Source organism: Nerophis lumbriciformis, linkage group LG30, assembly GCF_033978685.3.
Source record: "Nerophis lumbriciformis linkage group LG30, RoL_Nlum_v2.1, whole genome shotgun sequence".
In the NCBI taxonomy this organism is placed as follows: Eukaryota; Metazoa; Chordata; class Actinopteri; order Syngnathiformes; family Syngnathidae; genus Nerophis; species Nerophis lumbriciformis.
The window spans coordinates 32,661,887-32,806,065 of NC_084577.2; the positions used below are offsets into that span (position 1 = coordinate 32,661,887).

At 41.0% G+C, this 144,179-nt stretch overlaps 7 protein-coding genes across 11 annotated transcripts in view; 4 read left to right on the forward strand and 3 right to left on the reverse strand.

The window, feature by feature from the left end:
- Window positions 1-759: 759 nt before the first annotated feature.
- LOC133579877 (uncharacterized) lies at window positions 760-17,270 on the reverse strand. Of its 2 annotated transcripts, none has more exons than XM_061934132.2 (7): window positions 17,128-17,255; window positions 14,671-14,848; window positions 14,492-14,611; window positions 14,359-14,415; window positions 5,112-5,336; window positions 1,128-1,247; window positions 760-1,044 (listed from the first exon to the last, which is right to left on the reverse strand). In XM_061934132.2, exons 2-7 carry the CDS (start codon window positions 14,845-14,847, stop codon window positions 988-990), a joined length of 756 nt encoding a protein of 251 aa, XP_061790116.2. In that variant the 5' UTR covers window position 14,848; window positions 17,128-17,255; the 3' UTR covers window positions 760-987. The 2 variants fall into 2 exon arrangements, with proteins under 2 accessions (XP_061790116.2, XP_061790117.2); XM_061934133.2 differs by having other exon boundaries at window positions 761-1,044; window positions 14,671-14,852; window positions 17,128-17,270.
- Window positions 17,271-19,191: 1,921 nt separating this feature from the next.
- LOC133579881 (uncharacterized) lies at window positions 19,192-29,647 on the reverse strand. The gene is made up of 6 exons (XM_072911966.1): window positions 29,417-29,647; window positions 29,229-29,348; window positions 29,080-29,136; window positions 24,287-24,499; window positions 22,565-22,687; window positions 19,192-19,520 (listed from the first exon to the last, which is right to left on the reverse strand). Exons 1-6 carry the CDS (start codon window positions 29,591-29,593, stop codon window positions 19,452-19,454), a joined length of 759 nt encoding a protein of 252 aa, XP_072768067.1. The 5' UTR covers window positions 29,594-29,647; the 3' UTR covers window positions 19,192-19,451.
- Window positions 29,648-34,580: 4,933 nt separating this feature from the next.
- On the forward strand, window positions 34,581-36,876 carry lamtor2 (late endosomal/lysosomal adaptor, MAPK and MTOR activator 2). The gene is made up of 4 exons (XM_061934143.2): window positions 34,581-34,789; window positions 36,377-36,539; window positions 36,593-36,682; window positions 36,752-36,876. Exons 1-4 carry the CDS (start codon window positions 34,722-34,724, stop codon window positions 36,806-36,808), a joined length of 378 nt encoding a protein of 125 aa, XP_061790127.1. The 5' UTR covers window positions 34,581-34,721; the 3' UTR covers window positions 36,809-36,876.
- A 1,644-nt stretch (window positions 36,877-38,520) lies between these two features.
- On the forward strand, window positions 38,521-60,176 carry rab25b (RAB25, member RAS oncogene family b). The gene is made up of 5 exons (XM_061934134.2): window positions 38,521-40,132; window positions 51,760-51,955; window positions 52,125-52,318; window positions 57,392-57,472; window positions 59,717-60,176. Exons 1-5 carry the CDS (start codon window positions 40,096-40,098, stop codon window positions 59,833-59,835), a joined length of 627 nt encoding a protein of 208 aa, XP_061790118.1. The 5' UTR covers window positions 38,521-40,095; the 3' UTR covers window positions 59,836-60,176.
- Window positions 60,177-64,565: 4,389 nt separating this feature from the next.
- rab11al (RAB11a, member RAS oncogene family, like) lies at window positions 64,566-86,587 on the forward strand. 2 transcript variants are annotated; one of them, XM_061934135.1, is made up of 5 exons: window positions 64,566-64,849; window positions 78,388-78,583; window positions 78,658-78,851; window positions 79,114-79,194; window positions 85,916-86,587. In XM_061934135.1, exons 1-5 carry the CDS (start codon window positions 64,810-64,812, stop codon window positions 86,053-86,055), a joined length of 651 nt encoding a protein of 216 aa, XP_061790119.1. In that variant the 5' UTR covers window positions 64,566-64,809; the 3' UTR covers window positions 86,056-86,587. The 2 variants fall into 2 exon arrangements, with proteins under 2 accessions (XP_061790119.1, XP_061790120.1); XM_061934136.1 differs by lacking the exon at window positions 64,566-64,849 and adding an exon at window positions 64,885-65,024.
- A 14,835-nt stretch (window positions 86,588-101,422) lies between these two features.
- mex3a (mex-3 RNA binding family member A) lies at window positions 101,423-115,735 on the reverse strand. The gene is made up of 2 exons (XM_061934140.2): window positions 115,243-115,735; window positions 101,423-103,001 (listed from the first exon to the last, which is right to left on the reverse strand). Exons 1-2 carry the CDS (start codon window positions 115,670-115,672, stop codon window positions 101,914-101,916), a joined length of 1,518 nt encoding a protein of 505 aa, XP_061790124.1. The 5' UTR covers window positions 115,673-115,735; the 3' UTR covers window positions 101,423-101,913.
- An 8,522-nt stretch (window positions 115,736-124,257) lies between these two features.
- The window catches only part of LOC133579887 (prelamin-A/C-like), a 45,410-nt gene continuing 25,488 nt past the window's right edge, over window positions 124,258-144,179 (forward strand). The window contains exons 1-2 of one of the 3 annotated variants that reach the window (XM_061934147.1): window positions 124,258-124,476; window positions 135,992-136,357. In XM_061934147.1, the coding sequence (XP_061790131.1) occupies window positions 136,023-136,357 (335 nt within the window). In that variant the 5' untranslated portion in view covers window positions 124,258-124,476; window positions 135,992-136,022. Of the gene's footprint in view, window positions 124,477-130,211; window positions 130,331-132,846; window positions 133,064-135,991; window positions 136,358-144,179 lie in introns of those variants that run through there. The other 2 variants (XM_061934148.1, XM_061934146.2) reach the window with 2 other exon arrangements.

Genomic DNA, 144,179 nt, shown 5'->3' on the forward strand with positions numbered 1-144,179 from the left:
GTTGCTAGAAGTTGATGAAGGACTACAAGGAAGAAGTTGCTAGAAGTTGATGAAGGAGCACAAGGAAGAAGTTGCTAGAAGTTGATGAAGGAGCACAAGGAAGAAGTTGCTAGAAGTTGATGAAGGACTACAAGGAAGAAGTTGCTAGAAGTTGATGAAGGAGCACAAGGAAGAAGTTGCTAGAAGTTGATGAAGGACTACAAGGAAGAAGTTGCTAGAAGTTGATGAAGGAGCACAAGGAAGAAGTTGCTAGAAGTTGATGAAGGACTACAAGGAAGAAGTTGCTAGAAGTTGATGAAGGAGCACAAGGAAGAAGTTGCTAGAAGTTGATGAAGGAGCACAAGGAAGAAGTTGCTAGAAGTTGATGAAGGAGCACAAGGAAGAAGTTGCTAGAAGTTGATGAAGGAGCACAAGGAAGAAGTTGCTAGAAGTTGATGAAGGACTACAAGGAAGAAGTTGCTAGAAGTTGATGAAGGACTACAAGGAAGAAGTTGCTAGAAGTTGATGAAGGAGCACAAGGAAGAAGTTGCTAGAAGTTGATGAAGGAGCACAAGGAAGAAGTTGCTAGAAGTTGATGAAGGACTACAAGGAAGAAGTTGCTAGAAGTTGATGAAGGACTACAAGGAAGAAGTTGCTAGACGTTGATGAAGGACTACAAGGAAGAAGTTGCTAGAAGTTGATGAAGGACTACAAGGAAGAAGTTGCTAGAAGTTGATGAAGGACTACAAGGAAGAAGTTGCTAGAAGTTGATGAAGGACTACAAGGAAGAAGTTGCTAGAAGTTGATGAAGGACTACAAGGAAGAAGTTGCTAGAAGTTGATGAAGGACTACAAGGAAGAAGTTGCTAGAAGTTGATGAAGGACTACAAGGAAGAAGTTGCTAGAAGTTGATGAAGGACTACAAGGAAGCAGTTGCTAGAAGTTGATGAAGGAGCACAAGGAAGAAGTTGCTAGAAGTTGATGAAGGAGCACAGGGAAGAAGATGTCCTCAGGCACAAAGATGGTCTTCCTCCAGAAGTGGGCTGTACTTCTCAGGATCCTGGCTCTGAGACAAAAGAAGGGCCATCAGGACATTTGAGTGACAGTTCACCGGCTAGCTCACTGGCTAGCTCACTGGCTAGCTCTTACTTTCGTGGGCTGGTTGTTGCGCCTCAGAGCCTTGATGGACAACACGCAGGAGCTTATGGTCAGGCAGAGCTCCAGGACAGCCAGCACTATCAGGACCCCGTTGATGCCTCTCACCAGCATCTGATCAACGCCACATCATAGAAGTCAATAATAATAATAATAATAATAATGCATTGTTAATCATGATAAGCATTGTTAATCATGACAATCGTTGTTAATCATGACAATCATTGTTAATCATGACAATTATTGTTATTCATGATAATCATTGTTAATCATAATTAGCATTGTTAATCATAATAAGCATTGTTAATCATGATAAGCATTGTTAATCATGACAATCATAAGCATTACTAATCATGACAATCATTGTTAATCATGATAATCATAAGCATTGTTGATCATGATAATCATTGTTAATCATGACAATCATTGTTACTCATGATAATCATTGTTAATCATGATAATCATAAGCATTGCTAATCATGACAATCATTGTTAATCATGATAAGCATTGTTAATCATGACTGTCATTGTTAATCATGATAATCATAAGCAATGTTAATCATGATAATCATGACAATCATTGTTAATCATGATAATCATTGTTAGTCATGATAATCATTGTTAATCATGACAATCATTGTTAATCATGATAATCATTGTTACTCATGACAATCATTGTTACTCATGACAATCATTGTTAATCATGACAATCACTGTTAATCATGATAATCATTGTTAATCATGACAATCGTTAATCATGATAATCGTTGTTACTCATGATAATCATTGTTAATCATGACAATTGTTATTCATGATAATCATTGTTAATCATAATTAGCATTGTTAATCATAATAAGCATTGTTAATCATGACAATCACTGTTAATCATGATAATCATAAGCATTGCTAATCACGACAATCATTGTTAATCATGATAATCATTGTTAGTCATGACAATCATTGTTAATCATGACAATCATAAGCATTGTTAATCATGATAATCATGACAATCATTGTTAATCATGATAATCATTGTTAGTCATGATAATCATTGTTAGTCATGATAATCATTGCTAATCATGAAAATTATAAGCATTGTTAATCATGATAATCATGACAATCATTGTTAGTCATGATAATCATTGTTAATCATGATAATCATTGTTAATCAGGAAAATCATAAGCATTGTTAATCATGATAATCATGACAATCATTGTTAATCATGACAATCATTGTTAATCATGATAATCCTTGTTAATCATGACAATCATTGTTAATCATGACAATCATTGTTAATCATGACAATCATTGTTAATCATGACAATCACTGTTAATCATGATAATCATTGTTAATCATGACAATCATTGATGGAGTTTTCTTGGCTGACAGAAAGTGAATAGTTTTCATTAAACAAAGACTGTGTTATTGTTTGAGCTATGGCGCCATCTCTTGGAGCAGTTCACTCAGTGCAGGTGCTGCAGTGTCCTTCCATTTAGTCTTTTCAATCATCCATAGTGTTTCTACTGGAACAGATTCTTCACTCATCACTCCGAGCAACATTCACAACTTTTACTAAAACAATTCTTACTTACTGAAGCGTCACACGTGTGAAGGAGTCTATATTTCTACATGCTATCGTAATGTAATCAAGTTAGCATTAGCTACTATGCTAACATGTTAACGAGTGTCTGTCAGTACTGTGGCATTATTTTTGTACTGTTTCACTTTCGCTAATTCCTCAGTGAATTCACCAAGACGTCAGCGTGGAGTTATTGTATATAGTATTGTATATAGTCATGTATATAGTATTGTATATAGTAATGTATATAGTAATGTATATAGTAATGTATATAGTATTGTATATAGTAATGTATATAGTAATGTATATAGTATTGTACATAGAGCTAGCTTGTGCAGCTAGCAGGTCCATGACCATGACTTCTGTTTTGTCTGAGCAGCCGTTTTACTGCCGTGTTACAGACATACACTGTTTGGAAGCAATTTAAGTAACAACATAAATCGACATTTACAGAATATTTCTGTGTAAATAACTCATTTTACAACATAGATAATATATGGAAACTTTTTTTTTCTTGGGAAAATATAGCGGGTGCAGCTAATTAGGTGAATGTGGTCATCAGTCCAGGGTGACAGCTAGTAGCTAACTAGGTCAGGGGTCGGCAACCTTTACCACTCAAAGAGCCATTTTGACCAGTTTCACAAATGAAAGAAAACAATGGGAGCCACAAAACTCTTTTGAAATTTAAAATGAAATAACAGCAGAACAAATACCCAGAATCCCATGCAGCCCTAACTCTTCCGGGCTACATTATATACCCCCGCTACCACCAAACCCCGCCCACCTCAATCGACGCACGGGGGGGGGGGGGGGTTTGGTGGTAGCGGGGGTGTATAACGTAGCCCGGAAGAGTTAGGGCTGCATGGGATTCTGGGTATTTGTTCTGTTGTGTTTATGTTGTGTTACGGTGCGTATGTTCTCCCAAAATGTGTTTGTCATTCTTGTTTGGTGTGGGTTCACAGTGTGGCGCATATTAGTAAGAGTGTTAAAGTTGTTTTATACGGCCGTCATCAGTCCAGGGTGACAGCTAGTAACTAACTAGGTGAATGTGGTCATCAGTCCAGGGTGACAGCTAGTAACTAACTAGGTGAATGTGGTCATCAGTCCAGGGTGACAGCTAGTAACTAACTAGGTGAATGTGGTCATCAGTCCAGGGTGACAGCTAGTAACTAACTAGGTGAATGTGGTCATCAGTCCAGGGTGACAGCTAGTAACTAACTAGGTGAACTGTACTACACACCAGCATAAAACTAAAGTAGGGCCCTCAGCAGCATTTTATTTGGGCCCCCCCCCATTAAAAAAAATGTTGCCAGTTTGTGAAAAATGTTTTCAGTCAAAGTTGAATTGATTTGAGGAATATTTTGTACTAAAACAAACTGATGGAAAATACATTGTTTAATAATAATTGTTAAAAATATTGAATTTTTTATTGTTGTAGTGATAAAAAATAGTTACACATTTTAGATAATAAAGTATACAAATGTACGATTTACTGAAAATGTTAAATGCATTTTTTTAAATAATGTTATTAATATGTAGGTGGATTTTATAGTTACATATTTTAGATAATATTTACTGAAAATGTCTTGTAAATGAAATGTGTTTTTCAAAAAATAATATTTAGGTGAGTTTTCAAAAATGATTGAATTTGTTATTATTGTGCTGATTAAAAAAATGATTATAGAGCTTACTGAAAATAGCTTGCAAAATAAATTGTTTTTAATTAATATTATTCTCATTTAGGTTGGTTTTACAAAAAGTCTTTCATTCATTATTGTTGTGGTGATAAAAATGATCAAATATTTGAAATAGTATTGTGAGTGTGAATGTTGTCTGTCTATCTGTGTTGGCCCTGCGATGAGCTGGCGACTTGTCCAGGGTGTACCCCGCCTTCCGCCCGATTGTAGCTGAGATAGGCTCCAGCGCCCCCCCAAAGGGAATAAGCGGTAGAAAATGGATGGATGGGATGGACTATTAAATTGAACTTTGCAAAAACCTTAACTGCAAAGTTCCGAGCAGGAATCGGACCCCAAAATGTTCCGTTATTGTCATCAGTGACAGAGCAGGAAGGGGCTAGGAATATTTGTCATGTCATTCATGAATTGACATTTTAAAAGCACAAAACGGGGCCCCCGCGGATGGCAAGGCCCGAGTGACCCGTGAATGAGCCCAGAATTCCTCTCTTAAGGACGTTTTATATCTTTTTTTGTTTTTACCAAAAGTCTTTTCCTTTCCTTTGTTTTGGTACATCGAGGGGAACTAAATTCTATACGTTCTAAATGTTAACTTGGACCTAGAACACTTTTGACTGTGGAACAGATGAATGAAGATAACATGTCCATGTTTTGCAAGGAAACACTTTGGAAGAGATGTGATGTAGACATAATAAACACTTACCAAAAACAAATCTTTGCCCTCCAAGCATCGCTCCTTCATGCGCTCCTCACTGGAGCTCATGGTGGGCTTGGGCGTGGGGTTGGGTCTTCTCCTCCAGTAGTAATCATCTCGGTCAGGGTTACACAAGAACCACAAGTTGATGTGTGTCAAGTTGAGGGTGTAGAGTACGATGGCGGTGATGGCAAAGGCCACGCCCACCATGTTCAGTATCACATTGACAGTCACCTGCCAATCAAATGACAAATGATTATTATCAAGAACAACACGCTTTTAAAAAGGCGCGGTCATTACTTAGGGATGTATAAAGTTAGGATGTCCCTCATAATGTGTACAAAATAATAAATGACACAATATGTTACTGCAAGACGACTAATTAGGAGTCTTTGTTTGTTTACTTACCGTATTTTCCGCACTATAAGGCGCACCTAAAAACCACAAATTTTCTCAAAAGCTGACAGTGCGCCTTATAACCCGATGCGCTTTATATATGGATAAATATTATATTATTCATTTTCATAAAGTTTCGGTCTCGCAACTTCGGTAAACAGCCGCCATCTTTTTTCCCGGTAGAACAGGAAGCGCTTCTTCTTCTACGCAAGCAACTGCCAAGGCAAGCACCCGCCCCCATAGAACAGGAAGCGCTTCTTCTTCTACTGTAAGCAACCACCCGCCCGCGTAGAAGAAGAAAAAGCGCGCGGATATTACCGTACGGTACGTTTCATTTCCTTTGTGTGTTTACATCTGTAAAGACCACAAAATGGCTCCTACTAAGCGACAGGGATCCGGTTCATGAAAAGACGCAATCTCTCCATCCGCACACGGATTACTATTTCACAGCAACTGATATTCCTGTGAACCGCACTGTGGATACAACGGGAGCACGTACGGTGAATATTCGCACCACAGGGAATGAGAAGTCATCCTTCACTGTGGTTCTAGCTTGCCATGCTAATGGCCAGAAACTTCCACCCATGGTGATATTCAAAAGGAAGACCTTGCCAAAAGAGACCTTTCCAGCCGGCGTCATCATAAAAGCTAACTCGAAGGGATGGATGAAGAAAAGATGAGCGAGTGGTTAAGGTAAGTTTAAGTTTACGCGAAGAGGCCGGGTGGCTTTTTTCACGCAGCTCTGTCCATGTTGATATACGATTCCATGCGCGCCCACATCACGCTGGTTTTAATATATTATTAAAGTTTGACTGACCTATTTGACTGTTTTTTTGACATTCCTTTAGCGCAGTTAGATGCGGCTTACAACACGGGGCGGCTTATAGGTGGACAAAGTTTTGAAATATGCCGTTCATTGAAGGCGCGGCTTATAACCCAGGGTGGCTTATGGTGCGGAAAATACAGTACTACTAAAAGACAAGTTGTCTATTTTATTTAAGGACTAAATGACAATAATAAACATATGTTTCATCTACACTAACATTTTTTTGTTCAAATAAAGACAATAATGACATTTTTTGGGGTCCCCTTTATTTAGAAAAGTCTCGAAATACATTTAGGTTCCGGCACCAAAATATTGGTATGGGGACAACAGCAGTGTGTAGTGTGTGTTCTACAAAGATTGGTATGGGGACAACAGCAGTGTGTGGTGTGTGTTCTACAAAGATTGGTATGGGGACAACAGCAGTTTGTAGTGTGTGTTCTACAAAGATTGGTATGGGGACAACAGCAGTGTGTAGTGTGTGTTCTACAAAGATTGGTATGGGGACAAGAGCAGTGTGTGGTGTGTTCTACAAAGATTGGTATGGGGACAACAGCAGTGTGTAGTGTGTGTTTTACAAAGATTGGTATGGGGACAAGAGTAGTGTGTAGTGTGTGTTTTACAAAGATTGGTATGGGGACAAGAGCAGTGTGTGGTGTGTGTTCTACAAAGATTGGTATGGGGACAAGAGCAGTGTGTAGTGTGTGTTCTACAAAGATTGGTATGGGGACAGCAGCAGTGTGTGGTGTGTGTTCTACAAAGATTGGTATGGGGACAAGAGCAGTGTGTAGTGTGTGTTCTACAAAGATTGGTATGGGGACAAGAGAAGTGTGTGGTGTGTGTTTTACAAAGATTGGTATGGGGACAAGAGCAGTGTGTGGTGTGTGTTCTACAAAAATTGGTATGGGGACAAGAGCAGTGTGTGGTGTGTGTTCTACAAAAACTGGTATGGGGACAAGAGCAGTGTGTGGTGTGTGTTCTACAAAGATTGGTATGGGGACAAGAGCAGTGTGTGGTATGTGTTTTACAAAAATTGGTATGGGGACAAGAGCAGTGTGTGGTGTGTGGTCTACAAAGATTGGTATGGGGACAAGAGCAGTGTGTGGTGTGTTTTCTACAAAGATTGGTATGGGGACAAGAGCAGTGTGTAGTGTGTTTTCTACAAAGATTGGTATGTGGACAAGAGTAGTGTGTGGTGTGTGTGTTCTACAAAGATTGGTATGGGGACAAGAGCAGTGTGTGGTGTGTGTTCTACAAAGATTGGTATGGGGACAGCAGCAGTGTGTGGTGTGTGTTCTACAAAGATTGGTATGGGGACAAGAGCAGTGTGTAGTGTGTGTTCTACAAAGATTGGTATGGGGACAAGAGTAGTGTGTGGTGTGTGTTCTACAAAGATTGGTATGGGGACAAGAGTAGTGTGTGGTGTGTGTTCTACAAAGATTGGTATGGGGACAAGAGTAGTGTGTGGTGTGTGTTCTACAAAGATTGGTATGGGACAACAGCAGTGTGTGGTGTGTGTGTTCTACAAAGATTGGTATGGGGACAAGAGCAGTGTGTGGTGTGTGTTCTACAAAGATTGGTATGGGGACAAGAGCAGTGTGTAGTGTGTTTTCTACAAGGATTGGTATGGGGACAACAGCAGTGTGTGTTCTACAAAGATTGGTATGGGGACAAGAGAAGTGTGTGGTGTGTGTTTTACAAAGATTGGTATGGGGACAAGAGTAGTGTGTGGTGTGTGTTCTACAAAGATTGGTATGGGGACAAGAGCAGTGTGTGGTGTGTGTTCTACAAAGATTGGTATGGGGACAAGAGCAGTGTGTGGTGTGTGTTCTACAAAAATTGGTATGGGGACAAGAGAAGTGTGTGGTGTGTGTTTTACAAAGATTGGTATGGGGACAAGAGCAGTGTGTGGTGTGTGTTCTACAAAGATTGGTATGGGGACAAGAGCAGTGTGTGGTGTGTGTTTTACAAAGATTGGTATGGGGACAAGAGTAGTGTGTGGTGTGTGTTCTACAAATGCAAAGACTCAGTGATCAAGTGTTCAAATACGTGATAGATCAAGTTGAGCTAGCATAGTTAGCATACATCGATCTATTGCTTTTAGCATCTTCAATGGTCAAAATGTATTAAATTGCTACTACAGTAAATTCCGGACTGTACGCTGCTAATTTTTTCCCTACACTTTGAACCATGCGGCTTATGAAATGTGACAGCTAATTTATGGATTTTTAATCAATTATTTGCCATAATGTTTTGTGTTGACAATGTTTAATTAAACCCAAGCAGAGGACTGAAAAGGTGTGTTATTGTTTGTGCTATAGTGTCATCTTTTAGAGGAGTTCTCTCACTGCAGATTCAACGAGTTGAAAATGTACTTCCTGTTTTTCCTTAAACCGGGAGTAAAACCGCCCAAAGGATTTATCATTCATCTTTCCAAGCAAGGTTTGTAAGTTTTACAATATAACTAAAACAATTCTTACTTACTAAACTGTCCCATGTGTGATGTCTGTAGGAGAGTTTTCATGCATATTTCTACATGCTATCATAATGTAATGAAGCGTCATTAGCATTAGCTAATATGCTAACACACCTACGAGTGTCTGTGTTGGTATTATTAACTTACAATGGCATTCTTTTTGTATTGTTTCACTTTCACAAATTCCTCAGTAAATTCACCAAGACGTCACCGTGGAGTTATTGAGTCTGTTTAGCTGATTGGAGAGCGAGCTTGCACAGCTAGTGGGTCCATGACCACGACTTCTGTTTTGTTTGAGCAGCCGTTTTACTGCCGTGTTACAGACACTGTTTGGAAACAATGAAGGTATGTAAATAAACATCTACAGAATGTTTGTGTGTAAATAAGTCATTCCACAACATATATATCTGCCACTTATAGGCCAGTGCAGCTAATTATGGAAACATCTTCTTTTCTAGCACTACTGAGAAAAATACTTTGGATCTGTCACCATCCCCTCAGACTGCAGCTGTCCTATCTACGTCTGAGAGCATAAAATGATGTCTTCTACGACTCTGAACAGTCCAGTTGCGATGCTTTCAATGCCTTGAGAAGAGAATGAGGTGATGAGTGAAGATAGTCACAGGTAGGACTTTTTGGAAGGGTTTACTACCAAAAAGCAAGGTCTGACTGCATTATCAGTGATGGCTGCATACAGCAGACGATGTTCACTGCATAAAGAATATCAAAATGTCTCACGGGAATACAATCTTTAGCCGTGTAAACACAGCTGTGGAAAGATCGGCTTGGCTTGGATTACCAATCAGTTCAAAAAAGGTAAATATTTGATGGCATTATCGAGATGGGGACAAGTCCAGGAGGAGTAGTGGCTTTTGGCATGTTTAGAAAAGAAGATGTATTCATGAAATACACATATTACTATCATTTGCTAACACAAAAGCTACAACGTAGAAGCTTAGCATTCATCGACCTACATTGGATTGCATAAAGCATCAAAATGTATTAGATTGCTATTACAGTCAATTCCGCTAAATTTGTCTACACTTTGAACCCTGCGGCTTATGGAACGGTGCAGCTAATTTATGGATATTTGCCATAATGTTTTGTGTTCACAATGTTTAATTAAACCCAAGCAGAGGACTGAAACGGCGTGTTATTGTTTGTGCTATAGCACAAATGCATCTTACAATTGATTTTAAAACCTTGCTGTTTGTTTTTAAAGCTTTACATGGACTGGCACCTCAGTATATCTCAGACCTCATCCAAATGTACAATCCTGCGCGCGCTCCGAGGTCCGAGAGCCAGCTCCAGCTCGTGGTGCCCAAGACCAGACTTAAAACCAGGGGAGACAGGGCCTTCTCTGGAACACTCTGCCCCTCCATGTTCAAACTGCTCCCACAGTGGACTGTTTTAAGTCTCGTCTTAAGACCCACTTTTATTCTTTGGCTTTTAACACTACGTGACTTGTGTGCTCCTCTGTGTTTTTAAAATGTTGATTTCTATTTACTGTTTTAATTGGTTTTACCCTTTAAAATTGTTTTTAATCATATTTATTTTATATTGTTTTTTATATGTATTTATTTTATTCAGTCATTGGTGGAGCTAAGGATAATATTTGAATATTGTTTTCAATATTGTTGTGCAGCACTTTGGAAACATTTTGTTGTTTAAATGTGCTATATAAATAAAGTGCATTGGATTGGATAGTGCCATCTTTTAGAGGAGTTCGCTTGCTGCAGATTCTACGAGTTGAAAATGTACCTCCTGTTTTTCCTTAAACCGGAAGTAAAACAGTCCATAGTTTTTCTTATCATTCATCTTTCCAAGCAAGGTTTGTAAGTTTTACAATATAACTAAAGCAATTCTTACTTACTAAACTGTCCCATGTGTGATGTCTGTAGGAGTGTTTTCATGCATATTTCTACATGCTATCATAATGTAATGAAGCTAGCGTCATTAGCGTTAGCTAGTGATGGGTCCGGCAACACCGGTGCATCGGCGCATGCGTCGAGCTCATAGAGCGAAACCCTGTGTCGGTGCGCGTACCGCTTTTAGAAAGTCACGTGACCGATCATGAGCTGTTTTGGTCACGTGACCGATACGCCAACTGTGTCGCCTCCTCTGTGCCCTGTGAGCGGCTCTTTTCTACAGCCGGAGAAATAATAACTAAGAAGAGAAATCGTCTAAAATGTAATACGTCGGAATTTTTTTTTTTTTTTTGATAAAAATGTGTAAAAAAATAAAATAAAAACAATTCCCAGTCCACAATCATCCACAACACGTTCTCTTAGATGTCCATGTTATGATACATGTTCACATTATTTATTGACTGTATCTAAAAAAGATAAAAAATATATTTTTATTTAAATGAAGATATGAAATAATCCTAAATGAAATACAATGACTCGGTTTATATTATTGTATATACTAGGGCAGGAGTCACCAACGCGGTGCCCGCGGTCACCAGGTAGCCCGTAAGGACCAGATCAGTCGCCCGCTGGCCTGTTCTAAAAATAGCTCAAAGAGCAGCACTTACCAGTGAGCTGCCTCTATTTTTTAAATGTAATTTATTTACTAGCAAGCTGGTCTCGCTTTGCTCCACATTTTTAATTCTAAAAGAGACAAAACTCAAATAGAATTTGAAAATCCACGAAAATATTTTAAAGACTTGGTCTTCACTTGGAATAAGCGGTAGAAAATGGATGGATGGATGGGTCTTCACTTGTTTAAATAAATTCATTTATTTTTTACTTTGCTTCTTATTACTTTTAGAAATACAATTTTAGAGAAAAAATACAACCTTAAAAATGATTTTAGGATTTTTAAACAAATATACCTTTTTACCTTTTAAATTTCTTCCTCTTCTTTCCTGACAATTTAAATCAATGTTCAAGTAAGTAAAAGTTTTGTTTTTTTTATTGTAAAGAATAATAAATATTTTAGCTTCTGGTTTTTCGACGAAGAATATTTGTGAAATATTTCTTCAAACTTACTATGATTAAAATTCAAAAAAATTATTCTGGCAAATCTAGAAAATCTGTAGAATCAAATTTAAATCTTATTACAAAGTATTTTGAATTTCTTTTAAAAATTTTGTTCTGGAAAATCTAGAAGAAATACTGATTTGTCTTTGTTAGAAATATAGCTTGGTCCAATTTGTTAAATATTCTAACAAAGTGCAGATTGGACTTTAACCAATTTAAAACATGTCATCAAAATTCTAAAATGTATCTTAATCAGGAAAAATGACTAATGATGTTCCATAAATTCTTTTTTTAATTTTTTCAAAAAGATTCAAATTAGCTAGTTTTTCTCTTCTTTTTGTCAGTTGAATTTTGAATTTTAAAGAGTCGAAATTGAAGATAAACTATGTTTCAAAATTTTATTTGATTTTTTTTGGTGTGTTTTCTCCTCTTTTAAACCGTTCAATTAAGTGTTTTTTTCATCATTTATTCTCTACAAAAAACCTTCCGTAAAAGGAAAAAAAAAGTACGACGGAATGACAGACAGAAATACCCATTTTTTTATATATATAAATGTATTTATTTAGCTATTCTTGTTTAAATCACACTTACGTGTAACTTACAAATGACAATATATTTATTTATTTAAGTGTGTATCAAACTGGTAGCCCTTGGCATTAATCAGTACCCAAGAAGTAGTTTTTGGTTTCAAAAAGGTTGGTGACCCCTGTACTAGGGCATCAAATCAGTGTCAGTTGAGTCGGTCCATAGGTTGCCTGTAGGGATTTTTAATGTCCAGCAGATGTCAGTATTTAGTGACACAGTATCGACACAGTATCAATACAGTTTTGCAATGTGTCGAAACGCTTCATGACGCCTCATCGACCCACCACTAGCGTTAGCTAATATGCTAACACATCTACCAGTGTCTGGGTTAGTATTATTAACTTACAATGGCATTCTTTTTGTATTGTTTCACTTTCACAAATTCCTCAGTAAATTCACCAAGACGTCACAGTGGAGTTATTGAGTCTGATTGGAGAGCCAGCTTGAGCAGCTAGTGGCTCCATAACTTCTGTTTTGTTTCATCAGTCGTTTTACTGCCGTGTTAGAGACACCGTTTGGAAAAAAATAAGGTGTAAATTAAAGCTGCAAGCAGCGTTGGTCGGGCCCGCATATTTGGCAGGTGCTAGTACTAAGTGTCCCTATACTTTTGTCAAGTTTTAGTCCCAAGTGTCCCAATACTTTTGTCAAGTTTTAGTCCCAAGTGTCCCAATACTTTTGTCCAGTGTAAGTGTCCCAATACTTTTGTCCAGTGGTAGTCCCAAGTGTCCCAATACTTTTGTCTACTTTAAGTCCGAATTGTCCCAATACTTTTGTGTAGTGTACCTACCTTGTCTGCATTGTGTGGGCACGCTGGTGCTTCCTGCTTTTAAGCAGCCATCTTGAGAAAACAGCAGCGCAGCAGCATCAGCATCAGCGCAGCGGTTCTTTGAAGGCTCATAAAATCAAAACCGGAGCAGTTAGAAAAATTATTTCAATAATTTTTATTTGGAAGGGTTCAATCTCTCTCCTGTGTTAGTTTGAAGCTGAAACGACAAACGCGCTCAGAGGAGATAATGTTTGAAGAGAAGTGACCGGTTTATTAAAAAAAATTGTTTTGAAGGGGAAATTGCAAACTTCCTGTTGATCTTTGCTGAGGGTTGTCAATCTATGAAATGTAGGTCTAAGTAAGACCTACATAGAGGTTTTTGTTTCATGTCTCTCCGACCTTCCCAGTGGGAGTTACAGGCAGTTTTGTCATTGGTTTCTTCCGAGGAGCAGTTTTTTCTGCGTTTTATTAAAAAATTGCGGTAGAGCACAATTTTGAGATTTGGGGTTCGGTTTTTTCATTAGATCGCAATTTTAGCTAGTCCTGATGTGTGTGTTCAGTTTGGTGAGTTTTGAAGCATGTTAAGGGGGTCAAATTACAGCTCAAAGAGACAAAAGTGACTGTTTTTAGTACTTTTTTGTCTTGAAGGGGGAATTGCCAACTTCCTGTTGATTTTTGCCCGAGGATATACAATTATGAGAACTAGGTCTAAGTCAGACCTACATAGAGGTTTTTGTTTCATGTCTCTCCGACCTTCCTAGTGGGAGTTACAGGCAGTCTAGTTTTTTTTTTCCTAGGGGGCGCTAGAGCGCAATTTTGAGTTTTGAGGTTTGGTTTTTTGATAAAAAGTTTTGCCGTATATTACTGATGTGTGTGTAAAATTTGGTGAGTTTTGAAGTATGTTAAGGGGGTCAAATTACAGCGCAAAGTTGCGGAAGAATAATAATAATAATAATAATAAAACCTTAGAAATTCAATAGGTCCTTATGTCCCATTGCATAAGGACTCCCTTTGGGAGTCCTTATACAATGGGCCATGCGGGCCCTAATAAACATTTACAAAATGTTTTGTGTAAGTAACTCATTCAACAATGTTAATAACTGCGACTTGTGGATATGGAAAAATATGTTTTTCTTCTAAAATGGAGTGGGTGTAACTTATAGTCTGGAAAATGCAGTAATAAGGACTTTCTGATTGTGGTATTACAAAGTGAGGAGGCCACTCACCAGACATGGACTCGGGTACTTCTCGGACAAAATGCAGACGATGCCAAATAATATGAACTAGAAGAGAAGAAGATGATTTGAAGACTTCATAGGTCAATCATGTTGCAGCTGTAATTCAAAACAAGGGGCTTACCAATCCTCCCAGCCACTCAGGGAATGCAGTGTCATCCATCCGCCACCAGGAGGCAGGTCCTGTGCACAGGAGGATGGTGCCCAGGCCGATGTTGAGCAAGCCCAGCATTATATGAAGCGCCTAGGCAGAGGACACTTGGATTGGCATCACGCTCACATTGTTGACCATTGAAGTCTCACCCCGAGTGCAGACTGGGACGTCCCCATGGCCGCCCTGAGGTTCTGGGACACTGAGCAGCAGAAGGGGCTGTAGCACAGCCCGCACAGGATCTGGCACAGTGGAGGCAAACGACTCTTGGAGTCGGAGGTCAGCGTCATGACGGTGACCCCATCACTTCGCGTCACGGTCAAAGACATCCTGCCTGGGAAAGCAAAACATTGACTCCTGCATCAAAGTGCTTCATATGGATATTATTACAATACTTAGCAAGCCGTTGTTGATCCAGAAGTAAGTTGTCATTATAAGTCCATTTTTTTAACTGGATTTGAGCTATATGACTGGGACTGATGTTTTCTTAATGGTCGTCGCTTGGATCCCTTCCGAGGGGCAGTAGATATCAGTATCAGACTGATATTAGCGTTATGATGAGAATGATATTTGTCAGTTCTCCTCTATGTTTATTGTCACTAAGATCTAGTTTCTTGGAGTGTTGTTCGTATTGTTACATTCCTGTACTACTTATAAACTTGAAATGCATCATTGGAGACAAACAGGCCTTGGGGGGGGGGGGGGGGGGGGGGGAAATGATTTGAACGACAGCCAATAGTAGTTTTTGTTGAGTTATTTTGCACAACGACTACTGTATGGTTTGCCAACAATCGTATGTAATAACAGGGAATCATTTCATTAGGTTGATATTGTTCAATTGTCTTACATTGTTGTAATATATGGTTTATAGAAAAATATTGTTTGTTTTCCTTAAACCCCAACATTTTATTCAGATTATAATGGCCAGTAAATTGAAGGAAAATGACAAAATGTAGTTATTTTGCACTAATAACAAAAGAGAATAAGGAAATCCAGTTATTATTTTGTATGATGTTGCATATATTCCTAAATCATTGAAGAATACATTTGTTGGTACAAATGTTTCGGATAAAATATATTTATTTTTAATTCTAACTAGGATGAACAAATTAAAAAGCAAAATCATATAGTATATTTAGCTATATTGCAATGTACGTAAAAAAGAGAAAAAGGGAATAATTTTGGATGCTGTTTTTATATACATATATATATACACACACATGTATACATATATATATATATTTTTTCCTTACATATACTGTGTATATATATATATATATATATATATATATATATATATACACACACACACACACACACTATATATAATTGTAATTTTAATCTAATATTTTAAAACTGTATTTTGCTATGTATTTTAGTACTTGGTTATTTAACTTTTAAGTGCAATTATTTTATTTGAGCAGTGTTTTATTTTCCTATATTTCAAACACAGTGGTACTGTTCAAACTATGTGTAATGTTACAGAGGCTAAAGATAATAAAGACTGTGAAGAGTGCATATATACATATTTCAGAGTTATTTCTTTTTATTCATAGTTATATTTGAAACAGCTAGTGTTTTTCCATTTGTACTCTTTATATTTTTTTCATCTTATGTCTGCAAGTACACTGTGTGTGTTACCTTGAAGCTTATATCTTATCTACAGGAGAACAATAAGACCGTGTTCCTACCCTGACAGGTGGGGGCTTTCTTTTTGTGTAAGGAGTGGCCTATTTAGTTAGATCAACTCGGGCAGCCGATACGAATGTGTTGATTGAGTTGATCTCCCAAAGCTTTGGAATAAACTAGAAAATATACCTATTCTGTCCTGGTGATCCTTCTTACTCAGCTTATATGTCATCCAAACGAACTTGGGATTGACCAGCAACTTAGATTGGAGGAAGAACCGGTCGTGAGGCAACAATTCACTTGTTAAATAAAACCTCTGGCTGGTTTTAATGACTACGTAGGCCTACTATGCTACTGCATTTAATGTTGGTGATTATTGTGCTAAGGTTTTCCTCAGGTGGTACTTGGGTGTAAAAAGTTTGAGAACCATGCACTGGCTTTTCAACAGATCATAAAATTGTCTACCTAAAAGCAGTAATTAAGACTACAGTCAACCATTTAACTGAGAAATAAAATACACATCACGATATAAATCCTGTTAAAAACACTACATAGCCTACATACAACATAAACTATACTAGACAGAATTATCATTGTTAAAATATGCATTTTCTATGTTTGTTTCTTTATTTATTGTGATTAAATTAAACACATTAAATATTGAACGTGTATATAACAAAATGTGCTGCACTGCCACCTCTGGCCATTCACGGTACTGCTTTTATTTTGAAGAGAGACGACTTCCTTAAACGTTTCAAATGCTTCTTTCCAAGATGATTTGTTCGACAACAACACATTTAATCATCATAGAAGAAAACAGACGACAGCAACTGATCAAAAATGTGGCGTCGTTGTTGACATTTCTACAAAGTCGTCGACGTCATGAAATGGCGGCTGTGAACAATAAAACCTCACCTGACCTGACTTACCTTTTAGGATGACCGGGAACAATACAACCTAACACCAAAGTACAAACTTACACTTTACGATGACTTTCTGCAGATTGAAATCGGTGTAAATGAGGAGAATTCAAGCAGAAATGAAGTTTGGTGCGTTTAGAAGAGGAAGGAAGACTTTTGGACTTCCAGTCAGATCCTCCTCTTTTATGACGTCATCAAACACCCTTCCTGCTTTATTTTAAAACAAACATGCGAACAATAACAATCAAAACAAGTACGATACATGTTCCACGCTTATGGCTTTTAAGAATATAATTTTTCAAGTTGAAAAATATTCTCTTTATTTATTTGCGTCACTTTCAAAGCGTCTAAAACAACTTCACACCTTCATAATATGTACAATATTTACTGGATTTTCAGCACATTGACAGCAACCCCCCCCCCCCCCTTGACCCGAGAGGGACAAGCGGTAGAAATGGATGGATTTCCGTTTCCAGAGCAGCACACTTGCGACTTCTGGCAACAACTTTGTGTCCTACTCCCAGAACCAAACTGTGTTTTCTAATCATGCCAGACTCGGTAACAAACAACAAAGACGACCATTTTTGGACAAATGAGATTTCACAACCGCATATACGGGTATAACCGGTATAGCTCGGTTGGTAGAGTGGCCATGCCAGCAACTTGAGGGTTGCAGGTTCGATACCCGCTTCCACCATCCTAGTCACTGCCATTGTGTCCTTGGGCAAGACACTTGACCCAGTGCCACCCACACTGCTTTAAATGGAACTTACATATTGGCTTTCACTATGTAAAGCACTATTTAAATATAATTCACTTCTTTTTGAAGCTGAACATACTGAGGATGAACAACTGCTTCTAGAAGCCAGCACCAAGGAAGAGTGAGATGTCGGAGCAGACGGAGAGTGAGTTGAAAGTGATTCCAAACTGCAAAATGTGGAATTTGAATCCATGCTATTTCAACATGAATGGAGTGCTTACCCAAATAAACCGGAAAAACATACCCGGCCAGTTGGACCAAACGCACAACTGTCCGTGAAGTGAGTCATGTCACACATGCATGTACAGTAGATGGCAGTATTGCCCTGTTTAAGAGTGTCACAACATTGCTGTTTACGGCAGACAAACTGCTTTACGGTAGACCAAAAAGCTGACTGTTGTTGTGGTGTGTTGTTAGTGCGCTGGGATTACTTATGTACATGTGAGTTTGTTTGTTATTTTGAATACATTTGCAAATTAATAATAATAATAATGACTTAGATTTATATAGCGCTTTTCTAGACACTCAAAGCGCTTCACAGAGAAGTGAGAAGCCATCATTCATTCACACAATGGTGGTGGTAAGCTACTTTCATAGCCAGAGGGGTAGACTAAACTAAAAGGTTTTACATTGTCATCGTGGGGTGTTTTGGGTCGAATTTTGAGAAGAAAAAAATGAATGTATTCCATTTTAAGGATGTAACATAAATGGATACTTTCTGCTGATTGTGTTGACGAGCTACCTACCTTCTTACCTTGTTACCTTGCCTTCCTCAGGTGTGACCAGTTTCTGCCTTGTTACCTTGTTACTTTGCCTTCCTCAGGTGTGACCAGTTTCTGGCTTGTTACCTTGTTACCTTGCCTTCCTCAGGTGTGACCAGGCTCCTGGCTTGTTACCTTGCCTTCCTCAGGTGTGACCAGTTTCTGGCTTGTTACCTTGCCTTCCTCAGGCGTGACCAGGCTCCTGGCTTGTTACCTTGCCTTCCTCAGGTGTGACCAGGCTCCTGGCTTGTTACCTTGTTACCTTACCTTCCTCAGGCGTGACCAGGCTCCTGGCTTGTTACCTTGTTACCTTACCTTCCTCAGGCGTGACCAGGCTCCTGGCTTGTTACCTTGTTACCTTGCCTTCCTCAGGTGTGACCAGGCTCCTGGCTTGTTACCTTGCCTCCCTCAGGTGTGACCAGGCTCCTGGCTTGACCCAGGCACCTCAACTATATTTTGCTGCTGTGAAAAAACATTTTTTTGTGGCCAGTTCTTTGCTCCCTGCCATTAAAAGAGGCAGCAACTGTTGGCTCCACACACACACCAGGTGGTTCCACTGGTTATGAAGAAGTGGTGTTCTTGTTGAAGAAAGTCACTTTGAGCTCCTGGTCAGGTCACAGCTGGTGACATTTATTTTACTGCGATGTCACTGGATGCTTTTCACTGATTAAAATGTGCAAAATAGGACAAATATTGCGGTGAAAGCTGTAGAAAATGATGAAGCATAATAACATCAGAGTATATATGAGTAAGTAAGTCATATGGAGAGTTGTGAGTGCAAAGTAGTCTGGACTGATGTCTAAAGAAGAAAGAATATTCAAGACCATCAACAGACAGAAAAGTTGTGTACTGAAAGAGGAAGTTTAGGATGAAGGCTTGGCAGAGATGACTTCTTCCTCAAGACCTTCGTAAGCTTCCAGATCATCCAGGCTCTAAAAGAGGAGAGAAAGAGTCAGGAGGTTTTTGGAAAAGAGACATCTCCATGGGCTCCCAAACTGCTCCTCTGATGTGTTTGCCGCTCAAATAAAAGCATGCACATAATATGAATGTTGAATGTAGAAATACAATGATTGTACATATAACCTTCAGGAACTAGTGATGTGTTCACATGGCTGAAGATTGTACTCACAGGCGTGAAATAAACGGTTTTATTTCCAGGTATCATTATCACTGGAGGACTAGATGAAAAGGAATGGCTGGGCAGGCTACACACAAGCTGCAATGTGAAGTAGGGGCGATCAATACTATCAATACCTAGTATAGTCTCAGAATATAAAGTTATTGGGTCAATATTTGGTTTTTGTTAATGTTTAAAAACTCAGCAAGTTATTGTAGGTCCCTTTATTTTACACACATTGAATACGTAATGTAATTTACAGTACTAGCAAATATTGCTGTCAATCTTTGGCCACCACATGATTCGATTCAATATGGAATCGATTCTCGATTCAAAGCGATCCTCAATTCAAAATCAATACTTTTTTTGAATAACAAGGGATGCCAGTTCTATTATTGACTACATTCCTCAATGAAATCAATGAACAGCTCTGATCAATTCCTATCTTATTTAGAAGGAAACGTTCTCGCCCTGATGTGGGATCAGATCCGAGGATGTTGTTGTGGTTTGTGCAGCCCTTTGAGACATTTGTGATTGATTGAATTGGTGACAGTCTTCAGTTGTAAAGACAATCTTTTCTTCTCTGAATCCTTGTAAGTGTGGAAGTAAGTGAGGTCGGACTAACGTCTTGGTGATGAAGAATGCTTTAAAGCTTTCACAAAAAGATTTTCTTAAGAGTTTATGAATCCATTCCATCTTATTTTAATGATTTTTTTCATGACCACTTATGTATTTGCCTCTAAACCTTCCAAATACGCCCACATCTGCAAATAGACAGCAGCCTCATGGGACTGAAGTGCCTCTCGGTCACATGACTGGACAATAGGAACATACATAGACTATCAATTACCTTATTTTCCAGACCATAAGTACTAAGAACTACCACACTGGAGTTTAGTTCCAGGGACTACCCTTCCCTATAGGGCAGGGGTCCCCAAACTACGGCCCGCGAGCCGGATCCGGCCCCCCAGCATCCAAAATCCAGCCCACAGTCCCAAGTTACATTTTTTTTATTTTTTAATCTTTCCTTTCTAATCCATTTTCTACCGCTTGTTACTCTTGGTGTCTCCTAGTTGCTCAGGCAAATCATATTGTCTAAAAAGGAATTTTCCCATCGATAACGTGACAATGTTAAATGTTGATGAACATCAATGTTAATTGATGTTAAATGACAAAACGGATTATAAAGACAATATATATATATATATATAGCCTCAATCTGAACCTTGGTATTTACCGTGATGACGGACTGGCAGTGTGTCGCGCCTCGCCAAGGAGCAGCGAGAATACCAAGAAGCGCATATGCCAAATTTTCAAAGAGAACGGCCTACGGATCACGATTGAAGCCAACAAGCAAACCGTCAACTTCCTTGACGTCACTTTCAACCTGAGAAATAACAGCTACCAACCATTCACGAAACCCAACACAACACTCCAATACGTGCACCATGACAGCAACCACCCACCCACCACCACGAAAAGAATACCTACCGGAATCAATAAAAGGCTATCGATGCTGTCATCTAGCAAAGCTGAATTTGACCAAGCAACCCCCCCGTACCAAAAAGCCCTTGATGAAAGCGGATACAATTTCACCCTCACCTATGAACCCACGCCAGGAAACCAGCCAAAAAAGAACAGAAAACGGAACGACATCATCTGGTACAACCCCCTATACAGCAAAAACGTCTCAACGAACATTGGACACAAATTCCTCAATCTGATTGACAAACACTTTCCCAAAGACAACACCCTAAGAAAAGTATTCAACAAGAACAACATTAAATTGAGCTACAGCTGTATGAACAATATACGACAAATTATCTCAAACCACAACAAAACAATTGCAAATGAGCCGTCGGCCCCCGGACAGAGCGACTCCAAAACCAACAAAGGCTGCAACTGCCGCAAGAAACCTGATTGCCCTCTCAACGGGGGGTGCTTACAAACATCAGTTGTATACCAATCTAAGGCAACACGCAAGGACATTAACACATCCGACACATATGTAGGATTAACCGAGGGAGAATTCAAAACCAGATGGAACAATCACAAGGCTTCTTTCAGGAACCAAAACCTGCGGAATACCACAGAACTCAGCAAACACATTTGGGACCTCAAAGACAATAATGTTGAATATTCAATAACATGGCAAATTCTTGCATCCAGCACACCTTACAATAGTGGTAATAAAAGATGCAACCTATGCTTGAAAGAGAAACTGTTTATTATTTACCGTCCAGACCTGTCATCCCTCAACAAGCGCAGCGAAATTGTAACAGCATGCCGCCACAGACGGAAACACCTCCTAGGTAACACATGAGCCAATCACCACGCCCCTACGCCAGCCTGTACCCACCCACTCTGTGCCCTATATAAACCATGGTATGCGAATGCTCCCATTAAAATCTCCTGACGATTGAGGGTACCCCCCCTCATGAAACAGGCCTGTAGAGATGAAATAGTCTTGTGATTTTTTTTCCCCACACATACATATATATATATATATATATATATATATATATATATATATATATATATATATATATATATATATATATACACACACATATAAATAAGTAAGTTACTTATTATTATTAATTAGTGTATGTACTGATTGAATAGGACTAAGTATCCTAGTAGTCAACATTAATATTAATTAGTGTATGTACTGATTGAATAGGACTAAGTACAATACGGGACTAGAGAAGCTCTGATTGTTCACACGCCTTTTGGACAGTTGATCACTTGAGCAAAATGTGTATTTTGGAGATGTTCCCAATACCTTGAAGTGAAGACAGTGCATTCTCCACACAGACTTGAAGTGAAACTGGAGTGTGAGCTAAGACATTTATTTACCTTCTGACTGTTCTTGCTGCTGCTCCTCAGAGCCTTGATGGACAACGCTGAGGAGCACAAGACGAGGCCGAGCTCTACAAGGCACAACACCAGCAGGACACCATTGATGCCCCTCAGGAGCATCTGGTGGAAGAAGGAATTGTTACCAAAATAAAAGGTTGAAAGGCATGTACAAAAGCAGTGAAGTTGTCACGTTGTGTAAATGGGAAATAAAAACAGGGGGGGGGGGGGGTGCTGCAGCCTATCTCAGCTGCGTTGATTTGCAAATCCTTTTCAACTTATATTCAATTGAATAGAACAGACTGCAAAGACAAGATACTTAACATTCCAACTGGAAAACTCTTGTTCTTTTTTGCAAATATTAACTCATTTGGAATTTGATGCCTGCAACATGTTTCAAAAAAGCTGGCACAAGTGGCAAAAAAGAGTGAGAAAGTTGAGGAATGCTCATCAAAGACTTATTTGGAACATCCCACAGGTGAACAGGCTAATTGGGAACAGGTGGGTGCCATGCTTGGGTATAAAAGCACAAACAAGGACGGGGCGAGGGTCACCACTTTGTCAACAAATGCCTGAGCAAATTGTTTAAGAACAACATTTCTCAACAAGGAATTGAGGGATTTCACCATCTATGCTCCGTAATATCATCAAAAGGTTCAGAGAATGTGGAGAAATCACTGCACGTAAGCCATGATATTACACACCTTGGATCCCTCAGGCGCTACTGCATGAAAAAGCCACATCAGTGTGTAAAGGATATCACCACATGGGCTCAGGAACCCTTCAGAAAACCACTGTCAGTAACTACAGTTGGTCGCTACATCTGTAAGTGCAAGTTAAAACTCTACTATGCAAAGCCAAAACCATTTATCAACAACACCCAGAAACGTTTCGCTGGGCCCGAGCTCATCTGAGATGGACTGATGCAAAGTGGAAAAGTGTTTTGTGATCTGGCGAGTCCACATTTCAAATTGTTTTTGGAAACTGTGGACGTCGTGTCCTCCGGACCAAAGAGGAAAAGAAGAATGGGGATTGTTCTAGGGTGAAAGTGTAGAAGGCAGCATGTGTGATGGTATGGGGGTGTATTAGTGGCCAAGACATGGGTAACTTACACATCTGTGAAGGCACCATTAATGCTGAAAGGTACATACAGCTTTTGGAGCAACATATGTTGCCAACCAAGCAACGTCTTTTTCATGGACGCCACTGCTTATTTCAGCAAGACAATACCAAGCCACGTGGCTTCATAGTAAAAGAGTGTGGGTACTAGACTGGCCTGCCTGTAGTCCAGACATTGAAAATGTGTGAAGGCTAAAATATGAGACGGGAGACCGTTGAACAACTTAAGCTGTACATCAAGCAAGAATGGGAAAGAATTCCACTTCAAAAATGTGTCTCCTCAGTTCCCAAACCTTTACTGAGTGTTGTTAAAAGGAAAGGCCATGTAACACACTGGTAAAAATGCCTTTTTTTGCAATGTGTTGCTGCCATTACATTCTAACTTCATGATTTTTTGCAAAAAAAAGAAAGTTTCTCAGTGTGAACATGAAATATCTTGTCTTTGCAGTCTATTCAATTGAAATGATTTGTTGTATTCTCTTTTTATTTAGCATTTACACAACCTGACAACTTCACTGCTTTTGGCTCTAGAAGCGTACGTTGGAGCAGACTGATGATGATGATGATGATGATGATGATCATCTTAGCAGCGTTGTGACTTACGATAATCAGCCTTTTGGTCTCCAAGCATCGCTTGATGAATCCTTCTTTACGGGGGGGCAGAGTTGTCAGACTGTCAAAGTCCCAGAAGTCACCGTCCGGCTCACAGGCGTCCCACAGGCTGTGGTGTATGGTGGCGATGTTGAGGGCGCACATCACCATGGCAACCATGGCAAAGCCCACACCCGAGATGTTCAAAATGACATTAATGATGACCTGAAAAAAAGATATGAATGTGTTATTTGAGAAACAGTGGAAATGAGCACCAAATTGTGTCATGTCTGTGTAATCATGTTTTGTTTTGTTTAGTTATTGGACTCTTTAGTTTCTGGCTTTTCACTCCCTTGTCTTGTTTCCATGGTTACCCATTAGTTTCACCTGTTCCACGTTTGGACTCATTGTGCACTCTTGTTTGTCACCATAGCAACCCATTAGTTTTCACCTGCCCTCGCGACTCACGCACCTGTCTTTAATCATGTCACTATTATTTAAAGCCATTGTTGCCAGGAAGTCTCCCTGGCGACATCATACCCCTGTCACACTCTGTTTACCTCTGCGTACTTCATGCCCTGTCCAAGTAAGTTTTTTTTCCATTCATGCCACAGTTAGCGACTTTTGTTCATGTCCTTAGTTTTTTGCCCACGTGCAAGTATTGGTTTCATTTGTCAAGTTTGTACTTCCGCCTTGTGCGCGCCTTGAGTTTGTTCTTTTTGTTTTGTTTTTGTTTTTGTCCTTATGCAATGGGACATAAGGACCTATTGAATTTCTAAGGTTTTATTATTATTATTATACCGGCCGCCTCTTTGAGCTGCAATTTGACCCATTTAACATGCTTCAAAACTCACCATATTTGACGCACACATCAGGGCTAGCGAAAATTGCCTTTTGATAAAAAATAAAAAAAAAACCCAAAATAAAAATTGCGCTCTAGCGCCCCCTAGGAAAAAAAAAAAATAGACTGCCTGTAACTCCCACTAGGAAGGTCGGAGAGACATGAAACAAAAACCTCTATGTAGGTCTGACTTAGACCTACATTTCATAACGGTACATTGTCGGGCTAAAATCAACAAGAAGTTGGCAATTCCCCCTTCAAGACAAAAAAGTACTAAAAACAGTCACTTTTGCCTCTTTGAGCTGTAATTTGACCCACTTAACATGCTTCAAAACTCACCATATTTGACCCACACATCAGGGCTAGCGAAAATTGCCTTTTGATAAAAAAAACAAACCCCAAAAATAAAAATTGCGCTCTAGCGCCCCCTAGGGGAAAAAAAACTAGACTGCCTGTAACTCCCACTAGGAAGGTCGGAGAGACATGAAACAAAAACCTCTATGTAGGTCTGACTTAGACCTACATTTCATAATAGTACATTGTCGGGCTAAAATCAACAGGAAGTTGGCAATTCCCCCCTCAAGACAAAAAAGTACTAAAAACAGTCACTTTTGCCTCTTTGAGCTGTAATTTGACCCCCTTAACACGCTTCAAAACTCACCAAACTGAACGCACACATCAGGACTGGCAAAAAATTGCGATCTAATAAAAAAACCTAACCCCAAATTTAAAAATTGTGCTCTAGAGCAATTTTTGAATAAAACGGAGAAAAAACTGCTCCTCGGAAGAAAAAAATGACAAAACTGCCTGTAACTCCCACTGGGAAGGTCGGAGAGACATGAAACAAAAACCTCTATGTAGGTCTGACTTAGACCTACATTTCATAATAGTACATTGTCGGGATAAAATCAACAGGAAGTTGGCAATTCCCCCCTCAAGACAAAAAAGTACTAAAAACAGTCACTTTTGCCTCTTTGAGCTGTAATTTGACCCCCTTAACACGCTTCAAAACTCACCAAACTGAACGCACACATCAGGACTGGCAAAAATTGCGATCTAATAAAAAAAACCTAACCCCAAATTTAAAAATTGCGCTCTAGAGCAATTTTTGAATAAAACGGAGAAAAACTGCTCCTCGGAAGAAAAAAATGACAAAACTGCCTGTAACTCCCACTGGGAAGGTCGGAGAGACATGACACAAAAACCTCTATGTAGGTCTCACTTAGACCTACATTTCATAAATTGACAACCCCCAGCAAAAATCAACAGGAAGTTTGCTATTCCCCCTTCAAAACAATTTTTTTGTAAAAACTGGTCACCTTCCTTCAAAAACAATCTCCTCTGAGCGTGTTTGTCGTTTCGCCTTCAAACTAACAGGAGAGAGATTGAACCCTTGTGATTACAATATACAAGTATATAAAATGCATATATACAAGTACCGTATATAAAATGCATATATACAAGTATATAACATGCATATATACAAGTATATAACATGCATATATACAAGTATATAACATGCATATATACAAGTATATAACATGCATATATACAAGTATATAACATGCATATATACAAGTATATAACATGCATATATACAAGTATATAACATGCATATATACAAGTATATAAAATGCATATATACAAGTATATAACATGCATATATACAAGTATATAAAATGCATATATACAAGTATATAACATGCATATATACAAGTATATAACATGCATATATACAAGTATATAACATGCATATATACAAGTATATAACATGCATATATACAAGTATATAACATGCATATATACAAGTATATAACATGCATATATACAAGTATATAACATGCATATATACAAGTATATAACATGCATATATACAAGTATATAACATGCATATATACAAGTATATAACATGCATATATACAAGTATATAAAATGCATATATACAAGTATATAAAATGCATATATACAAGTATATAAAATGCATATATACAAGTATATAACATGCATATATACAAGTATATAACAAGCCACGTACAGTACACACTTTCATAGTTTTTTCTTTCTTAGACATTTCCATGATGAGAAAGGAGCAGATGGAAGAATAATATTATTATATTTATCTGCCCCCTTTTTAACAGCAATGATTAGAGATGACTTCATCACTGTTCCCTCCACCAACTCCAACATACTTTTTCATTTTCCTTGAAGCATTTTCACAATGACACGTCCAATCAAAACCAAAAATCAGTTTGATGTAATTCCAGTTGTCTCTTTTTCTAACTCTTTTTAAATTCAAAAATATTCTTGCAACTTTTGAAGTCTTTCTTCAGAGAATTCCATGCTTTCACAGCAGCAAAAGACAAGAACATTCCTTTCAAATGTGTTGGCACTCTTGGATGTTTAAAATCATACTTCTGTGGTTCTCATCTTCAGACGTCAACTTTATTTTTAGCTTTGATCATCACTAATAGAGGATGCAATTCTACAATGTCTTTTAGTTGGAATAATCCTGACCTAATGAAGAGTGGATTTGTGTGCTCTCTATATCCTACTTTAAAATAATACCAATTGCTCTTATCTGTAAAAAAAAATAAAGGCATTATGTTGCTGTGATATGTATTTCCCCACATTTCTGCACAATAATTGAAATAAGGTAGAATAATTGAGCAATATAACATTCTCATTGTGTTATACGGACCTGGAACCCTCAATAAAAATAATAATAAGAACATCAACTATTAGGGCACGGAGGAGATGGAGGGAAGAACCCATGTAAGTGTGCAAGGAGTCATGCATATTGGGCTGCTCAAAAATATCGATTCAAATCCGAATCGCAATTCTTATTCATCCTGTCTAAATGGATTCATGATTTGGAATATATATGTATATATATATATATATATATATGTATATATATATATATATATATACATATATGTATATAAAATAAAAAATAAAAATTAAAAATTTTAAAAAAAATTTAAAAATTTAAAAAAAAATTTAAAAAATTAAAAATTGAATTTTTTTTAAAAGTTACAAAAAGTTAAAACAATTTAAAAAATTAAGAAAAAATGTTTTAAGTTAAAACATGATTTTCAAGGTAAAAAATGATTTTCAAGGTAAAAAAAAATTTTCAAGGTAATTTTTTTTTTCAAGGTTAAAAATGATTTTCAAGGTAAAAAGTGATTTTCAAGGTAAACATTTTTTTTCAAGGTAAACATTTTTTTTCCAAGTAAAAACTGATTTTCAAGGTAAAAAAAATTTTTCAAGGTAAAAAATGTTTTTCAAGGTAAAAAATGATTTTCAAGGTAAAAAATGATTTTCAAGGTAAAAAATTATTTTCAAATTTTTTTTTTTTTAAATGTTTTTACATTTTTTTATTTTTAAATTTTTTTTAACTTTTTTTTAATTAAAAAAAAAAAAATTTTACCTTGAAAAATTTTTTTTACCTTGAAAATCATTTTTTTTACCTTGAAAATCATTTTCAAGGTAAAAAAAATGATTTTCAAGGTAAAAAATGTTTTTCAAGGTAAAAAATTATTTTCAAATTTTTTTTTTTTAAATGTTTTTACATTTTTTTATTTTTAAATTTTTTTTAACTTTTTTTTAATTAAAAAAAAAAAAAATATATATATATATATATGTTATCAAAATCTTTTTTATAGAAGAATCAATGTTTTTGAATCTATTTTAAGGCCATCTCTATGCAACCAGAAAGAGCTTTTCATTTTATAAGTTTTATAATAATGATTATGCCAAATGATACATTGTGAGAATTGGTTTGAATTGAGCATGGAATGTTTTGGTGCACAAATATTCCCACCCCTAATGGCCTAGTGAAGTGGGCGCAGATCAATGTGCTGATGCCAACTAAACGTAGCGTGCTTTAGGTGTGGCGTGGGCCTGGGCACGGTACAACTGGCCAAGTGCCATCGCACCCAGCTAAATACAAGAAGTGACTCACCAGACATGGACTCGGGTACTTCTCCGACAAAATGCACAAGATGCCAAAGAACACAAACTAAAAGAGAAGAAGGACAGTTCAAGTGACTTTTGAACACTTTTTCAGTGGAGCGAGAATGAGTGTTGTTGGGTTTGCGTTACGCTGCTCACCACGGCTCCCATCCACACGGAAAAGAAATTGGCATCCATGGGCCACCAGGCGGCGTAACCGTGACACATGGGGAGGACTCCCAGGCCTATGTTGAGCAAGCCCACCACGATCTGCAGGGCCTAGCATGGACACAGGTGGTGGTCACTGGGTGCTCCACTCAACTCACTTGAAAAGGTGCAAGTCTCACCCCCAGTAAGGACTGAGACGTCCCCATGAGTGTCCTCAGGTGCCGGGACACGGAGCAGCAAACGGGGCTGAAGCAAAGGCTCTTGAGGATTTGGAATAGAGGAGGCAAGACGCTATTGGAGTCAGAGGTCACCGTAAACACCGTGACCCCATCTGCCCTCTTCATGGTCACAGACATCCTGCCTACTTTGGAGAAAAAATACTATATCTTAATATATTTCATAGGGGTGCACAAAAAAATGGATTCTTATTCATTGAATCGATTCGAAAAATCGAAAATCAATTTAAATACATTTAATAAAAAAAAATGTTTTTAATAAGAAGCGTTTTTAAAAAAGACATTTTAGGCCAGAAGGAGCTTTTCTAAACTGTAACTTGTTTTCAAAAAGTTTCAATACAATTGTTTATAACAAATAACTAATTGCTAGAATGGGTTTGAAACCGTGTTGCATTGAGAATGGATTTTAAATGGAATGGTCAGCGCAGGAATTCTTAGATGCCCAAAGATCAACAACCTTAATATTTGAAAAAAATAAATGACATGCATGAAGCAAGACAAGGTTTGCTGCCATCTCTTTTTTTAGTATTTACTACCTGGAGAACAAACTGGACTACCTGAAGCTGGATTTAAATGCAAGACGCCAGATGAGAGACTGCTGCGACATATTTCGAACAGAAACGTGGCTGAAATCATCCGTTCCGGACGAGGCAGTTAGCATCGAGGGGCTAACTATGTTCTGGTCGGACAGGAGTCGAACTCTCACTGGTAAATCCCGAGGCGGTGGTGTTTGCATATACGTCAATAATAACTGGTGCAATAATGGGAAGATAGTATCATGTCACTGCTCTCCTGATGTTGAACTATTAACTATAAAATGCAGGCCATTTTATTTACCTAGGGAATTCAGTGCTATGATCTTCACAGCAGTGTACATTCCCCCCAGTGCTAACACCAAAGAAGCTTTGAATGCTTTGTACTGCTCCATCAATAAACTGCAAACTACACATCCAGAGGGAGTTTTCATCCTGGCAGGGGATTTTTATCAAGCTAACATAAAAACAGTTTTCCCTCATTTCCATCAATATGTGAATTTTGCAACTAGGAGTGGAAGCAAGCTGGACATGGTGTTCAGCAATATTAAACTGGCGTATAAAGCTGCACCACGCCCCCACCTCGGCTCCTCAGACCATCTATCTGTGATGCTAATTCCTGCATACAAGCCCCTGCTGATCAGGAAGCAAGCTACAGTGAAACAGGTGAGGACCTGGCCAGAGGGAGCAATGGAAGCATTACAAGACTGCTTCGAAACCACAGACTGGGACATGTTCAAGGCAGCCGCCACCGACAATCACCACACATGTGTGGAGGAGTATGCAGAGTCTGTGTCCGTATACATTTAGATGTGCATGGAGGATGATCAAGAACATCCCCACACGGGCCAACGAGAAACCCTGGATGAACAGTGAGGTATGTGTAATGCTGAAGGCTCAGAACAAGGCTTTCAAGTCTGGCGACATGGTGGCATTAAAATCAGCCAGAGCTAACCTGAACCGTGCCATTTAGGTTGCAAAGCGGGCTCACAGTCAGAAAGTGCAGGACTTCTTCGAGAACCCTACAAACACTAGACGAATGTGGCAGGGCATACAGGTCATCACGGACTATAAAGCTGCCCCCCGTCCCTGTGACAACAGTATCAGCTTCCTAAATGGCCTAAACAACTACTTTGCTAGGTTTGAGGCACTTAACACCACTCCGGCGAGAAAATCCATCCCTCGCCCTGATGAGCAGCCGCTCAACATGGATATAGCGGATGTCCGGAAAACCCTGAGGAGAGTGAACCCCCGGAAAGCACCGGGACCTGATGACATTCCGGGCAAGGTGCTTAAGGGATGTGCAGACCAGCTGGCTGGGGTTCTCACAGACATCTTCAACACCTCGCTGACCCAGGCTGTGGTACCATCATGTTTTAAGAGGGCCACAATCATTCCAGTGCCAAAAAACCCCACAACCTCCTCCCTCAATGAGTACCGCCCCGTTGCACTCACCCCCATCATAATGAAGTGCTTGGAGAGGCTGGTAAAGGAATATATTGTCTACAGACTTCCCCCCACATTCGACCCATACCAGTTTGCTTATCGCCCTAACCGCTCCACAGAGGACGCCATCTCCTCTGCACTCCACCTGAGCTTAGAACATCTGGAAGGAAAGGACACACACGTGCGTCAGCTCAGCGTTCAACACCATCATCCCGCAGCACTTGGTGAGCAAACCTTGGATTCAGTACCCCGCTTTGCAACTTGCTGCTTGACTTCCTCACAGACAGATCCCAATCTGTGAGAGTGGGCAACAACACCTCCAGTGCCATCTCCCTGAGCACCGGCTCCCCCCAGGGCTGCGTCCTGAGTCCACTGCTGTTCACGTTGATGACTCATGACTGCTGCACCAGGTCCACTACTAACCACATTGTGAAGTACACAACAGTAGTGGGCCTCATCCGTGACAACAACCACATGGACTACAGGGAGGAGGTGAAACATCTGCTTGACTGGTGCAGAACCAACAACCTGGTCCTGAATGTCAACAAGACCAAGGAGATCATGGTTGACTTCAGGAAGCACCAGTCCAGCCACGCTCCACTCTTCATCAACGGCACAGCGGTGGAGATAGTAAGCAGCACCAAGTTCCTGGGGGTGCAGATAACTGACAATATAACCTGGTCCCTACACACCGGAGCTCTTGTAAAAAGAGCTCAGCAGCACATGCACTTTTTGCGTGGGATGAAAAGAGCACAGCTCTCTCAGCACATTCTACAGAGGCACTATAGAGACCACCTGCATCTCTGTCTGGACTGGAGCCTGCAATGCCTCAGACTGGAAGTCTCTCCAGAGAGTGGTGAGGACGGCGGAAAAGATCATCAGGACTCCTCTTCCTCCTATCCAGGAGATGGCAAAAAGCCGCTGCCTGACCAGGGCTCAGAAAATCTGCAAAGACTCCTCCCACCCCCACCAAGGACTGTTTTCACTGCTGGACTCTAGAAAGAGGTTCCGTAGCAGAACCTCCAGGTTGTGTAACAGCTTCTTCCCTCAGGCCGTAAGACTCTTGAACGCATCATAATTAAATGATCCCCTCAACTCCCCCCAAAAATGGATTAACTCGCTGGAATAAAAAAGACAATATAACATACATCCATAAACGTGGACGCATGTGAAAAAGTGCAATATATTTATCTGTACAGTAATCTATTTATTTATTTTATATATATTATTTATATATATTTATTTATTTATATATGCACCGTATTGCTTTTTTATCCTGCACTACCATGAGCTTATGCAACGAAATTTTGTTCTTATCTGTGCTGTAAAGTTCAAATTTGAATGACAATAAGAAGGAAGTCTAAGCCTAAGTCTAAGTCTAGTCTAATGGTCATTATTTATTACGTGTGCTTTTCAAATCCTGCTGGTAGATTCAAGCAGGCGTGATCTTTCTTACATCTAGAGGTGACTAGACGGGGGAATCTTTGGCCACCTCAACATCTCCATTCAGGGGCTAAGAGTCCATTATTCATGCATCATTCATTTATGCAGTTTTACACTGATTTTACTTTCACTAAATAAGTCTTTATCATTTGCAACACTTAAAAATATTTGTAATAACCAAAACAGTTCAATTCATTTCCACATTTATTAAACTACGGTATTGAAAATGTGTGCACAAATGGATCAAATGTGCCCAATAATGGAGGAGCTGCTGGATCTCTCAACACATTTGACAACTTTATTTACAATAAATACATCCATTATCCACGTTTACTAATCCATTTTATAATCGTCCATCTCCGAATTGATAGGCATTTAAAAACCGATAACTTCCCTCACCTCACATGTCTGAAACTGGAGGCCCGCCACATACTTTTAGCTGGCCCGCAAAATAAAAGTACTTCATCTTTTCTTACTAAATGTACTTCTTCTTTCCATTTTGACATTTAAAAAAATACATGTACTGCATGCAATTGCATATATTTTCAACTTTGATATTATCTAATAATGCAACTAATTTATTATATATTTCAAAACATTTTCTTTTGTTCAAATTAAAATAAATACTTCAATATCTGAGTGACTTGTGATTTCAAAGCGGGTTATTCATCATATTGTAAAAATAACAATAGACTTTACGAACAATTCTGGCGACCGAGCAGACAGATTTTTTTTTTCTTGCCAAAAATATCAACTTTATTACCGTTTTTTCCATATACAGTATTACAATATATAAAAAAAACAACCGTAGATTCTACAGTACAAAACTGGCAGCTCCGTTGCATGGATTTTACTGTAAAAAAAAAAAATATATACATATATTGGTACTGTTTTTCCATTCCATTACAGTAGTATGCTGTCAAGAAAATAAAAAATCTGGCAGATTTTGAATCATAGTAAAATCTAAAGATGTTTTTGACAAAGTACGTAAAAAAAAAAGATATAATAATCACATGATATATATGAGGGCGACCATAACCAAAATGGAGTTTGACAAAGTTGAATTGAAAGATTTCATCAACAGTGTCGCCAGGCTGCAAAGTATTACCATGAATTGATGAACGTGGACCCCGACTTAAACAAGTGTAACAACTTATTGGGGTGTTACCATTTAGTGGTCAATTGTACTTAAACTAGTGGAAAAACTTATTGTGGTGTTAGCATTTAGTGGTCAATTGTAGGGAATATGTACTGTACTGTGCAACCTACTAATAAAAGTTTCAATAAATCAATCAAAACTAAAAGTCGCGTGGCAGAATATGAAAGGTAACAGAAAAGAGAAGGACTTTCGACAAACAATGAAGATTAAAGTGTAGCAACTTACAAAGAATTGGCCTCCTTTTAGAGACTTCCTGTTCTTTTGTTGTTTTTCTTCCTGGATGACGTCACGCACTGGGCGTGGCGCCACTGGGGGATGGGACCGTATTGCTTGGTTTTTTTAAATGACGTCACGTCCGGCTCACTTCCTGCTTATGAAATATGCACGCTAACCAACTAAGCCAGCTTCTGTTCTTAAACAAAGTGCTAAAATAATATCTTGGACTATGCATCAATTGGTATGAATTGAATTAACGCATAACATTTTGTGAAACATTGTATTTTAACTGATGGGCACGACCTTCGACTACAACATCCACAATGCATTGCGAACCCGGAACAGGAAAACAACATCGCCATCAGCTGACCCGCGGTGTGCGGAATATATCTGGCAGGATTTTGTCTTTTTGCGCTGTAAATTCTTTCTTTTTGAAGTACAAGCCAACGCAATGTTACGACCAAAAGCACTGACGCAGGTTCTCAGCCAAGCGAACACAAACGGAGTCCAGAGCACGCTGTAAGTCCAGCTAGCCAAGATGCTAACATGCTAAGATGCTAAGCTGCTTGTTTGAAAAGCTGCTGGCTAAAAATGCTTCAGTAAATAATGTCAACGTTGCTTTTCGCTACTAACTCAACATGGAATAGGACTTGTTTTTGCCAGCCCTTTCTCGGAACATGTTTTTCTAATACTTTCTAAAGATGTTCTTTTGCGACTTGTACACTCCCTTGCTGCACTAGTCTTTTATATTCTTCCAAATATTGTTAATAGCTTCTTTGACTATTTGAAAATCACAAGATGCCTTGCTGTGTATTTTAAAACACATTTCCCACTCCAAATAATACATTGGACCACCCTTCATTGTTACGCAAGTGTAAAAATAAGTTGACTCATTAAGCCATTTTTTTAAGGGCCCACGCTGTATTCTACAAATACTACAAAAAGCATAGGCAAGTGGATTAAAAAAGCAAACAGGTGAAAAGTAACGAGAGAACGTTGCAGTTTTGACTCTAATTACATAAAGCTGCCATGCAGGCTGTTTTTACTGAAAAAATAATAATGAATCAAAATCAATGCTGGAACTATTCAAGGCTCCCAATAATTTACATCAAAAATTCCAATTTGAAATATTTTTTGGGGAAAATATTGCACATTTTGTGCGTTTGCCGTATAAAAACAATATTTCATTAGACAAAAAGGGCATTAAACAAAAACATAATGAAAAGCTATAATCATTTGATGGATGCATTTGATCTAGACAAGAGACTTTGGCCCCTTGTGATGAGGTGGCGACTTGTCCAGGGTGTAAACCGGCCTTCCGCCCGAATGCAGCTGAGATAGGCTCCAGCACCCCCCGCGACCCCAAAAGGGACAAGCGGTAGAAAATGGATGGATGGATGGATGGATAGAGACTTTGGCGTGAAAGTTTAAAAAAAAAAGAAAAAAAGTATGATTTATTTTTGAACACTTTTATAAGTGAGGTTCTTCTGGTTCCCCAAGAATTTTGGTGGATTTTTATTTTTAAACACTAGACTGCATATTCAAGTGTATGGCAGTCGAGTACACTAGACTCCATATACAAGTGTATGGCGGTCGAGTACACTAGACTGCATATTCAAGTGTATGGTGGTCTAGTACACTAGACTGCATATTCAAGTGTATGGTGGTCGAGTACTCTAGACTGCATATTCAAGTGTATGGCAGTCGAGTACACTAGACTCCATATACAAGTGTATGGCGGTCGAGTACTCTAGACTGCATATTCAAGTGTATGGTGGTCTAGTACACTAGACTGCATATTCAAGTGTATGGTGGTCGAGTACTCTAGACTGCATATTTTCAAATCAACATTTCCAACACTGCATAATCCCGGATTTTTAACAAATATTTGTGATTAAAAACCTCCCCATAAGTCTGCCATTATAGAGCCATATAATTGACTAAGTTGGTAGTGCTTGATGCCATAACCTTGAGTCTTCTAAGACCAGCCTTGAGACTAATGCTTCTTTTGGAAGAAGTGTGCAAAATGTGCCACCTTCATCCTTTGATGCTTGCTCATAAGATCTCTCACTGTATTGTCACACTTTAACTTTCCACTTTGGTCAGTTTACTGAACAACGAAGGCTCCCTGCTGGCGTACTCGGGCTACGGCGACACTGACGCTCGGGTCACCGCCGCCATCGCCAGCAACATCTGGGCGGCGTACGACAAGAACGGCCACCAAGCTTTCAACGAAGACAAGCTGAAATTCATACTTATGGACTGCATGGTAAGAGACGAAGCACTTGTACAAGATCATGTGATAAGTTGAGCCGTTGTCAGGAGGGAAGGGTGGCCATCACTCGTGTGGCCAACCTGCTTCTGTGCATGTACGCCAAGGAGACGGTGGGCTTTGGGATGCTCAAAGCCAAGGTGAGAGTTTTATCACAGGAGTTGTCATCAATCCGTGACCGTCATCAACGCCATCTTGTTGTTTTGCAGGCAGAGGCTCTGGTGCAGTACCTGGAAGAACCGCTCACCCAAGTGGCTGCATCTTAGTAGTCTATCCTTCATCAAGTGCAGCATTGAAAGAAATAAACTAGAGCTTTTTTCTTTATTCATATATATACATGAGTGTATTATTTCTCCCTTGGCTCGGAAGTTGCAAAGCAAAGGTTGCTTGCATGAACAAAGGCACTCTGGTAAAACAGGAAGTGATCAATGGGAGAGACACTCGGTATCAACAATCACGTTTGGTTGTGCCATCTTGTTGTCTCGCTGTTGATTCTCTGCATGGAGTGAGAAGTGAAAGTACAAATCAGTGCTGCAGAGAGTCAAGGAAAAGTCACCTCGACAGTATTGCAGTTTTTTTTTTTCAAAGGGTGCTGTAGTCCTTAGTCGCGCTCACCGCTTCTTTTCAACCCTGTTGGGGTGTATGGAAACAACAGCTAGGAACTAAAGTTCAGGACTGAATAAATAACAAATGTGTTGCTTTAAAATAATAGTCATTTGGTGCAATAATAATTACGGCGTAACATCAATACATTTTCATACTTAGATAAGCATAATGTTACACAGCTGCCACTAAACTAGTTGTTCTCTATGTTTACATCTTTTGTTATTTTTGCTCCTTCATTTAAAGAAGTTATTGTTACGTGTTTAGTGTGATTGTAGAATTGTGATTAAGTGTTTTCCATGCTTGTGTTGACATTCAATCGTTAATATTTTGTATATTTTTCTCCTGGTTCTTATTTTAAATTAGTCATAAAGAATATAAGTAATTAAAGCCGCGTATTTGGCAGGTGCTAGTCCTAAATGTCCCAATACTTTTGTCCAGTGATAGTCATAAGTGTCCCAATACTTTTGTCTACTTTTAGTCTGAAGTGTCCCAAGACTTTTGTGTAGTGTACCTACCTTGTCTGCATTGTGTGGGCACGTTGGTGCTTCCTGCTTTTAAGCAGCCATTTAAAAAAAAACAGCAGCGCAGCAGCATCAGCGCAGCGGGTCTTTGAAGGGTCATAAAATCAAAACCGGAGCAGTTAGAAAAAAAGCGCTTCTGTCATTGTAATCACAAGGGTTCAATCTCTCTCCTGTGTTAGTTTGAAGGCGAAACGACAAACGCGCTCAGAGGAGTTCGTTTTTGAAGGAAGGTGACCGGTTTTTACAAAAAATTTGTTTTGAAGGGGGAATAGCAAACTTCCTGTTGATTTTTGCTGGGGGTTGTCAATTTATGAAATGTAGGTCTAAGTGAGACCTACATAGAGGTTTTTGTTTCATGTCTCTCCGACCTTCCCAGTGGGAGTTACAGGCAGTTTTGTCATTTTTTTCTTCCGAGGAGCAGTTTTTTCTCCGTTTTATTCAAAAATTGCTCTAGAGCGCAATTTTTTAATTTGGTGTTAGGTTTTTTCATTAGATCGCAATTTTTGCCAGTCCTGATGTGTGCGTTCAGTTCGGTGATAAGCGTGTTAAGGGGGTCAAATTACAGCTCAAAGAGGCAAAAGTGACTGTTTTTAGTACTTTTTTGTCTTGAAGGGGGAATTGCCAACTTCCTGTTGATTTCTGCCCGATGATATACAATTATGAAAACTAGGTCTAAGTCAGACCTACATACAGGTTTTTGATTCATGTCTCTCCGAAGTTCCTAGATATAGGCAGTCTAGGTTTTTTTTTTCCTAGGGGGCGCTAGAGCGCAATTTTGAGTTTTGGGGTTCGGTTTTTTAAAAAAAAGGTAATTTTCGCAGGTCCTGATGTGTGGGTCAAATATGGTGAGTTTTGAAGCATGTTAAGTGGGTCAAATTACAGTTTAATGTGGCGGCGGAAGAATAAAGAATAATAAAACCTTACAAATACAATAGGTCCTTATGTCCCATTGCATAAGGAATGGGCCATGCGGGCCCTAATTATCAATATCAACTGATATGAAACACTTAGTGATACAGTTTTAAGATAAATGATAGACTGCATATTATACTAACTCATAAGTTAAAAGGCAAAGCTAAGATGTGGATGTTTTGTTTATTTACAAAGTTTATTTCGCTATCTTGGATTGGTTTTAGAATCTCTCATATGCAAAATGGTACCCCTGCATCACTTACTGTAATTCTTTTGTTATTGGTGGCGCTAAGCCTTCTGGGTAATCTTGTATATAAGCATTTAGCAACACAAAGTCATCCTCACTCCCTAGTATACTTGTATTTGGATATTTATTCATCCAGGGTAAGGAAGTGAAGAAGTCTTATTCGCAATGGTGACCAGCAAAGAGGCAGCATGTAAATGTTAGAGATGTTGAAGTGTGATGACAACCTCTCATCATACCTCATTTACCAACAAAAAATAGTAGTTTAAATTGCTGTCAACAGTTCACAAATGCTGGTAACGTGCGGGAGTAAATGTGGAACAAAAATGAATATTTAAGATGGACAAACACTTTTCAGGCATAAAACACACAGAGAATGTCTGCAGTCGACACAGCACACTAAAAAAGCCTGTTGTTTTTTTTCCTCTAGTCACAGAATACTCTTAGTTCCAACTTTGAAATGCATGGTGTGCTCGCTCGGCCCGTCTGTCAAATTTCAAAAGCCAATGTGGCCCCTGAGCCAAAAGGTTTGCCTTAAGTTGATCTACTGATTTAAGCTTTGATTAAGGAAATAAATCAAATATATATTTAACATTGTTATGACTGAGACCCTTCCAGGCCCTTGGGAATAAACTTGAGGGGAGATCTAAAGGAGAAAAAAACGTTTATATTGTATTTGTTTTAGAAATAAAACATGTCGAAATGGCCCCCACATTTTCAGTGGAAAAAGTTTGGACACCCCTGACCAATGATCATTTCCATTTATGCAATTGCTTTTTATTCCAGTTCATTCCTCACAGATTGACCAACAAACCTTCTGCATGCAGTACTTTATTCCCGCCAGCAGGGGACGCCTGTTATCAGGATTATATTTTTACAGGGGAAAAAGTAAAATAAAAGAGCAAATGAGAAAAAGCTCAAATGTTGTAGCTAATATTTAATAGTAACATACTTAGTGCCCAATAATGTAAAGCTGGCAGAAAGTTTAGTCTTTTAATATAAATAATATCAGTTTTTGCATTGCTTTTTATTCCAGTTCATTCCTCTGCATGCAGTACTTTATTCCCACCAGCAGGGGGTGCCTGACCAACCCTTCCATTTCACCTGCTGGCCCCTCCCACCTGATCGACCTGCCTCAGCCTGAAGACACGCCCTCCGTGCTGAGGCCGGCCGCTCCCAGGCCTGCAAACAACATGTCGTGCACCCAGGAAGACTCCGACTAGTGACGTCTGCTGCTCGGTGAGGAGAAGAAGAAGTGGATGGATGCAACATGGGCTCAGACGAGGCCTACAATTTTGTCTTCAAGGGTGAGTCAAGTTCTTCTACTTCCAAAAACATTCCAGCCTTCTGGGGTCTTGACCTTGTTTAATCCTTCCATGTCCGTGCTGACATTGTGGGCAACAAGACCACCCTTGTCCTCACTCTCACCTGGCTATGGTCAATAACATCTTGACAAAACTCACCTGGCTATGGTCAATAACATCTTGACAAAACTCACCTGGCTATGGTCAATAACATCTTGACAAAACTATTTCCCAGACAAAACAATACTTTAGCAGCAAGAAGACAACAAAACATGTCAATGTCACTTGGAGGATTTTTACTCTTAACTCATGTGAGTCATCTCTCTAACTTAGCATGAATCATCAACACACTTAAATTATTCATGCAATTTGTTTTGACCGTACCTGCTGTGTACACGGTCAGTCATCACATCAATGCATCGGTCATTGATCAATGCATCGGTCAGTCATCACATCAATGCATCAGTCAGTGATCAGATCAATGTCAGTCATCACGTCAGTGATCAGATCAATGTCAGTCATCAAATCAGTGATCAGATCAATGTCAGTCATCAGATCAATGCATCGGTCAGTGATCAGATCAATGTCAGTCATCAGATCAATGTCAGTCATCACATCAGTGATCAGATCAATGTCAGTCATCAGATCAATGCATCGGTCAGTGATCAGATCAATGTCAGTCATCAGATCAATGCATCGGTCAGTGATCACATCAGTGCATCAGTCAGTGATCAGATCAATGCATCGGTCAGTGATAAGATCAATGTCAGTCATCAGATCAATGCATCGGTCATCAGATCAATGCATTGGTCAGTCATCAGATCAATGCATCGGTCAGTGATCAGATCAATGTCAGTCATCAGATCAATGCATCGGTCAGTGATCACATCAATGCATCAGTCAGTGATCAGATCAATGCATTGGTCAGTGATCAGATCAATGCATCGGTCAGTGATCACATCAATGCATCAGTCAGTGATCAGATCAATGCATCGGTCAGTGATCAGATCAATGTCAGTCATCAGATCAATGCATTGGTCAGTCATCAGATCAATGCATCGGTCAGTGATCAGATCAATGTCAGTCATCAGATCAATGCATCGGTCAGTGATCACATCAATGCATCAGTCAGTGATCAGATCAATGCATTGGTCAGTGATCAGATCAATGCATCGGTCAGTGATCAGATCAATGTCAGTCATCAGATCAATGCATCGGTCAGTGATCACATCAATGCATCAGTCAGTGATCAGATCAATGCATCGGTCAGTGATCAGATCAATGCATCGGTCAGTGATCAGATCAATGCATCGGTCAGTGATCAGATCAATGCATCGGTCAGTGATCAGATCAATGCATGGGTCAGTACAAAAATGAGTCCAAAATACAACCTGGAAGAAGGTGACCAAGTTTTGTGCGTTGAAGTGAAAAGTTGAAAGAGTTTCCTGGATGACATTCAGATCAATATTGGGCTCTTTTCTTAAGATCATTGAAATGATGCCAGCAAGTAATTAGTTGTAATCAATCATTAATCACTAATCATTAATCATTAATCATCATTCATCCAAATTACAAAATGTGATTCATCTAATTTGTTTTACGAATTGTAATTGTAGTTTTACCATGATCATTATTGGCCTTGTGTGCTTTTAAAATGCCACACATGAAGTCTAATGGTCCCTTGCTTAGTCACACACTTGTCACTTAGTTATGTCCCTTGCTTAGTCACACACTTGTCACTTAGTTATGTCCCTTGCTTAGTCACACACTTGTCACTTAGTTATGTCCCTTGCTTAGTCGCACACTTGTCACTTAGTTATGTCCCCTGCTTAGTCACACACTTGTCACTTAGTTATGTCCCTTGCTTAGTCACACACTTGTCACTTAGTTATGTCCCTTGCTTACCCACACACTTGTCACTTAGTTATGTCCCTTGCTTAGTCACACACTTGTCACTTAGTTATGTCCCTTGCTTAGTCACACACTTGTCACTTAGTTATGTCCCTTGCTTAGTCACACACTTGTCACTTAGTTATGTCCCTTGCTTAGTCACACACTTGTCACTTAGTTATGCTAACATTTCGATAGCTTGTTACACAGTTGTCACTTAGTTATGCTAACATTTTAATAGCTTGTTACATACTTGTCACTTAGTTATGCTAACATTTTGATAGCTTGTTACACAGTTGTCACTTAGTTATGCTAACATTTTGATAGCTTGTTACATACTTGTCACTTAGTTATGCTAACATTTTGATAGCTTGTTACACAGTTGTCACTTAGTTATGCTAACATTTTAATAGCTTGTTACACATGTATTCATTCATAGTTTTGATGTGACAATCTACAATGTAAATAGTCATGAAAATAAAGAAAACACATTGAATGAGGAGAAGGTGTGTCCAAACTTTTGGACACACCCACAGAGCTGTGGGATTCCTTCCAAAATGGCTTGAAAGGAAGGAACTTCCTGTTTGACCAGTAACGTCCTCAACGCTGCTTCTTCTACAATTATAAACCGGATTGCTTTGTGCCTGGAATTCAGACCTGGAAGAAGTGTGCTCTCCCTCCCCTTGAATGCAGGTAAACTACACCACTCCCCCTCTGTCACGTGACACAAACACCTTTGTGGTGACCACTCCCCCTCTGTCACGTGACACAAACACCTTTGTGGTGACCACTCCCCCTCCGTCACGTGACACAAACACCTTTGTGGTGACCACTCCCCCTCTGTCACGTGACACAAACACCTTTGTGGTGACCACTCCCCCTCTGTCACGTGACACAAACACCTTTGTGGTGACCACTCCCCCTCTGTCACGTGACACAAACACCTTTGTGGTGACCACTCCCCCTCCGTCATGTGACACAAACACCTTTGTGGTGACCACTCCCCCTCTGTCATGTGACACAAACACCTTTGTGGTGACCACTCCCCCTCCGTCATGTGACACAGACACCTTTGTGGTGACCACTCCCCCTCTGTCACGTGACACAAACACCTTTGTGGTGACCACTCCCCCTCTGTCACGTGACACAAACATAGACCCCACATGATCACACTTGTCAACAGAAGTTGTCTGCTATGGATATAACAACTTGTTATTGTCTTGTTATTGTTATTGTGTGCAACCTGGTCTGTGCCAGTGGTTCTTCACCTTTAACAACCTTTAACAACCTGGTCTGTGCCAGTGGTTCTTTACCTTTAACAACCTTTATCAACCTGGTCTGTGCCAGTGGTTCTTCACCTTTTACAACCTTTATCAACCTGGTCTGTGCCAGTGGTTCTTCACCGTTAACAACCTTTATCAACCTGGTCTGTGCCAGTGGTTCTTCACCTTTAACAACCTTTATCAACCTGGTCTGTGCCAGTGGTTCTTCACCTTTAACAACCTTTATCAACCTGGTCTGTGCCAGTGGTTCTTCACCTTTAACAACCTTTATCAACCTGGTCTGTGCCAGTGGTTCTTCACCTGTAACAACCTTTATCCACCTGGTCTGTGCCAGTGGTTCTTCACCTTTAACAACCTTTATCAACCTGGTCTGTGCCAGTGGTTCTTCACCTTTAACAACCTGGTCTGTGCCAGTGGTTCTTCACCTTTAACAACCTTTATCAACCTGGTCTGTGCCAGTGGTTCTTCACCTTTAACAACCTTTATCAACCTGGTCTGTGCCAGTGGTTCTTCACCTTTAACAACCTTTATCAACCTGGTCTGTGCCAGTGGTTCTTCACCTTTAACAACCTTTATCAACCTGGTCTGTGCCAGTGGTTCTTCACCTGTAACAACCTTTATCCACCTGGTCTGTGCCAGTGGTTCTTCACCTTTAACAACCTTTATCAACCTGGTCTGTGCCAGTGGTTCTTCACCTTTAACAACCTGGTCTGTGCCAGTGGTTCTTCACCTTTAACAACCTTTATCAACCTGGTCTGTGCCAGTGGTTCTTCACCTTTAACAACCTTTATCAACCTGGTCTGTGCCAGTGGTTCTTCACCTTTAACAACCTTTATCAACCTGGTCTGTGCCAGTGGTTCTTCACCTTTAACAACCTTTATCAACCTCATCTGTGCCAGTGGTTCTTCACCTGTAACAACCTTTATCAACCTGGTCTATGCCAGTGGTTCTTCACCTTTAACAACCTGGTCTGTGCCAGTGGTTCTTCACCTTTAACAACCTTTATCAACCTGGTCTGTGCCAGTGGTTCTTCACCTTTAACAACCTTTATCAACCTGGTCTGTGCCAGTGGTTCTTTACCTTTAACAACCTTTATCAACCTGGTCTGTGCCAGTGGTTCTTCACCTTTAACAACCTTTATCAACCTGGTCTGTGCCAGTGGTTCTTTACCTTTAACAACCTTTATCAACCTGGTCTGTGCCAGTGGTTCTTCACCTTTAACAACCTTTATCAACCTGGTCTGTGCCAGTGGTTCTTCACCTTTAACAACCTTTAACAACCTGGTCTGTGCCAGTGGTTCTTTACCTTTAACAACCTTTATCAACCTGGTCTGTGCCAGTGGTTCTTCACCTTTAACAACCTTTATCAACCTGGTCTGTGCCAGTGGTTCTTCACCTTTAACAACCTGGTCTGTGCCAGTGGTTCTTCACCTTTAACAACCTTTATCAACCTGGTCTGTGCCAGTGGTTCTTCACCTTTAACAACCTTTATCAACCTGGTCTGTGCCAGTGGTTCTTCACCTTTAACAACCTTTATCAACCTGGTCTGTGCCAGTGGTTCTTCACCTTTAACAACCTTTATCAACCTCATCTGTGCCAGTGGTTCTTCACCTGTAACAACCTTTATCAACCTGGTCTATGCCAGTGGTTCTTCACCTTTAACAACCTGGTCTGTGCCAGTGGTTCTTCACCTTTAACAACCTTTATCAACCTGGTCTGTGCCAGTGGTTCTTCACCTTTAACAACCTTTATCAACCTGGTCTGTGCCAGTGGTTCTTCACCTTTAACAACCTTTATCAACCTGGTCTGTGCCAGTGGTTCTTCACCTTTAACAACCTTTATCAACCTGGTCTGTGCCAGTGGTTCTTCACCTTTAACAACCTTTATCAACCTGGTCTGTGCCAGTGGTTCTTCACCTTTAACAACCTTTATCAACCTGGTCTGTGCCAGTGGTTCTTCACCTTTAACAACCTTTATCAACCTGGTCTGTGCCAGTGGTTCTTCACCTTTAACAACCTTTATCAACCTGGTCTATGCCAGTGGTTCTTCACCTTTAACAACCTTTATCAACCTGGTCTGTGCCAATGGTTCTTCACCTTTAACAACCTTTATCAACCTGGTCTGTGCCAATGGTTCTTCACCTTTAACAACCTTTATCAACCTGGTCTGTGTCAGTGGTTCTTCACCTGTAACAACCTTTATCAACCTGGTCTGTGCCAGTGGTTCTTCACCTTTAACAACCTTTATCAACCTGGTCTGTGCCAGTGGTTCTTCACCTTTAACAACCTTTATCAACCTGGTCTGTGCCAGTGGTTCTTCACCTTTAACAACCTTTATCAACCTGGTCTATGCCAGTGGTTCTTCACCTTTAACAAACTTTATCAACCTGGTCTGTGCCAGTGGTTCTTCACCTTTAACAACCTTTATCAACCTGGTCTGTGCCAATGGTTCTTCACCTTTAACAACCTTTATCAACCTGGTCTGTGCCAGTGGTTCTTCACCTTTAACAACCTTTATTGACCTGGTATGTGCCAATGGTTCTTCACCTTTAACAACCTTTATCAACCTGGTCTGTGTCAGTGGTTCTTCACCTTTAACAACCTTTATCAACCTGGTCTGTGCCAGTGGTTCTTCACCTTTAACAACCTTTATCAACCTGGTCTGTGCCAGTGGTTCTTCACCTTTAACAACCTTTATCAACCTGGTCTGTGCCAGTGGTTCTTCACCTTTAACAACCTTTATCAACCTGGTCTGTGCCAGTGGTTCTTCACCTTTAACAACCTTTATCAACCTGGTCTATGCCAGTGGTTCTTCACCTTTAACAACCTTTATCAACCTGGTCTGTGCCAGTGGTTCTTCACCTTTAACAACCTTTATCAACCTGGTCTGTGCCAGTGGTTCTTCACCTTTAACAACCTTTATTGACCTGGTATGTGCCAATGGTTCTTCACCTTTAACAACCTTTATCAACCTGGTCTGTGTCAGTGGTTCTTCACCTTTAACAACCTTTATCAACCTGGTCTGTGCCAGTGGTTCTTCACCCTTAACAACCTTTATCAACCTGGTCTATGCCAATGGTTCTTCACCTTTTTCACCTCAGGGCCCAACTTTTCCACTACACAGAGACTCGGGGCCCGTTAAAATATTACCACAGAATTAGTCATTTCACTTTTGCTTTTAATAATGTTGAATAATTATATGTAACCTCCTTAGTTTAACAGGATAAACCTTGTCAACTGGTATGAAAGCATGTGTGAATCACAAGTGTTATTATTGAGGCTTAGGTCAGGCAGATTACAAAAATAAATACTTCTGTAATCAAATATACTGCAAAGAAGGGACTCATAAAAACTGATGAAAAATAAGTGTACATACAATCACGCAGTGCTGAAATAAATGAATTCTCACTACATAAATAATACTGAAAAATAATAATGAATATGTTTCTTAACTAAATTGAAGTGCAAACGATAACACAGCTTTAACCACATTAGTCATACTTTTTGCACTTAAGAAACTGTTTATGACTTTATCTCAAGACTTCTTCTGTTTGTTTGATATTGTCATTACTGCCACAAGTGGTGGAAAAGTGCATTACAAGTGAGTAGTGCTGCCGCCCATACGGATCGCTTTTGGCGGCCCGAGGGTGAAGAAAGTGTCTATGGAACCCTTAAAGTAGAGCTTCTCATTATTTTCTGTTCCAACCCCCCAGGAATAAGAAAATATTTCACACCACCGTCAATATACATAATATCATTTGTCTATGACATTGTTACGAGTACACCTCTGCGTAACATTAAAGAACAAGAAATATAGATCAATTTACAACAAATAACTTCATTGACATTGTTTTTTTTCAATCCTGCATCAATTTGCTGGAAATTCCAAAAATATTTTTTTACCCTTGTTTAAATTGTAAACATTTTTTGACTGACTTGAACCATTTGATACTGAAAAGTAAAGTCAATAATTAATGATACATTTAAATTGATCCGCAACTTTAAGTACACTACATAAAACACTTCAACCTACAAAACAAAAATAAATAAACTATTTTGGGCTGTTTTATTTTCTGTTTTTTTCATCAAAATAAGAAAGTGGGGATTAATAATTACACTGAGCATCTTCTGTAGTGCATTGAATTTGAATTTACAGTCATTTTTGTCATATTACTATGATTACAGTATTTTACTGATTGATCCTACCCACTTCTCCAAAGTGGGCTGGCTCAGGGTGGAGGACAGAGTAAAACAACTTGCACTGAGCCTGGTCTATAAAATCCGCTACACCTCCCTGATACCGAAGTACATGTCAAACTACTTCCTTAACGTAAATGACCGCCATAACCACAACACCAGGGGGAGCTCCACTAACCACGTTAAACCCAGATTCCCATCTAACAAAGGTCTTAACTCATTCTCTTTCTATGCCACATCAATATGGAATGCGCTCCCAACAGGTATAAAAGAAAGGGCATCTCTATCCTCCTTCAAAACCGCAATAAAAGAACACCTCCAGGCAACTTCCACCCTAAACTAACACCCTCCCTTCCGCATCCCACCTCCCTGGATTGTTGTTAATAATCAAATGTAAACAATCAAATGCAGATATTTTTCTTATGCCTTCTGATCTCTCTCTCTCTCTCTCTCTCTCTCTTTGTCCACTACTTGCTGTACATATACTACCAAGTCAGACCTACACTGGTTCAATATCCATTTCTCTGTTCTCAATTGTTGATGACTGATGATAACAACCAAACCTAACCCCCCGCCCCTCCACACCCAGAATTGTAAATAATGTAAATAATTCAATGTATACACCCTGATGATTATCTTGTGTGATGACTGTATTATGATGATAGTATATATCTGATAGTATATATCTGTATCATGAATCAATTTAAGTGGACCCCGACTTAAACAAGTGTAAAAACTTATTGGGGTGTTACCATTTAGTGGTCAATTGTACGAAATATGTACTTCACTGTACAACCTACTAATAAAAGTCTCAAAGCAGGCCTCTGAATAGCTCATTTACACCACTGAATGCCAGACTTTGTGATTAAGTTTTCTTCTCGTTTAAAACATGGCAACATCACCAACTCCCGCAATTGTTGTCGTGATCGTTTCAGGGAAAAAACAAAACATTTTGGTGGGATTTTTCTCATTTCCAGCGTGAAATCAGAGCCAAGGAACTGGAGCTAGTAAGCTAATAAAGAGACACCTGAATAGCAGCCATGAGACCATCAAACATCACTTTTAACGCCATCACTTGGTGCATTTTTACACCTGTTTTATTCTCTTGTATACGTAGCATTTAGTAGGCTCTTAGCGTTAGCCAAGCTACAAACAACGTGCAGTTGGAAAAAAGCATGTTGTCTGTTGACTTTTAGTGGCGTGTAAGCACAAACATAAATGAGTATTATATTCGGAGAAGTGATCAAAGTATTTTAAAGTACTAATTTGCTTGTGTTTTCAGGGAAACCTGACCCCCTCACTAGATGATTCCGTGCAGATTTGATGATTCCGCGCAATTTGAACATGGAACAATGAGACTTAACAGACTTTGTATTCCCAAATTGTACAAAAACTGACTCCATGGAGGAGATGTGGACAATAGGGGAAGCTTACGTCCATTGGATGTGCTCATATGGATCAATTCCACCTATTTAACCTCTTTTTTGGAGGTAGCGAGCCTTTGGAATTGGGTACAGTTTGTCTCGGTACAGTTTTTGATTTTGTAGGATCCATTTGAATCCAGGTTGTTGATCTCTCTCACAATTGCAGTACAGCCATGTAAACACCAGCCGCGGCCCCACAATGCATTGCGGTAGCCCTATTGGTGGTGAGCTGCGGGTCACACCTTTGATCCACATCAAATCATTCAGCAAGAATAAGATTTGTCTTTCAAACAACAACAAATAAGTAAACATAGCGTCCTCCCACAATGTTAGTGGCAATACCAGACTGAGTATACAACAAATAAGTAAACTGTCAAGACTTGGTCCTGGGTGTTTGCTTTTCCGGGATGCAACGGAAAGTTGGCACGGGCGAGACGGGAATGAAGGTACATGATTTATTTATTAACTATAAATACAAAAAAAAAAGGATCAACCAAAAGGCGCGCACAGTGGCGGAGAATAAACTATGAACAATTAAACAAAACTTGCAAACTATGGCTTGAATAAAGAAAACTTACTTGGCATGGACAAAAAAGGAGCAGCGTGAACATGGACATGAAAAAATGGACAGAGCATAAATGTGGTGAGGACGTCAGGACGAACAACAGAAAATGAATGAACTTAAATACTATGGACATGATTAGTGAAAGCAGGTGCGTGACTCAAAACGTGAAACAGGTGCGTGACGTGACAGGTGAAAACTAATGGTTGCTATGGTGACAAACAAGAGTGCACAATGAGTCCAAACGTGGAACAGGTGAAACTAATGGGGTAATCATGGAAACAAGACAAGGGAGTGAAAAGACAGAAACTAAAGAGTCCTATAACTAAACAAAACATGACTTAAAACAAAACATGATTAAACAGACATGACATAAACATAGTGTCCTCCCACAATGTTAGTGGCAATACCAGACTGAGTATACAACAAATAAGTAAACATAGCGTCCTCCCACAATGACTGTCTGAGCTGTCCAACTACATCAATAAATAACGTCTACAGTTCAACAGACACTCTTTAAATATTAACCAGGGTGGTCACATGTATATTTACTTTTAAACACACCCCTGTGATTGTTTGACAATTGTTGTTACTTTTGCTGCAAACAACCCAAACGGTCACACATTAAAACCCTTGAGACCCCCCCGGGGGGCCCCGCTACATTCCCTGGAATCAAGAGTCCAGTGTGGCGTAAGGCTGTTGTTTGTACAAGCAGTTAGGGAGTAGTGGAAGAACTGGGTGAACAATTACCTGCAGCCAGGTAGAACATTCCCCGAGGTGACCTCACATGACTGGTTAGACCTAGAAAAGACAATCACACCCTCTCTAGTCTCCATGTGACGTTGTAAAGACAGGTTGACAATCACACCCTCTCTAGTCACCATGTGACGTTGTAAAGACAGGTTGACAATCACACCCTCTCTAGTCACCATGTGACGTTGTAAAGACAGGTTGACAATCACACCCTCTCTAGTCTCCATGTGACGTTTGGCCCTCTGCCAGTCAGACACTTCCAACTGAAAGTGACATAATAGAAGCCCAACTTGTTCCACCTGATGAGGATTTGAGCTCCAGCAACATTGTGGACTGTCAAGTTGTGTACAGGAGACACAACTGGGCTTTTTTTTTACCAACTTGAACCATTTGATACTGAAAATTACACACTTAAAAGACTTTGAACCATCAAAAAAATGAATAAAAGAATGTGTGCATTTTTTAAACTATAAACGAGGAAGTCAGGATTTCCTCTCCCCAGGCGTTCCCAGGCCAGCCGGGAGACATAGTCTTCCCAACCTGTCCTGGGTCTTCCCCCGTGGCCTCCTACCGGTCGGACGTGCCCGAAACACCTCCCTAGGGAGGCGTTCGGGTGGCATCCTGACCAGATGCCCAAACCACCTCATCTGGCTCCTCTCCATGTGGAGGAGCAGCAACTTTACTCTGAGTTCCTCCCGGATGACAGAGCTTCTCACCCTATCTCTAAGGGAGAGCCCCACCACCCGGCGGAGGAAACTCATTTGGGCCGCTTGTACCCGTGATCTTGTCCTTTCAGTCATAACCCAAAGCTCATGACCATAGGTGAGAATGGGAACTTTTGGACCAGTTGTTCCTCCCAGGGAATTCAAGTCACAATTCGCTCCCAAGTTCTTTCCGACACTTAAAGCTGAGTTGAAAAACCACCAGAGACAGAATAGGTATTTTGTTGTATATTCTCAAAGCTTTGCCAATATACATTGATTGAGACCAGTCTAACCCTAGAACATTCTATTGCGCCTCCCAAAATGGTCTGTCTTCCCGATCCCACCACCCTCTCTCTCGTCCCATCTCTGTAGACAAAACAAATGCTAGTCAAAACACATTCCAAAGAACTCAAGGTTAACACACACAGTACACTTGCTGACAGAGCATCAAGAGAAGAAATGGAAAACACGAGCTGTTTTCAAATATGACTAAGAAATGAAAGAAGTACAACTTAAATTCGGATATATGTAAATATCTGCCTCCGACAGAACGTAGATCAACCGCTAAATTGAGAGCTTTGCCTTCCGGCTCAGCTCCTTCTTCACCACAACGGATCGATACAGCGTCCTATAGGAAGACTACACATGAAGAAACATGATGTTTAAACTATAGGAAGACTACATATGAAGAAACATTAACTTCTTACAAAATATTTTGTCAAATCAACTCTCAAACTGGCTCCTAAAGCTGTGACCTTGACTGAAAGGCCACCATGTTCCTGTGACCTTGACTGAAAGGCCACCATGTTCCTCCCTCAGTGGTCCTGATCGGGGAGTCGGGTGTGGGCAAGAGCAACCTGCTGTCCCGCTTCACCAAAAACGAGTTCAACCACGACAGTCGCACCACCATCGGCGTGGAGTTCAGCACGCGGACGGTCCAGCTCAACACCTTCGCCGTCAAAGCCCAGATCTGGGACACGGCGGGACTGGAGCGCTATCGGGCCATCACCTCAGCGTGAGTTCTTCTTCAATCAAATTGGATTATTGCTGGAAAAAGTCATCAGATCTTTGGCTTCTGGACTTATTCCAAGTGCAAATGTCCTCATTTGAGCAGCAGCTAACATTATTCCAGCGGCCGTTGGCGGAGAGCAAAGGTGACAATGAATGTCTTCCCCTCCTTACAGCTACTACAGAGGGGCGGTGGGCGCCCTGCTGGTCTATGACATCACCAAACATCTGACCTATGACAGCGTGGAGCGCTGGCTGAAGGAGCTCTTCGACCACGCCGACCCTCACATCGTGGTCATGTTGGTGGGCAACAAGTGTGACCTGGAGTCCGACAGGTCGGTGCCCACGGACCAGGCCAAAGAATTTGCAGGTAGGACCAAAACTTTCAGGTGTTTAGGTCCTTGTCGCGCTCCTGAACAACATTACTTTCATTTCCACCTCCAAAAAATGTCAACAAAAACAAAGCCTTCTTTTTTCCTGTCAAAAAGCAATCATTTGATTGAAAAACAGCTTGATTGAAATAAAAGTCAGCAGGACCGAAGAAACTGACCAGAAACTGAAACTGTTTCTTTTTACATTCCGACAGTAGAAGTTGTTACCTAAGCAGAGACTTACAGACAGTGTGGTGAGCATTAATTCATGTTTTTATATATGATTATTTTACAGTAGAAGTTGCTACCTAAACAGAGACTTACAGACGGTGTGGTGAGCATTAAATCATGTTTTTATATATGATTATTTTACAGTAGAAGTTGCTACCTAAACAGAGACTTATAGACAGTGTGGTGAGCATTAAATCATGTTTTTATATATGATTATTTTACAGTAGAAGTTGCTACCTAAGCACAGACTTATAGAGAAATATGGTGAGCATTAAGTCATGTTTTTATATATGATTATTTTACAGTAGAAGTTGCTACCTAAGCACAGACTTATAGAGAAATATGGTGAGCATTAAGTCATGTTTTTATACATGATTATTTTACAGTAGAAGTTGTTACCTAGCAGAGACTTATAGACGGTGTGGTGAGCATAAATTCATGTTTTTATATATGATTATTTTACAGTAGAAGTTGCTACCGAAGCAGAGACTTATAGAGAAATGTGGTGAGCATTAAGTCATGTTTTTATATGTGATTATTTTACTGTAGAAGTTGCTACCTAAGCACAGACTTATAGAGAAATGTGGTGAGCATTAAGTCATGTTTTTATATATGATTATTTTACAGTAGAAGTTGCTACCTAAGCAGAGACTTATAGACGGTGTGGTGAGCATTAATTCATGTTTTTATATATGATTATTTTACAGTAGAAGTTGCTACTGAAGCACAGACTTATAGAGAAATGTGGTGAGCATTAAGTCATGTTTTTATATATGATTATTTTACAGTAGAAGTTGCTACCGAAGCACAGACTTATAGACGGTGTGGTGAGCATTAATTCATGTTTTTATACATGATTATTTTACAGTAGAAGTTGTTACCTAAGCACAGACTTATAGAGAAATGTGATGAGCATTAATTCATGTTTTTATACATGATTATTTTACAGTAGAAGTTGCTACCTAAGCACAGACTTATAGAGAAATATGGTGAGCATTAATTCATGTTTTTATATATGATTTTTTTACAGTAGAAGTTGTTACCTAAGCAGAGACTTATAGACGGTGTGGTGAACATTAATTCATGTTTTTATATATGATTATTTTACAGTAGAAGTTGTTACCTAGCAGAGACTTATAGAGAAATGTGGTGAGCATTAATTCATGTTTTTATATATGATTATTTTACAGTAGAAGTTTTTACCTAAGCAGAGACTTATAGACGGTGTAGTGAGCATTAATTCATGTTTTTATATATGATTATTTTACAGTAGAAGTTGTTACCTAGCAGAGACTTATAGACGGTGTGGTGAGCATTAAATCATGTTTTTATACATGATTATTTTACAGTAGAAGTTGCTACCTAAGCAGAGACTTATAGACGGTGTGGTGAGCATTAAATCATGTTTTTATACATGATTATTTTACAGTAGAAGTTGCTACCTAAGCAGAGACTTATAGACGGTGTGGTGAGCATTAAATCATGTTTTTATACATGATTATTTTACAGTAGAAGTTGCTACCTAAGCACAGACTTATAGAGAAATGTGGTGAGCATTAATTCATGTTTTTATATATGATTATTTTACAGTAGAAGTTGCTACCTAAGCACAGACTTATAGACGGTGTGGTGAGCATTAATTCATGTTTTTATATATGATTATTTTACAGTAGAAGTTGCTACTGAAGCACAGACTTATAGAGAAATGTGGTGAGCATTAAGTCATGTTTTTATATATGATTATTTTACAGTAGAAGTTGTTACCTAAGCACAGACTTATAGACGATGTGGCGAGCATTAATTCATGTTTTTATAAATTATTATTTTACAGTAAAAGTTATTACCTAGCAGAGACTTATAGACGGTGTGGTGAGCATAAATTCATGTTTTTATATATGATTATTTTACAGTAGAAGTTGCTACCGAAGCACAGACTTATAGACGGTGTGGTGAGCATTAATTCATGTTTTTATATATGATTATTTTACAGTAGAAGTTGCTACCTAAGCAGAGACTTACAGACGGTGTGGTGAGCATAAATTCATGTTTTTATACATGATTATTTTACAGTAGAAGTTGCTACCTAAGCACAGACTTATAGAGAAATGTGGTGAGCATTAATTCATGTTTTTATTGGGGCTGTCAAATCATTATTTTTTAATCCCATTTTGGACCTTGAGATAAATCTTGATTAATCCCAGGTGATTGGGGGGGGCGCATAATAAATGAAAATAACATAACATAACATAACATTATTGGCCTGTATCATTGACATTTCCCCCCCAATATCTGTACACAAATGACATTTGATTGTCAGAATGTCCTCCAGGAAGGTTTTGAAATGTTTGACTTGAAGGCTGGAGGTTTATTTGCACAGCAAGATGGTTAGTCAAAGTCTTTCAGGACTTAAAGAGTCTCCTCTCTCTGACCTTGCACTGGCCTCATCACTCATTCACTGATCTCATCACTCATGCACTGATCTCATCACTCATGCACTGATCTCATCACTCATGCACTGATCTCGTCACTCATGCACTGATCTCATCACTCATGCACTGATCTCATCACTCATGCACTGATCTCATCACTCATGCACTGATCTCATCACTCATGCACTGACCTCATCACTCATGCACTGATCTCGTCACTCATGCACTGATCTCATCACTCATGCACTGATCTCATCACTCATGCACTGACCTCATCACTCATGCACTGATCTCGTCACTCATGCACTGATCTCATCACTCATGCACTGACCTCATCACTCATGCACTGATCTCATCACTCATGCACTGATCTCGTCACTCATGCACTGATCTCATCACTCATGCACTGACCTCATCACTCATGCACTGACCTCATCACTCATGCACTGATCTCATCACTCATGCACTGATCTCATCACTCATGCACTGATCTCATCACTCATGGCGCTCAAGGTCAAAATCAATTGATTGATGATGTCTTCATGATTAATGGCATGTTTTTTGTCAAGGTGTTCATTTGGAGAGTTGTGCTACATAAACCCAGGAGAAAGTCTTTTGTCCTTCAGGCCATTTTGTACATTTCCAGTGTGAGAATATAAGACAACACCACTTTTGGCCCTTGGCTTCCTTTCTGCTGACTAGCAATTGTCATTTTTGTACGATGAAGGATCAAATAAAAATATTTATTTATCATTCCTTTGACACTGAAAAAGGTCACTTTTGTTTTTATTTTATTTATTGTATTTCAAAATACATTTCAAATTAAAGCTGCAAGCAGCATTGGTCGGGCCCGCGTATTTGGCAGGTGCTAGTCCTAAGTGTCCCAATACTTTTGTCAAGTTTTAGTCCCAAGTGTCCCAATACTTTTGTCTACTTTTAGTCTGAAGTGTCCCAAGACTTTTGTGTAGTGTACCTACCTTGTCTGCATTGTGTGGGCACGTTGGTGCTTCCTGCTTTTAAGTAGCCATCTTAAAGAAACAGCAGTGCAGCAGCATCAGCGCAGTGGTTCTTTGAAGGCTCATAGAATCAAAACCGGAGCAGTTAGAAAAATTATTTCGATAACTTTTATTTGGAAGGGTTCAATCTCTGTCCTGTGTTATTTTGAAGCTGATACGACAAACGCGCTCAGAGGAGATAATGTTTGAAGAGAAGTGACCGGTTTATAAAAACAAATTGTTTTGAAGGGGAAATTGCATACTTCCTGTTGATTTTTCCTGGGGGTTGTCAATATATGAAATGTAGGTCTAAGCGAGACCTACATAGAGGTTTTTGTTTCATGTCTCTCCGACCTTCCCAGTGAGAGTTACAGGCAGTTTTGTCGGTTTTTTCTTCCGAGGAGCAGTTTTTTCTGCGTTTTAGAGCGCAATTTTGAGATTTGGGGTTAGGTTTTTTTATTAGATCGCAATTTTTGCCAGTCCTGATGTGTGTGTTCAGTTTGGTGAGTTTTGAAGCATGTTAAGAGGGTGAAAATACAGCTCAAAGAGGCAAAAGTGACTGTTTTTAGTACTTTTTTGTCTTGAAGGGGGAATTGCCAACTTCCTGTTGATTTTTGCCCGAGAATATACTATTATGAAATCTAGGTCTAAGTCACACCTACATAAAGGTTTTTGTTTCATGTCTCTCCGACCTTCCTAGTGGGAGTTACAGGCAGTCTAGTTTTTTTTTTTCTTCGTAGGGGGCGCTAGAGCGCAATTTTGAGTTTTGAGGTTTGGTTTTTTGATAAAAAGTTTTGCCGTATATTACTGATGTGTGTGTAAAATTTGGTGAGTTTTTGAAGTATGTTAAGGGGGTCAAATTACAGCGCAAAGTTGCGGAAGAATAATAATAATAATAAAACCTTAGAAATTCAAAAGGTCCTTATGTCCCATTGCATAAGGGGGAGTCCTTTTGCAATGGGCCATGCGGGCCCTAATAATCCAACCATTTGTTGTTAGTTTTAATGGGTAGCTATTATGCAAAAGGCACCTTTCTAACCTATTGTTAGCTGACCTTGTGTATTTGGGATCTGCATAAGTCCCTGAAGGCGTCGTGGAGATGTTGAACAAAACAATCTTCCTGCAAAGCAATGATGCAGCGGATATCTCCATATATGCTAGATATTTACCCAAAGTGCTTTGCTCCAGACCGCCATTGTAGTCACTAAGTTCCTTCTTTTTCTCTATCCTCTTGTGGTGGGGAAGACTGGCTCGTACATGCACGTGTATCCTCCACTGTTGACCTTTCCAATACAAAGTAGTGTATAGTTGGAACTTAAATCTGTTTAAGCGTTTAAAACAAAGACGGCGGGGGGAGAAGATGCTGTCGAGGTGGAGGCACGTCAATATCATATCTATTTTTTCTCATTTTCTTTAGAGAAAAGTGGTCTATTGTTTCTGGAGACGTCCGCTCTGGCGTCGACTAACGTGGAGGTGGCGTTCAACACCGTCCTAACAGGTAAGTCCTCTCTTTTGGGCCCTCAGCTTGTTCCCTTTGATTGACAGCTAAGCACTTAGTCTGGTCCTTGCTTGGAACACTCAATAATGAACCAATATTTATCGTTTACATACAATGTCAAAAATATATGTACATTTTATAGTAAAAAATGACATTTCAGCATATAATTCATTGGAAATGGAAATTCCATCCCAGCAGGCACAAGACATTAATACAACATTGATTACACGTACATGTCCTTTAAAAGTCACTTTGAAACAACCTTGTATTTGTACATTGAGACTACGTACATCTACAACCACCTTGTTGCTTGGGAAATGACCACATTTCAATGGTAAATCAACATCAGAAGCCAACCCAGCTTTGTTTCATGGTTATGTTAGAGTTGTTTCATGGTTATGTTAGAGTTGTTTCATGGTTACGTTAGAGTTGTTCCATGGTTATGTTAGAGTTGTTCCATAGTTATGTTAGAGTTGTTTCATGGTTATGTTAGAGTTGTTTCATGGTTATGTTAGAGTTGTTTCAAGGTTATGTTAGAGTTGTTTCATGGTTATGTTAGAGTTGTTTCATGGTTATGTTAGAGTTGTTTCATGGTTATGTTAGAGTTGTTTCATGGTTATGTTAGAGTTGTTTCAAGGTTATGTTAGAGTTGTTTCATGGTTATGTTAGAGTTGTTTCATGGTTATGTTAGAGTTGTTTCATGGTTATGTTAGACTTGTTTCATGGTTATGTTAGACTTGTTTCATGGTTATGTTAGCGTTGTTTCATGGTTATGTTAGACTTGTTTCATGGTTATGTTAGAGTTGTTTCATGGTTATGTTAGAGTTGTTTCATGGTTATGTTAGAGTTGTTTCATGGTTATGTTAGAGTTGTTTCATGGTTATGTTAGACTTGTTTCATGGTTATGTTAGACTTGTTTCATGGTTATGTTAGAGTTGTTTCATGGTTATGTTAGAGTTGTTTCATGGTTATGTTAGAGTTGTTTCATGGTTATGTTAGAGTTGTTTCATGGTTATGTTAGAGTTGTTTCATGGTTATGTTAGAGTTGTTTCAAGGTTATGTTAGAGTTGTTTCATGGTTATGTTAGAGTTGTTTCATGGTTATGTTAGAGTTGTTTCATGGTTATGTTAGAGTTGTTTCATGGTTATGTTGGAGTTGTTTCATGGTTATGTTAGAGTTGTTTCATGGTTATGTTAGAGTTGTTTCATGGTTATGTTAGCGTTGTTTCATGGTTATGTTAGAGTTGTTTCATGGTTATGTTAGAGTTGTTTCAAGGTTATGTTAGAGTTGTTTCATGGTTATGTCAGAGTTCTTTCATGGTTATGTTAGAGTTGTTTCATGGTTATGTCAGAGTTCTTTCATGGTTATGTTAGAGTTGTTTCATGGTTATGTTAGAGTTGTTTCATGGTTATGTTAGAGTTGTTTCATGGTTATGTTAGAGTTGTTTCATGTTAGAGTTGTTTCATGGTTATGTTAGAGTTGTTTCATGGTTATGTTAGAGTTGTTTCATGTTAGAGTTGTTTCATGGTTATGTTAGAGTTGTTTCATGGTTATGTTAGAGTTGTTTCATGGTTATGTTAGAGTTGTTCTACATCAGGACCTACAGTAATTCAACAAGTTCTCAACCTTGTTTCCATGCCTGCTGGGTACCATTGTTTTACAACACTTCTTTTTACAGAGTGTTACTGTAAATGAAAAACAGTACTTAAAAATACAAATTTGGGCAACTTAGCTACCAGTTGTTTACCGTAAGCATCACTTTGACAGCGTACCATTTGATGGACAACTTGCTTTGAAATCCTGAGTCAAGCTGATATTTAGGTATGTATTGTGGTTTGAACAAAAACAATTGTTAGGAATATATGATATTATAACATTTGTTTAAATTCCTGAGTCAAGCTGATATTTAGGTATGTATTGTGGTTTGAACAAAAACAATTGTTAGGAATATTCCACATTATAACATTTGTTTCAAAGACATGAAATTGCTTGCAGTCAATGTATTTCTTTCAGTCCAAATGGGAAGTGGAGTACATTTAGCCCTTACTGGCAGGCTTGTGAGAGCTGGACTTTGACACCTGCCGCAGGTGTGTGTGTGTGTGTGACAAAGTGATAGCTAGCAAGTGTGTTGCCTCACTGCTAATATTTATGTTACTTCTTGCCCACATTATTCCCTCTCCATGTTGCTGCTTAGGAAGAAGAGTTAGATTGTGTTTGTGACTTGTGCTGAATGTCCACCCCTAGAGATCCACAAGAAGGTGAACGGCAAGGAAGTGGCGCGAGGTTCCATCAGCGCCGTGACCCTCAGCCCCACCATCGTGCCACACCCGGAGGAGAAGAAGCCTTGCTGCAAGAACATCTGAGCACCCTCAGCGGAGGCGGAGCACAGAGGAAGGAGGGCGGGGCGGGGCGGGGGGTGTGGTCGGACCGCCCCCTGAGCCCGGCGTGCACATCCAACGACTGATTAGGACTTGTGGAGGCAGCACATTGATGATTCATTATTATGAATTCATACCCTCCTGGCAATTGATCCTCTGGGTGAAACATGCAACCAGGTGTAATTATGTCCGTCCACAAAAGAAGAAGTTAGGATATTTCAAGAAGAAATGATTGGTGTTTTTTGCTCGGTGGCTAATAGTTGAGGTGCTGTCACTGCTGGGTGGGACGCTTCTTGGCAGCCACAAATAAAGCTGTTAGCTCACAATGTGCTCTTCTTTCTAATACATATGTCTTAGGGAAAGTCTTCATCCAAGAAATGCTACTATAAAGCTGTACTTACAATAATATTCAAGCACAAGTGTACAAAAAACGACTTTCCAGCAAAGAGAATCTGTAATTGTCATCTTATCTCCTGTTCAATATTTTCTGTTAATTGATTGATTGAGACTTTTATTAGTAGATTGCACAGTGCAGTACATATTCCGTACAATTGACCACTAAATGGTAAATGTTTAAGTCGGGGTCCACATTAATCAATTCATGGTACAAATATATACTATCATACCTGCCAACTTTTGAAATCAGAAAAACCTAGTAGCCAGGGTCCAGGGGCCGCAGGCCCTGGTAGGTCCAGGACAAAGTCCTGGTGGGGGGTTCCTTCGCCCCCCGACGCAAAATGATTGATTGCATTCAGACAGGTTAAAATGTTGCTAAAACCATCACTTTTCTATCAGTCACAGTGACTTTTCAAAACAAAAATATTACAGCAAAAATCATATGGGTTGATTGACATGTTTATTCTGTAAGCTAACTTCAATAGTTTGAAATTATTTTGACAGTTAATGCCAGTTATCCTGTCAACCTTTCACAAGACTTTAATTTGTTCATTGAAAGTATAAACACTTTTTACAGTAAACAAATGGTAAAACAGTACTAAACAATTCCATAAAAAAAAAAATTGGTGTCATTATTAACTTTCTGTCCAAGCTTGTATAATCTACTGCCTTGTTCAATTGTAAAAAATATTCTGTGCCTAAAATTCACATTTCTATCACAATTATCATACTGTAAACATGGTAAGCTAACTTCATTAAAATTAATAGTCCTGTCAATAGCATGGAATTACAATTCAAATGTAGTTTTTTTGTAAGCCTTTCAAAAGAATTCAAAATATGAAAAATGAATGAAAATGAATTTAAGCCATCAGACACTTGAAAAGTGGCACATCACATCTCTAATGTAATCATTTGAACTTTTCAACAGAAATAGCACTGCAAAAATATTAAGGACATACTTCTGTATTTTGGTAGTTATGCTGTCAACATTTAACAAGATTTCTTCAACTTGGACTTGAAAGCATAAATAGTATAAACACTTTTAACAGTATAACAGTACTAAACAATTCCAATAGATAACATTGGTGTCATTACCTTTTTGTTTGCTCAATTATTGCCTCCGTAAATAAAACTTTGGCATTTATCACATCCAAAGAATCTGTTTGGGCGACGAAACGTTGAACGTTTTCCACTTGTATCGCTAGCAACGGCATTAGACTTGTGTTTTTTTGTCCCAACGTGGTCTTTTACATCGCTAATTCCTCCGTGTCCGATCGAAACATCTTGTCTGCACAAGGTGCAATTCGCGTAGTTTTCACCCTTTTTGGAACGGATAATTATTCCCGGATAGGCTTTTGAATATTCTTCACGGAATGACTGCAGTTTCCTTTTCGGTTTAACAATCGTATGCGATTTTTCTCCGGCTGATTCCATGATCGTTCGCTCGTTTGGAAACAATGGCCTCGTGCTTGGCAGCGGTGCTATAAATAGCCTCGCGCATGGCATTCGGAATGGCTCAATAGGAAGTTACGGGAAGCACTGGTAGGGCTGGGCGATATGACTAAAAAATGTATCACGATATAAGTGTTTCATATCAGTCGATATCGATAATTATTGATTAAAAAAAAAAAAATTCTAAATAAAGACCAGGAGAAAAAAGGCTGAATTTAAATACTTTTATTTTAAATATAAGTAGGTAGCATGTCCTTCGCTAATGGGGCAGGGCCGACATCCGGGCAACTGAGCTACATACGGGTTCTTCGAGCCATAGCAACCTGACTGGCGTTGAAAACAAACCGTCGCCATTACTCTTTAACCTGTCGACCTGCGCTGATTAAACCCGTCAGTCTGCCTCCAAAATGCCAAAAAACTGTGTTGTTTTTGGTTGTGCAAACCACAACTGGAAACAGGGAAAACAAAGGTGGTATTTTGTTCTGCCAAAGCGTGCTAAAAGCCCACAGAGACGAGACAAATGGCTCGCAGCTTTACACCGGGAAAACGAGGACGGTTCTCACTGGAGTCCCCCAAAATCCCGGGTCGTGTGTTCGGATCACTTCGTTTCTGGTAAATATAAGGAACAAAAATCCACCTTCTTAACCACAACTTGGCTATACCGTCCATGCTAATGTTGAACCCGTTGAATTTTTACTGAATAACGTTCGACAGCTGAAGTTGTTGTTGTTGCACAACAATAACATACGGTATAAAGGCTATTTCCAGTAATTCAGCAAATAATAAATCATAATACTGAACTGAATTTGAATGAGCTCTCTACAGATATAATAAATATACAGATACTGGTAGCCACCGTGTCATCCTTATTATCATTTATCAACATACCTCGGGTGATTTAACAATTTTGATGTGATTTATTCGTTATATAACAACCGAAGCTAACAACCGACCTGATGCGCTTGTGAGGTAGACATAAAGATTTCCAAATTCCATGTCCGGCCATTGTGTAGGATTATCAGTCCACGCATCTGCTGGAAGGCGGTAAGGGCAGTCGTTTAATCCAACTACAGAACATTTTAACTCGTATCTTAACCTAGCCTCACTGGAAAGACTATTTACATAATCATACGCCATTTAGAACAGTTTAAAATGCCGTGAAACCTCGTTAAATGCCTTTTCTGTCAATGCTGTGTTCGCTGTGAGCTGGTTTGTTTTCAACGAATTCAATATGGCGACCGGTTGCTAGGGGATTGGCAGGCGGAAGTGACGTAGGTCCGCCCTCGCTAATTGATCCACCACTGCATCCGTTATTTCTTTATAACGTTTTGAATTTTTGTCGTATGGCACTGCTGCAGAGTATCTCTCGATGGTGGTCTGTTGTTGCCGCTTCGGTGCTGTTCCACTTGCACCGGCTGATGTAGATGCTTGTGGTTGTTTGTTACTGCTGTACTCCAGCGGGTGAGAGCGGCTCAGGTGGTAAAATAAGTTTGTCGTGTTCCCAGACTTGGTCGGGACAACGACCTTGCAAAGTTTGCAGACATTATTACTCTGATTCGTATCGGACTTAAAAAATCCCAAATACTGCCAAACTGGTGACGTAACGTTTCCTTTTTTATTTACAATTTCCTCTCGTGCCGCCGCACTCATATTCCCGTTTTGTTTCACTCCTCGTCGTCAGCTCGCCGTTGTTGCTTTTTTTCCCTGTTAGCATTTCCCAGAATGCCTTGCGGTTCAGGCTCGGCCGTGATAGGTTGAGAGGCCAAAGCCCTTCCTCTGCCTACACCCCCCAGAATGCCGTGCGGTTCCGGCTCGGCATTTCTTCCTATTTTTTCTAACAGAACTCAGTGAAATTATCGAACGTTCTATCGACCCCATTTTCTATTGATATTGATCACATGTCTATCGCGATATATATTGTTATTGTTTTATCGCCCAGCCCTAGGAAGCAGTGTCGATTGTCATTGTTGTTACGCGATTTCGTGAATACAACTTTAAAAAAAAAAAAAAATTTAATTAATGAAAAACCGTATTTTTTATCACTGCAACCGTAACCCGGAATAGGTTGATGAAAACCGTACTAATTACGGGAAAGCCGGAGTAGTTGGCAGGTATGTACTATCATCATAATACAGTCATCATACAAGATAATCATCAGAGTATATACATTGAATTATTTACATTATTTACAATCCGGGGGATGGGATGTGGAGGGTTTGGTTGATATCAACACTTCAGTCATCAACAATTGCATCATCAGAGAAATGGACATTGAAACAGTGTAGGACTGACTTGGTAGGATATGTACAGCGAGCAGAGAACATAGTGAGTTACCTTTCACACCCCACCCCCACCCCCACTCTCCGCCACAGCTATAAATAGTATCATTTGTCTACAAACTGTTAAAAGTACACCTCACTAATGATCAATTGTAACTAATAGTCAATTGTAACTAATAGTCTTGCGTGCAGTACATTTCTTTCTCTTTTCACTTCATTCTTTTTACTTAAACATTTTTTAATATCTTTATTTGTGCCGCACTGATGCTAATATTGTCTCCTTTTTTACCGCCATCTGTCTCTAAAAGCACTTTTTAAACAACTCTATCTTTGTTAGTGCCGCACTGATGCTTATATTGTCTCTAAAAGCACTTTTTAAACTACAACTTAAAGCACTTCCGCTACCGCGCACCTGTTGAGGCTCACAGCCACATACTACTTCCTGTACGGCCGCCACGTGACGTCAGGCACTGGGCGGAGCATGAGTGACACCTCGACCGACCAATCGTCTTAGGGCGCGTGACAGGTGTCTGGCGCTGCTGGACCAATGGGAGCCGAGCAGAGGCTGTGACGTCACGCCTTAGCTGTAGGGGAGTGACAGGAGGCGAGGAAGACGACGGCAAAGTTAGTGAAGAAGAGAAGAGAAGAGAAGAGAAGAGAAGAGAAGAGAAGAGAAAAGAAAAGAAGACAATAGTTCTTCTTCATCAGCTGACGTGTGCTTTGACAAGGACGTGCACTTCTTCTTCTCCTCTTCTCGGCTTCTCGCTCGCAGGAAACTCGACACAACAAGGAGGAGAAAAGGCCGCTTCGACAAAGGCGAAGAGGAGAAACTATGACAGGCAGAGAAGATGAATATGATTACCTCTTCAAAGGTGAGTCCATTTTGTTTTCCTAGCGAGCTAAACACAACACTTCACCTGACCGGCGTCGACGTGTATTTCCTCTCTTTCCGGCGTCTATTTGCTCTCCTTCCGGCGTGTATTTGCTCTCCTTCCGGCGTGTATTTGCTCTCCTTCCGGCGGCTGAAAGGCACCTGCTGTAACACAAGTAAGTATTTTGTTTCAACATTAGCATACCTTAGCTCTCCGCGGATTCCAGCGCTTGAAGCTAAGCCAAGCGGTGTGTGCTGGACAGTAGTCATCTTGTAAACATCTTTGTTGTGTGCTGGACAGTAGTCATCTTGTAAACATCTTTGTTGTGTGCTGGACAGTAGTCATCTTGTAAACATCTTTGTTGTGTGCTGGACAGTAGTCATCTTGTAAACATCTTTGTTGTGTGCTGGACAGTAGTCATCTTGAAAACATCTTTGTTGTGTGCTGGACAGTAGTCATCTTGTAAACATCTTTGTTGTGTGCTGGACAGTAGTCATCTTGTAAACATCTTTGTTGTGTGCTGGACAGTAGTCATCTTGTAAACATCTTTGTTGTGTGCTGGACAGTAGTCATCTTGTAAACATCTTTGTTGTGTGCTGGACAGTAGTCATCTTGTAAACATCTTTGTTGTGTGCTGGACAGTAGTCATCTTGTAAACATCTTTGTTGTGTGCTGGACAGTAGTCATCTTGTAGGCATCTTTGTTGTGTGCTGGACAGTAGTCATCTTGTAAACATCTTTGTTGTGTGCTGGACAGTAGTCCTCTTGTAGGCATCTTTGTTGTGTGCTGGACAGTAGTCATCTTGTAAACATCTTTGTTGTGTGCTGGACAGTAGTCATCTTGTAGGCACCTTTGTTGTATGTTGAGAGAGTAGTCATCTTGTAGGCATCGTCGTTGTATGTTGAGAGAGTAGTCCTCTTGTAGGCATCTTTGTTGTATGTTGAGAGAGTAGTCCTCTAGTAGGCATCTTTGTTGTCTGTTGAGAGAGTAGTCCTCTAGTAGGCATATTTGTTGTATGTTGAGAGAGTAGTCCTCTAGTAGGCATCTTTGTTGTATGTTGAGAGAGTAGTCCTTTAGTAGGCATATTTGTTGTATGTTGAGAGAGTAGTCCTCTAGTAGGCATATTTGTTGTATGTTGAGAGAGTAGTCCTCTTGTAGGCATCTTTGTTGTCTGTTGAGAGAGTAGTCCTCTAGTAGGCATCGTTGTTGTATGTTGAGAGAGTAGTCCTCTTGTAGGCATCTTTGTTGTATGTTGAGAGTAGTCCTCTAGTAGGCATCTTTGTTGTATGTTGAGAGAGTAGTCCTCTAGTAGGCATCTTTGTTGTATGTTGAGAGAGTAGTCCTCTAGTAGGCATCTTTGTTGTATGTTGAGAGAGTAGTCCTCTTGTAGGCATCTTTGTTGTATGTTGAGAGAGTAGTCATCTTGTAGGCATCTTTGTTGTATGTTGAGAGAGTAGTCCCCTAGTAGGCATCTTTGTTGTCTGTTGAGAGAGTAGTCCTCTAGTAGGCATCTTTGTTGTATGTTGAGAGAGTAGTCCTCTTGTAGGCATCTTTGTTGTATGTTGAGAGAGTAGTCCCCTAGTAGGCATCTTTGTTGTATGTTGAGAGAGTAGTCCCCTAGTAGGCATCTTTGTTGTCTGTTGAGAGAGTAGTCCTCTAGTAGGCATCTTTGTTGTATGTTGAGAGAGTAGTCCTCTAGTAGGCATCTTTGTTGTATGTTGAGAGAGTAGTCCTCTTGTAGGCATCTTTGTTGTATGTTGAGAGAGTAGTCCTCTAGTAGGCATCTTTGTTGTATGTTGAGAGAGTAGTCCTCTTGTAGGCATCTTTGTTGTATGTTGAGAGAGTAGTCCCCTAGTAGGCATCTTTGTTGTCTGTTGAGAGAGTAGTCCTCTTGTAGGCATCGTTGTTGTATATTGAGAGAGTAGTCCTCTTGTAGGCATCTTTGTTGTATGTTGAGAGTAGTCCTCTTGTAGGCATCTTTGTTGTATGTTGAGAGAGTAGTCCTCTTGTAGGCATCTTTGTTGTATATTGAGAGAGTAGTCCTCTTGTAGGCATCTTTGTTGTATGTTGAGAGTAGTCCTCTTGTAGGCATCTTTGTTGTATGTTGAGAGAGTAGTCCTCTAGTAGGCATCTTTGTTGTATGTTGAGAGAGTAGTCCTCTAGTAGGCATCGTCGTTGTATGTTGAGAGAGTAGTCATCTTGTAGGCATCTTTGTTGTCTGTTGAGAGAGTAGTCCTCTTGTAGGCATCTTTGTTGTATGTTGAGAGTAGTCCTCTAGTAGGCATCTTTGTTGTATGTTGAGAGAGTAGTCCTCTAGTAGGCATCTTTGTTGTATGTTGAGAGAGTAGTCATCTTGTAGGCATCTTTGTTGTCTGTTGAGAGAGTAGTCCTCTTGTAGGCATCTTTGTTGTATGTTGAGAGTAGTCCTCTAGTAGGCATCTTTGTTGTATGTTGAGAGAGCAGTCCTCTTGTAGGCATCTTTGTTCTATATTGAGAGAGTAGTCCTCTTGTAGGCATCTTTGTTGTATGTTGAGAGAGTAGTCCTCTAGTAGGCATCTTTGTTGTATGTTGAGAGAGTAGTCCTCTTGTAGGCATCTTTGTTGTATGTTGAGAGAGTAGTCATCTTGTAGGCATCGTCGTTGTCTGTTGAGAGAGTAGTCATCTTGTAGGCATCTTTGTTGTATGTTGAGAGAGTAGTCCTCTAGTAGGCATCTTTGTTGTATGTTGAGAGAGTAGTCATCTTGTTGGCATCGTCGTTGTATGTTGAGAGAGTAGTCCTTTAGTAGGCATATTTGTTGTATGTTGAGAGAGTAGTCCTCTAGTAGGCATCTTTGTTGTCTGTTGAGAGAGTAGTCCTCTAGTAGGCATCGTTGTTGTATGTTGAGAGAGTAGTCCTCTTGTAGGCATCTTTGTTGTATGTTGAGAGAGTAGTCCTCTAGTAGGCATCGTTGTTGTATGTTGAGAGAGTAGTCCTCTAGTAGGCATCTTTGTTGTATGTTGAGAGAGTAGTCATCTTGTAGGCATCTTTGTTGTATGTTGAGAGAGTAGTCCTCTAGTAGGCATCTTTGTTGTATGTTGAGAGAGTAGTCCTCTAGTAGGCATCTTTGTTGTATGTTGAGAGAGTAGTCCTCTAGTAGGCATCTTTGTTGTATGTTGAGAGAGTAGTCCTCTTGTAGGCATCTTTGTTGTATATTGAGAGAGTAGTCCTCTTGTAGGCATCTTTGTTGTATGTTGAGAGTAGTCCTCTTGTAGGCATCTTTGTTGTATGTTGAGAGTAGTCCTCTTGTAGGCATTGTTGTATGTTGAGAGAGTAGTCCTCTTGTAGGCATCTTTGTTGTATGTTGAGAGAGTAGTCCTCTTGTAGGCATCGTTGATGTATGTTAAGAGATTAGTCCTCTTGTAGGCAGCGTTGTTGTATGTTGAGAGAGTAGTCATCTTGTAGGCATCTTTGTTGTATATTGAGAGAGTAGTCCTCTTGTAGGCATCTTTGTTGTATATTGAGAGAGTAGTCCTCTAGTAGGCATCTTTGTTGTATGTTGAGAGAGTAGTCCTCTTGTAGGCATCTTTGTTGTATATTGAGAGAGTAGTCCTCTTGTAGGCATCTTTGTTGTATGTTGAGAGAGTAGTCCTCTTGTAGGCATCGTCGGTCTACAACATGTGCGATATAAATGTCTACAACATATGTGATATAAAGGTCTACAATGTGTGATATAAAGGTCTACAACATGTGTGATATAAAGGTCTACAACATATGTGATATAAAGGTCTACAACTTATGTGATATAAAGGTCTACAACATGTGTGATATAAAGGTCTACAAAGTGTGATATAAAGGTCTACAACATGTGTGATATAAAGGTCTACAACATGTGCGATATAAAGGTCTACAACATATGTGATATAAAGGTCTACAACATGTGTGATATAAAGGTCTACAACATATGTGATATAAAGGTCTACAACATGTGCGATATAAAGGTCTCCAACATGTGTGATATAAAGGTCTACAACATATGTGATATAAAGGTCTACAACATGTGTGATATAAAGGTCTACAACATGTGCGATATAAAGGTCTACAACATGTGTGATATAAAGGTCTATAACATGTGTGATATAAAGGTCTACAACATATGTGATATAAAGGTCTACAACTTATGTGATATAAAGGTCTACAACATGTGTGATATAAAGGTCTACAAAGTGTGATATAAAGGTCTACAACATGTGTGATATAAAGGTCTACAACATGTGCGATATAAAGGTCTACAACATATGTGATATAAAGGTCTACAACATGTGTGATATAAAGGTCTACAACATATGTGATATAAAGGTCTACAACATGTGCGATATAAAGGTCTCCAACATGTGTGATATAAAGGTCTACAACATATGTGATATAAAGGTCTACAACATGTGTGATATAAAGGTCTACAACATGTGCGATATAAAGGTCTACAACATGTGTGATATAAAGGTCTATAACATGTGTGATATAAAGGTCTACAACATATGTGATATAAAGGTCTACAACATATGTGATATAAAGGTCTACAACATGTGTGATATAACGGTCTACAACATGTGCGATATAAAGGTCTACAACATGTGCGATATAAAGGTCTACAACATGTGCGATATAAAGGTCTACAACATGTGTGATATAAAGGTCTACAACATATGTGATATAAAGGTCTACAAGCGCACTCGTCATACATTGAAGAAGTACTGAGCGATGGATGGGTGAAATGATGAATTGTCATTCCAGCAAAAGGAACATTAGCCTTTTTAAGGCCTATTTTGACAATGGCTGCACAAGCACTGCCTGGTGACTAAGCACACGTCTGCAAAAAGACATATTTAGTGGTCAAGCAGCAGTGTAGCAAAGAAATACGTTTGGTTAGGAGAAGATGGCTGATGTTGATGACGAGAGCAAAGGAAAGTTAAACAAGCAGGATGTGTTGTCAAACTGGAAATACCTGCATGAAGGCCGTACAAAAGCTTTGTCACCCAGCAAAGACTAAGTGCGAGCGTTCAGCAAAATGAATGTTTGCCTTTTGATTCGTATCGCTTTTGAACTTTGTGTAACGCTTCTCCTTTTGTCCGAGTTACTTCCACCTTGTCAGCCATCAGCGCAGGAAGTTGTCCAACTCGCCAACGCCAGGCTTCCTTCTGCTTTACTGGCTGGAGCTCAAGATGACTGAACTAATAAGAGTACTGCTAACAAACTCTTTACATTCTTTATCTAATGACATAACAGTTCAGTATACTTGAGAAGGACTTTAATGGTGTCCCACAGGGATCAACGTTAGAGCCCCAGAAACATTCTTTATCTAATGACATAACAGTTCAGTATACTTGAGAATTACTTTAATGGTGTCCCACAGGGATCAATGTTAGAGCCCCAGAAACATTCTTTATCTAATGACATAACAGTTCAGTATACTTGTGAAGGACTTTAATGGTGTCCCACAGAGCCCCAGAAAAGTCCATGGATGAAACAGATGTGTATCAGCTAGTTGACAATGGATGAGACAAATGCAGGGTTTTCTCTAGATTGCCAAGATACCTGTGGCGTGGTTAGAGGTGGGGGTGTGGTCACCATGAAATCGTCGTATATTTTGCATGATTTGCTATGGTATGGTTTTCTTTGAAAAGGCTCAAAATAGGTATACACACATTTAAAAACAAATGTGGTCATTATTAATTAGTACTAACATATATTTTGATATTTGTTCAATTGTTGCTGTTTATTGTACAATGTACTCTGTTGAGAATGTTTCAAGTGTTTAGTTCAGTGATTGTCAAACTTTGATACACGTACCACCACTGGTACGCGGGTTCCATCTAGTGGTATGCCAAATAATCACTTAATGAAATATTCAAATGCAGTGTTACTGTTCAAACTGTTTGCAATCTTACAGTGGCTGAAATATTAGATATACTTGTTAAATAAAACATCTGCCTTGTTTTTAATGAATACTTGGTCCTGTTACGCTACTGTATTTTCATGTTGGTCATTATAATGGTACTTGAAAGGCCAAGTTTTTTCTGAGAGGGTATATGGTGAAAACAGTTTGAGAACCACTGTTCTAGAGACTTTTAGTGACTTTTTCTTGATCAAAACTGCTAGCAACTAATCTAGCATCCTTTTCTGCTCTTATTATAAAATGTGCTGGTGTTTACGGACTATTTGTGTCTCTCCGTGAACCTGACGTCACACTTGCTTGGCGCTGCTGCTCCAGTCGGACTTACTTTCCTTACCGTCCTTTTCATATTTCTACATTTTCTAGTTCGCTGTCTGCGGGCACATCTGGAATATATCCAAGTTCCGTCCACATGCTGACTACACTCCAGACAATTGCGTGTCTTCATGTCATCACCACAGATGGGGGGGGGGGGGGGGGGGGCACACATCTGCGGTGCCCACATCTGCGGTCCCCTCCAAGGTTTCTCATTGTATCCCATTGGGTTGAGTTCTTTCTTGCCCTGATGTGGGATTGATTGATTGATTGATTGATTGAGACTTTTATTAGTAGGTTGCACAGTGAAGTACATATTCCGTACAATTGACCACTAAATGGTAACACCCCAATACGTTTTTCAACTTGTTTAAGTCGGGGTCCATGATACAGATATATACTATCATCGTAATACAGTCATCACACAAGATAATCACATTGAATTATTTACATTATTTACAGAAGTGGGGGGGGTTAGGTTTGGTTGTTATCATCAGTCATCAACAATTGAGAACAGAGAAATGGACATTGGAACAGTGTAGGTCTGACTTGGTGAGAGAGAGAGAGAGAAGCTGAGATGTGATCAGATAGTCCAAAGTGTGGTCTGGGTACAGCCTTGTAGGCTCCCCTCACGTTGCAATATACTTGGTCCAAAATGGTTTTTTCCCTTGTAATCACATATGTTGAGAGAGAGAGAGAGAGATCAGAAGGCATAAGAAAAAGTATCTGCGTTTGATTGTTTACATTTGATTATTAACAATCCGGGGAGGGTGTTAGTTTAGGGTTGGGCCAGTTGTTATCATAACATTGGTAGTAAAAGTAAAAAGTAGTGTGACACTACAATACATTGTATTACTTGAATTCAAGTGTGGCGGTGTGCCACTATCAGTCACATTAAGGGGAAACCTTGAACTAGTCTGCCTAAAAACCTAAATATAGTTTTGAAAAAGGACCGTCTTAATGCATAGACCGGAATTCTGATACAAAAACTTGTCATTAAGTTAGTCTGCACTCGTCAATTTAAAAATGATGCAACCTGTTCTAGCGTTTCATATATTTTTTAAAAGCCATTTAAAGCAACAACTAATCTGACCAAACAGGTTCCTCCTCCCAGAATTAGCATCATAGTTCACGTGAACTTCCAGGCTTGGGCTCGGCTGCTTTATGATCATTACTTGATCCAATATGACAGCTGGATTGGAAGTTTGATACAAGATGGCGTCTTTGCGTCGTCCTCCCGACAACATTTACGTTTTTTATTTATTATAGTACTAATTTGCATCCTAAATGCAAAGTTTTTGCACGCAACAGTGAGATATAACAGAGATGCACTTCTGGACTTTGGAAAAGCTCACCATGAGCTCACTTAGAGTCAGACGGACTTCAACGTTCTGCTACGACGAGAGCCAGCTAACCACAAAACAACAACAACAACAAGGCGGCGAGGCAAGAGAGCGGGGCTACATGCTAGGCTAAAGGCTAGAGCGACACGACCACCACTACCTAGCCTGCTGCTAGCTAACGTGCGCTCGCTCGACAACAAGCTGGATGAGCTGAGAAGCAGGATTACATCCCAGCGTGAACTGAGAGAATGCTGTGCTTTTATTTTCACGGAAACCTGGCTTTCGGACAACATCCCAGACTCTGCTATCCGGCTAGCAACGCACTCAGTCTACCGTGGAGACCAGACAAAGGCCTCAAGAAAGGCGAGAGGCGGCGGCGTCTGTGTTTACGTGAGTAACCGCTGGTGCTCGGACGTACAGGTGGTTGAAAGACACTGCTCGGACAACATTGAGTTTTTGATGGTGAAATGCAGACCTTTTTACCTGCCAAGGGAGTTTAGTGTAGTGTTTAGACTGTCTGTTTACATCCCCCCACGGGCGGATTCCACTACAGTGCTAAAGCTGCTGCATGACGTCATCAGTAAAAAAGAGACCGCACACCCCGATGCTGCGTTCATGGTCGCTGGGGATTTTAACCACTGCAACCTAAAGAGTGTCCTCCCGAAATACCATCAGTTTGTGAACTTTCTTACGAGGGAAAAAAACATTTTGGACCAAGTATATTGCAACGTGAGGGGAGCCTACAAGGCTGTACCCAGACCACACTTTGGACTATCTGATCACATCTCAGCTTTTCTATATCCAGCGTACAGACAGCGCCTCAAGCAAGCCCCCCCCCAGTGAGAAAAACTGTTAAAGTGTAGAATGAAGACACTGAACTAGTGCTTCAGGACTACTTTGGGAGTACAAACTGGGACATGTTCAAAACTGCTGCTCAGAGGGATGACGGAACTGTGGACATAGAGGAATATGCTTCCAGTGTAACTGGCTACATCAGCACATGTGTGGTAAACATTGTGCCCACAAAACAATACAAAATATACCCAAACCAAAAACCCTGGATTAACTGTGATGTTCGGTCCAAGCTACATGCCCGCTCCACTGCATTTGTCTCAGGCAACGCTGAGGACTACAAGAAGGCCAGATATGACCTGCGTAAATCCATCAGCGAGGCCAAGGGACAATACAGACAAAAGCTGGAGGGATTTTACTCCACCGCAGATTCCCGGCGCATGTGGCAAGGCCTGCAACACATCACAGACTACAAGCAGGGGAGCAGGGGGGGTCACAGACAGCCAACGCTCACTGCCAGATGAGCTGAATGAGTTCTATGCCCGCTTCGAGGTCCTCAACACCAACCAACAGAGAGGGGTTCTGACCACGGAACGCACGCAGGACCCACCACTCACTGTGACAACAGCAGAGGTATGTACAGTTCTGAGGAGAACAAACCCACGGAAGGCAGCCGGCCCAGACAACATCTCTGGCCAGGCCCTCAGGGTGTGTTCATCAGAGCTGGCTGGCGTACTTACTGACATATACAACTTGTCACTAGCACAAGCTGTTGTGCCCACCTGCTTCAAGACCACCACCATCGTGCCCCTGCCAAAGAAAAACACTGTGACCTGTCTGAATGACTATCGCCCTGTTGCACTCACCCCAATAGTGATGAAGTGCTTCAAGAGGATAGTCATGTCACACATCAAGAAGACCATCCCAGACACACTGGACCCTCTACAGTTTGCCTACCGGCATAACCGGTCCACTGAGGATGCAGTCAACACCGTCATCCACACCACCCTCACCCACTTAGAGGGCAAGGACACCTATGCCAGGCTATTATTCATCGACTACAGCTCTGCTTTCAACACGGTCATCCCACAAAAACTCACTGCTAAACTCCTCACTGTTGTTCTGACACAGGCTCTCTGTGACTAGGTCCTGAACTTTCTCACAAACCGGCCCCAGTCAGTCAGAATCAGCAACCAGACATCAGGCACGAAGGTTCTAAGCATAGGGACCCCCCAAGGCTGTGTGCTGAGCCCCCTATTGTACACCCTCTTCACACACGACTATGTGGCCAACACCAGTATCATCAAGTTTGCAGATGATACTACGGTCGTCGGACTGATCACCAGGGAAGCTGAGGCAGCGTACAGAAGGGAGGTAGCGGAACTGGTGGCCTGGTGTCAGGATAATAATCTCTCCTTGAACACAGACAAGACCAAGGAGATGATTATTGACCCACGGAGAAGGAGTACCCACTACACACCTCTGTACATAGGGGGGACAAAGGTGGACAGGGTGAAAACCTTTTAAATTCCTCGGGACCCACATCAGCGAGGACCTCACCTGGGATCACAACACCCAACAAACAATAAAGAAAGCCCAGCAGCGACTGTACTTCCTAAGAAGGCTGAGAAATTCTCAGCAACTTCTATAGAAGTACAGATGAGAGTGTCCTTACCAGCTCAATCACGATCTGGTATGGAAACTGCACTGCTAAGGACAGGAAGGCACTCCAGCCAGTGATTAAAACTGCTCAGTACATATCAGGAGCAGCCTTCCCCTCACTACAGGACATGTAGTCTACCAGGGCCACCAGGAGAGCACACAACATCATAAAGGACAGTACACACCCCCAGCACAGTCTCTTCAGCCTCCTACCATCAGGCAGACGATACAGGAGCCTGAAATCCAGGACTACGAGACTGACAACCAGTTTCTACCCACAGGCCATCAGGCTTGTGAATGCTAACTTGTGAATGCTAGCCCCCCCAACCCCCCGTTTTACTTTTGTCTTTTTGAACAAAAGACAGCTACCATGACCACCCCCGAACTGTGAACCATCACTGTAGACACTTTTCACCTTTGATCACTAAAGACACTTGAACTGCTGCTGTGACCAAATGTCACCTCCATATTTATACTGTTGACTGTCAATCAGAATGTGCAATAATGTTATGTTACTTACTGTGCCTTGTATATACATTTTTATTTTTATTTTTTATTTTTAGCTAAGTACCGTGTGACTCGTTGAAGGATGGACTAGCAAAGTAAGATTTTCATTGTACGGCAAACTGTTTAACTGTGCATGTGACAATAAACAATCTTCAATCTTCAATCTTGACTCTTGATGTCTTCTGGCTGCGCAGTGCTAAGCCAACAAGGTTTGTAAATAATATATAACTTACTGTAGCTAATGAAAGCCAGCATGCAAATAATTGCAGTTACCTATTTTTGCTTTATTCTACCCTAACAAGGTAAAGACCATCAGAGCTGAACTTAAAGTAGACTAGTGTCTTAATAATGATCATGGATTAGATTTATATCATTGAAAGTGCTTCACAGAGAAGTGAGAAGCCATCATTCATTCACACCTGCTGGTAGTGGTGGTGGTAAGCTACATGTGTAGCCATAGCTGCCCTGAGGTAGACTGGTGGTGGTAAGCTACATGTGTAGCTACAGCTGCCCTGAGGTAGACTGACGGAAGTGTGGCTGCCACTTTGCTCCTCCGACCACCATTCACCAGTGTCCTGCCCAAAGACACAACGGCAGTGATTGGGATGGCAAGAGGCGGGGAGCAGTTTCTGGCACGGCCGCTCTACCAACCACGCCATGCCGCCCCGTCCTCTTGTCTTGTTGGGCCGTCCTCGCCATGACTAACACGCTGCAGCAATACTAGTGTTGAAACTTGACTTGCTTCTTTGTCAGAGCAATTGCAACAACATTAAAGTTCCTATTTCCTAATAGCAAGGATGAGTCACCTTAGGCTTTCTTTATCTAAAGCATTTTAAAGACAAAATCTGAATTTGAGGAAGTAAAAATAAATAATTCTCCTCAGTGGTGGACATTAAAGGGGAACTGCTCTTTTTTTAGGGAATTTGCCTCTCGTTCACAATCAATATGAAAGACATACCACGGATGGAGATTTCTCTCTAAATATGAAATCAAAGTCCACTTCCAGAGTAGCCAATGGAAGGTCCTCTAGTCCGCCCATGAAATCAGATAAATAACCATTTAATACTCCCTTTACATTTGGTGACTTGAATAGACCGGTAAGGTCTATTCAGGTGTACTGGAGAGGAGGCTACGCCGGATAGTCGAACCTCGGATTCAGGAGGAACAGTGTGGTTTTCGTCCTGGTCGTGGAACTGTGGACCAGCTCTATACTCTCGGCAGGGTCCTTGAGGGTGCATGGGAGTTTGCCCAAGCAGTCTACATGTGTTTTGTGGACTTGGAGAAGGCATTCGACCGTGTCCCTCGGGAAGTCTTGTGGGGAGTGCTCAGAGAGTATGGGGTGTCGGACTGTCTGATTTTGGCGGTCCGCTCCCTGTATGATCAGTGTCAGAGCTTGGTCCGCATTGCCGGCAGTAAGTCGGACACGTTTCCAGTGAGGGTTGGACTCCGCCAAGGCTGCCCTTTGTCACCGATTCTGTTCATAACTTTTATGGAATTTCTAGGCGCAGTCAAGGCGTTGAGGGGATCTGGTTTGGTGGCTGCAGGATTAGGTCTCTGCTTTTTGCAGATGATGTGGTCCTGATGGCTTCATCTGGCCAGGATCTTCAGCTCTCGCTGGATCGGTTCGCAGCCGAGTGTGAAGCGACTGGGATGAGAATCAGCACCTCCAAGTCCGAGTCCATGGTTCTCGCCCGGAAAAGGGTGGAATGCCATCTTCGGGTTGGGGAGGAGACCCTGCCCCAAGTGGAGGAGTTCAAGTACCTCGGAGTCTTGTTCACGAGTGAGGGAAGAGTGGATCGTGAGATCGACAGGCGGATCGGTGCGGCATCTTCAGTAATGCGGACGCTGTATCGATCCATTGTGGTGAAGAAGGAGCTGAGCCGGAAGGCAAAGCTCTCAATTTACCGGTCGATCTACGTTCCCATCCTCACCTATGGTCATGAGCTTTGGGTTATGACCGAAAGGACAAGATCACGGGTACAAGCGGCCGAAATGAGTTTCCTCCGCCGGGTGGCGGGGCTCTCCCTTAGAGATAGGGTGAGAAGCTCTGTCATCCGGGGGGAGCTCAAAGTAAAGCCGCTGCTCCTCCACATGGAGAGGAGCCAGATGAGGTGGTTCGGGCATCTGGTCAGGATGCCACCCGATCGCCTCCCTCGGGAGGTGTTTAGGGCACGGGGAAGACCCAGGACACGCTGGGAAGACTATGTCTCCCGGCTGGCCTGGGAACGCCTCGGGATCCCCCGGGAGGAGCTGGACGAAGTGGCTGGGGAGAGGGAAGTCTGGGCTTCCCTGCTTAGGCTGCTGCCCCCGCGACCCGAACTCGGATAAGTGGAAGAAGATGGATGGATGGATAGTCATATTCATATTTAAGTACTAATGCAGATAAACTATTTACAGCGGCGCCGTGATCACTTCCTATGTGCTGATGTTTACATCATGGAGTGGTCTTCTGCCCCTGTCACTTTGTTGTAGATCATAAATCATGCATCTCATCTGGAAAGAAGGTGGCCCTTGATATAATCTGACAAGTTGGGACACATTGACAGCCATTTAAGACCTGGAACTGGTGATAGGCCAAATTGTAAAAAAAAGTACAGTTGCCCTTTTAAAGCTTCAGCTTTATTATGTGTACACGTAGCAGAACATACTGCATTATTTATTATGTGTACATGTAGCAGAACATACTGCATTCTTATTGTACATGTAGCAGAACATACTGCATTCTTTATTATGTGTACACGTACCAGAACATTCTGCATTCGTATGTTGTGTGACCAACAAGACAAAAGCAAACATTATAATCCACATTACAAAAGATCTTTCCATTGACAACTCATCAATTCCATGGCTCCGACAGTAAGTTTGTACAATGTTGTATTTAGTCCAAATGCTGGGAAAATAGACTTGTAAATTCTCCTGATGTCAACCACAATCAAGCATTGTTGAAGATCCTTAGATTCATCCCTTTCTTTGTTTTGTCTTTTGTAAGTGGTCCTGATTGGAGATTCTGGCGTAGGCAAAAGCAACCTGTTATCTCGCTTCACCCGCAATGAGTTCAACCTGGAGAGCAAGAGCACCATCGGTGTGGAGTTTGCTACACGAAGCATCCAAGTGGAGGGCAAGACCATCAAGGCTCAGATTTGGGACACGGCTGGACAGGAGCGCTACAGAGCCATCACTTCTGCGTAAGTTGGATGAGGCACACCTACATCAAATAAGAAGATCCAATACAAAAGCAGTAGTTGTCTTTACCATGCAGCTACTATCGCGGCGCCGTCGGCGCGCTCCTTGTTTACGACATCGCCAAGCACCTGACCTACGAGAACGCAGAGCGCTGGCTGAAGGAGCTCCAAGACCACGCCGACAACAACATCGTTATCATGCTAGTGGGAAACAAAAGCGACCTACGTCATCTCAGGGCGGTGCCCACGGACGAGGCCAAGGCCTTCGCAGGTAACTAGCTAACGCCAAGTAAGTAAGCAAACTAAATCACTCTGCTGGAATTGTTATTTTTTCATGAGGTTTTTAAAACCCTCTTCATTCCTATTGGGAACACTCTTGTTTGTACTGCAATACACACAAGACTTGTACCGGTACATCAATAAATACACCAGGGGGAAACAGTACAGTATGTCAGCCAATTAGCGCTGCTACTTCAATGTTATCACTGCAAGTATTTAGTAGCAGTGCTATAATGTGCATGTCTTTTTCACAGAAAAATATGGCTTGTCTTTTTTGGAGACGTCGGCGTTGGACTCGTCTAATGTGGAGCTTGCCTTCCAAACCATCCTCACAGGTGATTCTATCTTACACTCACTTTCTTCCTCTTCATTCTCATTACATTCACAAGTATTTGTATATTCTTGAACTAGTGTTGGCAAACACTTTATAATCACACTTACCGGGGCGGTAGAGTGGCCGTGCCAGTGTAGTCGCCCTGAGAAGGCAGATATTTGAGTTGTACAGACAACTTGCTTCTGCTCACGTCTGTAATGACTGCCAGGAACCAATCAACACCAAACATGTACAAGTACACAGTATTGCAACAAATCAAACACCAAACATGTACAAGTACACAGTATTGCAACAAACATAAAATGCACTCCAGTATTATCATCGGAATATACATTCCTTCATTCCTCAGCCTTCCCGGTAAGGTCTATTCAGGTGTACTGGAGAGGAGGCTACGCCGGATAGTCGAACCTCGGATTCAGGAGGAACAGTGTGGTTTTCGTCCTGGTCGTGGAACTGTGGACCAGCTCTATACTCTCGGCAGGGTCCTTGAGGGTGTATGGGAGTTTGCTCAACCAGTCTACATGTGCTTTGTGGACTTGGAGAAGGCATTCGACCGTGTACCCCGGGAAGTCCTGTGGGGAGTGCTCAGAGAGTATGGGGTAACGGACTGTCTTATTGTGGCAGTCCGCTCCCTGTATGATCAGTGTCAGAGCTTGGTCCGCATTGCCGGCAGTAAGTCGGACACGTTTCCAGTGAGGGTTGGACTCCGCCAAGGCTGCCCTTTGTCACCCATTCTGTTCATAACCTTTATGGACAGAATTCTAGGCGCAGTCAGGGCGTTGAGGGGATCTGGTTTGGTGGCTGCAGGATTAGGTCTCTGCTATTTGCAGATGATGTGGTCCTGATGGCTTCCTCCGGCCAAGATCTTCAGCTCTCACTGGATCGGTTCGCAGCCGAGTGTGAAGTGACTGGGATGGGAATCAGCACCTCCAAGTCCGAGTGCATTGTTCTCTCCCGGAAAAGGGTGGAGTGCCATCTCCGGGTTGGGGAGGAGATCTTGCCCCAAGTGGAGGAGTTCAAGTACCTCGGAGTCTTGTTCACGAGTGAGGGAAGAGTGGATCGTGAGATCGACAGGCGGATCGGTGCGGCATCTTCAGTAATGCGGACGCTGTATCGATCCGTTGTGGTGAAGAAGGAGCTGAGCCGGAAGGCAAAGCTCTCGATTTACCGGTCGATCTACGTTCCCATCCTCACCTATGGTCATGAGCTTTGGGTCATGACCGAAAGGACAAGATCACGGGTACAAGCGGCCCAAATGAGTTTCCTCCGCCGGGTGGCAGGGCTCTCCCTTAGAGATAGGGTGAGAAGCTCTGTCATTCGGGGGGAGCTCAAAGTAAAGCCGCTGCTCCTCCACATGGAGAGGAGCCAGATGAGGTGGTTCGGGCATCTGGTCAGGATGCCACCCGAACGCCTCCCTAGGAAGGTGTTTCGGGCGCGTCCGACCGGTAGGAGGCCACGGGGAAGACCCAGGACACGCTGGGAAGACTATCTCTCCCGGCTGGCCTGGGAACGCCTCGGGATCCCCCGGGAGGAGCTGGACGAAGTGGCTGGGGAGAGGGAAGTCTGGGCTTCCCTGCGTAAGCTGCTGCCCCCGCGACCCGACCTCGGATAAGCGGAAGAAGATGGATGGATGGATATACATTCAAATAATGGAGTAGGTTTTCCTGTTGGTTGCACTAATAGACAGCGCTGCTGCTGCCCACTGCTCCCCTCACCTCCCAGGGGGTGGAACAAGGGTGATGGGTCAAATGCAGAGAATAATCTGTGTGTGACGATCATTGCTACTTGAACTTATCAGCATTGTGTATACTCCGCTTGTTGTCCTTCTTGCTAGTATATTTTGAGAAGCTATTTTAAACCATTGATAAGAGGATGAATCGCTGCATTGATAAGAGGATGAATCGCTGCAATATATGCAAATGAATTTAGTTTTATTGAAAAGTCCTGTATTTAAGTCAGAATCTCCTCAATCATCTTTGCACTGATGTATCCATATATAACAACCTTTTAAAGTAACCTTCAATTAACCTGCAATATTATTTGTCATTAACATGTTCAATTTAACAGCCCATCATTTTTTAATTATTATACTTTTTGCATGCATGCCTTTTTAATTTGCAATGGAAGCTACTTCACATTTAATTCTCCAACCCATCAATGCCCAGCAACTAATCAAGTAAGTCCCTGGTCCACAATGTTCTTTGTATTGTCAACAAGTGTCCCTTTAAACCACATTAGCTGACATCACATTTGGTCCTGAGACCTTAAAGGTGTGATTTGTATGAACAATTGTTCTGTGTTTATTGACACATCTTGTAAGTTCCTCATTATTGTTAAACATACCTATTGTTACTTTGTAGTGACAAAATAAGCTTCATAAAAGTATGGCAGTATTACCCTTGGATTCTGCACCCAATTCATTTTTTGTTGGCCAACAAAAGAAAGACTTTATTGACTGTGGTCAAGACATAGTGCATAGTGTGAAAAGGGTTCAGCAGTAGACCACATTATCAGCTGGGCCCAATGTTGCCTACAGCAAAGCATGGCACCTTCTACATTCCTGTTGTGACTGCCAAGAGAGTAAACATTGGGAAACTTAACCACCCTGCTAACCTAAACAATCTCATTCCTATTCTCTCCAAATCAAAGCCAACATGGAAGCCTGTCAATAACACCATCAGGATGGGTCTGCTCAATGTCAGCTCTCTGAATAACAAATCATTTCTAGTCAATGATTTGATTACCACTTCTAAACTTGATTTGATGTTTTTAACCGAACCATGGCTGGAACAAAATAACAGTGCAAGCATTCTGATAGAGACAGCACCCTCCAACTATAACTTTATTGATACATGTAGATCGGGGAAAAGAGGTGGAGGGGCTGCTGCTATATTTAAAAACATCTTTCAGATGTCACTTGGTGATTTTACAAACCCTGTTTCCATATGAGTTGGGAAATTGTGTTAGATGTAAATATAAACGGAATACAATGATTTGCAAATCCTTTTCAAGCCATATTCAGTTGAATATGCTACAAAGACAACATATTTGATGTTCAAACTGATAAACAACAAATAATCATTAACTTTAGAATTTGATGCCAGCAACACGTGACAAAAAAGTTGGGAAAGGTGTCAATAAATACTGATAAAGTTGAGGAATGCTCATCAAACACTTATTTGGAACATCCCACAGGTGAACAGGCTAATTGGGAACAGGTGGGTGCCATGATTGGGTATAAAAACAGCTTCCCAAAAAATGCTCAGTCTTTCACAAGAAAGGATGGGGCGAGGTACACCCCTTTGTCCACAACTGCGTGAGGAAATAGTCGAACAGTTTAAGAACAACGTTTCTCAAAGTGCAATTGCAAGAAATTGAGGGATTTCAACATCTACGCTCCATAATATCATCAAAAGGTTCAGAGAATGTGGAGAAATCACTCCACGTAAGCGACATGGCCGGAAACCAACATTGAATGACCGTGACCTTCCATCCCTCAGACGGCACTGTATCAAAAACCCACATCAATCTCTAAAGGATATCACCACATGGGCTCAGGAACACTTCAGAAAACCACTGTCAGTAACTACAGTTGGTCGCTACATCTGTAAGTGCAAGTTAAAGCTCTACTATGCAAAGCCAAAGCCATTTATCAACAACACCCAGAAACGCCGTCGGCTTCTCTGGGCCGGAGATCATCTAAGATGGACTCATGCAAAGTGGAAAAGTGTTCTGTGGTCTTGACGAGTCCACATTTCAAATAGTTTTTGGAAATATTCGACATCGTGTCATCCGGACCAAAGGGGAAGCGAACCATCCAGACTGTTATCGACGCAAAGTTCAAAAGCCAGCATCTTTGATGGTATGGGGGTGCATTAGTTCCCAAGGCATGGGGGGGGGGGGGGGGGGGGGGGTTACCCACATATGCGGTCCTCTCCAAGGTTTCTCATAGTCATTCACATCGACGTCCCACTGGGGTGAGTTTTTCCTTGCCCTTATGTGGGCTCTGTACCGAGGATGTCGTTGTGGCTTGTGCAGCCCTTTGAGACACTTGTGATTTAGGGCTATATAAATAAACATTGATTGATTGATCTACAAGATAGGGACTATTTTGTTTCCATTGGTGACTTTGTATCAGAACCAACCGTGTGGAGTCCCTCAAGGTTCAATCTTGGGGCCGACTTTATTTAACATCTATATGCATCCCACTAGGACAAATCATGCAAAATAATAACATTGACCATCATTGCTATGCCGATGACACCCACATCTATGTAGCGCTATCACCAAATGACTATCGCCCCATAGATCTTCTGTGCCAGTGCAATGAGCAAGTCAAACACTGGCTGTGCCAACATTTCCTACAACTAAATGAAGATAAAACTGAGATCATTGTTTTGGGTGCCAAAAAAGAAAGGTTTAAAGTCATCCAACACCTTCAATCACTGTCCCTGAAAACCTCAAATAAAGCCAGAAATCTTGGGGTTATTTTAGATTCTGATTTACATTTCGACAGTCACATCAAATCAGTAACAAAATCGGCCTACTATCACCTCAAAAATGTAACAAGACTTAGAAAAACTTGTACATGCCTTCATTACCAGTAGGCTAGACTATTGTAATGGTCTCCTTGCAGGTCTTCCCAAAAAAACTGTCAGGCAGCTACAGCTTGTTCAGAATGCTGCTGCTAGAGTTCTAACAATGAGTAGAAACTAGCCAGTGTAAAAGAATGCTAGCCACTAGATGGTGGTAATAAAGTAGAAACTAGCCAGTGTAAAAGTATGCTAGCCACTACTAGATGGTGTTAAAAAAGTAGAAACTGGCCAGTGTAAAAGTATGCTAGCCACTAGATGGTGGTAATAAAGTAGAAACTAGCCAGTGTAAAAGTATGCTAGCCACTAGATGGTGGTAATAAAGTAGAAACTAGCCAGTGTAAAAGTATGATAGCCACTAGATGGTGGTAATAAAGTAGAAAGTAGCCAGTGTAAAAGTATGCTAGCCACTAGATGGTGGTAATAAAGTAGAAACTAGCCAATGTAAAAGTATGCTAGCCACTAGATGGTGGTAATAAAGTAGAAACTAGCCAGTGTAAAAGTATGCTAGCCACTACTAGATGGTGGTAATAAAGTAGAAACTGGCCAGTGTAAAAGTATGCTAGCCACTAGATGGTGGTAATAAAGTAGAAACTAGCCAGTGTAAAAGTATGATAGCCACTAGATGGTGTTAATAAAGTAGAAACTAGCCAGTGTAAAAGTATGATAGCCACTAGATGGTGTTAATAAAGTAGAAACTAGCCAGTGTAAAAGTATGCTAGCCACTAGATGGTGGTAATAAAGTAGAAACTAGCCAGTGTAAAAGTATGCTAGCCACTACTAGATGGTGGTAATAAAGTAGAAACTGGCCAGTGTAAAAGTATGCTAGCCACTAGATGGTGGTAATAAAGTAGAAACTAGCCAGTGTAAAAGTATGATAGCCACTAGATGGTGTTAATAAAGTAGAAACTAGCCAGTGTAAAAGTATGATAGCCACTAGATGGTGTTAATAAAGTAGAAACTAGCCAGTGTAAAAGTATGCTAGCCACTAGATGGTGGTAATAAAGTAGAAACTAGCCAGTGTAAAAGTATGATAGCCACTAGATGGTGGTAATAAAGTAGAAACTAGCCAGTGTAAAAGTATGCTAGCCACTAGATGGTGGTAATAAAGTAGAAACTAGCCAGTGTAAAAGTATGCTAGCCACTAGATGGTGTTAATAAAGTAGAAACTGGCCAGTGTAAAAGAATGCTAGCCACTAGATGGTGGTAATATCCACATGTTAGATTGCAAAGACCAACACTGAGTAGGATCCTGCACATGTTGACATTAGTGCAGGGAATTCCCACAGAGATGAATAGTGGAACTCTGATGAAGTGAATACCTCAACCTGACATTTAATGAGTGAATACCTCAACCTGACTTGTGTTGCGTTTTGGACCAGTTGTTCCTCCCAGGGAATTCAAGTCACAATTCGCTCCCAAGTTCTTTCCGACACTTAAAGCTGAGTTGAAAAACCACCAGAGACAGAATAGGTATTTTGTTGTATATTCTCAAAGCTTTGCCAATATACATTGATTGAGACCAGTCTAACCCTAGAACATTCTATTGCGCCTCCCAAAATGGTCTGTCTTCCCGATCCCACCACCCTCTCTCTCTCGTCCCATCTCTGTAGACAAAACAAATGCTAGTCAAAACACATTCCAAAGAACTCAAGGTTAACACACACAGTACACTTGCTGACAGAGCATCAAGAGAAGAAATGGAAAACACGAGCTGTTTTCAAATATGACAAAGAAATGGAAGAAGTACAACTTAAATTCGGATATATGTAAATATCTGCCTCCGACACTTGTAATAGTGGAACTCTGATGAAGTGAATACCTCAACCTGACTTGTAATAGTGGAACTCTGATGGAGTGAATACCTCAACCTGACTTGTAATAGTAGAACTCTGATGAAGTGAATACCTCAACCTGACTTCATTTGGCTCTGAAAGCTTTTTTCCTGACGCATCAACTTACATTAAGTTCCAAAACAAGAATGTGTCATTGATAAAAGATGGCGCTGTAGCTAATGAGCTGCCTGGGAGATGAGAAGAAAGGCAGTAAAGTGTCCAGTGAGACGTGAACTTGTAATGTAGGATGTATCGTAGGTAGCAGCATTAGCTAACGCTCTCCATCCCTCCTCAGCCATCTACAACATCGTGTCTCAGCGGCAGATGTCGGGGCGAAGTGACTCGGACTTCTCGCCCGCCTCCAACGTGGTGCCCATCACGGTGGAGCCCACCCAGAACTCCTCCAATAAGGGCGTGTGCTGCCAGAATAATTGAAGAGGTGGGTAGAGACCAGCACCTCACACGTGGACCACTCTAGTTAGCTCTTTTCAATGGACTGTAGTTGTTTGGAGGGCATTTAGCCCTTTTAAAATGGAGATGTGCTGCAGCAAAACATAATCACAACTTATTGGCCTTTTTTTCTTTGAAATGGCCATCTTTACCACTAAATGTTCTATGTCCACAAAGACATATTTATTCAACACTAGATGACAATGCTTTGAAATCCTAACTTCCCTGAGGGGACCTTGATGATTTATGCTATGCTAACCCTCCAAATGAATAGTTCTCTTTCACTGCTGACACTAGCAGCCTTTTTGCCTTCTGCTCACTTTTTCTTCTTGTTTACCATTAAGTAGCTGATACAGGTTGTTAGGAAGTAAGGGCTTGATTTAAATGTGTGCACACAACCTCTTCATGTGTGTTGCCTTCTTAAAGTGGGTGGTGTAGGTTCGGGCTTTTTGTGTGAAAAGAAACAAAAGCATTTATTCTCATACTGCATCTGTATAAATAAATCTCATTTGTAATAGACCGTCTCTAATCTGCTCTCTTTGACAAAACAAACCACAGTCGTCACTAATTAGACAAAAGACATTTGCTCCATCACACAACAATGACTTCAACCGCGGTTTTGTTTGCTCAGCAATCTTACTTGCTTTTATACTTTGAAAAACTCCATGAAATGTTGCATATTTCATGTATTAATAAATATGGGACAGATAATGATCAGGCAGATATGCGTCATACTGATATATACATTACCAAAGAGGCGGAATTACCCGTACTGTGCTGTAGGGTGGTAAGGGTGAGCAGATTGAGCGCTCCTTCTCTACGGTAAACAAACATTCCATGAGGAGGGCAAAGATGTTGAGCTTCAACAGTCAAACCTGATCACTAAAGTTCAAGTTAAAGTAGCAATGATTGTCTCACACACACACACACACACACACACACACACACACACACACACACACACACACACACACACACACACACACACACACTAGGTGTGGTGAAGTTTGTCCTCTGAATTTGAGCCATCATCACCCTTGTTCACATTCTGAGGTCATGAGGTGCCAAACTGTCTGTGTTGACTCTGCAGGTCTTTTATTAGAGCGCCATCTGCTGGACTAAAATATCACTACATCTGACCTGCTAATACAATTCATATCTGTGTAGAAAGGAATATACAATGCCAAATAATAAAAAGGAAAATAACATTTACCCTATGAATTATTATAAGTTCAACATGATCCTACAATTCCAAACCTTTTCCTTTTTTCCGAGTTCCACTTCCTTCACGGATGTCAGAAGACGGCACGCTGCTTCTCCGACTACTTCCTGTACGAAAGAAGTGTTTCCTGTTGGCATTGCACAGTCACATGAGGCAGCAGCTGTTTTTTCTTAAAGTGACACACACACACATCAAGGTATCACTTTTTGTGTTTCATAATGCGTCCATGATTCAGTATATTGTCTACCCAAGCAAATGAAACTCCATTTCTGGTTCAGTGACTACAGTGGAAATAACATTCATGGAATAATAAACATCATAGTAGGAAGTTATCTGTATTACATTATTATCTACAGTGGAAATAACAAACATCATAGTAGGAAGTTATCTGTATTGGCTGGAAAAAAATAATGACTCATTTTTACTGCCCCGAAAATAACATGCATTGCCGTCATTGTCAGTGACTTTTTTGCATTTCGGGATTTTTAAAATATTACATATGCCCCTAAAATAATAGGATTTTTTTTTTCATGCTAGCAAATGCATTTGTGCACAAAGTCAAAAGTCACCTTCACATTGGCAAATGTTGAACGGAGGCAGCTGGATTATTTTATTTGTTGAAGACCTCTAAACTATTTGCATATTTTGGAATTTATCAAATATTTTTGAACTGCTCATTCCAACAATTTAGAAGCAATGCAAAGTTCATGAAACGCAACATTTGAGTTACTGACAAAACTTGTTAAGTGTTATGCAAACAAGTCTTTAATTATTAGATTATTATAATTATTTAATGAATTCTGGTTGATGCACAATTGTCAGAGAAATCACATAAAAGGCTAAAGTATCTCAAACTATTTCCATTTTACACAAAGAGAAGGAATTTGTCAATGAAAAAGGATTGTATAATTCTGACATAGTAGGTGTATAATTGTGACATAGTAGGTGTATAATTGTGACATAGTAGGTGTATAATTGTGACATAGTAGGTGTATAATTGTGACATAGTAGATGTATAATTGTGACATAGTAGGTGTATAATTGTGACATAGTAGGTGTATAATTGTGACATAGTAAGTGTATAATTGTGACATAGTAAGTGTATAATTGTGACATAGTAGGTGTATAATTCTGACACAGTAGGTGTAGAACTCTGACATAGTAGGTGTTTTAGTAGGTGTATAATTGTGACATAGTAGGTGTATAATTGTGACATAGGTGTATAATTGTGACATAGTAGGTGTATAATTGTGACATAGGTGTATAATTGTGACATAGTAGGTGTATAATTGTGACATAGTAGGTGTATAATTGTGACATAGTAGGTGTATAATTGTGACATAGTAGGTGTATAATTGTGACATAGTAGGTGTATTAGTAGGTGTATAATTGTGACATAGTAGGTGTATAATTGTGACATAGTAGGTGTATAATTGTGACATAGTAGGTGTATAATTGTGACATAGTAAGTGTATAATTGTGACATAGTAGGTGTATAATTGTGACATAGTAGGTGTATAATTGTGACATAGTAAGTGTATAATTGTGACATAGTAAGTGTATAATTGTGACATAGTAGGTGTATAATTGTGACATAGTAGGTGTATAATTGTGACATAGTAGGTGTATAATTGTGACATAGTAAGTGTATAATTGTGACATAGTAGGTGTAGAATTCTGACATAGTAAGTGTATAATTGTGACATAGTAGGTGTATAATTCTGACATAGTAGGTGTATAATTGTGACATAGTAGGTGTATAATTGTGACATAATAGGTGTATAATTGTGACATAGTAGGTGTATAATTCTGACATAGTAGGTGTATAATTGTGACATAGTAGGTGTATAATTGTGACAGAGGTGGTGTGTTTACGTGTTTCAACACCATCTTGCTTTGGCACTAAAGAGCTGTAAGAATCAAGTGAAAATGCACAAAGAGTTGGATTGTGTAGCATATTAAACATTCTACCAAACAACCTTCAAATCACATTAGTTGAAAAAGAAAGTGGTTGTAATTTGAGAGGAACTGAGCTGTCTAACAACTGAAAGAAGGCTTTCAATCCAAGTTGTTGGTTAATGGAACAAAACAAAGGGAATGTAAACATGATGATGATGGAAAGATATCACTTGGAGTCAATTGTTGTTTCCGTGTTTAGTTGTTTTGTTGCATGTTATGAACATTCTGTTGCCTAAATAGTGTCAATGTTGTCAAATATATAAGTTTGACTTCTTTCTGCTCCTTTTCAAGAATGATTTCTTTGACTGTCACCTTCTTTTTTTCTGTGTGAGCTGAAATGCAACAAAAAAGCATCAACAATTTGGTGTATTAAGTTAGTTAGTTAGTTAGTTAGTTAGCACTCAACCATCAGGGTTCATTTTCATTTTCTTGTTTTTATTAGAAACATTTACAATACATCTCGTATCTTGGAAAAATAACAAAGAACCAGAACTAACATGGAGCAGATACAATAATAATAATAATAATAATGTCTTCCAAAAATGTCATTCAGCAAAACAAGTTGTGCTCTAGGAAATGAAGCTGCCTGGTCATGGTCATGTTCAGGGTCATGTTCAGGGTCATGGTCAGGGCATGCTGTTGGCATCATCCACACAAGCCAGCAGAAAGTAGCACTAATGCACTAGTAGCACCACCACCATGACTATGACACACCTACGGTGCTGCAAACACTAAGTGTTGGGGGCAAGATGGCAGCTTTCTTCACCGGCGGGCGCCACTTGAGTCCCTTGGCGTTCAGCGGGAGACTGGCATCTACCTTCCCAACCACAGGAAGTTCAAGGGGATTTGTTGTGAGGCGCTAAGAAATGTTTGGACCGAAGTGGCGTCCTCGCCTGGCGTTAAACTTGTCAAACCTTTGACCTCCCAAGAGAATCCTGACTATGAAAATCTACAAAGGAGCGGCGGCGAAGGGCGAGGCCCTTTTGTGCCGCCCCTCCCGCCTAACTGACCGTACGACATACATGCAAACTAGTACAGGTGTGTGTGTGTGTGTGTGTGTGTACTAACATACGTCTACTACGCTCACTTTCCTTTTCCATCCAGGCCACCAACTAAATGAGTAGTAGACGTCCAAAAGGAAAAGCGTACGTCTTGCGTTCCAAGAAGCCATTTTGTGTCACAGAGGAAATGTGTGTTGGTCACTACCATAGGGCTGCTTGATCATGGGCTGTATCATAGGGCTGCTTGATCATGGTCTGTATCATAGGGCTGCTTGATCATGGTCTGTATCATAGGGCTGCTTGATCATGGTCTGTACCATAGGGCTGCTTGATCATGGTCTGTACCATAGGGCTGCTTGAAGGCAGGACAGTACCAGTTGAAGGCAGGGTTACTATCATCCAGGCACAAGATCTATGCTCTGGGATTCAAATATCTCCCAAATTCTAAAAAATAGTCTATTCTGTGGTGAAGTTAAGAACTGTCATAAATAAAACTTCTCCATTTACGTATTCGTAGAAACGGACTCGCCCCTGTTTAGAAATATATTAACTTCTTGTCATTTGAATTAAAAAACAAAAGGTCTTTTAAATATGTTGCTTCATTTGTTTCCATAAATAACATCCAGATACTGACTTTTTTTTTTGTTCATTTTCCTCTGCGTTCTAAGAAATAAAAACCAATGTTAGCAAAATAGATTAGAGAAACTGTAATATGTTTTTTTTAAGTCATTTTAAGGTACTTTCTATAAATGCATGTGGAAGAACTCAAATATAGTCTGAACTTGTCACAAATCACCCCCCCACCCAAAAAAAAAAATACAAAAAACTTAAAGCTTGTAATTAAAAAAAGGAGTGCATTAAGTCGAGTGGTCTTTTTTTTTTTTTTACTTTGTACATTCAAATGCGTTACTTGCTTGATGTGAGAGTTTGTAAAAGTTGGTTACAATTGCTTAAGTGCATCCTTTGAGAATAAGGATTTCCTTCAAAGGGATTCTACATAAATGCATAATCTTCCATATGGAGACAAAACAGCAACACTTTACTAGAACAGAAAGCGTAATACAATATCGGAATGAATAATACTAAGAAGAAATCAATGACTCCAGAGTCTTAAGTCGCTCGCCTGCGTCCAAAGTATTTGATACTTGGCGAGCTGCACAAATGAAACTTACACCTACACGTATATTTCCTTCAACTACGCTGCAAATAGAACATTTTTCCCCAAAGTCACGTTCATCTTGAGGCGTCGTAAAGCTTTTCAATGAGTCCTTTTATGCGGATAAATCTTAGCTAGGATATCTTACGAGCATGCAGGCCAAACCTTTCAAAGTCAGCGGCGCCCTCTACCTGTCGTCGTGGGGCACTGCCCTCGCTTCAGGTGGTGTTCCTCCCAAACATCTATCAAATGAACGCAAGCTGTGTCTCAAATGGAAAACTTCCTTTGACTTAGTTCCTGAGTGCATGAAATATCATCTCTCACTTGTAGCCAGTTTAGAGTGGCCTGATTTACTAAGATCAGTTTAGCCAGTTTAGAGTGGCCTGATTTACTAAGATCAGTTTAGCCAGTTTAGCCTGGCCTGATTTACTAAGATCCAAATACCTGGCTTGTGATCTACTAAGACTGCGTGTGCAATTGAAAAGTGGTGCCATATTTAAATGAGGATTTTGCCAGTACTATACAGAGTATCGCCATGGAGACACTCATTTAATGCAGGAGATGTCTACCACTTTTTATGAGCATTTTAGAAGCAGCACATCTACATTGACACCACTTCTTTTCTTTTCTATTTTTACCATTGGAGGGAAGCTCTTAAATGATCCAGCAGCTAAGACACGGTAAAAGAATGTTGCTGAATAGACTATGGCTAAGATTTTTATTTCTAAGCATCCAAATATGCTGAAAGGCGCTTTTAGGACAGAGGATTCTAGTCCCGTAAGTCATCCAGCAGCTATGAAATTATAAAGGAATGTTGCTGAATAGACAATAAGTGTAATATTTTGATTTCTAAGCATCCATATATGTTGAAAGGTACTTTTAGGATGGAGGATTGTCTGTCTATGGTGTGTATTTGCAGCGTGAGCACTCTTCTCTCCCAGCAATGTGTGGAAGTGTGTCAGAGAAGTGTTGATAAATCACTACGCGTGCTTCAGAGAAGTCTTGATAAATGTACAACCTATTTTCTCCTCCCAGTATTTTCATGATCAGCATATATTTCTCAATATTGATGAAGACAAATGCCTTATTCTGTTTACTAGATCACGCAAAGCTGTAGTAAATCAGGCCCTATTGTTTTGCACTCAACATCTCACTACAGTGCAGAATGTCAGCACAGGTGTACAGGTACACAGGTGTACAGGTGCACAGGTGTGTGCACAATGTTGAGTGTGTCGCGTTGCCTAGGTAGCCAAGATGGTGGACATGCACGCACGTATGCACTCAAGTGACAAAGCGTCAAGTACGGAAGTTCTGGAATTGAGACACAGCTTTGGTCTCCTCCTAATTTGCTCTTTGGCTACACGCCACCTCTGACCTTTCAGGCGTAATAGAAATTGAAAGCAGGCAGCGTGTGATCACTAACTATTTCAACGCCATCCCTCCTCTTGGCCACCTTGGAAGTCACGTCTGCGCTAAATATTCCACATAACATGAGAGAAAAAATACCCTGAAGAGCACAGCAGCTCTCTTCCTAACATGACGTCCACTAAGAATCTCTTCCTAACGTGACGTCCACTAAGAATCTCTTCCTAACGTGACGTCCACTAAGAATCTCTTCCTAACGTGACGTCCACTAAGAATCTCTTCCTAACGTGACGTCCACTAAGAATCTCTTCCTAACGTGACGTCCACTAAGAATCTCTTCCTAACGTGACGTCCACTAAGAATCTCTTCCTAACGTGACGTCCACTAAGAATCTCTTCCTAACGTGACGTCCACTAAGAATCTCTTCCTAACGTGACGTCCACTAAGAATCTCTTCCTAACGTGACGTCCACTAAGAATCTCTTCCTAACGTGACGTCCACTAAGAATCTCTTCCTAACGTGACGTCCACTAAGAATCTCTTCCTAACGTGACGTCCACTAAGAATCTCTTCCTAACGTGACATGACGTCCACTAAGAATCTCTTCCTAATGTGACGTCCACTAAGAATCTCTTCCTAACGTGACGTCCACTAAGAATCTCTTCCTAACGTGACGTCCACTAAGAATCTCTTCCTAATGTGACGTCCACTAAGAATCTCTTCCTAACGTGACGTCCACTAAGAATCTCTTCCTAACGTGACGTCCACTAAGAATCTCTTCCTAACGTGACGTCCGCTAAGAATCTCTTCCTAACGTGACGTCCGCTAAGAATCTCTTCCTAACGTGACGTCCACTAAGAATCTCTTCCTAACGTGACGTCCACTAAGAATCTCTTCCTAACGTGACGTCCGCTAAGAATCTCTTCCTAACGTGACGTCCGCTAAGAATCTCTTCCTAACGTGACGTACACTAAGAATCTCTTCCTAACGTGACGTCCACTAAGAATCTCTTCCTAACGTGACGTCCACTAAGAATCTCTTCCTAATGTGACGTCCACTAAGAATCTCTTCCTAACGTGACGTCCACTAAGAATCTCTTCCTAACGTGACGTGACGTCCACTAAGAATCTCTTCCTAACGTGACGTCCACTAAGAATCTCTTCCTAACGTGACGTCCACTAAGAATCTCTTCCTAACGTGACGTCCACTAAGAATCTCTTCCTAACGTGACGTCCACTAAGAATCTCTTCCTAACGTGACGTCCACTAAGAATATTTTCCTAACGTGACGTGCGCTAAGAATCTCTTCCTAACGTGACGTCCGCTAAGAATCTCTTCCTAACGTGACGTGACGTCCACTAAGAATCTCTTCCTAATGTGACGTGACGTCCACTAAGAATCTCTTCCTAACATGACGTCCACTAAGAATCTCTTCCTAACGTGACGTCCACTAAGAATCTCTTCCTAACGTGACGTCCACTAAGAATCTCTTCCTAACGTGACGTCCACTAAGAATCTCTTCCTAACGTGACGTGACGTCCACTAAGGATCTCTTCCTAACGTGACGTCCACTAAGAATCTCTTCCTAACGTGACGTCCACTAAGAATCTCTTCCTAACGTGACGTCCACTAAGAATCTCTTCCTAACGTGACGTCCACTAAGAATCTCTTCCTAACGTGACGTCCACTAAGAATATTTTCCTAATGTGACGTCCACTAAGAATCTCTTCCTAATGTGACGTGACGTCCACTAAGAATCTCTTCCTAACGTGACGTCCGCTAAGAATCTCTTCCTAACATGATGTCCGCTAAGAATCTCTTCCTAACGTGACGTCCGCTAAGAATCTCTTCCTAACGTGACGTCCACTAAGAATCTCTTCCTAATGTGACGTCCACTAAGAATCTCTTCCTAACGTGACGTCCACTAAGAATCTCTTCCTAACGTGACGTCCACTAAGAATCTCTTCCTAACGTGACGTCCACTAAGAATCTCTTCCTAATGTGACGTGACGTCCACTAAGAATCTCTTCCTAACGTGACGTGACGTCCACTAAGAATCTCTTCCTAACGTGACGTCCACTAAGAATCTCTTCCTAACGTCACGTCCACTAAGAATCTCTTCCTAACGTGACGTCCACTAAGAATCTCTTCCTAACGTGACGTCCACTAAGAATCTCTTCCTAACGTGACGTCCACTAAGAATCTCTTCCTAACGTGACGTCCACTAAGAATCTCTTCCTAACGTGACGTTCACTAAGAATCTCTTCCTATCGTGACGTCCACTAAGAATCTCTTCCTAACGTGACGTCCACTAAGGATCTCTTCCTAACGTGACGTGACGTCTACTAAGGATCTCTTCCTAACGTGACGTCCACTAAGAATCTCTTCCTAACGTGACGTGACGTCCACTAAGAATCTCTTCCTAATGTGACGTGACGTCCACTAAGAATCTCTTCCTAACATGACGTCCACTAAGAATCTCTTCCTAACGTGACGTCCACTAAGAATCTCTTCCTAACGTGACGTCCACTAAGAATCTCTTCCTAACGTGACGTCCACTAAGAATCTCTTCCTAACGTGACGTGACGTCCACTAAGGATCTCTTCCTAACGTGACGTCCACTAAGAATCTCTTCCTAACGTGACGTCCACTAAGAATCTCTTCCTAACGTGACGTCCACTAAGAATCTCTTCCTAACGTGACGTCCACTAAGAATCTCTTCCTAACGTGACGTCCACTAAGAATCTCTTCCTAATGTGACGTGACGTCCACTAAGAATCTCTTCCTAACGTGACGTGACGTCCACTAAGAATCTCTTCCTAACGTGACGTCCACTAAGAATCTCTTCCTAACGTCACGTCCACTAAGAATCTCTTCCTAACGTGACGTCCACTAAGAATCTCTTCCTAACGTGACGTCCACTAAGAATCTCTTCCTAACGTGACGTCCACTAAGAATCTCTTCCTAACGTGACGTCCACTAAGAATCTCTTCCTAACGTGACGTTCACTAAGAATCTCTTCCTAACGTGACGTCCACTAAGAATCTCTTCCTAACGTGACGTCCACTAAGGATCTCTTCCTAACGTGACGTGACGTCTACTAAGGATCTCTTCCTAACGTGACGTCCACTAAGAATCTCTTCCTAACGTGACGTGACGTCCACTAAGAATCTCTTCCTAATGTGACGTGACGTCCACTAAGAATCTCTTCCTAACATGACGTCCACTAAGAATCTCTTCCTAACGTGACGTCCACTAAGAATCTCTTCCTAACGTGACGTCCACTAAGAATCTCTTCCTAACGTGACGTCCACTAAGAATCTCTTCCTAACGTGACGTGACGTCCACTAAGGATCTCTTCCTAACGTGACGTCCACTAAGAATCTCTTCCTAACGTGACGTCCACTAAGAATCTCTTCCTAACGTGACGTCCACTAAGAATCTCTTCCTAACGTGACGTCCACTAAGAATCTCTTCCTAACGTGACGTCCACTAAGAATATTTTCCTAATGTGACGTCCACTAAGAATCTCTTCCTAATGTGACGTGACGTCCACTAAGAATCTCTTCCTAACGTGACGTCCGCTAAGAATCTCTTCCTAACATGATGTCCGCTAAGAATCTCTTCCTAACGTGACGTCCGCTAAGAATCTCTTCCTAACGTGACGTCCACTAAGAATCTCTTCCTAATGTGACGTCCACTAAGAATCTCTTCCTAACGTGACGTCCACTAAGAATCTCTTCCTAACGTGACGTCCACTAAGAATCTCTTCCTAACGTGACGTCCACTAAGAATCTCTTCCTAATGTGACGTGACGTCCACTAAGAATCTCTTCCTAACGTGACGTGACGTCCACTAAGAATCTCTTCCTAACGTGACGTCCACTAAGAATCTCTTCCTAACGTCACGTCCACTAAGAATCTCTTCCTAACGTGACGTCCACTAAGAATCTCTTCCTAACGTGACGTCCACTAAGAATCTCTTCCTAACGTGACGTCCACTAAGAATCTCTTCCTAACGTGACGTCCACTAAGAATCTCTTCCTAACGTGACGTTCACTAAGAATCTCTTCCTAACGTGACGTCCACTAAGAATCTCTTCCTAACGTGACGTCCACTAAGGATCTCTTCCTAACGTGACGTGACGTCTACTAAGGATCTCTTCCTAACGTGACGTCCACTAAGAATCTCTTCCTAACGTGACGTGACGTCCACTAAGGATCTCTTCCTAACGTGACATGGCGTCCACTAAGAGCTGAAACGCTAATATGCTAATCATTCAAGTCTGGATAGAATATTATTCCAACAACAGACTTGTTTCTTATTCTTTATTGCTTCTTATCTTAACGTACATAGAAAGTGATGTGGGGGTTATTACACATACACTTCATGGCAATTTGTATTTATTCAGCTTGGATTTATACAGTAGAGAGTTTATAGTCCGATTATTCATTTCATCTACATATTAAATAATATTTCTTCATTGTACGGCTTTATCTAATATACTATTCAGAGTCAAAAGAATGTATAATAAAAGATTTGACTCTCCCTAAAAAGTAGTTTTATTGAGGGAATATTCCAAAGCTTTGCAGAGGCAGGCCTCTGATGCGCCTCGTGTATTTACAAAGAGTGCCTCCTGTATAGGAAGAGCCAATACAAATGATATGTGCATGTCTTGATAAATCACCATCAGTGGTCGGTTTGGTATGAATGAAATGTTTGGTAAATAAGGTGCTTAATATTTGCGTTTTCAAAGGCCTAATTTCCCACAATCCCCTCCTGTAAGCCCAGTTTGATTCACATTCTCCAGAAAACAAGTTGTCTTAGGCCAAAATGTCAGCGTAATGCTACAACAAGAAATATTAAGGCATAAAACAAGAAGAAATACTAAGAATTGGACGTGACGTGCAATTTCTCCATAAAATGATAATTATTCTTTAATGGTATACTCTGTCTTCGTAAGGTACTTAAAGTTTGCTATTTTGGATAGGCTGCGTTCACACTTGTGAGCTTTGCTTGCGTTAAAAACAACTCTGGCCGTGTCAACGCTGTCCTTGGAACCCGAGGTGCACCAAGCCACGGTGGAACTCAGTGTTACACACAGCACAAATCATGCAGCTATGACAAATAAAAGGCATTGAAAGCGCTTTAAAAGTAGCGTTTAGCGGAAAATTGAAGTAGCCTATCAACAGACGCCATTTTCATTGACTTATGTGACATTTTCATTGAGTTATGTAACATTTTCATTGAGTTATGTAACATTTTCATTGAGTTATGTAACATTTTCATTGAGTTATGTAACATTTTCATTGAGTTATGTAACATTTTCATTTAGTTATGTAACATTTTCATTGACTCATGTAACATTTTCATTGAGTTATGTAACATTTTCATTGAGTTATGTGACATTTTCATTGAGTTATGTAACATTTTCATTGACTCATGTAGCATTTTCATTGAGTTATGTAACATTTTCATTGAGTTATGTAACATTTTCATTCACTCATGTAGCATTTTCATTGAGTCATGTAACATTTTCATTGAGTCATGTAACATTTTCATTGAGTTATGTAACATTTTCATTGGGTTATGTAACATTTTCATTGAGTTATGTAACATTTTCATTGAGTTATGTAACATTTTCATTCAGTTATGTAACATTTTCATTCAGTTATGTAACATTTTCATTGACTCATGTAACATTTTAATTGAGTTATGTAACATTTTCATTCAGTTATGTAACATTTTCATTGACTCATGTAACATTTTCATTGAGTTATGTAACATTTTCATTGAGTTATGTAACATTTTCATTGAGTTATGTAACATTTTAATTGACTCATGTAACATTTTAATTGAGTTATGTAACATTTTCATTGAGTCATGTAACATTTTCATTGACTCATGTAACATTTTCATTGAGTTATGTAACATTTTCATTGAGTTATGTGACATTTTCATTCAGTTATGTAACATTTTCATTGAGTCATGTAACATTTTCATTGAGTTATGTAACATTTTCATTGACTCATGTAACATTTTCATTGAGTTATGTAATATTTTCATTGAGTTATGTAACATTTTCATTGAGTCATGTAACATTTTCATTGAGTTATGTAACATTTTCATTGAGTCATGTAACATTTTCATTGACTCATGTAGCATTTTCATTGAGTTATGTAACATTTTCATTGAGTTATGTAACATTTTCATTGAGTCATGTAACATTTTCATTGAGTCATGTAACATTTTAATTGACTCATGTAACATTTTAATTGAGTTATGTAACATTTTCATTGAGTCATGTAACATTTTAATTGACTCATGTAACATTTTAATTGAGTTATGTAACATTTTCATTGAGTTATGTAACATTTTCATTGAGTTATGTAACATTTTAATTGACTCATGTAACATTTTAATTGAGTTATGTAACATTTTCATTGAGTCATGTAACATTTTCATTGACTCATGTAACATTTTCATTGAGTTATGTAACATTTTCATTGAGTTATGTGACATTTTCATTCAGTTATGTAACATTTTCATTGAGTCATGTAACATTTTCATTGAGTTATGTAACATTTTCATTGACTCATGTAACATTTTCATTGAGTTATGTAATATTTTCATTGAGTTATGTAACATTTTCATTGAGTCATGTAACATTTTCATTGAGTTATGTAACATTTTCATTGAGTCATGTAACATTTTCATTGACTCATGTAGCATTTTCATTGAGTTATGTAACATTTTCATTGAGTTATGTAACATTTTCATTGAGTCATGTAACATTTTCATTGAGTCATGTAACATTTTCATTGAGTTATGTAACATTTTCATTGAGTTATGTAACATTTTCATTGAGTCATGTAACATTTTCATTGAGTCATGTAACATTTTCATTGAGTTATGTAACATTTTCATTGAGTTATGTAACATTTTCATTGAGTTATGTAACATGTCAGCACACTTGCCCAATCAAGTCCTTACTTTGTGCCAGGGTTGTCCAAAGTGTGGCACGGGGGCCATTTTAGGCCCAAAGCTAGTACTTTTATTGGCACTCTGCATATTGTAAGAACAATATTACACTAGGGCAATAAAAAAGAATACAATGAAATATGTTATTGAATATTACAGTTATTATAGTTCACACTGCAGTTGGCATTTTTTTTGGATCAAATTGGATCTTTTTAGTGTCAGTTGACAGTCCAAGACAACAAGGCGAAGGCTCTCTGACACTGCAGTAAACATGGCTACTGACACATTTCAAGGCTTTTGTGCCATCAAATCCACATTTTGTCAAGCAAATGATTGTGTAGAAGATTGAGAAGGAAGCATTTTGGCTCTGGCAGTTTTACTGCATGTCTGCTTGAAGAGTTTGTCTGTGGGCGAGAGACAGGAGTGATGAATCCTTTACTAAAATACTATTTCTTTTCTAACTCTCTATTTTGGACAATAACCATCGCGCACTTTTATCACATACATCGCGTATATATATTGCATATACTCTATGTCCCATTCAGGCCTAGGAAAAGTTGGACTGTTGACACAATGCCATACATGTCTCATATGTGACACAATGCCATACATGTATCATATGTGACACAATGCCATGCATGTCTCATATGTGACACAATGCCATACATGTCTCATATGTGACACAATGTAATACATGTATCATATGTGACACAATGCCATACATGTCTCATATGTGACACAATGTAATACATGTCTCATATGTGACACAATGCCATACATGTATCATATGTGACACAATGCCATACGTGTATCATATGTGACACAATGCCATACATGTATCATATGTGACACAAGGCCATACATGTCTCATATGTGACACAATGCCATGCATGTCTCATATGTGACACAAGGCCATACATGTCTCATATGTGACACAATGCCATACATGTATCATATGTGACACAAGGCCATACATGTGTGAAATGAGCTGCAAGATACGTACACAAATGATGTTTGGTGGCACAAGTGTGAAGGCAGCCTAAGCTTGGGGGCGTGTCCTCCAGTGTCATGTGACAACAACTGCCACCTTTTATTCAGCAGCTTAAGACCCCGCCCCTCAAACGTGGTCACTGCAGACTTAAGACCCCTCCCCTCAAACGTGGTCCCTGCAGACTTGTGTGGTTTGATTTGATAAAGGGGGCGTTTCCTTGGCTTTTCCACCAATCACAATAGCCTGATTTTCATTCACTCAGTCGGGGGGGGGGGGTGGGGGGGTGGAGACCCCCGTGTCTATAGTGAAGGGGCAGCTGCAGGACGGGACAAGTGGGCGGGGCTTGTGCTGTCACATAAACCCTGTTAGAATGTCACAGTGGGAGTGGGTCACACTACACCTCATGCCATGAGATCTGTTTTTGGGGGGGGCGGGGGGGGGTTCATGCTTGTGTGTGTGTGCCCTCCCCTCCACATAAAGGAGTGGACTTGGCCTTCAAAGACCCCCCCTGGAGCCTCGCCCCTTCACTGTCCGCACCTGGACCCTTCCCCTAATTATCAACAAAACAAACAATACTGGCCCCCCTTAGCTCTCCCTGGAAGCAGCAGAGGAGTGAGATGGGGAGGGGGGGGACAAAGAAAGACCCCCACAGCACCTGCTCCTGTGCTAATTACACATTTTGTCTTAGCTGAGACCTCGCCTTGGCCTTGGTCTTGGCCACAGAGATGTCTCCCCACGGCGATAACGCACGCTTTAGGAGGGAGGGGGTGTATAAGAGACTGGACAGCTTTGGGGCCTCCCAAAGTAAATGAGTGCTTTGAGCGAGGAGGAGAATGTTCCAGCAAGGTGCCATCAATTAGGAATTAGTGATTTTGAAGACTAAGCAAAGTACGGGAGAAGTGTTGACATTTTGTCCAAGCGTGGAAGTAGTTTGAGAAGACTTCCTCCCGGAATGTTCACATTACGTCTGCCTGCACGGAGATTGGTGAAGGGAAAAGAAAAGGTGCTATACTTCTCTTATAAAGCAACGTTTTATAAAATATATATATGTATAGAAAAGAAAAAGTTACAAATATTTCTTGGACTTTTTAGCAAAGCAAGCAGTGCCTTGTAAAATATCTGCTTGATTGTTCTGGAACCAAAGTGTAATAAGAGCCAGTGATTAGGAGACTTAGGAGAATATTCGGATGGCCTGCGTGACGCGGGTGTGGCACACGGGGCACTCGGGGTGCTTCAGCTCACAGATTCGGATGGCACACTCCATGCAGAAGAGGTTGTGGCCGCAGGGCACCAGGGCGGCCGTCACCTTGCTCTCGAAGCAGGTCATGCAGTCCCGCATGGTGGCCGGCGGCGAGTCCGGCACGGGGAGGCGCCCGGGGAAGCCGCCCTCGCCGGCTGAGGTGGGCTCGCTGTGGGCGCGGCGAGCCTGGGCGTGAGGCGAGCCGGACACCACGCAGTTAGTGTTGGAGTCGGGGAGGCCCGGCGAGAGTCTGGTCAGGGGCAGCGGGAGGCCTCCGAAGCTCTTGGAGCGCTGCTGGGCGTAGAAGGCCATCTGTTTGGGGTAGTCGGGGTCCCCCCAGCTCTGGGTGCCCTCCGAGCCGAAAAAGGAGCAAGGCTTCTCGCCAGAGCTGGAGAAGTTGCCCTTGTTGTAGATCCCGCCTCCTTCCACCATGGCGTCTGAGAAGTTCTGGCGGTAGCTGCTGCTGAGGGGCTTGCGCTGGCCCCCCTGAAGACCCCAGACCTGCTGGAGACGACTCTCCAGACCGCCACCGCCCACCGGGCTGTGGGGGCCCAGGCAGTCGTTCTCGTTGTTGTGCTCGTGCAGACCTCCTGTCCGGAAGGCGATGTGCGCTTCGATCTCCTCGCGGGCTCGCTCCGCGTTACTCGGCGAGCCCGTGATCTCAAAGACGGGGTCGCGGTCCCGGCTGGGGGTGACGATGTACGTGCAGGTCTGCTGCTGGATGCGTTTGATTGTGGATCCTTTGGGGCCCACCACCAGCCCCACCACCCGGTACGGCACCCTCACCTGGATGGTGGTCTGACCCGGTAGAGGCGTGGGCGGGGAGCCGCTGAAAGACACACCCAGCTTGTTGCGGGACGCCCTCAGCATGGAGAAGTGCTCGGCGGCCGAGATGATCTCGCGGCGAGCCAGGGCCACGTCCTCCTTGCGGCCGGTGATGAGAAATACGGGCTCCTCACCTCTGACGGGGGTTTTGATGTAGGTGTTGGTCTTGGCCCGCAGTGCTTTGATCTTGCAACCTGCACACACACCAACACATCAATAGTTCACTCTACAATACAATATTACTTATCACCAAGAAAAAACTGCTTTTACTGTAAAGTCGAGGATGGTTTGGGGTGCCAAGTCGTTGGTCCAGAAACTTCTCAAGCACTTCATCTTTCCTGCTGCTGAGCAACTTCGAGTAGCAGTTGACTTGAAATGCCTAATTGTTTCCATTAAAGCACATCCAACTGTACTTACAATCACATCCAACTGTACTTACAATCACATCCAACTGTACTCACAATCACATCCAACTGTACTCACAATCACATCCAACTGTACTTACAATCACATCCAACTGTACTTACAATCACATCCAACTGTACTCACAATCACATCCAACTGTACTCACAATCACATCCAACTGTACTCACAATCACATCCAACTGTACTCACAATCACATCCAACTGTACTTACAATCACATCCAACTGTACTCACAATCACATCCAACTGTACTTACAATCACATCCAACTGTACTTACAATCACATCCAACTGTACTTACAATCACATCCAACTGTACTTAGAATCGCATCCAACGGTACTTACAATCACATCCAACTATACTCACAATCACATCCAACTGTACTTACAATCACATCCAACTGTACTCACAATCACATCCAACTGTACTCACAATCACATCCAACTGTACTTACAATCACATCCAACTGTACTTACAATCGCATCCAACTGTACTTAGAATCGCATCCAACTGTACTTACAATCACATCCAACTATACTCACAATCACATCCAACTGTACTTACAATCACATCCAACTGTACTTACAATCACATCCAACTGTACTCACAATCACATCCAACTGTACTTACAATCACATCCAACTGTACTCACAATCACATCCAACTGTACTCACAATCGCATCCAACTGTACTCACAATCACATCCAACTGTACTCACAATCACATCCAACTGTACTTACAATCACATCCAACTGTACTTACAATCACATCCAACTGTACTCACAATCACATCCAACTGTACTTACAATCACATCCAACTGTACTTACAATCGCATCCAACTGTACTCACAATCACATCCAACTGTACTTACAATCACATCCAACTGTACTCACAATCACATCCAACTGTACTTACAATCACATCCAACTGTACTTACAATCGCATCCAACTGTACTCACAATCACATCCAACTGTACTTACAATCACATCCAACTGTACTCACAATCGCATCCAACTGTACTCACAATCACATCCAACTGTACTCACAATCACATCCAACTGTACTTACAATCACATCCAACTGTACTCACAATCACATCCAACTGTACTCACAATCGCATCCAACTGTACTCACAATCACATCCAACTGTACTCACAATCGCATCCAACTGTACTCACAATCACATCCAACTGTACTTACAATCACATCCAACTGTACTCACAATCACATCCAACTGTACTCACAATCGCATCCAACTGTACTTACAACCCACAAAAGAAGTGAAAATGCCATCTAAAATGTCACAAAATTTGAATATTGCGGTCTGAATATTTTTGGCAATTTCCGTAGATTCTATGTGACTGTAGTAACACTTTTGCACTCTGAGCATATTATTAGATCAGTCATAATATTATTATTATATTATTAGATCAGTCATAATATTATTATTATATTATTAGATCAGTCATAATATTATTATTATTATATTATTAGATCAGTCATAATATTATTATTATATTAGATCAGTCATAATATTATTATAATATTATTAGATCAGTCATAATATTATTATTATTATATTAGATCAGTCATAATATTATTATTATATTATTAGATCAGTCATAATATTATTATTATTATATTAGATCAGTCATGTTATTATTATCATATTATATCAGTCATAATATTATTATCATATTAGATCAGTCATAATATTATTATTATATTAGATCAGTCATATTATTATTATCTATTATTTACATGTCCTGACCTGACAAGTAAGCAAACATGAGTGATATTGTTATTACAAGTAAGCAAACATGAGTGATATTGTTATTACAAGTAAGCAAACATGAGTGATATTGTTATTACAAGCGCTGACACAGACGGACTATTTTAGCGGTGCATTGATAGCAGTGAGCTAATGCTAGCTAGGGATAATGTGAGCAGTATCCCAGCGAGAGTGGAAATATTACAGTGAGTGTTTGTTTTCTTATGGTATGTTTGGCACCTAGCAATGCTGCTAATGCTACAGTGTCACAATAAAGCTACGTCCGTTTAGCACTCGGCTTCTAAAATGTATTGCTCGTCCTCTTTGTGTTCGGGCTCAAAAGTGTAAGGTTCTGGGTCATCATTTGTCCCAAAGTAATCGTTGTTGACTCTCACAACGTCTGCTTGATTAGCATTGTGATATATGTAACATATATTATTCTGTACACATATTATGTATATATTCGTATATATGTTAGATTTTTTATGGCTATATTAGTCTATTTATACCTGCATTGTCCTTTCCATCCTTACACTTTCCATCATTGTAACTGAGCTACTGTGTTGAACAATTTCCCTTGTGGATCATTAAAGTTTGTCTAAGTCTATTGTTGTTGATGGGGAAGGGATCTGTGGGGGATCCTCTACATCACCTATCACATGACTGGCCCCCTCATTAACTCTCAAAATGGCTCCGTGAGATTGATACTATTTTGATTATATCTATTTATCCGCCAATTTTAGAAGAGTTTTGCTGTGATAAATGACATTGATATGATAATAGCTTCAATATAGGGCCAACTCGTTGTTCTACTCTACTGCTACTTTAATGGAGATGCAGATTTCACACAGTGCCAACACTATAGTACCTGCTTTAGGGACCATGGTATCCCCGTCCTTAATTGGCCAGCAAAGTTGCCAGGAGAAAATGTAATATGCAGAAGGCCACACCTGGACGCCATTCCACTGCAGTAACTCTGAATGAAGTACATGTTCATACTATTCTTTTTTTTATTGCAATACATATATATATGATCCTCAAAATTCAAAGAAATCCATATAATGAGTGTATATACTATACAAGTTGCACTTTTTATAAGAAATGACTGAAAGAAATCCACTTTTTGGTCACATTGTAATTGATTGAATAGCACCTGTATACACTTTGGCACTTTAACAGTAAACTTGGACTTTCCACTCTTTGCACATTGCTGGGGTTATTCACATTTCCTTAAGACCACGGACTGATGTGACCTGGCAACAGGCCTGGGTTCTTGATTTCTTGATGACCAATAATAATAATAATAACTGGGATTTATATAGCGCTTTTCTAAGTACCCAAAGTCGCTTTACATGTAGAACCCATCAATCATTCACACCTGGTGGTGGTAAGCTACTTTCATAGCCACAGCTGCCCTGGGGTAGACTGACCAAGGCCAAGACAATACAAGTGTCCTGCACAATTATTGAGCAGTCTGCCTTCAAGACACCTGGGCTCTGTGGAGAATCACCTGAGCAATAAACAACAGCTTACGGGAAGGGAATCCTTCTTCCTCTTGGCCTCTCTGGACCAGACAGGAAGTGCCGTCTGCCGACTGTTTAATGACGCCAAACTGCTGCACGCCGCCTTTTCATCAGCGTCCCAATTAGACAATCATGTGTGGGCCAAGATGAATCAAACACAAGAAGACTTCACAGAGACTTCATTTCCAGAACAAGGCGTCCACTTCCAACCAGGTGAAACAGGAAGTAAGCCGCTCGCTTGGCAACAACTCTGCATTTCATAACTTCCAATTAGCTTTTTGGAAGTAGCACAAAAAGATGAGAGAACACTGTTGGTAATGTCATTACCAGCGACTTACAACCTCCTGGAGCCTTGTACGCCAAAACACTAAATACTTTCAAAAGCGTTCTTTGTGGCATATATTTGTGCAAAGTTCCAAAGAAGGACAACAAACAGGAAACTAATAAACACAGCGATATGTGCACTTTAAAGCTAAACTGATGCAAAACCACCCAATGACAGGAAGTAGTCTTACAAATGACCAGAGGTGGGACCAAGTCATTGTTTTGCAAGTCTCAAGTCTTTGCACTCAAGTCTCCAGTCAAGTATTTCATCAAGACAGGCAAGTCCAAAGTCAAGACTGGAAAGTCTCAAGTCAAGTCCCAAGTCCTGCATTTTGAGTCCTTTTAACCACAGACTAATATACGTATTTACACAGATTGTGTATGCTTTTAAAACGCTGTATTTATTTATTAAAACAAGTACATTTGAAATTGCAGGGACAAAAATAGTGCTGACATTGCACTTCATAATAGCACTATTAACCAGTCATTTTAAACATTCCTTTACAGAATAAACACATTTGAAAAAACAAGTGCAACTGTACTTATTTGCAGAAAAAGTGTTAACATTGTACAAACCCCGTTTCCATATGAGTTGGGAAATTGTGTTAGATGTAAATATAAACGGAATACAATGATTTGCAAATCCTTTTCAAGCCATATCCAATCGAATATGCTACAAAGACAACATATTTGATGTTCAAACTCATAAACATTTTTTTGTGTGCAAATAATCATTAACTTTAGAATTTGATGCCAGCAACACGTGCCAAAGTAGTTGGGAAAGGGCATGTTCACCACTGTGTTACATGGCCTTTCCTTTTAACAACACTCAGTAAACGATTGGGAACTGAGGCCACGCTGTTGTACTCATATGAAAACGGGGTTTGTATTTCCATGGCATATTGCATTGTAACTAGTTCCACAGCAGTTTCTTCTTACCTTATCTCATTGATCTCATCTCATACTGTATGTGTGTTGATGTGTGCGTACACATGAAAAACATAACAAATACATGAACATAACAATGAACAGAGTTGTACTTTTTAGATGTCAGGGCCCTATGCAATATGTACACATATTCTTAATATAGTATACATTTTAACTGACCTTTATTTGACTGTGTTTGTCTTTTTGTAGGTGGCTAAAATACGCGGTGCTGCTGACCGCCGTCTAACGTTACGTTACTGTGTGTGATACATTGACTAACGTAACGTTATGTGTAGGTACCTCATTTTGGATTGATTGAGACTTTTATTAGTAGATTGCACAGTGAAGTACATATTCCGTACAATTGACCACTAAATGGTAACACCCCAATAAGTTTTTCCACTTGTTTAAGTCGGGGTCCACTTAAATTGATTCATGATACAGATATATACTATCAGATATATACTATCATCATAATACAGTCATCACACAAGATAATCACATTTAATTATTTACATTATTTATAATCCGGGGTGTGGAGGGGGGGTTTGGTTGTTATCATCAGTCATCAACAATTGAGAACAGAGAAATGGATATTGGAACAGTGTAGGTCTGATTTGGTAGGAAATGGACAGCAAGTAGTGGGTAGAGAGAGAGAGAGAGAGATCAGAAGGCATAAGAAAAAGTATCTGCATTTGATTGTTTACATTTGATTATTAACAATAAGGGGAGGGTGTTAGTTTAGGGTTGAAGTTGCCTGGAGGTGAACTTTTATTGCGGTTTTGAAGGAGGATAGAGATGCACTTTCTTTTACACCTGTTGGGAGTGCATTCCACATTGATGTGGCATAAAATGAGAATGAGTTAAGACCTTTGTTAGATGGGAATCTGGGTTTAACGTGGTTAGTGGAGCTCCCCCTGGTCTTGTGGTTATGGCGCTCATTTACGTTAAGGAAGTAGTTTGACATGTACTTCGGTATCAGGGAGGTGTAGCGGATTTTATAGACCAGGCTCAGTGCAAGTTGTTTTACTCTGTCCTCCACCCTGAGCCAGCCCACTTTGGAGAAGTGGGTAGGAGTGAGGTGTGATCTGGGGTGGAGGTCTAGAAGTAATCTGACTAGCTTGTTCTGGGATGTTTGGAGTCTAGATTTGAGGGTTTTGGAGGTGCTAGGGTACCAGGAGGTGCATGCGTAATGGAAAAAGGGTTGAACGAGAGTTCCCGCCAGAATCCTCATGGTGCTTTTGTTGACCAGAGAGGAGACTCTATAGAGAAATCTCGTTTGTTGGTTGACCTTTTTGATGACCTTGGTTGCCATTTGATCACAGGAAAGATTAGCCTCTAGAATGGAACCTAGCTGAGGTGGTGAAGAGTGAGGTAATAAGATGGTCCGGGGCAGGCTGTTCATTTAGCAGAGATACAGTCTATAGATATCTAATGTATTTATACATTGTTTATGTAGCATGTATATATAACCTCATCATATTGTTTCTTCAACTTCAAAATAGCTGACCCTTCTCTGGGATTATATTCCCAGTTTTGATCTGGGACGTCTGGTCACTTCTAGCATATAAGAATATTCTATTGCTATTAAGCAAACTATGAATAATAAAACATGTGTCCTTTATCATAGCTACACGTATGACGAAAAAGTGTGTGAAAATCAGTGGTATTCAGTGAGGTAAGATGAATGAAATGTTCATTGCTCCTGCCAAATGAATTGCACTGAGTGGAGCGGATCACCACTCCAAGATGGCGGCCCCGCGTCTCGTCAGCGCCAGTAGGCAGTAGCGCTCCATGCTGCGTCGACTTATAACATGTCTATGGTTATAACGTTAGCAGTGAGTTTACAGCCTCACTCATTTAACTACACAGCAAATAAAAGTCACGTTACTTAGCCAATAAACGTTAGCTTACATTCAAAACTTACCCTTCTTTGTGTAACTTCAAATGTACAACCAAGTTGGAAGTTGTTGCGTCTTCGTCTGTAATATTCCAACTGCATGTTTAGCATACTACCATTCCCTTTTTTGTTGACCAAGTCGTAGTTTTTATACCCGAACGAAACCAACTTTGGTATCATTTTTTCTCACTGCCGCATTGTTTGACAACTCTTCTTCGTTGGTTCTCCTGCAATTTGATTGGATGAAAACAACGTAGATCTCATTTGATTGGCTGTTGTACTGACAGCACACACGCTGACAGACACACACTCTGATAGACACACACTCTGACAGACACACACTCTGATAGACACACTCTGATAGACACACACTCTGATAGACACACACGCTGACAGACACACACTCTGATAGACACACACGCTGACAGACACACACTCTGACAGACACACACTCTGACAGACACACACTCTGATAGACACACTCTGATAGACACACACTCTGACAGACACACACGCTGACAGACACACACTCTGACAGACACACACTCTGACAGACACACACTCTGACAGACACACACTCTGATAGACACACTCTGATAGACACACACGCTGACAGACACACACTCTGACAGACACACACTCTGATAGACACACACGCTGACAGACACACACTCTGACAGACACACACTTTGATAGACACACTCTGATGACACACACTCTGACAGACAAACACACACTCTGACAGACACACACTCTGATAGACACACACTCTGATAGACACACACTCTGATGACACTCACTCTGACAGACACACACTCTGACAAACACACACTCTGACAGACACACACTCTGGTAGACACACACTCTGACAGACACACACTCTGATAGACACACATGCTGACAGACACACACTCTGACAGACACACACTCTGACAGACAAACACACACTCTGACAGACACACACTCTGATAGACACACACTCTGATAGACACACTCTGATGACACACACTCTGACAAACACACACTCTGACAGACAAACACACACTCTGATAGACACACACTCTGATAGACACACACTCTGATAGACACACACTCTGATAGACACACACTCTGACAAACACACACTCTGACAGACAAACACACACTCTGATAGACACACACTCTGATAGACACACACTCTGACAAACACACACTCTGACAGACAAACACACACTCTGACAGACACACACTCTGATAGACACACACTCTGATAGACACACTCTGATGACACACACACTCTGACAAACACACACTCTGACAGACAAACACACACTCTGACAGACACACACTCTGATAGACACACACTCTGACAAACACACACTCTGATAGACACACACTCTGACTGACAGACACACACTCTGACAGACACACACTCTGATGACACACACTCTGACAGACACACACGCTGACAGACACACACTCTGACAGACACACACTCTGATAGACACACACTCCCTTCGGGGTCGCTGGAGCCTATCTCAGCTACAATCGGGCGGAAGGCGGGGTACACCCTGGACAAGTCGCCACCTCATCACAGGGCCAACACAGATAGACAGACAACATTCACACTCACACCCAATTTAGTGTTGCCAATCAACCTATCCCCAGGTGCATGTCTTTGGAGGTGGGAGGGGCCTATCCCCAGGTGCATGTCTTTGGAGGTGGGAGGGGCCTATTCCCAGGTGCATGTCTTTGGAGGTGGGAGGGGCCTATCCCCAGGTGCATGTCTTTGGAGGTGGGAGGAAGCCGGAGTAGAACCCACGCAGTCACGGGGAGAACATGCAAACTCCACACAGAAAGATCCCGAGCCTGGGATTGAACTCACGACTACTCAGGACCTTCGTATTGTGAGGCAGACGCACTAACCCCTCTTCCACCGTGCTGCCCAAGTCACAAGTCATTGATGTCAAAGTCCAAGTCCAGTTGCAATTCTCTTTACATTTTATCAAGTCCAGTCTAAAGTCCCACTCGAGTCCAAGTCATGTGACTGGAGTCTAGGGCTGCAACAACTAATCGATTAAAATTATTATAAAAATAGTTGGCGATTAATTGAATCATCGATTTGTTGGATCTATGCTATGCGCAGAGGCTACTATTTTTTATTTTATAAACCTTTATTTATAAACTGCAACATTTACAAACAGCTGAGAAACAATAATCAAAATAAGTATGATTTTCAATAAAATACTGGAAAGGATAGAAATGTAGTTTGTCTCTTTTATTGGATTAATTGAAGTAATAATGGACAGATTAATGGATGATGAAATGAGTTGCTAGTTGCAGTCCTGACTATTCTACATTCTTTGGAATTGCTCACCTGAGAACACACAAAGTCTCTTGAATAAGAAAACATTCTTTCTTTCTACTCCAAGTTGAATTGTGCCAACTTTTAGTACCTACTGTTGTGTATTTTAGTACCTATTGGTACCTGTTGTTGTGTATTTTAGTACCTATTGGTACCTGCTGTTGTGTATTTTAGTACCTATTGGTACCTGCTGTTGTGTATTTGGTATCAGCAGAAGTCCCCAAATCAAACGGTGGTGGTGATACTTAGAAAATCAATCAAAGTTTGTTTGTATAGTCCTTAATCACAAGTGTCTCAAAGGGCTGCACAAGCCACGACCACATCCTGGGCTCAGATCCCACATCAGGGCAAGGAAAAAACTCAAGCCAATGAGACAATAAAACAATCTTGCCTCTTTTCCGACTTCTGCCAAACGAGCAGTTTGGAATTTGGACAATTGATGATGTCACAAATTGTGAAAACGGATCATCCATATATGGTGTAAATGGATCCAGAGTGCTAGTCAACGGCTACAACTGATAAAACTTACACATACACACTACATACACACTACATACACACCACATAAACACTACATAAACACTACATAAACACTACATACACACCACATAAACACACTACATACACACTACATAAACACTACATACACATCACATAAACACTACATACACACTAAATAAACACTACATACACACTAAATAAACACTACATAAACACTACATAAACACTACATACACACTACATAAACACTACATACACACTAAATAAACACCACATAAACACTACATACACACTACATACACACTAAATAAACACCACATAAACACTACATAAACTCCCAGGGTGAAAAAGTTCAATTTCAGCCGCAGACAATTGGACTGGCCTGAGCCCAAAGACACAATACGGTGTTTGTAAAAAGGCCACATCAACTGCTAGTTTTCTAGAACATGGCCTGACCTCACCTTGCCACTTTCACACCTGCACTCACCTTGCCAACATGCAGGACCAGGTCAGGTGACCTTTCCACTCCTCAATGTGTCAGTGGGCCACATCAACAACAACAATGTGTCAGTAGGCCACATTAACAACAACAATGTGTCAGTGGGCCACATCAACAACAACAATGTGCCAGTGGGCCACATTAACAACAACAATGTGTCAGTAGGCCACATTAACAACAACAATGTGTCAGTAGGCCACATTAACAACAACAATGTGTCAGTGGGCCACGTTAACAACAACAATGTGTCAGTGGGCCACATCAACAACAACAATGTGTCAGTGGGCCATTATAACAACAACAATGTGTCAGTGGGCCACATTAACAACAACAATGTGTCAGTAGGCCACATCAACAACAACAATGTGTCAGTGGGCCATATTAACAACAACAATGTGTCAGTGGGCCATATTAACAACAACAATGTGTCAGTGGGCCACATCAACAACAATAATGTGTCAGTAGGCCACGTAAACAACAGCAATGTGTCAGTGGGCCACGTTAACAACAACAATGTGTCAGTGGGCCACATCAACAACAACAATGTGTCAGTGGGCCATTATAACAACAACAATGTGTCAGTGGGCCACATTAACAACAACAATGTGTCAGTAGGCCACATCAACAACAACAATGTGTCAGTGGGCCATATTAACAACAACAATGTGTCAGTGGGCCATATTAACAACAACAATGTGTCAGTGGGCCACATCAACAACAATAATGTGTCAGTAGGCCACGTAAACAACAACAATGTGTCAGTGGGCCACGTTAACAACAACAATGTGTCAGTAGGCCACATCAACAACAACAATGTGTCAGTGGGCCACGTTAACAACAACAATGTGTCAGTGGGCCATATTAACAACAACAATGTGTCAGTGGGCCACATCAACAACAACAATGTGTCAGTAGGCCACATCAACAACAACAATGTGTCAGTAGGCCACATTAACAACAACAATGTGTCAGTAGGCCACATTAACAACAACAATGTGTCAGTAGGCCACCTTAACAACAACAATGTGTCAGTGGGCCACATTAACAACAACAATGTGTCAGTAGGCCACATTAACAACAACAATGTGTCAGTAGGCCACTTTAACAACAACAATGTGTCAGTGGGCCACATCAACAACAACAATGTGTCAGTGGGCCACATTAAGAGTGTCCGCCCTGAGATCGGTAGGTTGTGAGTTCAAACCCCGGCCGAGTCATACCAAAGACATTAAAAATGGGAGCCATTACCTCCCTGCTTGGCACTCAGCATCAAGGGTTGGAATTGGGGGTTAAATCACCAAAAATGATTCCTGGGCGTGGCCACCGCTGCTGCTCACTGCTCTCCTCACTTCCCAGGGGGTGATCAAGGGTAATGGGTCAAATGCAGAGAATAATTTCGCCACACCTAGTGTGTGTGTCACAATCATTGGTACTATAACTATGTATAAACAACAATGTGTCAGTGGGCCACATTAACAACAACAATGTGTCAGTGGGCCACATCAACAACAACAATGTGTCAGTGGGCCACATTAACAACAACAATGTGTCAGTGGGCCACATCAACAACAACAATGTGTCAGTGGGCCACATTAACAACAACAATGTGTCAGTGGGCCACATCAACAACAACAATGTGTCAGTGGGCCACCTTAACAACAACAATGTGTCAGTGGGCCACATTAACAACAACAATGTGTCAGTGGGCCACATTAACAACAACAATGTGTCAGTGGGCCACATTAACAACAACAATGTGTCAGTGGGCCACATTAACAACAACAATGTGTCAGTGGGCCACATTAACAACAACAATGTGTCAGTGGGCCACCTTAACAACAACAATGTGTCAGTGGGCCACATTAACAACAACAATGTGTCAGTGGGCCACATTAACAACAACAATGTGTCAGTGGGCCACGTTAACAACAACAATGTGTCAGTGGGCCACATTAACAAGCCCCCCCGCCTTGTGAAGAGTCTGGCGCTCTCAGACGACAAAGGAAGCCAAGCAAGTGCTGAGTGACATTGATGGTGTGGATGTGCTAGAAGAGGCTAGAAGAGGTGCTAAAGAAGGTAGAAATGCTAAGAAGAAGAATGTTGATGATGGAAGTTGAAAGTGGGAGTGTGATGGAAAGAAGAGTGGGGGGGCAGAGGAGCACCCACCACTCCCTTTTCTTTGTCCAATAACATCAGGTAAGATAAAGTTTGCCCTTTACCTTGCCTGCCCACTATCTCGGCCACATGTTCGGAGCTGGGCACAGGAACACATTCAGTGATGTTGCAGCCGCGTCCTTTGGGCTCGCCGGACGAGCTCTCAGAGTACAGCGCGCACAACTTGCTCTTGCCGGCCAGGATGGCTGCGTCCCCGCCATGCTGCTGCTGCTGCTGCTGGTTGTTGTTGTTGTTGTTGCTCCGGTCCTGCACTCCCGCCGTCGGGACGCCGCCGCCGCCGCCGCCGCCGTCCTCGCCCTCGCCGAGCCCCAGCAGAGACAGCTGGCCCAGCGCGACCCGAAGGGCGCGGGAGTCGTCCTCGTCGTCGTCGGGCGGCACCAGGAGAGCCTCGCCTCCGAAGCCGGAGCCGGCCAGATCCCCGGCGTAGCCCCCGTTTTTCTCCATGATCCCTGCTAACACCAGCAGGCTCGGCATGGCTAACAAAGAGTGTGTGAGACAAAGACGAGGGCAAAGAGACTGGAGAACAGGCGACACCCCCCCCCCTCCTCCCCTCATGCGCTAGTCCCGCCCACAGGACCCCCCCCCCTCCTCCCCTCATGCGCTAGTCCCGCCCACAGGCCCCCCCCCCCCCCTCCTCTCCTCCTGCGCTAGTCCCGCCCACAGGCCGCCCCCCCCTCCTCTCCTCTCCTTCTGCGCTAGTCCCGCCCATAGGTCGCCCCCCCCCCCCCCCTCCTCTCCTTTGCACTAGTCCCGCCCACAGACCGCCCCACCCCCTCTCCTCCTGCGCTTTTCCCGCCCACAGACGGCCCCCCCCCTCCCGCTCCTGGATCCCGCCACACTTCCACTCCACTCTCGGCGAGGACAGAAGAAGAAGGCCGGCGTCTGCACGCTACTCCGGGGGCCGGGCTTGGCGACGCCCCACCCCGTCTGGCCGCCGAGCCGCGCCCCTCCTCCTGAAGAAAGAGCAACACGGACCGTGTTTTTTTATTTTATTTATGGTGGATCTTCTCCGCTCCAGGATCACACCGCCTTCTACAGGAGTGTCTGCTTTCATGCAGGAACCCACCACCACCACTATCTTCTACAGGAGTGTCTGCTTTCATGCAGGAACCCACCACCACCACCACCTTCTACAGGAGTGTCTGCTTTCATGCAAGAACCCACCACCACTACCTTCTACAGGAGTGTTTGCTTTCATGCAAGAACCCACCACCACTATCTTCTACAGAAGTGTCTGCTTTCATGCAAGAACCCACCACCACCACTATCTTCTACAGAAGTGTCTGCTTTCATGCAAGAACCCACCACCACTATCTTCTACAGGAGGCTCTGCTTTCATGCAAGAACCCACCACCACTACCTTCTACAGGAGTGTCTGCCTTCATGCAAGAACCCACCACCACTACCTTCTACAGAAGTGTCTGCTTTCATGCAAGAACCCACCACCACTACCTTCTACAGGAGTGTCTGCTTTCATGCAAGAACCCACCACCACTATCTTCTACAGGAGTGTCTGCTTTCATGCAAGAACCCACCACCACTATCTTCTACAGGAGTGTCTGCTTTCATGCAAGAACCCACCACCACCACCACCTTCTACAGGAGTGTCTGCTTTCATGCAAGAACCCACCACCACTATCTTCTACAGGAGGCTCTGCTTTCATGCAAGAACCCACCACCACTACCTTCTACAGGAGTGTCTGCCTTCATGCAAGAACCCACCACCACTACCTTCTACAGAAGTGTCTGCTTTCATGCAAGAACCCACCACCACTACCTTCTACAGGAGTGTCTGCTTTCATGCAAGAACCCACCACTACCGTCTACAGAAATGTCTGCTTTCGTGCAAGAACCCACCACCACTATCTTCTACAGGAGTGTCTGCTTTCATGCAAGAACCCACCACCACTATCTTCTACAGGAGTGTCTGCTTTCATGCAAGAACCCACCACCACCACCACCACCTTTTACAGGAGTGTCTGCTTTCATGCAGGAACCCACCACCTTCTACAGAAGTGTCTGCTTTCATGCAAGAACCCACCACCACTATCTTCTACAGGAGTGTCTGCTTTCATGCAAGAACCCACCACCACTATCTTCTACAGGAGTGTCTGCTTTCATGCAAGAACCCACCACCACTATCTTCTACAGGAGTGTCTGCTTTCATGCAAGAACCCACCACCACTACCTTCTACAGAAGTGTCTGCTTTCATGCAGGAACCCACCACCACCTTCTACAGGAGGCTCTGCTTTCATGCAGGAACCCACCACCACTACCTTCTACAGGAGTGTCTGCTTTCATGCAAGAACCCACCACCACTATCTTCTACAGGAGGCTCTGCTTTCATGCAGGAACCCACAGAAAGATGTAAACAGGGTGGAAGCGAGGCTGCACATGGTGCTGCTGGATGAAGAAAAAAATGATGTCAACTTTATTCCTCTTGTTGGATGGGGGCGGGGTGGGGTGGGGTGGGGGGGGTGGAGTGGGGTGGAGTGGGGGTTATTTCCGGTGTTTTTCCCAATAATAACTGCTGGATGTAAAGCAGCTTTGCAGCAGCATGACTGTCTGCATATATATTTATTTATATAGGAGGGGGCTGTCTGCATATTTATTTATTTATTTATATAGGAGGGGGCTGTCTGCATATATATTTATTTATATAGGAGGGGGCTGTCTGCATATTTATTTATTTATTTATATAGGAGGGGGCTGTCTGCATATATATTTATTTATATAGGAGGGGGCTGTCTGCATATTTATTTATTTATTTATATAGGAGGGGGCTGTCTGCATATTTATTTATTTATATAGGAGGGGGCTGTCTGCATATATATTTATTTATATAGGAGGGGGCTGTCTGCATGTATATTTATTTATATAGGAGGGGGCTGTCTGCATATTTATTTATTTATTTATATAGGAGGGGGCTGTCTGCATATTTATTTATTTATTTATTAAGGAGGGGGCTGTCTGCATATATATTTATTTATATAGGAGGGGGCTGTCTGCATATTTATTTATTTATTTATTAAGGAGGGGGCTGTCTGCATATATATTTATTTATATCATGTATGGGAGGGGGAGGGGAGTCGGCAGACTGCAGACCCCAGCAGGAAAGGGGGGGGGGGGCATCCATACATTCAGTCAGAGCCTTTTAAAGAAGGTTTTGCAGCAGAGCTTGTGAACAAAGAAGTCCACAAGATGTCCTCCACCACACCAATTCTATTTCCACTTCCACTTCTCCTGACATGAATATTGACTGACGTGTCAAAGTCACCTGAGGACGTGAAGGACAACAAGACCATGATGTCACACAAGAAGCACCTTGGTTAAAGTGAAGAGAAGATGGTAGAAGAAGAGAAGATGGTAGAAGGAGACAAGCTGGCATAGGTTCCCACGTGCTGCCATTAAATTCTCTTTTGATGACTCCGTCACGCAAACATCCACTTCCTGTCCTGCGCTCAAGAACAACTTCCAGAAGAATTCCCCAAAAGTGTGTATCAACATTCATTTTGTCAAGTACAATCTTATAAAACACTTAACTTTATCACTTCTCTTCAAGTGCCACCGTAATGACATTAAATACAGTAGTGTAGTAGACCTAAGTATTCATTAAGTACCACCATAATGACAACATTAAATACAGTAGTGTAGTAGACCTAAGTATTCATTAAGTACCACCATAATGACAACATTAAATACAGTAGTGTAGTAGACCTAAGTATTCATTAAGTACCACCATAATGACAACATTAAATACAGTAGTGTAGTAGACCTAAGTATTCATTAAGTACCACCATAATGACAACATTAAATACAGTAGTGTAGTAGACCTAAGTATTCATTAAGTACCACCATAATGACAACATTAAATACAGTAGTGTAGTAGACCTAAGTATTCATTAAGTACCACCATAATGACAACATTAAATACAGTAGTGTAGTAGACCTAAGTATTCATTAAGTACCACCATAATGACAACATTAAAATACAGTAGTGTAGTAGACCTAAGTATTCATTAAGTACCACCATAATGACGATTAGGACATTAGTTTTCAGCCAGCAATTAGTGTGCCAGATTCCAGCGAGGAATTAGCACGTTAGTTGCCAGCTAGTAATTAGTGGTGCAAGCTCCCAGCTAATGATTAGGGCAGTAGTTGTCAGCTAGCAATTAGTGTGCCAGTTGCCAGCTAGTGATTAGCAGCACAAGCTGACAGTTAACGATTAGAGTACGAGTTGTCAACTAGCGATTAGCGTGCCAGTTTCCAGGTAGCGATTAGCATGCCAGTTTCCAGCTAGTGATTAGTGTGCCAGTTTCAGCTCAGGATTAATATACCAGTTTCCAGCTAGCTATTAGCGTGCCGATTTCCAGCTAGCAATTAGCATGCTCGTTGCCAGTTGCAGATTAGCAGTGCAGGCTGCCAACTAATGATTAGAGCGCTAGTTGTCAGCTAGCTATTAGTGCACTTTTTGCCAGCTTGTGATTAGCACACTAGTTGCCGATGAGGGCATCCGTTGCTAGCTAGTGATTAGTGACTGACAAGCTGACTGTTAGTGATTAGTTAGTTGTCAGCCAGTTTACAGCTAGCCATTAGCATGCTAGCCGGTAATATTTGAATATCTAACAAGCAGGGACTTTTAGCAGCCTTTTCATTCCAAAGAGAATCCCAAGTTGTTACATGAAGTACTAGCAGGTCCTCAAGCAGGTCCTCATCAGTCCTGGTCTCTGGACCTATCAAGCAGGTCCTCATCAGTCCTGGTCTCTGGACCTATCAAGCAGGTCCTCATCAGTCCTGGTCTCTGGACCTATCAAGCAGGTCGTCGTCAGTCCTGGTCTTTGGACCTATCAAGCAGGTCCTCATCTGTCCTGGCCTCTGGACCTATCAGGCAGGTACTCATCAGTTCTGGACTCTGGACCTATCAAGCAGGTCCTCATCAGTCCTGATCTCTGGACCTATCAGGCAGGTACTCATCAGTTCTGGACTCTGGACCTATCAAGCAGGTCCTCATCAGTCAGGGTCTCTGGACCTATCAAGCAGGTCCTCATCAGTCCTGGCCTCTGGACCTATCAGGCAGGTACTCATCAGTCCAGGACTCTGGACCTATCAAGCAGGTCCTCATCAGTCAGGGTCTCTGGACCTATCAAGCAGGTCCTCATCATCAGTCAAGGTCTCTGGACCTATCAAGCAGGTCCTCATCAGTCAGGGTCTCTGGACCTATCAAGCAGGTCCTCATCAGTCCTGGTCTCTGGACCTATCAAGCAGGTCCTCATCAGTCCTGGTCTCTGGACCTATCAAGCAGGTCCTCATCAGTCCTGGTCTGTGGACTTGTCAAGACCTCCCAGCTGATGAGCAGAGACTGGAATGGCGGCCATGAAACATGTGATCCAGCATCATGGTGGGGGGGGGGGGGGGGGGGTGGTGCATGCAGTGTAGTGTGTCCACAAGTCCATTAGAAGTCCACTGGGAGGGGAGAGGCCGGATCAATACCAGTTCTGGGATCAGGTTTCTGCACAATCCTCCCTCCCGCCTGGACCCGCCTTCAGTCTCCTTGTGGGATTGGGGATAGGGACCCCCTCCCCCCAAGACCATGTGGACCTGAGGCAACAGTCATCTTCATGTGTGTTACGACTAGTTCAGGTCACGTCACCGACTAGTCGTGGAACGTAACAGTCGATCATAGCCAGGTCACATGACCGACTGTTACAGCACGCGTGTCCTGTAACAGTCGGTCACGTGACCGACTGTTACAGGACACGCGTGCCACGACTAGTCAGGTCACGTGACCTGACTAGTCGTGGAACACGTGTCCTGTAACAGTCGGTCATGTGACCTGGCTATGACTGACTGTTACAGGACACAGGTGCCGAGACTAATCAGGTACAGTACACACGCACACACATACAGTACACACTCACACATACAGTACACACACATACAGTACACACACATATATACAGTACACACACGTACAGTACACACACACACTCATACAGTACACACACATACAGTACACAGTACACACACACACATACAGTACACACACACACGTACAGTACACGCTCACACATTCAGTACACACACATACAGTACACACACGTACAATACACACACTCGTACAGTACACACACATATACAGTACACACACATACATTACATACACACTCATACAGTACACAGGTGTTTCCATCACCATGACAACCAAATGGAGAGGGGGGGGGGGGGGGGGGGGGCTCAGGTGTGTTTTTCCATCACCATGACAACCAAAAGGAGGGGGTCACTCAGGTGTGTGTTTCCATCACCATGACAACCAAACACCTATATCACAAAGTTTTTTCTTTAAATATATATAGATATGTAAAATAAAAACAATAACAAATATAAATATATATATTATATATATATATACAGATAATATATATAATATCCATCCATCTATTATTATGTTTTATATATAAATATATATATATATATATATATATATATGTATGTGTGGGAAAAAAAATCACAAGACTATTTCATCTCTACAGGCCTTTTTCATGAGGGGGTTCCCTCAATCATCAGGAAATCTCCTGATGATTGAGGGAACCCCTCATGAAACAGGCCTGTAGAGATGAAATAGTCTTGTGATTTTTTTCCCACACATACATATATTGCGCTCTACTACGGTATCGAGCACTATTTTTTGGATAACCTTATTAAGATATATATATATATATATATATATATTTTTTTTTTCTTACAGGTAGAATTTTTGACACCCTAAGTTATGCAGTTAAACAATCGTATTATTATTATTATTATTATTATTATTATTATTATTATTATTATTATTATATTCTTACATGGGGGAAAACAATAGTAAAAATGTAAGAAAAAAGAGCTAAATAATAACAATTATTAATAATATACTTAGTCACCTCTAACACATAACTGACACAATATCTGTTTTAGTAGTTTTGTTTTAATAAAAAATATCAAACTGACCCCCACATACTTTGACCTTTCAGTACGGGGCCACCCCAGTTTGGACACCCCTGAACTAAAGTATCAAAAGTATGGACATTTGGATTTGAGGATGGATGTTAGAGCGTAAAGATCTGGTATCGGCGATATCACTAACAGTATCTTCATTATTGTGGGCTGTCCACATCTTTTTGGTTAGAGCTGCAAACATAGTGAGAGTATTGTTGTCATGGTTACAGTATGTTTGATTTATGTTACACTTTGTATGTCATGTTATCTTATTGGGAACACTTTGTCAAATCATTTGGAATATTAATGACAACTTTTGTGATGTCACACATTAGCACATTGTATTAACACTGCATTATGGGAGGATTTCATTAGTGTGTGTGTGTGTGTGTGTGTGTGTGTGTGTGTTCAAACACTCACTTAGCGCCACACACACACACACACCTGCCATCAATACTACATCACTGGTGAAGGATTCAATGGTCCAGGAGAGTGAAGAGTAAATCATCTTTGAATTCAATGAAATAATGAATACAAAAGTTTATGTTCCTTCATTTATTGAAATAAAAGCCACACAATTCTCAAATTAAGAATAGGAGATAAAAAAATAATTTGTAGTAACATACTTTTACATGAAATGATGTTTGATTAAATCACAAACTCAATTAAACACAATGTATAAATATGTAGTAAAAAATGTTAAATAAGATATTATGCAAATAATAAATTCCTATAAATTCCCCACAAATGTACAAGGATAATAGGAATATTACAAAAATAAAGTCACATGAAACCTATGTTTATTAAACATGTTCAAAAATAGAGGCTGGCATTTTTTTTATTAGAAATGACATGAAATAATATACTTTATTTTTTAAATAACAATGTATGTTTAAACTAAAAACATCTGAACTCAACTTAATGTTTTACATTTCTTTCAACACTAAAACACTGCAGTTTACAATCACACACACACACACACACACACACACACACACACACACTCACACACACTCTCTCTCACACACACACGATGATGTGAGAGCTGGTGTCATGCGGGAATATGAGTCAGCTTGTATGACGTCATTGCTGTTTGCAGCTATTAGCTCATCCCCCCCCACCCCTCCCCTTGCAATCACATGATGCGGTGACTTCCTGCAGGGTGATGACGTCACACCTGTGAGTGAGTGAGGTAACGCAAATGTTTAAAAAAGTTGATGTGAATAAAATGTGAAGTTGTTTCAAAATGTTCAAGTTGCAAAACAAAAACTAAACTAATGTTTAGAGACAGCATTACCCAGAAGGCTTAGCGGCACAAACAGAGACCAGTGGAGGTGTTTGATGGGGTTAGGTTCCCTCAAACAACATCACCACTATCACCACTTCTGATTGGACCTTCCCTCAAACAACATCACCACTATCACCACTTCTGATTGGACCTTCCCTCAGACAACATCACCACTATCACCACTTCTGATTGGACCTTCCCTCAGACAACATCATGCTGATTGGACAAAACCTGCCAGCAAATTACAGTTAGGAGGCTGCGCTTAACTGGAAGTTGCATTCATTGGTGCTGCTAGTATATACCTGTTAACTTCCTGCTAGTATGGCTAACTTCCTGCTAGTATGGCTAACTTCCTGCTAGTATGGCTAACTTCCTGCTATCCGTGCTAATGGTGCTTGTACTGGTAAGTGTGAATATTGGAGTTCCTGGTGGGAATTTGAACAGGAAGCCCTTGGAAGTGTGACAGTTTGAGCATTGTGACGTCATAACTGACTTCTGCTTCCTTTGTCAACTTGAAGCATTTTTCTCATGCATTTGTTGTTGTTGTTGTTTTTTGTTCTGCATTGGCACTATTTTGTTTCCTCTTGCATTTGTTATCTGCAAGTTTGCTGATGTTGACAACATAACATCCAACTGGAAGATGATTTCTGTCCCGAGACTTGAATTAGGTGAGTCACCTCATTCTTCCACCTCCGCAGCACAAAATAGACCCGCGGAGGACCAATTACGGCCGCCAGGTGGCGCGCTGTAATTAGCGAAGATTGATTGACAGATGGTCTTCTTCTCTGGTGGAGTGGGTGTGCGGCCTTTCTTCTTCTAGTGGTGGTGCAGGTGGTGCAGGTGGTGGTAAATATGTGACAGTGCACACCTGCAGGAACGCAGCTCGGCACCAGCGGGACTTTTTGCATGATTTGACGTCATTTCAGCGAACCTGTTCTGCTGTGTCGTGTCACGTGCACCCGCGGGAAAGGCGCGTGGTTTAAAGCGCGTGAAGGAACTTTCTGGAGGAATCAGGTAAGCGCTTCAGTCGAACGTCTTCATGTTTTCTACTTTTTAAAGACTTCTTGCCTGCTTTTTAATGGCGGGACCGAACAAGTCAGCTGTTGTTGTATGGAAGGTGAACTCAGCGACCCCTGACGTCATCCCCCTGCAGTGAGCCCCCATGGCCGCTGGGGGGCGCTTACCTCTGCTTCTCTGGGTGCAACCGTGTGACCACCAGCAGAGGGCGCCAAAGAGTCTCCGAATGACTTGAATAGCAGGACTAGAACCATTGTAGTAAAACACTGCTAATGAGATACTAGAACCATTGTAAAACAGTACTAATGAGATACTAATAGCAGGACTAGAACCATTGTAAAACACTGCTAATGAGATACTAATAGCAGGACTAGAACCATTGTAAAACACTGCTAATGAGATACTAATAGCAGGACTAGAACCATTGTAAAACAGTACTAATGAGATACTAATAGCAGGACTAGAACCATTGTAAAACACTGCTAATGAGATACTAATAGCAGGACTAGAACCATTGTAAAACACTGCTAATGAGATACTAATAGCAGGACTAGAACCATTGTAAAACACTGCTAATGAGATACTAATAGCAGGACTAGAACCATTGTAAAACACTGCTAATGAGATACTAATAGCAGGACTAGAACCATTGTAAAACACTGCTAATGAGATACTAATAGCAGGACTAGAACCATTGTAGTAAAACACTGCTAATGAGATACTAATAGCAGGACTAGAACCATTGTAGTAAAACACTGCTAATGAGATACTAATAGTAGGACTAGAACCATTGTAGTAAAACACTGCTAATGAGATACTAATAGCAGGACTAGAACCATTGTAGTAAAACACTGCTAATGAGATACTAATAGTAGGACTAGAACCATTGTAGTAAAACACTGCTAATGAGATACTAATAGCAGGACTAGAACCATTGTAGTAAAACACTGCTAATGAGATACTAATAGCAGGACTAGAACCATTGTAAAACACTGCTAATGAGATACTAATAGCAGGACTAGAACCATTGTAAAACACTGCTAATTAGATACTAATAGCAGGACTAGAACCATTGTAAAACACTGCTAATGAGATACTAATAGCAGGACTAGAACCATTGTAGTAAAACACTGCTAATGAGATACTAATAGTAGGACTAGAACCATTGTAGTAAAACACTGCTAATGAGATACTAATAGTAATAACATACATTAGCATTGTTTAGGGAATTGTATCTCAGCTGCATTCAATAACACTTCTTACTTACTAAGCTTGTGTTGTTAGCATTAGCTAATATGCTAAGACGTCTACGGGTGTCTGTTGGAATTATTAGCATTCTTTATGTATTCTTTCAGTTTCGTAAAATCACTAAAAGGTCAGCGTGGAATTATTGAATCTGTGTAGCTGATTGGAGAGCTAATTTCCACAGCTAGTGGGTCCATGACCATGACTGACGTTTTGTTTGTTCAGCCGTTTTACTGCCGTGTTAGAGACACTGGACACAATTAAGGTATGTAAATAAACATTTACCAAATCTTCTTATGTAAATATCTGTGCTTATAGTCTGCTGTGGTTAATATATGTATTTTCTTCTCAAATTTAGTGGGTCAGTCTAAAGTCCGGAACATATGGTATATATATTTTGTTACATATGGTATATATATTTTTAAATAGTTTTTGAAAATGCTGAATTGGTTTAGGACTGGCGTAAATAAGAATCACTACAAGCTCTATTCACTCTGAAAGTCCCATTATAATGTGTTTTTTCCCCCTCAAATGTGGTACTGAAGCAGTAGTCTGAACATGGATGCAAACACTTGTGTAGTCAGTGTCACAAAGAGAGGTGAGGGCAGAAGTCGGCAACCCGCGGCTCTTTGATCACTCTGATGCGGCTCAGCTGCCGACGCCCCGATTTTTCCGGGAGCCTTCCGTATTTCAGAGCCTCTCCCGAAAATCTCCCGGGAAAACCATTCTCCGATTTTCACCAGGACAACAATATTTTCCAATATATCCTTTACAACCTGTCATCACGTCAGCTATTTACACCGTGCTATCTGCGTGACGGCCCAGTCACATGTTGTCTGGGGTTTCTGCCTACACATGTAAGTGACTGCAATGCAAACTTGCTCAACAGCCATACAGGTCACACTGAGGGTGGCCGTATAAAACAACTTTAACACTCTTACTAATATGCGCCACACTGTGAACCCACACCAAACAAGAATGACAAACACATTTTGGGAGAACATCCGCACCGCAACACAACATAAACACAACAGCACTAACTCTTCCGGGGTACATTATACACCCCCGCTACCACCAAACCCGGCCCCCCCAACCCCAACCACCTCAACCGACGCACGGGTGGGGGGTGTTGATGTGTGTGTGTGTGTGTGTGGGGGGGGGCAGCGGGGGTGTATAATGTACCCCCGGAAGAGTTAGTGCTGCATGGGATTCTGGGTATTTGTTCTGTTGTGTTACGGTGCGGATGTTCTCCCAAAATGTGTTTGTCATTCTTGTTTGGTGTGGGTTGACATTGTGGCGCATATTAGTAAGAGTGTTAAAGTTGTTTATATTGCCACCCTCAGTGTAACCTGTATGGCTGTTGACCAAGTATGCCTTGCAGTGTACAGACAGAGGCCGCTAACAACATGTAACCGGGCTGGCACGCTGCTAGTACAGGCTGTAGAGGGCGCCAATGGCAGTGCGCCCTTCTTAGTGTTGTCTGGGTGGAAATCAGCAGACATTCAAAAGGATGGTAGCCTTGAATTTCGGGAATCTCCCGGAAAAATCGGGAAGATTGGCAAGTGTGACGCTGTCAAGTGCCAATCATATAAAACTTGCGGGCCGCGCTAACATTACATTTTCGTATTAAGGTGCGGGCCGCAGAATAACGTCTCACAGGTCGCGTGTCTGAGAGTTAAGTTAAGTTTATACATAGCACAAAGCAAAAGAAAGCTTTGAATGAATGCAGTGTTATTAGGGCCCGCATGGCCCATTGCAAAAGGACTCCCTTCGGGAGTCCTTATGCAATGGGACATAAGGACCTATTGTATTTGTAAGGTTTTATTATTAGGGCCCGCATGGCCCATTGCAAAAGGACTCCCTTCGGGAGTCCTTTTGCAATGGGACATAAGGACCTATTGTATTTGTAAGGTTTTATTCTTTATTCTTTATTCTTCCGCCGCCACATTAAACTGTAATTTGACCCACTTAACATGCTTCAAAACTCACCATATTTGATGCACACATCAGGACCTGCGAAAATTGCCTTTTAATAAAAAAACCGAACCCCAAAACTCAAAATTGCGCTCTAGCACCCCCTAGAAAAAAAAAAAACTAGACTGCCTGTAACTCCCACTAGGAAGGTCGGAGAGACATGAAACAAAAACCTCTATGTAGGTCTGACTCATAGTACATTCTCGGGCAAAAATCAACAGGAAGTTGGCAATTCCCCCTTCAAGACAAAAAAGTACTAAAAACAGTCACTTTTGCCTCTTTGAGCTGTAATTTGACCCCCTTAACATGCTTCAAAACTCACCAAACTGAACGCACACATCAGGACTGGCAAAAATTGCGATCTAATAAAAAAACCTAACCCCAAATTTAAAAATTGCGCTCTAGAGCAATTTTTGAATAAAACGGAGAAAAAAACTGCTCCTCGGAAGACAGAAATGACAAAACTGCCTGTAACTCCCACTGGGAAGGTCAGAGAGACATGAAACAAAAACCTCTCCGTAGGTCTCACTTAGACCTACATTTCATAAATTGACAACCCCCAGCAAAAATCAACAGGAAGTTTGCTATTCCCCCTTCAAAACACATTGTTTGTAAAAACCGGTCACCTTCCTTCAAAAACGAACTCCTCTGAGCGCGTTTGTCGTTTCGCCTTCAAACTAACACAGGAGAGAGATTGAACCCTTCTGATTACAATGACAGAAGCGCTTTTTTTTCTAACTGCTCCGGTTTTGATTTTATGACCCTTCAAAGACCCGCTGCGCTGATGCTGCTGCGCTGCTGTTTTTTTAAGATGGCTGCTTAAAAGCAGGAAGCACCAACGTGCCCACACAATGCAGACAAGGTAGGTACACTAGACAAAAGTCTTGGGACACTTCAGACTAAAAGTAGACAAAAGTATTGGGACACTTAGGACTAGCACCTGCCAAATACGCGGGCCCGACCAATGCTGCTTGCAGCTTTAATTTCATGTTAAATTTCAAAAGACTTTTGTGGCTCCCATTGTTTTCTTTCATTTGTGAAACGGGTCAAAATGGCTCTTTGAGTGGTAAAGGTTGCTGACCCCTGGGTTAGGGTTTCCCCCGAGCTCCCTGCTGGGAATGAGAGCTTGTGGTGCCTGAAGGTCCAAATGAGAGCTTGTGGTGCCTGAAGGTCCAAATGAGAGCTTGTGGTGCGTGAAGGTCCACTCCGGCTCTCAAATGTCTTCTTGGTGTGCCATGGTCACCAAGCGTGGCATTGGGACGGAGATATGCTGCTGAGTCATGGGCGTGTCAATTCCAGCCGTGAAAGGTAGACGCTAAAGTACACATGAACACAATACCTGAGCTTTGTAGTGCAAGTGGGAGGTGAGCACACACCTTTTGTCTGAGGCTGACAATCCTGGCAGGCTGGAGAACACACCTTTTTGGTGTGGGCCTGGGAATGTTTTTACCTGCGCGGGTCTTTTGCACCACCAATGTGTGGCAACATAAAGCAGGACTAAGACTAGTTTCACAGTGCAATACCCGCTGCTATATTTTTTGCGAAGATTAAGATTGTACGGCGTAAGCAGCCACATCATGATGATTTTCTACCGTGCCATTGTAGAGAGCATCATTAGATACGGGATCACCTCATGGTTTGGCAACCTAACCGTTAAGCTAAAAAGCAAACTGGCCGGCATGCATAAAACGGCAATGAAAATCGTAGGGAGGAAAGAATATGAGCCTATACAGAGCATCTATGAGCAGGCAGTTAGGAAAAAAGCTAAGAAAATGATTTCCAACTCACAACACCCACTCTTTCCTGAATATGGAACCCTGCCATCAGGGAGAAGACTCCGGGTCCCACTATGCAAATCTAACCGCCTTAAATGATCATTTGTCCCAGCCTCCATTAAGCTGACCAACAATGTGCAATAGAATTTTAATACATAGGTTAGCACTTTTTTTTAGCACATAGCACTTTAGAACTAAGCACTTTAGCACACAGCACTTTATCCATGAGCTCTAGTGCAATGCACATTGGTACTTTATCTTTATCTCCATACTGTAGATTTGATGCCTACATCAAAGTGCCACCTATGTCTATCAAGCTCCATGTTCTGATGTTTAAATGTTAGTTGTATGGTTGTGGTTGTGTCTGTGCTTGTGTTTTTCTTCTGTTGTTTTTGGGTATGTTAAGAAAGCAATGATGCACTGTGCCCAAGACAAATTTCCCCGCGGGGACAATAAAGTTGAACCTTGAACCTTGGCACTGCTGATGAGTCCCAACTAGTTTGAAGTTGGCCCAAATGGAAATCCACGTTTGGCAGTGGAAAAAAACCAAGAAAGAAGAGGAGGAGGCTGTTTCAAACTCTGACTACTGCTTTCCAGCAGACACAAACCACACACACACACACACACACACACACACACACACACACACACACACACACACACACACACACACACACGGCGGTCTTCTCTGCGTCGCAACCTGACAAGAGCTGTGAGTCCATCAACTCATTTGAAGAAGCATCTCCTTGTCAGAATTTACACTTTAAAGATGTCAGAAGGGAAATGTTGGACCTCTACCTGGAAATATGACACATTCTTTCCCTTCCTTTCCTCCTGGGACTTGAAGGATCTCCTTGGTGAGGATGTGCATGGCTCGTATTGTTGGACTCTCATGTAGATAGAAATAGAGATGATTATTCATCCTAGAAAAATGCTATTACTGACCTTGAGGTAATTGTCTGGTGACTATCATTGTAAATAAATCACCTTAAATATCAGGCAGGTAATTATTGGGCTGATAAATCCGATATAAACACAGCAAAGTTCTTCAATGAAAATGACAACAACAAATGATTAGATGTGCTGTCGGTAGGTCAGGGTGAACAAATCAAACACTCTGATTCTTTGTCAACACCACTTTTTTATTGGCCCTCAGAATTCAATCATGAGGTATATTAGACTGTTTGTCAAAAAGGCTTGGATAAAAACAATTAGTTTTCCAGTGGCTTAGCATTGAATGGTTTCAAGGCTCTTTCATTTGGTTAGTAAGTGGCCCTCGGTGAAGTTGTAGACTTTGTCACTCTTTGACATTTTGTCTGCTCTTTGCACCAAATGTTCTCCATTCTGCGAGGTGGGAGGAAACATTGACAGTCAACACATCAAGACCTGCTAGTGGTTAGAGTGTCCGCCCTGAGATGGGGAGGTTGTGAGTTCAAACCCCGGCCGAGTCATACCAAAGACTATAAAAATGGGAGCCATTACCTCCCTGCTTGAACACTCAGCATCAAGGCTTGGAATTGGGGGTTAAATCACCCAAAATGATTCCTGGGCGCGGCCACCTCTGCTGCCCACTGCTCCCCTCACCTCCCAGGGGGTGGAACAAGGGTGATGGGTCAAAAGCAGAGTTTAATGTCACCACACCTAGTGTGTGTGTGTGTGTGTGACTATCATTGCTACTTTAAAATGGCTAGGATGCTGTTTTGAAAGCAAAGGAAGGTGCGCCCAAATATGGACGTAACGTCTTGAAAATGTAATACTAAAATCATCATTATCGCAGTATTGTTGAATGTGCTCAAAAAGTCATCTTTTGATATTTTAAAAAAACTGAAATACATAGAACCACTATTTTGATTGTTTGGTGTTTGGTGTGCTGTACTGATAAGTGTTGTGGCGTCCCTTGCTGTCCAGCGGTCCTTGAACTCACCGTAAAAACTGTCACGTTCAAACACTGAGGACATCTATTAAACAAGACAAAAGGCAAGGAATCAAACAGAGACAGAATTCAATTTGGGGAGAGACATGGCCACTGCACTCTCTGTACAGTCCTGCACCACGCTCTGACCAAGAAGGTTTTCGTCTCCTCATTTATTCAGATGTTCAATGTTCACGCACCAACACGTGTCACAGCAGGAATGGGAAGTATGTAAAACAGTCATTGTTTTCGGTCGCTTTGAAGACCAAGAAGAGGATTTCTCGGGCTTGGGCTCTTCCTGGATCCAGCTGGGGCAGGTGTTGGAGGACAATTGATAACCCCTCCCGTCTCCTGACCACAGCAACTTCAAGAGGGCAGCGGGTCGTAAATAGCGTTGACCTCGGTTACCAAATAGTTGGAAGAGAGTTTGTGAAATACTTCAGAGAGAGTTCCTCTGGAAGTTGAGCAGATCCTGCCATCTGTCCGTGTTGACATCACAGTGGCGTTTCACGAGCCTTCTTCCTCTTGTTAGGCCTCGAAAGACAGCATTCATAATACAACGTTTCTTTTGTGATAACTTACAAACAATTATTCCAACAATTTGCTGTCCAGCGGTCCTTGAACGCACCGTGAAAACATTTGTCTGGGCCTAAGAGAGCTTCAATGTGCACTATTGGAATATCGCAGTAATGTGTTTCTATACGTTTAGATGATGGGGAAAGACACTAATGTCTCTTGGATTCATGTTAGCATTCACGCTAGCTGTGTGTTCAAGTGCGGCTATCAATCACACTTTTTCTAACATTTTCATTTAAAATGGTAATATTGTGAGTTTTTCTGTGGTTGTCGTTGATAGGGTTTATCACTAAGCCCAAAGTGCATATAAATCAAAATGTTGAAAAATCAAGTATTGCGCATCTTTAGATATCATCAAAAGCAGACTGTGGAGAAAGTGATGCAATGAAAGGGAAAAGATAGGATAGGAATTGGAATAAACCCCTCGTTATATGATGCAAATGGAAAGGGGTGTAAGATTGATCCCTGTGGCACACCATCAAAGTCATAGTGGGACCTTCAACTCTGTCCACTTTGTAAGCTGACACTTTGACTCTGGAACTGATTATTCTCCTTCAAATCAGCTTTTATTCAATAGATTCTTTGCTCATTCACACAATTTGAAACAGTCTTAGTGCAGCCATCATGAGGTCTGGGAGAGGAGCGACTGCAGCAGAGATGGAGCTCAACAGCTGCTTTACACACACACACACACACACACACAGCTTGTGTAATGGATCCCACACACACACCAATGCAGCTTGTGTAATGGATCACACACACACACACACACACACACACACACACACTAGCCCAGCCCAGTTTGACTCCTCCTCCTCCTCCCCTGTTGGTGCTCCAGCCCCTCCCCTCCCTGCTCAGGCATTAGATCTGTGGACGAGCAGGAAAGTCCTCCTTTTTGCCAGCTAGAGAGAGACACACACACACACACACACACACACACACACACACACCCACACACAGCCAGAGAGTGAGCAAGACTACACCCTCCAGCACTTCTTCTTCTTCTCCACCCTTATCACACACACACACACACACACACTTGTAGAAAGCCTCCATTTGCAGCCGGCTGCTCCTGAGAGCTTCCCAACAGCAAGAAAAGAAGGTAAGATTCATGTTTTGTTGAAAGTGCTCCTCTTGCCAAACTTGTTGAGGCGGTGGAGGGAGGGAAGGGGAGGGGCAGAAGATCATGTTGAAGTAGTTGGCGGCCCACCCACGTTAGCGGGCGCAGACTTTTGCTGCCCACTCTTCCAGCTGGCGTGGTCTTTCCCGCCTTTTTGTGTCCTGATAATAATGATGATGATTGTTGTTTTGAAGGCATCTTTTTCTTTAGTCACACGTTATTTGCTTTAGTTCACCGGAACTAATGTTTCTCTTTTTTTTTTTATTGTTTCCGGAGGATTTTTTAACGATAGATATTCACTTTTGGGGACGGCGCCATCAGTGTGTGAATGTGTTGCTTCCAAACGGTGCCTGTTAACGCGGCAGTAAAACGGCCGCTCAAACAAAACAGAAGTCATGGTCATGGAGCCACTAGCTGCACAAGCTAGCTCTCCAATCCTCTAAACAGACTCAATAAGTCCACGCTGACATTTTGGTGAAGTTAATGAGGCATTTGTGAAACTGAAACAATAAAAAAAGAAAGCCATTGTAAGTCATACTTGCCAACCCTCACGGATTTTACGGGAGACTCCCGAAATTCAGCGCCTCTCCCGAAAACCTCCCGGGACAAATTTTCTCCCGAAAATCTCCCGAAATTCAGGCGGAGCTGGAGGCCACGCCCCCTCCAGCTCCACGCGGACCTGAGTGACGTGTTGACAGCCTGTTGTACATGCATATGTGACCCACCCATAATGTGTCACATTTTTGTGTTGATTTATTTAGTTTATTTTGTGGTTTGAATTCGTTTTTGGAGCTGTCATTCCACATTTATCAGTATTCACATTGGTCAGTAGGGGGCAGTAGGGCGTTTCTTCCCAATTGAATGCTATCACCTGCAGACCGGAAGTGTGTTGTCATTCTGATGAGCGCGACCAGTCTGGGAACAATTGAAACGTCCTGTGTGCTTTTTCCTCCTGTATAACAGGTTAGTTTTGGTGAATCAACTCACTGAATAATATCCATGTGATCTTTATAAGTTGAAGTACACATTGTGATGGTGGAGCCTAACTCTAAAGTGTTTGTGAGTTGTAGTTTGTATTTGTGAATGAATCCAGTGCACAGCTGCAGTAATCAATACAAAAAGGCGACGTGAGTGCGCAATGTTTATATAGGAACTTCTGATCCTAATTCAGACTCCCAAATTAGAGCTCCCGTTTTCTTATTGATTTTATAATGTATATTTGTATAATGTGTGTGTTCTGAAATAGTGACAGAGAATAGAACAAGGATGGACAATTCAACCCTTAACTCAACAATGAGTAGAGGAGTGTTATGTGTGTGTGTATATGTGTAAATAAATGAACACTGAAATTCAAGTATTTATTTAATTTATTTATTCTTCTTGTTAATATCTCTTGACTTTCTTCTTCCATCTATAACTTGACTTACCTCACTTCTTACTTCTCTAGTCTTCTTGTTAATATCTCTTGACTTTCTTCTTCCATCTATGACTTACCTCACTTCTTTTTACTTCTCTAGTCTTCTTGTTAATATCTCTTGACTTTCTTCTTCCATCTATAACTTGACTTACCTCACTTCTTACTTCTCTAGTCTTCTTGTTAATATCTCTTGACTTTCTTCTTCCATCTATAACTTGACTTACCTTACTTCTTACTTCTCTAGTCTTCTTGTTAATATCTCTTGACTTTCTTCTTCCATCTATAACTTGACTTACCTTACTTCTTTTTTCTCTAGTCTTCTTGTTAATATCTCTTGACTTTCTTCTTCCATCTATAACTTGACTTACCTTACTTCTTCTTACTTCTCTAGTCTTCTTGTTAATATATTTGACTTTCTTCTTCCATCTATAACTTGACTTATCTTACTTCTTACTTCTCTAGTCTTCTTGTTAATATCTCTTGACTTTCTTCTTCCATTTATAACTTGACTTACCTCACTTCTTACTTCTCTAGTCTTGTTTATATCTCTTGACTTTCTTCTTCCATCTATAACTTGACTTACCTTACTTCTTCTTACTTCTCTAGTCTTCTTGTTAATATATTTGACTTTCTTCTTCCATCTATAACTTGACTTACCTTACTTCTTACTTCTCTAGTCTTCTTGTTAATATCTCTTTGCTTTCTTCTTCCATCTTCAACTTGACTTACCTTACTTCTTCTGTCCTTTCAGGCTAGCTTAGCTGTTAGCATGCACTCGCTTTGTAACATGTTTGGCATCAGTGATAATAATACTTGAAATGCAGTTTATTTCCCATAATGGAGGTGGTGAATATTGGCTTTTATGAGTGCATAGACACACACACATTTAGCTGCTATCTTCTCATCCAGGAGATTTAAAATACAGCATTTGTGATTTGCATTATTGGGTAATGTCACACAATCTGCTGATAATGATCACTATTTCTTTGCATTTGTAGTAAGGGAAAGGCGACCTTATCCTTAAGAGAAAACAGTTATTTTACTGGCTTGCTTTTATTTTGAAGGCCTGACATTCCAAGTTTAGATAGTGTCATGCGTGCCGGTGTTTCCCGGGTGTTGGAGAGCATTGGGAAGTTAAAATATGGACTGAGCGGGAGGAAAGGGTAAGCTAGGAGGGAGGCTTGAGCGGTAAGGTGCGTTCACTGCAACTCGTTTTTCACACTTTCCCGCTATACTATTTGCTTAGATGGTATGTTGCAGTCTCTGATGTGTTGTATGAAATAATGTTTTGTATTTGGCAAACGCTGCCAAGCAGCAATGAGGATGTCCTTAGTAGGGCAGTGTTTATGCAGTCATCGCCATGGCAACTGCTATTACCCTGAGGAGCGCACGTTATCTCCGGCAGGAAGTGAGAGCAATGATTGTTTGAATGAATCAACTCAGAGTCCAGTGGAAAGTTTTGAAGTGTAATAAAACAAGTTTTCTTCCCACAGCCAGTGACTCACCGCATCTGCCCCCGTCGCCATGGAAACACCGAGCCAGAAGCGCATGAGCCGCGGCGCAGCCTCCCCGGCCCGCATCACCCGGCTGCAGGAGAAAGAGGATCTGTGCAACCTCAACGACCGGCTGGCCGTCTACATCGACAAGGTGCGCTCGCTGGAGGTGGAGAACGCCGGCCTGCGCCTGCGCATCTCCGAGTCCGAGTCGTGCGTCAGCCGCGACCTCAGCGGCATCAAGGCGGCCTACGAGAGCGAGCTGGCCGACGCCCGCAAGACCCTGGACCAGGTGGCCCGGGAGCGTGCCCGCCTGCAGCTGGAGCTGGGCAAGATCAAGGAGGAGTACAAGGAGCTGAAAGCCAGGTAGGAGGGGGCGGGGCTTCAACACATTGCTGCGGGTCACATTCTTGCTGGTTAAGCCTATAGGGAGAGGACACGCCTCCAGTCAGACAGGCCCCGCCCTTAAACGCACCTTTTCATAAAGGGCAATTACAAACCCCGTTTCCATATGAGTTGGGAAATTGTGTTAGATGTAAATATAAACGGAATACAATGATTTGCAAATCCTTTTCAAGCCATATTCAGTTGAATATGCTACAAAGACAACATATTTCATGTTCAAACTCATAAACTTTATTTATTTTTTTGCAAATAATCATTAACTTTAGAATTTGATGGCAGCAACACGTGACAAAGAAGTTGTGAAAGGTGGCAATAAATACTGATAAAGTTGAGGAATGCTCATCAAACACTTATTTGGAACATCCCACAGGTGTGCAGGCTAATTGGGAACAGGTGGGTGCCATGATTGGCTATAAAAACAGCTTCCCAGTCTTTCACAAGAAAGGATGGGGCGAGGTACACCCCTTTGTCCACAACTGCGTGAGCAAATAGTCAAACAGTTTAAGAACAACGTTTCTCAAAGTGTAATTGCAAGAAATGTAGGGATTTCAACATCTACGCTCCATAATATCATCAAAAGGTTCAGAGAATGTGGAGAAATCACTCCACGTAAGCGGCATGGCCGGAAACCAACATTGAATGACCGTGACCTTCCATCCCTCAGACGGCACTGTATCAAAAACCCACATCAATCTCTAAAGGATATCACCACATGGGCTCAGGAACACTTCAGAAAACCACTGTCACTAAATACAGTTGGTCGCTACATCTGTAAGTGCAAGTTAAAGCTCTACTATGCAAAGCCAAAGCCATTTATCAACAACACCCAGAAACGCCGCCGACTTCTCTGGGCCCGAGATCATCTAAGATGGACTCATGCAAAGTGGAAAAGTGTTCTGTGGTCTGACGAGTCCACATTTCAAATTGTTTTTGGAAATATTCGACATCGTGTCATCCGGACCAAAGGGGAAGTGAACCATCCAGACTGTTATCGACGCAAAGTTGAAAAGGCAGCATGTGTGATGGTATGGGGGTGCATTAGTGCCCAAGACATGGGTAACTTACACATCTGTGAAGGCACCATTAATGCTGAAAGGTACATACAGGTTTTGGAACAACATATGCTGCCATCTAAGCGCCGTCTTTTTCATGGACGCCCCTGCTTTTTTCAGCAAGACAATGCCAAGCCACATTCAGCACGTGTTCCAACAGCGTGGCTTCGTAAAAAAAGAGTGCGGGTACTTTCCCGGCCCGCCCGCGGTCCAGACCTGTCTCCCATCGAAAATGTGTAGCGCATTATGAAGCGTAAAATACGACAGCGGAGACCCCAAACTGTTGAACGACTGAAGCTCTACATAAAACAAGAATGGGAAACAATTCCACTTTCAAAGCTTCAACAATTAGTTTCCTCAGTTCCCAATCGTTTATTGAGTGTTGTTAAAAGAAAAGGTGATGTAACACAGTGGTGAACATGCCCTTTCCCAACTACTTTGGCACGTCTTGCAGCCTTGAAATTAGTCTGAACATGAAATATGTTGTCTTTGTAGCATATTCAACTGAATATGGCTTGAAAATGATTTGCAAATCATTGTATTCCGTTTATATTTACATCTAACACAATTTCCCAACTCGTATGGAAACAGGGTTTGTATGCTGGCGGAATGCTTGGTGTTTACGGGCAACGTTAGGACAATTACAGGGGATAGCAAGGGGCTATTTTCATATTTGACTTGTATAGATATTCAATACATAATTTCAGATATGTTGACTTATCATACAAGTCAAACATTTAGTAAACAAGACAGAATCCAAAGAGACGTTTCTCAGTCGTGGGTCGTTGCCATACACTTTTCCACCACTTGTGGCAGTAATGACAATTTTAAACAGAAGAAGTCATCGAGAAGTTTGTCAAGTGCAAAAATTATGACTAACGTGAAAATTTGACAGTTTATTTCAAAAAACATATTTTGTTATTTATTATTGATTTAGTTGCAATGTGTTTCAGCTCTGTGTTATTGTGTGTACATTTATTTTTAAAATCTCTTTCTTATGCGTCCCTTCTTTTGCACTAGATTTGATTTGTACTTATTTTTGTAATCAGCCTGACCTAAGCCTGGATAATAATCTTTGTGATTAGCACATGCTTTCATATTGTTTGACAAGGTTGGTGGTGGTAAGATATGATTTAAAATGTGAGATTGAGTGGTAATACTTGAGTAGTTAAAACATAGTCGTCAAGGTTAAGAAGCCCTCCGCTAAGACATTAAGTATCAAATATTGACAAATATATTTGCTCATTTACGCAAATACAACATTGAAGCAACATGCTTTTTGACAACATTTATTCAATGTTGATTTGACATTGAAATGTGGTCATCTTCAAAATGTTGTCTCAGTGTACAAAAGCAAGTATTTTGCGAGGTTGTTTGAAAGGCCGTTGTATCAACGTTGTATCAACGTCTTGTGCCTGCTGGGCTAAGACTCTCCTGCCTGATCTGTGGTAGCTACACCACTCAAGTGAAACATGTCAATATAATACCTGACATTTGTGCAACTGTTGTACAAATACTCATGTATTCATCAAAATTGTGCTGAGATTGAACAAAATGTTCCTTTTGTTGAAATATTATTCCCACTCCCCCCCCCAAAAAAAGGTAAATGTTGTTGTACTTGTGCGATGACAATAAAGATCTTGGAGTTAAGTACCTCACGAGCCTGCCAGGTCAAAGTGTGATGCCAATCCAAAGTAGCAACATTACTGATACTCACAAAGCAAAATATATCTGCAGTGGGAAGACATCCTTATGCCATAATAACTTCATCTTATTCAACTTATGCCATAATAACTTCATCTTATTCAACTTATGCCATACTTCCCCTTAATAACTTCATCTTATTCAACTTATGCCATACTTCCCCTTAATAACTTCATCCAGCATTACTCATAAAGCAGAAGTAGGGCACTTGTTACCATAAAGATTGTTGTATCCTTGCACAATCATCTTCGTATTAAGGCCTGCCAAGACCTGTGTGTGTGTGTGTGTGTGTGCGTGTGCATATATTCTACCGGTGAACAAGTTAGGAACGAAATCACGGTCCCAATACGGAAAACCATTGCGTCTAATAGAGAGCAAAATACTGGAGTCCGTGAACATTGCTCCAAAGTCATGATTTTTTGTTGATTTACTGTGCATGCAAACCAAAGGCATTTTTCGTGTGTGCGTGTGCGTGTGTGTGTGTGTGTGTGTGTGTGTGTGTGTGTGTGTGTGTGTGTGTGCATATATTCTACCGGTTAACAAGTTAGGACGGAAATCATGGTCCCAATACGGAAAACCATTGCGTCTAATAGAGAGCAAAATACTAGAGTCCGTGAACATTGCTCCAAAGTCAGGATTTTTTGTTGATTTACTGTGCATGCAAACCAAAGGCATTTTTCGTGTGTGTGTGTGTGTGTGTGTGTGTGTGTATTCTACCGGTGAACAAGTTAGGACGGAGATCATGGTCCCAATACGGAAAACCATTGCGTCTAATAGAGAGCAAAATACTAGAGTCCGTGAACATTGCTCCAAAGTCAAGATTTTTTGTTGATTTACTGTGCATGCAAACCAAAGGCATTTTTCGTGCGTGTGTGTGCTCTTCCTACTACTATTGTGTGTTGCTAAACATTTGGACTGGAGTCATTCCCCTCCAGTCCTGTAGGTGGCAATAATGAGCAATGTTCATATGGTCTTCTGCCCAATTTGCTGCTTCCCTGCTTGGCCTCGATGCAAGTGGACTTTTTTAATTTTGCACCTTTTATGTAGATCTGTACCAAGATGTGTGGCCTTCTTTCCTTTTGCGTAGACCTGCTGCCTCAGTAAGTCCACAATGTAGTCTTATTTGAGGCCCTGCATCTGTCTGGATGCTACTGAGGAACTTCCTGTCACATTGTTGATGTCCTTCAAGGTCTTGCTGGATTGTTATAATGTCCTTCAAGGTGTTGCTGGATTGTTAATGTCCTTCAAGGTCTTGCTGGATTGTTTTAATGTCCTTCAAGGTGTTGCTGGAATCCAAGGAATGTGTTTTCTGTCCTGGAAAAGTTCAGGCAGGTTGAAGGAAGCGACATCCAAAAAGGAAATTCTTGCTAAACATAGACCAACTCAGATCCTTTTGGTAAAGCAAAAATAGAAATGCATAGCTGTAGACCACCACAACGTAACCCTCCCATTTGTTCATGATGCTATTTAGGGATTTCAAGAAAAGGATCTGGTGCCAGTAATCTACTGTAAATGGCTAAGATCTAACCGTCAACCATCACGGAACTTCATCAAAATGGAAAAAGTCAATAATAATTCCCGAAGGTTAGAAATGCTCTTTGCCACAAACGCTAAATTAAAGCTGTTTTTTATTTTCTCTTAATTGTTAAAAGGGAACTGCAGTTTTTTCTGGAATTTTGCCTACATTTCACAATCTTTATGAAATACATGACACATTGATTTATTTGCAATGCATTTAAATAATAAATCAACATCAAAAATGAAAGCCAAAGGAGGGTCCTTTATTCTGCCCATACAATCAGATAAATAACCTTTTAAAAGTGCCCACAATACTTCCTTTACATGTGCTGACTTGAATATGAACAAGTATTAGTCATATTGTTATTATAAATATGAACAAGTATTAGTCATATTGTTATTATAAATATGAACAAGTATTAGTCATATTGTTATTATAAATATGAACAAGTATTAGTCATATTGTTATTATAAATATTAACACGTATTAGTCATATTGTTATTATAAATATGAACAAGTATTAGTCATATTGTTATTATAAATATGAACAAGTATTAGTCATATTGTTATTATAAATATTAACACGTATTAGTCATATTGTTATTATAAATATGAACAAGTATTAGTCATATTGTAATTATAAATATGAACAAGTATTAGTCATATTATTATAAATATGAACAAGTATTAGTGATATTATTATAAATATAAACAAGTATTAGTCATATTGTTATTATAAATATGAACAAGTATTAGTGATATTGTTATTATAAGCGCTAGCGCAGACAAACTATTTATAGCTGCGCCGTGATCACTAGCTTGCGTGGCGATGTTTCCTTGTTTCCCTTGTTGATGGGTGGTTGATGGGCCTTTTGTGGCTTGCTATATCCTTCTAAGGCCATTGAGGAATGTCTGTGGTCTCCTAGCTTGTGGCTGATGGTACCTAGCATTCCTCAGATGGAACTTGTCATTCATCTTGAATACAATGTTGACATTCTAGAACTGTCCTTTAGTAAGTTTGCTTGATCTGCACTCAGTCAGTCAGTCACTGTGTGCTCTGCATTGACATTTCACTCTACATTGTCTATCTGGGCTGTGATCCAAATGTGTCTTTCAGTGTTTGGAAACTCTGCAATTTCTTCTTTTCAACACCCGAATACTTTGCTGCTGCGTCCAGGCGCCACCAAATGCTTAGTCGGTTACTGCTAGCTTGACCTTGACCTTGACCTTCTCCTCTCATTTCAGATCAGCATTTTGCGATAAAACTGACTGTTGTAATTATTAGATTAGATTCAACTCCAATAACCTCCCCCTGTTCTCCATTGTTGGCTCTTGTAGTGTGTAGAAGCACAATCTAGCCCAAACTGTGGTACTAGTGGTAGGCGGACCCCAAAGAGTCACATGACTTTAGTACAGTGTTTTATTTTCCTATATTCAAACAGTGTCAAGCTGTGTGTAAAGTCACACTGGCCAACCTCTGCCTTGTTTTTCATGAATACTTAGGTCTACTATAATGTTGTCATTATGGTGGTACTTAATGAATACTTAGGTCTACTACACTACTGTATTTAATGTTGTCATTATGGTGGTACTTAATGAATACTTAGGTCTACTACACTACTGTATTTAGTGATGTAATTATGGTGGTACTTAAGTGTTGTAAAATATGATATGAGGGGGATGAGAAGTGTTTAGTTAGTAAATAAATATACACAGTATGCACACACAAAAATGATTGTGCAGTAGAAAGTGCATTTTTGTGTGTTTTGCAGTAATCCGAGTCATCTTTTCAAAAGGTATTCAAAGTGGTGGTGTCGGCTAATCAGTTCCAGTAAAGGCTAGAATTTTGATTTGATATATTTTATTTCAAATATGCAAAAAACAGGAGCAAGCCTGATCCAATACAGTGCTAACAACCATTATAACACAATACAGTGCTATAGTCCTAACAGCCATTACAACACAATACAGTGCTAACAGCCATTATTACACAATGAAAAGAATGGAGAATATAAACAAAATGAGCAATGTACTTTACATATTTGAAAAGGAGTGATAAGAAGTTTGCACTTATTTAATCCCACCCCTTTTCTTGAAATCATAAATGACTCTGAGCTAGAACTTCCTGTTCACTCTAACTTAATGAACTTGTATATAGATAAATGATCAATATATCCACTTGTATATAGATAAATGATCAATATATCCACTTGTATATAGATAAATGATCAATATATCCACTTGTATATAGATAAATGATCAATATATCCACTTGTATATAGATAAATGATCAATATATCCACTTGTATATAGATAAATGATCAATATATCCACTTGTATATAGATAAATGATCAATATATTCACACATACAGTACATAGACCCACACTCAACACAATATTAATTTACCATGAATTGATTAATTTTTACACTTAAAGAAGTGTAAAAACTTATCCATTTAGTGGTCAATTGTAGGGAATATGTACTTCACTGTGCAATCTACTAATAAAAGATTCAATCAATCAATCAATCAATATCTGTCTACTCTGGACGAGCATGTACGTATACTTCTTTTAAACGGCTTTCACGCCACATTCAAACCATTCCATAGAATCAGCCCATCCAGTCTGGACTGGCCCCCTCCCTGTGTGGTTGCCGTGGCGACAGGGTAAGGCCTTGTGACTCTATGGTGACTCAGAGGTCTTTTTCTCTCCCTCCTGCTGTGTGGAAGTGCACCTTCTGTCACTGCTGGAGGTTGTCGTCCAAAAGGAAGACTCTGATTGGCCAATGAGCACAAACTGAGTCACTCCTTCCCCAAATAGATGAATATACAAGTTGAAGAATGTTCCACATTCACTTTGTGGTCATGTCATACCAATCAATCAATCAATGTTGATTTATATAGACCTCAATCACAAGTGTCTCAAAGGGCTGCACAAGCCACAACCACATCCTCGGTACAGAGCCCACATAAGGGCAAGGAAAAACTCACCCCAGTGGGACGTCGATGTGAATGACTATGAGAAACCTTGGAGAGGACCGCATATGTGGGTAACCCCCCCCCTCTAGGGGAGACCGAGTGGGTCTGACATAATATTGTGAGAGTCCAGTCCATAGTGGATCTAACATAATAGTGAGAGTCCAGTCCATAATGGATCTAACATAATAGTGTGAGAGTCCAGTCCATAGTGGATCTAACATAATAGTGAGAGTCCAGTCCATAGTGGATCTAACATAATAGTGTGAGAGCCCAGTCCATAGTGGATCTAACATAACATTGTGAGAGTCCAGTCCATAGTGGATCTAACATAATAGTGTGAGAGTCCAGTCCATAGTGGATCTAACATAATAGTGTGAGAGTCCAGTCCATAGTGGATCTAGCATAATAGTGTGAGAGTCCAGTCCATAGTGGATCTAACATAATAGTGTGAGAGTCCAGTCCATAGTGGATCTAACATAATAGTGAGAGTCCAGTCCATAGTGGATCTAACATAATAGTGAGAGTCCAG

What these genes read in the sequence shown, in the direction of transcription:
- LOC133579877 (XM_061934132.2), bottom strand. Translation starts at nt 14,847, where the DNA reads ATGTCTTTGACCGTGACGCGAAGTGATGGGGTCACCGTCATGACGCTG. An exon ending in CGTCCCAGTCTGCACTCGGG is followed by an intron (nt 14,612 to 14,670) that starts GTGAGACTTCAA and finishes TCCTCTGCCTAG; the next exon opens with GCGCTTCATATAATGCTGGG. An exon ending in GCAACAACCAGCCCACGAAA is followed by an intron (nt 1,045 to 1,127) that starts GTAAGAGCTAGC and finishes CTTTTGTCTCAG; the next exon opens with AGCCAGGATCCTGAGAAGTA.
- LOC133579881 (XM_072911966.1), bottom strand. Translation starts at nt 29,593, where the DNA reads ATGTCTGTGACCATGAAGAGGGCAGATGGGGTCACGGTGTTTACGGTG. An exon ending in CCGTGTGGATGGGAGCCGTG is followed by an intron (nt 29,137 to 29,228) that starts GTGAGCAGCGTA and finishes CTTCTCTTTTAG; the next exon opens with TTTGTGTTCTTTGGCATCTT. An exon ending in AGTACCCGAGTCCATGTCTG is followed by an intron (nt 24,500 to 29,079) that starts GTGAGTCACTTC and finishes TCTTTTTTTCAG; the next exon opens with GTCATCATTAATGTCATTTT.
- lamtor2 (XM_061934143.2), top strand. Translation starts at nt 34,722, where the DNA reads ATGTTACGACCAAAAGCACTGACGCAGGTTCTCAGCCAAGCGAACACA. An exon ending in AACGGAGTCCAGAGCACGCT is followed by an intron (nt 34,790 to 36,376) that starts GTAAGTCCAGCT and finishes CACTTTGGTCAG; the next exon opens with TTTACTGAACAACGAAGGCT. An exon ending in TTGGGATGCTCAAAGCCAAG is followed by an intron (nt 36,683 to 36,751) that starts GTGAGAGTTTTA and finishes GTTGTTTTGCAG; the next exon opens with GCAGAGGCTCTGGTGCAGTA.
- rab25b (XM_061934134.2), top strand. Translation starts at nt 40,096, where the DNA reads ATGGGCTCAGACGAGGCCTACAATTTTGTCTTCAAGG. An exon ending in CTACAATTTTGTCTTCAAGG is followed by an intron (nt 40,133 to 51,759) that starts GTGAGTCAAGTT and finishes TTCCTCCCTCAG; the next exon opens with TGGTCCTGATCGGGGAGTCG. An exon ending in TATCGGGCCATCACCTCAGC is followed by an intron (nt 51,956 to 52,124) that starts GTGAGTTCTTCT and finishes CCCTCCTTACAG; the next exon opens with CTACTACAGAGGGGCGGTGG.
- rab11al (XM_061934135.1), top strand. Translation starts at nt 64,810, where the DNA reads ATGACAGGCAGAGAAGATGAATATGATTACCTCTTCAAAG. An exon ending in ATATGATTACCTCTTCAAAG is followed by an intron (nt 64,850 to 78,387) that starts GTGAGTCCATTT and finishes GTCTTTTGTAAG; the next exon opens with TGGTCCTGATTGGAGATTCT. An exon ending in TACAGAGCCATCACTTCTGC is followed by an intron (nt 78,584 to 78,657) that starts GTAAGTTGGATG and finishes TTTACCATGCAG; the next exon opens with CTACTATCGCGGCGCCGTCG.
- mex3a (XM_061934140.2), bottom strand. Translation starts at nt 115,672, where the DNA reads ATGCCGAGCCTGCTGGTGTTAGCAGGGATCATGGAGAAAAACGGGGGC. An exon ending in CGAGATAGTGGGCAGGCAAG is followed by an intron (nt 103,002 to 115,242) that starts GTAAAGGGCAAA and finishes GTGTGTGTGCAG; the next exon opens with GTTGCAAGATCAAAGCACTG.